Consider the following 144,179-nt stretch of genomic DNA (forward strand, 5'->3'; position numbering starts at 1 on the left):
ACATAGTTTACATACAAATAAGTGAGATCCGGCTTCAAAAAAGTTCATAAATATCACCTAAGTGGTCATAACTCGAGACAGGGATGCCAGATCTTGGATATTTTGAACTTCTTGGAAAGTTCTTACGATTACCTATCCAACGATATATAACATGGTGATATTTGGTACGATTTGAGGTCATTTATCTAACATCCGGATATACGCAAAAATACATTTTTAGACATGACTTTTGAACTACTTATCGAAACTTAAATTTTGTTGAAACTCGATCTATGGGACCCTAAACTGAGTCAAATGCGACTGGTTTGGTCTAAATCGGTCCAGCCAGTGCTGAGAAAACTGAGTGACAGTTTTGGTAACACACAGACATTTGTTCAGTTTTCAATTCTAAGTCTATATTTATGCATAAAGATGGGTCTACGAGCTTCATGTGAAAAGGTAATTATTAGAGCAGGATTATAGTCTTACCTCAGTGAGGAAGACAAAATATGAAACAATCGTGAAATTTTCCGGTATTTTTGAAACCAATATTTTTTAATCAAGACTAGGAATATTGAATGTAATTTTTGTATGAACCGCTGCCAAAATTGTATGGAGACTTTTATGAGTGAACAAATAACACAAAATTACTTCTTTGGTCATAGACTCATAGGGAAGGCCCCCACAAAGTTTGAGCCATATCAAAACATATTCATTTCCGGGTTTGGCGGAGAATTGCTCACGTGACAATTTGCAGTGGTCATGATCGTAAAACTAAGTGGAAATTTGTTTTTTTCGGTAAATTGTGCAGTCTTGGAGATTTCGTGTTGCGAATAGAAAATGGCAACTTTTGGCTTGGTTGAAAATAGGGATAAGGACGTTTAAGAAATTCTTACTGTTATGTTATGATCAATTAAAAATCATTCTTTCGAACCAGTCTTCACATATATAAAGGCAGAACACAGCTTTTTGCTTGTAGGGGAAAGTGGGGCAAGTGTAACAAGCTAAGGAAATGCTCGTTATAACCCATCAAAAACGTTAAAAAATCTGTCGGATTTTTCATTATCTTCTTATTCCAGTTCTTGACTAAGACTTTGATAGAAAAAGTTTTAAAAAAATCCTGTTTTTTAATGTAAAAAAATGATTTTAAAAATTTTGATTTTCCGTACGTTCTTCTCAACTAGTGGGGCAAGACGAACAACCCGTTGGGGCAAGAGGAACAATTCATGTAACAACATGTCAATTTGCTAAGAAGTGAACTGTTATCACTTAGAAACATCAGACTAGAATGTATTTGAAATGTTTCTTTCATTTTTAGATTAAATAATAATATTTTTCTAAAAAATTGATCGTTTTTAGGAAAAAAAATATTACTCAGACGAAAAAAGGAAATTTTAAAAATATCACAATATTTTGCATGGAAATTTTTTTTTAACAATTGTGTTTCAGTTTTTAATTATTTTTATGTATATTTTTCCCAATAAAATATGTTGTTGCAGCAATTCGTAATTTTTTCCATACTAAAAATCTATATGGTACACTTGCCCCACCTGAACAAGATTTTTTTTTAAACTCTCAACAAAAATAACTAAAAGTTAAATCATACTTTATAAAAGGTGCAAGTCATTGGTAGGGGCATTACTGATCTAGGAAAACTAGCATTTTGATAAAATGAGCCTTAAAACGAACCCTATGCCTTATTTTGTACTTTCCAAATATTATAAGAAAACAAAGGTTTAGAGAAAAACTTAATTAAATCTTACGCCCCGTGGCGTGTACGTCGTTTTGGCGGATATCTGGTAGTAGAATCATTTAATTGCATTGCTAGCAATGATTCCTCATACTGGAAATAATCTAAATTGTAAAAATTACGGCCTTTCTAGCGATTCTTCCTCTTGCCCCATATGGTCGTCTTGCCCCACCTTCCCCTATGCAATAACGAAGAACTGCCCTAATTCTCCATACAAACTTTGGAGAAAAACCATTCGGCCCTGTTCAAGGGACCCCAAACTTCATGCTTCTTTTCAAATTGAGCCGGTGCAGTCATTTTTGTCAATTTTTGTAGGTCAGTGTAATAATTAAAAAAATAGTTAAACTAAAGAGTAGATTGTAAAAATTCATAATACGTAGTCTCGTGAAATTCACAAATTTTGGAACACTTTTTAACAACTAGATTGTATACAAAATCATTACCTAAACAAAACGCAATTTAAAAAAATTGAGAGGAAAAAATGCATCCAACAATTGCGGAACAGCAAATTAGCGAGCAATTTAATGCAATTTTTAATTAAATGTTCTAAAATGCAGAATTAAGGAGAAAAAAAATGATCCGAAACGAGACGCCTCTGCCTCCTTAACAAGGGAATACATAACAAAAAGCAAAAGCCACCTCGAACTGTCGTCACAAGGTGAGCCAACAACACCAGAAAGCGTGAAAATGGGTTATAAAAGGCACCTCACTTTTTTTTCATTTGCTTGGAGGATTATTATTTACATGTGAATACAAATAAGACATTTCTTCGAGAGGCAACTCCATTCAGAAGTTGCATTTCATGCAGAAGGAAGCTGCAGCATGAGAAAATCAGCAGCCGTTTGCAGGTGCATTTCGAAACGGAAGGAAAATCTGCTGATACGACTGGGAATAAATTGGTCCCGTTTATGTTATGAAACGAAAATACTTTTTATGCTTGAATGATTTTGACTGCGTTTTATATTCAATGAAATTGATCTGATTTATTTCTGGTAGACCAAAATACAATTTGGACTACCAAATGGACACCAAAATACAATTTTATTTGTAAAACTATTCTTAAAAACATGTCTACAGTCTCGGTCCAACTTATATCTGTCACTTAAAGAGAGCCAGCTCAACCAGTTGGTGGCGGTGAGACAAGACAAGATAAATAGCCGTTCCAAAGCGATATGTCAGATTCGGTGCGTCTGAAGCGCCATCCCCGCGGAGCTTTGCATAAAGCATCAATTATGTATACAACACTCTGATGCGGACCGCGCAAAGTGTCTTCCTGCGGGATGCCGCCGCGATCTATCATTAGTGAATGCGCTGTCCATTTCCGTTGCGCTTTTGGGAGTCTAGACGTAGTGGAACATTGAAGAGAAAATAAAAAGCAGTGGAAGTTTTGTTGATCTAAAACAATATTTTAAACTTTATTTTTTAATTTGTTTAGAAGTGGAGTTGGGTCTTAGAGCTTTAATTGCTTCATGAATTCTTATGAGGCTTCATAAGATTCAAAATTTGCAAAACCTAAGAAAATCTCGATCAAAAACAAACAAAACTCACAAAAGCACAAACACGCAATTCCACTGTTTCAAGCAACTCAATTACTGGCACAGAAAGTTTTTCCCATTTCCACAAACCGGTACACGTGCGTCGCAAATTAATTTCCTCATGATTAATGCTGGCCCATGATATGGGCCATTATGAGCGCACGCCGGGAGAATAAAGTGTTTTCCCCCGCTTTCAGAACTGGCCGCCAAGGGAAAATAACCCCATCATTAGCACTCCGTCCTCTTGCGCATGCGCATCATAATTTTTCCTGAGCTGCAATTGCAACTCTCATATCGTGTGATACTGGGCTGGAAGTCGGTGAAGGGACCCTGCCTGCGTCTGCCCTGTATAGAGATATTAATCAACTCAGCTCGGAAAGACCTTTCATATTTTTCCAGTTCCACGATGGCATAAAAGCTCGACAGAGAGACAACAGCTGGAGGTAAAAACACTTTGTATGTATTACTATTATTAGCTAATGAATTAATATGGACACCCGGCGATGGCGTGAGCATAAGCATTAGCGCTTCGAGCACTTATTTTGGGGTCCCATGGAAACCTGTCATGCCGGCTCACTGCGAGCATGGTCGTTCCGTTCCGTTCCCTCTCACGAGACGATGCTTGTGTAGCACAGTGGTTAAATTAGCGAGAATTGCGGAAAATTGGTACAAATTACACAACTCGACATTTTTAAAGTTGATGACTGAACTAAGCTGAACTCTCTCCAATCGACAAAATATGATTTAAGGCAGGGATGCCCAACCTTTTGGCCCTGTGGGCCAGATCTGATTTTTCTGATGCAGTGGCGGGCCGGAACTAATGTCGGTAAAAGTAAACATTTTTTTCATAAAGTTAATTTTAATAAGTTGTTTCAAGTAAACAAATAAATAAAGTAGTGTTGCAAATAAAGTTCATATATCCTGATTTAAAGAATGAAAAACAAACTTTCAATCATGTGATTATTTATTTTATTTTTATTTGTTTTGTTCAAAATCGTATTGAAATTGTTTTGTCGATTGAAATTAAATACGCTGATATTATTGACAAAAAAATTTAATTTCGTCGTTTTCAAGTTTGTAAAATCAACGAAGAAAATAAAATTAATTGAATCGAAATTTGGAGTCAAATCTTCTTTACGAAAAAACAATTAATGCGTTGTTGTGCAGTTTTATTCAAATATTTTACAAAACATTTTAAAATGATTTTTATGGCATGAAATTTAAAACATTGTAGAATAATTTATTTCTGGTAGGTTTTTATTCGTCTCTCTCAAAACTTCTCATTATTTATTATTGAAATTTATAAAAAATATATCGGACATCATTACGTATTTTGATTTTTTTTAGTATTTAAAAAAAAATTAGCAGCGATCTTTATTTTCGACATGATTGATTTGATGTTTAAAAGCTTTTTGTCCAGCAAAACTTTCGCATTGAAAAGTTGTTCTCAAAAAAACGTTATATTTGCTTATGAAAAATTAAAAAAAATGAATTAAAAGTGAAAACAGCCAAAACTTTAAAAAAATTAAATTTAGTGTCTTTCAGTCTTTTTGCACATTTTTCTACATAAATAATTGATTCTGAAAAATGATAGGAATTAAATTCAAACAAAATTAATTTTTAAATGTGAAAAAAAATAATTTAATAAATACAAACAAAACAATGAATAAGCCAAATTTTATGTAAAAAGCAAAAATACATCAAATAAATGTTTTGTTATATCTGAAAATTTAATCTCAAGATTATTTTTTTTAATTTTGACACTCAATTTATTTATTGAGTATTTCATGAACAGCCTTTAGGGCCATTCATAGAATTATTTTCAAAATGCCATCGCGGGCCAGATGAAATGGCCTTACGGGCCGGATCCGGCCCGCGGGCCGGACGTTGGGCAGGCCTGATTTAAGGGAACTCTTTGCGAATAAATACAATTTTCAATTCCGGGAATAAATGATATGGTATGATGGTATGTATTATGAGGAAGTGGAAGGAAATTCAGTAATATCGTTTCAGCGTGAGCTCAGGAGCTCAAATCTATCGTACCTTTACGAAAATGAAACGTTAAGTGATATCAACTTCAAAAATGTCGAGTTGTAAATAAAAAAAAATACATTCAGAACCACCTGGTGCAATCCTGGAGGGTAATTATTTAAAGAACATTTTCGATATTACAGTATGTAAAAAAAGAATTTACACCCCTTGGGCACTATGCACATTTTGTGATGTGAAACATGTAAAAAATTTAAAGTTTGACAGAAACCTAGTACTACGTTTTGTTCAGAAACTCATGCAAAACATTTTGCTACAAAATGCACATGAAAAGTTGATTTCTATAAAAAGTTATGTAACAAATACTATTACAGAAATCAAGAAAAGGTACAAAAAAAGTTTGTAAAATAGTAGTTTATGCAACAAGTTGCAAAAAGAGGATTTTTTCAGCACGAGTCGTACATTTATCCAACGAGGTTCACTGAGTTGAATAATTACGAAGAGTGCTGAAAAAATCAAGTTTTGCAACGAGTTCCATACAACATTTTTTGCAATTCCGAAAAACACACACTGAGTGAAATTTTAAGTCAAATTTTCATGTGTTATGTCAATAAATCGTTTAAATCAAAAAAATGTTGAAAAGTGTTGCTATTCGATTCTGTTATTTTTGGTACAGAAAAGTAGGCTATTTCGTCATTCATGAATGATAGGAAAAGTAAGTAGTTTCACGACGGAATTGCAAAAAAAAATATTAAAATTATTTGTAAAAATATCCAGTCTCCCAACTCCAAATAGGCATCCTTGACTGTTTGAAAAAATAATTTGGATTGAATATAAAGTTTACTAACTACTTAGTATAAAAGTTTATATAACTCTGTAAATTCGATATAAAACTTATCTAAACTTAATTGTGCAAACTATCAATTTAATTAAATGTCAATATACTACCATAAAATTGCTAAACAAATATTTTGGAGTGAGTATAACACCGTTTGGGGGTCTTTGTATCGCTAGAATAGATTTTTCGTTGGAATTTCGTACCAACCCTGAATTACGTCGCAAATATGTAAATACTTTTTTTACATACTGTAATGCTTTTTTAACTACTCTGCAAATTTAAGAATTCGCAATATGTGTATTTTTGATAAGTGAAAAAAACAATGAACTGAAAATTTAGTATTTCATCAAAATAAAAAAAGGCATTACAATCAGAATTTAACAGCCCCTCGGTGTGTGTGTAGAACACTTCGGCTGTGCTTCGTTCCAAGTCCAAATTAAATTTGATTATTTTACCGTGAAAAACTCACCGGCTGTGGTCAAGCCTTACACCATCCAACGACCGGGAGCGGCAGCTGGGGTCCCAACGTGTTCGTAGATGGAGGATCGCAAATTTTGAGGATTTTTCGAGGTATTTACGTCTGTGACCAGCGATAAAATTTGGAGCTAGCAAACGCCGTCTTGAACAAAGCCTTGTTGAAACAAACAAACAGTCATTGAACGTCTCTGTAGTAGTCAAGTCGTCGTCAGTAAAATTATAGCTTGCTATAATCTTCTTGCGCATGAGGCTTCTCGCGCCGAATCTCCGGGCGTATTTACTTTTTGGATTTATCGTCGTAACACCAATTATCGCACACTTCTAGCTGTCCCATGCCATGTCCGACGATGAAGGAGATCATCGCTACTGTTACGTTTGCGGTAACCGAGAAGTAAATGCCGAAAGGCTGATCGAGTGCGTCGTCTGCAAGCGGTTTGTACACTTCAAGTGCAAAAGAATTTTCGGCTTTTCCATCAACACTGTGAAGGCGAAGCCTTATCTGTGTTCGAGTGAGTGTAAAAACATGCAGTCAGCAGGCGGCAACGAGGAGGTCCTAAAGGAGATTAGAGCACTTACGGAATCGGTTCAAGCATCGATCAAGGAGACTGCATACGTACGGGGTGCCCTCGTCCAGATGCAGGAGCAGATGAAGGTCATTGCTGATACCAACAAGAGCATCGAGGAGTCGCAGAATTTCATATCGAAGGAATTTGAAGTTCTGAAGGCTAATCTGGAAGCCTACAAACAGGAGGTGCACGAACTCAAGCAAGGGAACTCAAAGGTTCAAGAGTGCGTCAGCGATCTGTACGCAAAGAATCATGAACTGTCTACACGAGTGGATCAACTGGAACTCGAATTGGATCGCGTAAACCGGGCACGTCTGACGAAGAATGTTGTAATTATGGGTCTCCCAACCTGCGAAAACGAGAACACGCTGGCATTGGTGCGTACTATGTGTGGCGCTTTGGGGTTCGTGTGTGGGGAGAAGGATGTTCTGCAGGCTCGGCGTCTTGTATCTAAAAAGGAAGCCAAAGGTCACCCACCAATTCTGGCCACATTCAACACGGAAAACGACAAGGAGAAGCTGTTCGAGAAAAAGCGGAACCATGGAGTACTCTTGGCGTCAGCAGTCGCGAACGTGTTTGCCGGCTCAACCTCCAGAGTAACAATCCGGGACGAGATGACAGCATTTGGTAGGCAGTTGCTGCAAGAAGTCAAGGAAATGCAGTCTTTCTGGACCTGAAATATGTTTGGCCAGGACGTGATGGGAAGGTTCTAATTCGCCGACAAGAAGGATCCAAAGTGGAGCAAGTATCCTGCAAAAGTCAACTTCAACTTCTGTCGAAGACAACCAATAAGCGCGCGGCTGACGGAAGTCCATTATCGTCGTCTTTCCAAGAACCCTCGTCGAAGAAAACGAACTGCAACTGATGGAAACTTTATTGTAAACTGATTTGTAAATAATTTTCTTTTTTCAATGTATTTTACACACAACAATATATCTTATGATTCTTTAACTGATTTAAATAAAAATATTTGCAAAACTAGTTGTTGGCACCGCCGATCGGTGACACCGCTAAACGCACTCCGACGAACCCTACGGAATAGTGACGACAGGTGACGACGTACGCGGCTGTCATCTATGACACTGACGGCCAGCAGCGGAAGCAGTTTCAAACACACGCACACACGATTATTCTACAAAAATCATTCGTCAGCTAAAGCTGCTGCTACACTTAAAATTAACTTTTCTACATCCCTTGAGCCGATTGCACCTAGATTTATCTCTCGTGATAATTTAGCTTCGAATACGTGAGTTTAAGGCATAATTATATTTGAACATGAAATTTATTATTGTAATCGATACAGGTTGTACGAGATTAGTAGGAGTTTAAGATTTGTTCGATCGATACGGTTTAGAAGAAAAACCAATTGATGTGAGTAACAACCCTGGAAACGAATTCCTCAAATAATTAATCCAAAATACATTGCAGTTTTGAGCTGCGCGAAACCAGCTACAAAAGTTTTTCACATCGATCGCTACAAATTTCTCAAAAATCAATTGAGATGAGCGCACCCGGAAAACATAACCTCACCGGTTACGAGTGTGCTCTGTGCGAAGAACCCCCCAACGAGGAAAACCAGATGGTATTCTGCGAGAAATGCCAGGGCTTCTTCCATCTCCAATGCGCCGGGGTCACCGAAGCCGACAAGGACCTGTCCTTCACTTGCAAGAAGTGCACTAGCCTGGGTGATACGGTTGACCAAACCGGCGACGAAAATGAAGGAGAAACCGTCGTGGACGGCTCCAAGAAAGACAAAACCCTGCCAGGCAAGCCCAACCCATCCGTCATCAATAAGCTAGATGGGTCAACAGAGCAGGAGGACGCGGAGCTGCAGCATCGGCTCGAAATGCAGCAACTCCAGGAAGCTTTTCAAAATCAACTCCGTCGAGAACAGGAGAAACGATTGATGATTCTTCATCTGGAGCGGCAGATGCTGGAGCAAAAGGCGGCGCTGGATGCCGAGTTGAACCAGCGGAAAAATGAACTCTACGAGGAATTCCGACACGTAGTTAACGGATCGCAACAAGATGACGGTGCTGTAGGTGGAGAAATTGTGCCTTTCAACGACTATCGTGGAGCGTTCCCGAAGTACTCAACCCCTATCAAACATCCCGATGTGAGAACTGGCAAGACGGAAGAGAACTCGTTTCCCAGACCGCCGGTGCCGAATCCATTCCCGTGGCCAGCACCGGCTCCGAATCCAGCACCGGCCCCGAACCCAGCGCCGGCTCAGAATCCAGCGCCGGCCCCGAATCCAGCGCCGGCCCCGAACCCAGCACCGGCTCCGAATCCAGCGCCGGCCCCGAATCCAGCACCGGCCCCGAACCCAACACCGGCTCCGAATCCAGCGCCGGCCCCGAATCCAGCACCGGCCCCGAACCCAGCACCGGCTCCAAATCCAGCGCCGGCCCCGAACCCAGCGCCGGCCCCGAATCCAGCGCCGGCTCCGAACCCAGCGCCGGCCCCGAACCCAGCGCCGGCTCCGAATCCAGCGCCGGCCCCGAACCCAGCGCCGGCTCCAAACCCAGCGCCGGCCCCGAATCCAGCGCCGGCACCAAACCCAGCGCCGGCCCCGAATCCAGCGCCGGCTCCAAACCCAGCGCCGGCCCCGAACCCAGCGCCGGCTCCGAATCCAGCGCCGGCCCCGAATCCGCCCGATCGCGTCCCGCCGATACCGGAAGGCATCCAAAATTTACATGGTGACCAGGAAGATCCTGATTTCTACGACGTGCCCGAACTGACTAGAGCGCAGATTGCTGCACGAAAGGGACCATTTGCTAATCTACCAGTGTTCACGGGGCGGCCAGAGGACTGGCCCATGTTTATCAGCAGCTTTAACAACGGCAACCGCGCTTGTAACTGGACCAACCTCGAGAATCTCGGTAGACTTCAGGCAAGCATACAAGGACGAGCGCTGGAACGTGTGCAGACCAGTCTGCTGTACCCGGAATCTGTCCCAAGGGTAATCGAGACGCTCAGACTGCTCTACGGCAGGCCGGAACAACTTCTCCACTGCTTGATGCAAAGGCTCGGAAGGCGGAGTCCCCACGAATGGATCGCCTTTACACATTCATTAATTTCGGGGTAGTCGTGCAACAACTGTGCGACCATCTGGTGGCCTCGGGAATGGTGGATCACTTAGTCAACCCAATGCTCATCGCGGAACTGGTGGAAAAGTTACCCGATCCGACCAAGGTTGAGTGGGTGCGGTACAAGCGTCAGTTCGCTGCGGTGAACTTAAGCACATTTGCCGACTTTCTCTCTGAAAGGGTCTCCGAAGCGACGGAGGCCACAGCCTACTCCGAACCACAGGAGGAGCGACGCCCGATCCGAGAGCGCCAGGAAAAGAAACCGAAAGGCAGAGACAACGAGGGATTTCTAAATACGCATCTGGGAAGCGAGCAGCTGTCGAAGCAAATCAGAGGGGACGAATCTGGTCGTAGACCTTGCCGGGCGTGCAACCGAACCGATCACCGCATACGGTTCTGCGACGATTTTCTGAAGCTAGCTTGGGATGCCCGGTTGAAGATTGTCGAAGATTGGGACTTATGTCAGCTGTGTCTAAACGAGCACGGACAAACGCGCTGCCGTTTCAAGGGTCACTGCAATGTTGGAAGTTGCAAAGAACGTCACCACCCCCTTCTACACCCGCCGAGTCCACCGGCACCACTTTCGACGGACTGTCACGTGCACAGTTCAGAGCAACACCCGTGATCTTCCGCGTTGTCCCGATCAAGATCTACCACGACGGTCGCACATTTGATGTCGTCGCCTTCCTCGACGAAGGTTCATCTTTCTCCTTGATGGACAGCAGCGTTGCGGATCAAATGAAGCTAAAAGGAACCAGGAAGCCGATACTCGTCAAGTGGACAGCTGGTATGAGTCGGATGGAGCGAGATTCAAGGTCGGTGGATGTGTCGGTTTCCGCGGCGGATTCTCGAAACCGTTTTCTGCTGCGTAACGTGCGCACGGTACAACATCTGCAGCTACCAGAACAAAGGGTGCAGTATTCAGAAGTAGCCGCTCGCTTCAAACATCTGCGTGGTCTTCCCCTGGCCGACTATGCAAATGGTACTCCACAAATTTTGATCGGCCTCAAGCATCTACACGTGTACGCTCCACTTGAGTCGCGCATTGGCAATCCAGGAGAGCCAATAGCTGTTCGGACACAACTCGGTTGGACAATCTACGGCCCTCAAGCTGGCGACGACGTAGTGTCCGGGTATACCGGCCACCACGCTGCCGGTAACCTGTCGGACCATGACCTACAAGAACTACTGCGTAGACATTTCACCCTAGAAGACTCCGGACTGGCCGTCGCAGCGCTTCCCGAATCAACAGAGGACTGCAGAGCGCGAGACCTGTTGGAGAAGACTACAATCCGAGTTGGTGATCGCTTCCAAACGGGGCTCCTTTGGCGCAACGACAACCCGCAGCTACCGGACAGTTTTCCGATGGCGCTAAAGCGCATGAAGGCGCTAGAGCGGAAGTTGGCGAAGAATCCGGTTTTGCAGAAGAACGTGGATGAGCAAATCGCAGAATACCAGCAGAAAGGCTACGCCCACGTCGCTATACCCAACGAGCTGAACCAAGCTGAGCCAGGCAAGATCTGGTACCTACCCCTGAACGTCGTCAAGCACCCAAAGAAACCGGAAAAGGTCCGACTTGTATGGGACGCCGCAGCGTCCGTACGAGGGAAGTCACTGAACACAGAGTTGCTCAAAGGCCCAGACCTTCTGACAAGCCTGCCAACCGTCTTGAGTCGCTTCCGAGAACATCCTATTGCTTTTGGCGGCGATATTGCCGAAATGTACCATCAGCTGCAAATTCAACCGAGTGACAAATCTGCACAAAGGTTCCTGTACCGGCCCAATGGATCTAACCAGCCGGTGATTTTCGTGATGGATGTCGCCACTTTCGGTGCGGCATGCTCACCTTGCTCCGCCCAGTACATCAAAAACAGGAATGCGGAAGAGTACTCCGAGCAGTATCCGGACGCGGTCCAGGCAATCGTTGGTAGCCATTACGTCGATGATTATTTGGACTCGACGTTCACCGTTGGAGAGGCTATCAAGCGTGCTAGCGAAGTAGCGTTCATCCACTCCAAAGCTGGGTTTCAGCTACGCAAGTGGGTGTCAAACAGCACTGAGTTCCTGCAGCATTTTGGAGTTCAAGTTGACAGCCAGCTGGTACCCATCGGCGGCGACAAGAGCAGCGGTATGCAGCGAGTCCTGGGCATGTCATGGGACACGATCGAGGATGTGTTTGTGTTTGCCACCAACCTACGTGAGGACCTCCAGCCGTACCTGACAGAAGGAATCTTGCCGACCAAGCGAATCCTGTTGAGCATCGTCATGAGCTTCTTCGATCCCCTCGGCTTGTGGGCGCTGTTTACCATTTTCGGCAAAATCATCATCCAGGACCTGTGGAGAAATGGGTGCCCGTGGGATCAAGTCTTGGACGAGAGCTCGGCAGCAAAGTGGTTCAAATGGATTGCACTTCTACCGCGCGTGCAAGCTATGACCGTCCCTCGATGCTACTTCCTCGGAGCAAAGCTGTCGGACTACGTAAACCTTGAACTCCACGTATTCACGGACGCAAGCGAGGAGGCTTACGGGGCCGTCGCGTACTTTCGAATCTGGGTGCACGGTAAGCCGAAAGTATCATTGGTGACGGGAAAAGCAAAGGTGGCCCCGCTGCAGTACTTGTCGATTCCTCGCCTGGAGTTGCAAGCCGGAACATTGGGGGCTCGAATGGCAGCAGCGATTAAAGCGAATCACACCCTTCCTATTAGACGAACAGTAATGCACACCGATTCCGCGACGCTGCTTTCGTGGATCCAGTCCGACCACAAGAAGTACAAACAGTTCGTGGCACACCGAATCGGAGAAATCCTCAGCCACACAGACGTGGACGACTGGCAGTTCGTAGCGACTAAGTTCAACATCGCTGATGTGCTGACAAAATGGGGAAAATATGGACCACCACTCGACGGCGACAGCGAATGGCTTGGACCGGAAGAGCTGTTCGTACCGGAAGAAGATCTGACCCTACGAGAGCTGCCGGCGCCGAACGTACGAGAAGAATTACGAGCCTTCTACCTCTTTCACGAGATTGAGTTCGCCTCGTGCCTCATCGACCCTTCTCACTTCTCGCGATGGAAGACCATGGTGAGGAGCGTCGCCAGCGCGTTCCGGTTCATCACCAATCTACGCCGGAAGCAGAGAAAGCAGCCAATTCAAACCCTACGAGCCACGTTCAACCTGGAACGGTCCGTGATGCGGACCGAATCGCTGGTGAAAGTCCCTCTTACCCGCGACGAATATCAACGAGCAGAGAACCACCTGTGGCAAGCTGCACAACAAGAAGGATTCCCGGACGAAACAAAGATTCTGCTGAAGAACCGGGAGCTGACGCAGCAGAAGTGGCACTCCATCGAACGATCCAGTCCACTACACCGACTGGCGCCTTTCCTGGACGAGTATGGGGTCATTCGGATGGAAGGACGTTCGGCCCACGCCGAGTTCTTACCTTTCGAACAGCGGTTTCCAATCGTTCTACCAAAAGGAAATGACATCACTAACAAGCTGATTAGCCACTACCACCACAAGTTCGGCCACGCCAACCGAGAGACGGTGGTGAACGAGCTGCGTCAACGCTTCTACATCCAGAACATCCGAGCTGCGGTCTTGAAGGTGATGCAGACTTGTCTGAAATGCAAGAACAACAAATGCCAACCAGCAGTCCCAAGAATGGCCCCTTTACCGGTGCAGCGTCTCACACCGCAGCTGCGTCCATTCAGTTACGTAGGTGTTGACTATTTTGGTCCAGTTGTTGTGACGATTGGAAGACGGACCGAAAAGAGATGGATCTGCCTATTTACGTGCCTGGTGACTCGAGCAATCCATATGGAAGTTGCCCACAGCTTGAGCAGCGCGTCCTGTATGATGGCGATCAGACGATTCATCTGCCGGCGAGGTGCGCCACTGGAGATCTTCTCCGACAACGGCACTAACTTTCAAGCCGCCAGCAAGGAGCTGGCCCAGACGGTGAAATGCATCGAGCTGGAATGTGCAGACATCTTTACCGACGCGAGAACCCGGTGGAACTTCAATCCGCCTGCGGCGCCTCACTTTGGTGGAGTCTGGGAGCGACTAGTAAGGTCGGCGAAGGACGCGCTCAAGGCTCTACACGATGGCAAAAAACTGACGGACGAGATCCTTCTGACCGTGCTGGCCGAGGCAGAGGACATGGTGAACTCTCGCCCCCTTACCTACATGCCACAAGAGTCTGCAGAAGACGAAGCGCTTACACCAAACCACTTTATTCGCGGCCTGCCAGCTGGAGAACGAGAAGAAGCCCATGCCCCGGCGAGTTCAGCAGAAGCACTTCGCGACAACTTCAAGCGATCTCAACAGCTCGCGGACATGCTGTGGCAGAGATGGCTGAAGGAGTACGTGCCCACCGTCAACCAGCGGACCAAATGGCAAGCAGATCGGGATCCGGTGGAAGAAGGAGAGCTGGTTTACCTGGTCGACGGTAACAACCGAAGAACGTGGATACGCGGAATCGTCGAGAAGGTCATCCGAGGAGCCGACGGGAGAGTACGACAAGCAATGGTGAGAACATCGAAGGGCGTCTATCGACGTCCAGTCGCGAAGTTGGCGGTACTGGAGTGTAGGAGTAAATCTGGCCAGAATCCTGGTCCTGGACCAGAGTTACGGGAGGGGGAATTGTTGGCACCGCCGATCGGTGACACCGCTAAACGCACTCCGACGAACCCTACGGAATAGTGACGACAGGTGACGACGTACGCGGCTGTCATCTATGACACTGACGGCCAGCAGCGGAAGCAGTTTCAAACACACGCACACACGATTATTCTACAAAAATCATTCGTCAGCTAAAGCTGCTGCTACACTTAAAATTAACTTTTCTACATCCCTTGAGCCGATTGCACCTAGATTTATCTCTCGTGATAATTAAGCTTCGAATACGTGAGTTTAAGGCATAATTATATTTGAACATGAAATTTATTATTGTAATCGATACAGGTTGTACGAGATTAGTAGGAGTTTAAGATTTGTTCGATCGATACGGTTTAGAAGAAAAACCAATTGATGTGAGTAACAACCCTGGAAACGAATTCCTCAAATAATTAATCCAAAATACATTGCAGTTTTGAGCTGCGCGAAACCAGCTACAAAAGTTTTTTCACATCGATCGCTACACTAGTAGTTCTAACTTAAAAATACTTCAACTCAACGTCAGGAGCGTACGAAATCCAGAAAAATTCGACCGAATTCGAGAGATTCTGGCTTTGTATGTGGGAAAAATCGACGTCCTGGTACTGGGGGAAACATGGCTCACCGATGGGATTACCGGATGCTGTGCTCTTGATGGATTCAAAGGTGTTTTTTCGTGCCGAAACGGCTCACTAGGGGGAGGTCTTGCTGTCTACGTAAGAGATACTTTGGTCTACGAGGAGTTGCTGAACGAGAAGGACAACGGATTTCATCACCTGTACCTGCGTTTGAAGCTCAGTGGGGAGTCGTTCGATATCCATGCCGTCTATCGACCACCGTCCTATAGAACAACTGTCTTTCTTCAAAAGTTGGAGTCCTGGCTTGTCGATGGAAATGTCCAAAAGGTTTTAGTTGGTGACGTAAATATTCCTGCTAACCGAATAGAGTCAGGAGAAACCCAGACTTACGTTAACTTACTGAATTGTTATAACTTTTCAGTAACCAACACAATTCCGACAAGACCAGTCAGTGGAAACATCTTGGACCACGTTGTTTGCTCGGAGTCTCTCCAGCTCAGGGTGATTAATGAAACGATCTTCACTGACATCAGCGACCACTCTATCGTGTTATCATCGTTCAATCTCCAGTCCAAAACTCAGCAAAAGATTCTTTGGAAAAACATTGTTAACCACGCGAAGCTGAACGAGGACTTCGGGGTTGCACTGACCAACATGCAAGCAGGAACGCCAAATGAACGCCTAGAGTACACACAAACGATCTACAACAGTCTTAAAGAGCAGAACACTAGACGAGTCGAATGTCGAGCCAGAATAAAGGGGGACTGCCCATGGATGACCTTTGATCTGTGGAAGCTGCTCAAGATCAAAGAGAACGTCCTGGCTGGTAGTCGGAAACGACCACATGATTCTCACCAAAAGGAGCTGCTTGCCCATATCTCAAAAAAACTTCGAAAAGCAAAAGAAATTGCAAAGAAGCAGTATTACGAGAAGCTTTTCTCCAACGGAACGCAAAAAGAAACCTGGCGCAACATCAACCAACTCATCGGTAGGAAGCAGGAAGGTAAAGATGACATCACACTTCAGATTGACGGACAGCTGACGGCAGATGGACCATCTGTCGCAAACGCGTTCAACAAATTCTTCAGCACAATCGGACCCCAGCTTGCCTCGACTATAAGCAGCAGAAGAGAAATCAACAAGTTCGGCACTCTGAGACCAAAGCCAGACTCCATCTTCCTGAGACCTACAACTGCTGGTGAGGTCGTAATCAAAATCAACGAGCTCGACACCAACAAGAGCTGCGGACCTGACGGTTTATCAGCAATGCTGATTAAAACGCATCACCAAGCGTTTTCACAACTACTACGAGACGTGTTCAATGACTGTATCAAGACTGGCATATTTCCACCTAGCCTGAAGACAGCTCGAGTTATCCCGATTCACAAGGCCGGAAGCAAAACCGACGTCAACAACTACAGGCCGATATCGGTACTCTCGGTGCTCAGCAAGATCCTGGAACAACTCCTCGTGGGACGTATAACGGATTACCTTCTCAAAAGAAGTTGTTATACACGCATCAGTACGGGTTCCGGACAGGATCCAGCACCTTAACAGCAGCTATCGAGCTCGTGGACGAGATCTACGAGGCCTTCGATGAACGCAAAATCGTGGGTGTCTGTTTCCTGGACCTCCGTAAAGCGTTCGATACCATCGACCATGACGTGCTGCTCAAGAAGTTGGACTGCCATGGTGTTCGGGGAAATCAAACGACCTGATCAAGGACTACCTGACTGACCGGAAACAGTACGTCGTAACGAATGGAGCATGCAGCGATGTCCGAGGGATGTCAGTCGGGGTACCCCAAGGAGTAATCTGGGGCCGCTTCTCTTTCTGGTTTACATCAACGATTTATACAAGCTGAAACTCCATGGGAAGCCTCGCTTGTTTGCCGACGACACCTCTCTATCATATGTCGGTATTGAAGCTGACTCCATCGTTGAAAAAATGACGGAAGATTTGAACAAACTGCTTGGATACTTCGCTGAGAACGTGTTGTCCTTAAACTTGTCAAAAACCAACTTTATGCTGTTCCATACCCCTCACCGGACGTTAGACCCCTACAGAGAGCTGATCGTGAACAGCACAAGGATCGAGGAAGCTGAAACATTCAAATATCTCGGCCTCATCTTCGATAGACATCTGAAATGGACCCCTCACATCAAATGCCTGCAGAGAAGCCTCAGCTCTACGTGTGGTCTTCTATGGAAGGTGTCAAAGTACGTCCCAACAAAGCAATTGGTTGACATGTACCACGCGTTCGTCCAGTCGAAGCTGCAATATCTGGTGTCGATTTGGGAAATGCTGCCAAGACCGCTCTAAAACCGCTGCAATCTACACAAAATCGTTGCTTGAAGGCTGTTTTCCGGAAACCCAGGCTCCATGCAACACTTGAACTCTTCAATGATGCTCCTCCATCAATTCTTCCTGTCCTGGCACTAAGTCACCTGCAGAGTCTTCTCCAAGTGCACAACATGCTGTTCAAGCCAAAAGCCCACCACAATCAATCGCTCGAGAAAGTCAACCACAAATACACATTAAGAAGCAAAGGAAATCTAGTCCTCAAACGGCCTAGAACTGAAGCTGGAAAAACAACATTTGCATACCAAGCAAAAAAAGCGCATAATGCACTTCCTGCCAACCTGAAATCTGAACGAAATTTTCAGAAATTCAAAGGCGAAGTGAAAGTCCTCATTAGAAGTCGTCTCTCCAGTTTCCTCATCTAATGCCAAATCCCACTCCCCGGTTACTCCTCAAATCCGATCCACCTTGCCCAGAAAGCAGCCATGCAACAAAATAAATGCTTAGTGAGATATCACATTGCCACCGATGATAAGCAAGTAGTGTCAACAAAACTTCCAACACCCCTTAAAAGAGATGCTCAATCTCACTGGGGTGTCAGTTGGTACCCTGCTAAACTTTTCGCAAAACCTGTGATTTAATCAAAACTAATGCATACATTGCATTCATCTGCTTATTTCGTTTCCGCCACCCACCGCCGCCAAGCCGCCACCGCCCACCGCCCGCCACCCACCGCTATCGACCGCCGCTCACCAGCCAACAAATCACCGAATATTTAGGCATATGTAAAAGTAGATTGATGTAAATTGTAAAATAATTGTAAAGATGCAAAAATAGCATAAGGCAAATCGAGCCTAACCTTACTCCGGTAAGGTAGGTGAATATTCCTAGCATGTATGCTGCGAAGTGCAAAATTCAGCCTTAAAAAAAAAAAAAAAAACAGTTGGCTCATGATATCAAAATCTGTCAGAAAATCAATCACTAAAAAATCACGTCCGTCACATTGTCATGTTACCTAAGTCAAGCGAAATATCCTTGACTGACAAATAAATATCATCAATCATCATCATAAAGTTTTCTTGCTTTCATTTGATGGTATATTTTGCTTTTTTTTTCGAAACAAAACATTAATTTGTATTTTTAGGATACAAAAAATGTTATGCCAAAAATGTCAAACAATATTTCTAATCAAAATCGAAACAAAGCAAACCAACTGTAAATCTGTACTGTAAATCATATGTTTAATATTTACTTACATGATGTTCAACCAGATCGAGTCTCTGAGAGATCCTTCTCTCTGGTTCAACCTCAAAAATTTCAAAAAGGTGATATTTTTCATATTTTCTGCAAACATTGGGAAAAATACTCACTGAGTTTTCTCAGCCCTGGCTGAACCGATTTTGGTCAAACCAGTTGCATTCAATTTGGTTTAAGGTCCCATACGTACCTATTGATTTTTAAAAAAGTTTCGATATGTAGTTCAAAAGTTATGTATAAAAATGTGTTTTTGCATGTATCCGGATGTTTGATAAGTGACCGGAAATCGATTCAAATATCGTCATAATATACATCGTTAGTTAGGTAATCGCAAGACCTTTCCAACAAGTACTAAACATTGAAAATCTGGCAACTCTGTCTCGAGTTATGCCCAGTTAAGTGATATTTATGTACTTTTTTGAGGCCGGATCTCACTTAAATGTATTAAAACTATGTCCGGATTCAACATCACACCCACTGTTGGTTAGGTAATCGAAAGACCTTTCCAACGAGTCCAAAAATTCAAAGATCTGGCAACCCTGTCTCGAGTTATAGTGATATTATGTATTTTTATGGCGGATTTTAGAAAAACTAGATGAAATTTGTGTCCAAACCCATCGAATCACCAATAGTTGGTAATAGTGAAGAAGGCACCAACCACATAGGTGGATTAAGTTAGTTTTTCATTCAAATGTTGAAATTATGGCTTGTTATTTTTTTTGCATTTTGTTTTATTTTTTTTATAATTATTTTTTTCCGGAATGTAGATATATTTTGAATCAGACTTGGAATATCGCTGATACAACTAATATCTGACCCGGGTTTAGGTTATGTTAGCCTCCGCGCAGCTTCCAAAGACAAATCATGTTGATATCACGTTGTCATTTCTTTTCCAACATCATCCATTTTGGAGACATACCGTTAGTGCCGTTACTAGCAGTAAATTCTTTTTTATTTTGTCCAATTCGGAGCAATTCCTGGCCCTTGGGGAGCTGATGATCAAGCACATCTATAAAGGATAAAAAACTGAGATCTAGTTTTAAGCTTTCTCTATTTCTACCCCTTTCCCTTGCAATTTTAGGAAGTTTTTTTTTATTATTTTTTTCTTACTCTTGGTGACACTTTTATTTACAAGCAATAACTGTTCAAACATGGGTTATGATGTAACACACAGCTGTAAGGAACTCCAAAACTCTGTTATGTACTTCAAAAGAACTTATTGTATCTTGATTGTTCACCAATAAAACCGAATTGAACTGAATATTTTGTCCAATATTTATCCCGCAAATAACCCACTGTTAATCCACACACTACTTACCTCTCCACTCCACGTTTATTCATACATGAACATTTTCAAAACGTGCAGTACACCGGTTAACTTTAGTAGGTGACTATTGCTCGGTCGGCAGCCGGCAACACCCAGTCGTCGTCACACGACAGGTAAGTCAGCCTGTAATTAGTGCACGCAATTACGACAAGCTCGTTAACCCCGCGACGCCCAGCGGCGACGGCAGTCAGTTTGAGTCCTCTTAAACGCGGTGACCTGCACTAGCAAAATAAAAAGCGAACCTCCTTTACGCTCGAGGCGAGGGAAATTAATTTTCCAAAGGTGCTGTGCCAGCTAATGTGCAGCCGTGTTTATCAATCTGTGTCATATTATTGTCAATATAATCGTTATCGCTGCGGTTATCTAAGAGTAATTATCATATAAATGGTTATAAAATGGGCAAACATTGTGGGGGGGCAGCGAAGCCGGTTCGTTGCCTGTGCTTGAAGTTTTTCGTAGATCTTGGTTAGGTGCTGAGGTTTCTTTTTTTAAATTTTGATGATGGCTTATAAATCATGCTCCGAAAACTTTAAAATCACAATTTGAACGAATCACCGAGATATATGCAGGAACAAACTGTAAAGCAATATTCTGAATCAACATCACATTAAAATTCATTATCTTTTAGCGTCCTTCACCTTCGATTTGCCAAGACTTTGAACACGTTTTCGCTTGAACGTAATTTTTATTTCTTTTCCACGCCTTGCCTTAAATTTTTCAACTTGTTTCACTCACGATTTATCAAAAACATCTCGATTTGCCATTTTCGCTTTTTACCTCCTCTTGCATTACATTCCCTCTCGAATGAAGAGCAGCATCCAACTCGAGCCAAAAGTGCTCGAGCAAGTTCGCAGGACCTTATCTTGACCCCTTCGAGCAGACCTCCTCTGTGTGATGGTTCTCTTGTCAAAGCAACATTTTTGTTCCTTTCTTAGGTTCGTTATGTTAGCGGAAAACTGCAGTTTCTCGACACAGACAGGATCGGATCAACCGGTCTAAACGAATGCCGGTGGTCATCTGAGTTGAGCATTCTCATGACTCGTGAGAAAAAATGATTTTTTGATGCACAGAGAGTGAGTGAGAGCAAGGAATGTAACTCACTCTCAATCTATGCTGAGAGAGTTCGTCCCGGGCAGACGGTAATGACGGTTTCCACGCGAAATCGACCACTCAAAATCCGGACCATCTCCGATCTTAATAAAACTTGCTGGATCGTTTGTCCTACTCAAATCAACAACTCCTGTGCACTCAGTTTAGTAATTTACAATGGCATTTGAATTTTAGGAATTCTTTTAGTTTTAAATTATTGGTAATTACATTTAAATTGAAAAAATCATATCTTTCGAAGCAGATGTTCAAAAAATCGATCGAAAGTGTGTTTTAACGAAAATCGTGCGCTCTTTTCAATGAAAATATTTCCAAAAGCCGAAACTTTCATTTTCGATCAAAAAACAGCCAAAAATCCAATTTTCTTCGAAAATCAGACTGAATACACCCTTTGATTCAAATTTTGCCATTACCATTCGAAAAAGCGGACAATTTCCCACTTTTCTTCCATAGACACCAAGTTGGAGCGAAAGCGTTTTCGAGTGGTTTGTAAATAAAAACCTTTTTTCGTTTTTTTTATTTTTTTCCAAAAAACTAAATTACATGTTTTATGGCAAATTTTGTAACAGATCCCATTTTTAAACTTAAAATAAAGTTCTGCTTCCGTGTTTTTGAGTTTTCTCTTGACGTACCAGTTTCCAATACATATAAAAGGAACGAAATAATTACTAAAGATAACCAAAAAAGGTGCACTTAAGCTAACATTTCCTGAACCATTTTTATTATGGAAAAATGTTTATCACACTCGTCAGTGTTGTTAATACCTGCAAAATAGTTTTTTACTTATTTTATTTTCCAAATTCATCTGGAAACATAATTTATTCGTGTTTATCAAAACTATTTGCGTAGAATTGAAACTAATCATATCAAGAATAAGTTTGCAGAATAAACATGCTATTTCATCAAATCTCTGAAAAGTTACAACAATTTTTGTATAGAAAAGCTTCAAATTGTAAAATTCTGTGATATTTATTCCCTTTTCGTCCTACTATTACTTAAATTATTCTCAGGATGACAAATCAAAAATCCTGTGTTGGATTTTATTTTATTTTAATTGTAGGAAAAAAAAACACGTTGACAAACTATTGAACATCTTACAAAATTCTGATAAGTGACTTACAACAATTTTCCAGGCAAATGGCATGGCCAAACTCTAAGGTGCTCGGATCGGCTTCAAATCTTCGGGATTCTCGGGCTTTATACATAATTTTTGTTAGGTTATTAAGGTGGTTCCTGGCACGTCAGGGTGTGCTTTAAAATGACAATTATAACGATTTTGCAAAAAAAAAACACATATTTCTAAAAACAACTTGACATTGTTTAAACCAACTAAAGTTATCCGTTTTGTACATGGAAAGTTACTAATTTGGCTTTCAAGGAAAAATACGCATGAGTTCAGTTTAAACGGCGTTTGACAATGATTATTAAAAAATACTCAAAATTGTCCTCTTTTAACCGCCCTGACGCGACAGAAATCACCCTAAGACCCATAAAAAATAGGAAAAAAAATATTTTGCAGGTATTAACAACACTGACGAGTGAGATAAACATTTTTCCATAATAAAAGTGGTTCAGGAAATGTTACTTTAAGGTGCACCTTTTCATTATTTCGATCCTTTTATATGTATTTGAAAATGGTACGTCAAGGAAAAACTCAAAAACACGGAAGCAGAACTTTATTTTATGTTTAAAAATGGGATCTGTTACAAAATTTGCCATAAAACATGTAATTTAGTTTTTGGAAAAAATAAAAACGAAAAAGGTTTTTATTTACAAACCACTCGAAAACGCTTTCGCTCCAACTTGGTGTCTATGGAAGAAAAGTGGGAAATTGTCCGCTCTTTCGAATGGTAATGGCAAAATTTGAATCAAAGGGTGTATTCAGCCTGATTTTCGAAGAAAATTGGATTTTTTGCTGTTTTTTGATCGAAAATGAAAGTTTTGGCTTTTGGAAATATTTTCATTGAAAAGAGCGCACGATTTTCGTTAAAACACACTTTCGATCGATTTTTTTGAACATCTGCTTCGAAAGATATGATTTTTCAATTTAAATGTAATTACCAATAATTTAAAACTAAAAGAATTCCTAAAATTCAAATGCCATTGTAAATTACTAAACTGAGTGCACAGGAGTTGTTGATTTGAGTAGGACAAACGATCCAGCAAGTTTTATTAAGATCGGAAATGGTCCGGTTCAAAATCGTATTTTTATGGTCGATTTCGCGTGGAAACCGTCAATAACAATATTAATAATAATTCAATAACAAATCCTGTTAAAATAACAAAAAGTGTTATAATTTTATCCTGAAGTCCAACATCAAGAAGAAAAAATAATAACAGTTTCTGATAGAATAACAAAATTTGGTATTGAAGTGATATTATATTGAAAATGTTTAATAACAAGCTAATAAGAGGAAATGTTATACAATTCAAAAACTCTCCTAATAACAAAATTTGTTATTCGTTCGGTATACTGACTTAGAAAAAAAATTACCATAAATCGCACAAATGGAAAAGTTTCTAAGTGTCCATAACACAATCTGTTATTATTTTTTCTTTTGTTAAAAATGTTTAGATCTTTGGGATAATTTTGTCTAATTTCGTCGGGGTCATTATTTTGGGAATGAAATGGGGTCCTTAAGCTTAAATTATTCTGAAAAGTTGAAATTTTGAAAGTTGATTTTTTTTAATTATTTGATATACCCCCTAAGGGACTTTGCTAAAATTGGCTAGAACTATGGGATAATTTTGACCAATTTCATCAGAGTCATTATTTTGGCCATGAAATGGGGTCCTTAAGCTTAAATTATTCTGAAAAGTTGAAATTTTGAAAGTTGATTTTTTTAATTATTTGATATACCCCCTAAGGGACTTTGCTAAAATTGGCTAGAACTATGGGATAATTTTGACCAATTTCGTCGGGGTCATTTTTTTGGCCATAAAATGGGGTCCTTAAGCTAAAATTATTCTAAAAAGTTGAAATTTTGAAAGTTGATTTTTTTAATTATTTGATATACCCCCTAAAGGACTTTGTTTAAAATGGTTAGAACTATGGGATAATTTTGACCAATTTCACCAGGTTCATTATTTTGGCCATGAAATGGGGTCCTTAAGCTAAAATGATTCTGAAAAGTTGAAATTTTGAAAATTGATTTTTTTAATTATTTGATATATCCCCTAAGGGATTTTACTAAAATTGGCTAGAACTATGAAATAATTTTGACCAATTTAATCGGGGTCATTTATTTCACCATGGGGTTTCAAGCTAAAATTTATCCGATAAAATTAACTTTTGAGAGTTATTTTTTTTTTAATTTTGTTATATTCCCTAACGGAATTGATTTATTTATTGAGAATTTTTGAAGAGTGAATAACAAAAACTGTTATTATTTTCACAGAGCCAGGAAGTCGGAGCTGACGTTGAAGTTCGAGCTGAAGTGAGACATCGGAGACTGCATCGGATTCAGCAAATTTTCAGCAACTTTACTTGGGGTCGGAATCTGTGAAGTCGGGTATTTTTGGAGAGCTGAAGTCGTCGTTGACGTCATATCCTGCATCCAGAGTCGGAGTTGTCTTCAAAGTATGTATTCAAAGTCGCTTGGAGGTACCTGACTCTGCAGCCCTGACTAGTACAGAGGAGTTATGGCAACTGCAGGTTTATTTGCAAATTTCAAATAAACCAAAACAATAACTTTTTTTGTTATGGAGACATACCAGTTCAATAACATTTTTTTGTTATTATGCTGCTCCACCTCTCCACACAAAATAACAAATCTTGTTATTCCTTCATGCTTCCTTCTGTGTTATTGGTTTGTTATTGCAATAACAACATAATAACAGTTTAAGTTATTCTTTGAACAAATCTTTGTTATTGATTTTTGTTATTTTAACAACTAATCCGATCATCCCAATAACATATTTCGATCTTCTCACAATATCAAAAACTGACCTTCCCAAGTTATTTCCGTCTGCTCGGGACGTTCTCTGAAAAGTATTCTCTCGGTTTATCGTCGCAGTCAAAACATTTAAGAATCGATGCATCGCGATGATTTATTCAGAAGATTTTAATTAAAAATTTCATACTTGCACAAATATTTTGAGCACATGAACCCCGGGGACACTTGATTACCAGCCTGTATTTCGTCAGCACGTGGGTTAAAAAAATAGCTTTGTTTTAGGAAGTTGTGTGAAATTGACTCAAACTCATTGTGGAAACAAAGAAAAAAAATGTTCGGATTGAGTTACATGTACACATTTTTCTAAAAAGTATTGGAAAAACCCTCTAAGAGATCTTTTTCCTTCGTTTTGATATGTATAGAAAACACTTAAAATTTATTTAAAAAAAAAATGTTTTAAGTATGCGTTGTTTGATAAATGTATCAACTACAAAACCCTCTCGCATTTGACGTTGAATTTATCGTCATACTATTTTAACAATCGATTGTTTCAAAAAGTGCAGTTAGGGAGACTTGATCCCTGAAAATTTTACAGTCACTGGAATAAGCTTCAAGCTTAATTAATTGGTTTGGTATTTCGTACATGGTTTCTTTCAGTATAATTGTAGATGACTTTCTGCAGTTTTAACTATTTTTCAAATATTTTGTAAACACAAATTACCAACTTTATCAAACATGCTCAATTTTGGTCTAAAAACGAATATTTGAAGTTTTTAAATATTTGTCATACAAAAATTGTTATATTTTGAACAAAACGTTCAGGCTTTATGTGAAATTGCTGTAACCGCTAGTAAATAAATAGTTTGGATGAATAAGAAACATTTTCTTTAGTTTTCTTAAAAATGTTGAAATGGAGATCAAGCTACCCCTAAACAATTTGAAAGTGCTGGTTTAAATTATTACTATTTTTTTTTTTTTTTTTCAAAATGCTTGGCATAACTCAAAGAATTCATCTGATTATACCCTTATCAGCCAAACAAAATTCAGTTCATAGTTTTCATAGTTGTGAGATACAAAAAAAGGGGATCAAGTCTCCCCACTCTCCCCTAACCATCACAATTTATCGCGATTTTATTAAAAAAGCGTTGAAAAAGTTGATTGCAATGATCATGGCTAGGGTTAGTGAATTTTCACGATTTCGCAGACAGCGTGAAATTCGTGAAATTTGTAAATTCCCAAGAAATCCCGTTATATTTTACAATTTGCTCTAATCATTGCAACATTCACCGAATTTTTTGAACCTAGAATTCCAAAAGTTAATAAAAGATTCAAACTTTAAACATAATTGAATGAGTTTCACTTTATGATATTATATTTAATCCAATAATTAAGTTTTCTGTGAAATTAAAAAATAAACATATAAACCTTGTTAAAGATTACAATTGTTGCTTCTTGATTTATTGAAACATTTAGAGAAGGAGATGAAAACTTTTACGATTTTTTTATTGAGCTTTAAGTCAATATAATCGTTGAAGAATATTATATTGATAATTTTAGATAGACAAGTGAGTTAAATCTTGTTTAGATTTGGGTAATTCTCTACCAATTCACACGAAATCGGGAAAAGTGGCCCCGACCCCTCTTCGATTTGCGTGATACTTTGTCCTAAGTGATAACGTTTGTCTCTGATCACGAATCCGAGGTCCGTTTTTTGTTATCTCTTGACGGAGGGGTGGTACGACCCCTTCAATTTTTGAACATGCGCAAAAAGAGGTGTTTTTCAATAATTTGCAGCCTGAAACGGTGATGAGATAGAAATTTGATCTCAGAGGGACTTTTATTTTTATTAGACGCCCGATTTAATGGTGTACTCAGAATTCCAAAACAACGAACTATTATTCATCGAAAAAAGCACTAAATTTTTTTAAAATTTCTCCCATTTTTCGTTACCGTAAAATTTTTTGGAACATGTCATTTTAAGGGAAATTGAATGTACTTTCGAATCTACATTGACCCAGAAGGGTAATTTTTTCATTTAGAACAAAAAATTTCATTTTAAAATTTCGTGTTTTTTCTAATTTGAAGAGTGTAATAATGATCTACAAAGTTGTAGAGCAGACAATTACAAAAAAAATTAATACATAAACATAAGGGGTTTGCTTATAAACATCACAAGTTATCGCGATTTTACGAGAAAAAAAGTGTTGAAAAAGTTACCTTTTTCGTTTCTCTTTGTTACGTCCTCCTCTTACATATCAAAATTTTTGTAATTGTCTGCTCTACAACTTTGAACGACATTGTTACATCCTGCAAAGTTAGAAAAAACACGAAATCTTAAAATGAAAATTTTTGTTCTAAATGAAAAAATGACCCTTCTGGGTCATTCAATGTAGATTCAAAAAATACATTAAATTTCCCATAAAATAACATGTTCCAAATTTTTTACACTCGAGTAACGAAAATATTGAAAAATGTTTCGATACTAGTTTTGAAAAGTTCCACTTTTCAGCACCCATGTCAGTGCTTCATGGCCAAAAACTTGAAGATCTGGCAATCCTGCAAAATATCAATACACGTCTTTTTCGAATGTTCTAAGATGGAAAGGATCGCATCGAAAGATGAATTATCAAACTTTTATGGGAATCAACTAGGATGGTTGTAATCTAGGGGAGCAGCATTTAATTCCAGCGTGCCTCTAATGTTGGCAGGTCAGAACTTTGACATTCAATTAAAGCTAATTAAAAGCGTTTTCAACTGAAATCGAGTGATAAATAGCTCAATAAGAAGTGAGCAAGCAAGTTTCTATCAAAAGTTTTGCAAAATTAGTTGTTTGAATAGTGAAAATCAGCATATTGGATGGAGTTAGGAGCGAGTGCTTAACCTGCCAAACATACGAGAATTTCCCCTACTACCTTCAAAATCTCCAACACATTGTCGAAAAATATTACTTTATTATTACAGATAAGCGCTAGATATTATTCACTCGCCTGGACTTCTAGAAAATGCAAAGGGACTTAAAAACGATATACAAAAGACTTGTTTTGTTGCTTGAAATTGTATTCTTTTATTATCCTCGTATCGTTTCTTTTTTAACTCGAGTAGTTTATCAACTAATTACACATTTGATTTACAGCGCTTCACGTGCCATCCTGCACCGTTAGTTTCCAGATCGAGGGAGTTTCATTTATCTAAAAGATCAAACTCCTCCACTCGTTGTGCTCTCCTTATCGTCGGAATAAAACATTTACTAAGCTAATCACTTGTTTTCTTTTTATCTTGTTACATTTTGCATCCCATATTATTCAGTGCTGTTGTCAGATATCCTCCACTAACCGTAACTCCTCTCCTGCATGTATCGTAAATCTATCATTTTAATGGTTTCTTTTACTTTAAAAATGAGTAATGCTATAGAGCAAAGTAATCAAGCTACAATCCTATACAATCTCGTACCACTGCTGTTTCATCGACGATAGCATGACCCTTTCTTAATGTTAATTTTCTATTTCTCCGTTCTTTTTTGTTTAATGTTTGCTTCCGTAAAAGTATATTAAATAACAATTATCACCTGTGGTTGTGTTTTGATTAGTAAAACATCGCATTCTCTCTTGCATTAAGAGTAGAATCTGCTCTCAGCCAAGTGTAATGTGTGTTTATTTTATTTGTTGATTCGTTCATTTCCTCTTAACCTAGCATGATACAACGACGCTCATTCAGTATCTTGCACTCTCACTCACAAAGATTCATTCTTATTCTTAGTCAGTTGAACTATCTCTACAAAGTTTTTTTTTTATTTCAGCTTAGCTCCTCATGAATTGTAGTATTGTAAATATAGTGTATCGTCTGACGTGACTTGAAGGGAACATTAGAAGTGGTGTATTTATTTCAGTAAACTGGAAAAAACTGTTTAGTTGTGGTTGGTTTGTTTCTGTGTTTTCTTGTTTTATTTATCAGTAAAGCTTGTTCGTAACTCGACAATTTATTGTATTTTTAAGATTTTTTTTATTTCTCTGTTTGATTTTTTGAAAACTACGCAATTAGCAGTTGGAACCAGTTTGATTTGCTTGTTGTTTATTATGTTGGATCTGGGTTGAAAGAATTCAATTTCACTTTTCTTGCTCTTTTTGTGTAAGCTAAACCATTCATTCCTTTTCCTCTAGCACATTTGGGTGGGTTTGAGTGTGTGTCATTTTTCAACTGTTTTTTTTTTTGTGTTTAAAGGGTAATGTGATTTGGAAAAAAAAACTAAATTAAAACTAGCTTACTTGTAGGCCTCGAAAAAATAAGTGATTACGTTACACTTGTTAAAAATAGTTTTCAGTGAGCTGAAACAGATGAGTAATATTAATTAGAGCAATTCATTTTTTTAATTTACACATTTCTCTTCTGGCTGAAGTTAATGAAGCTGGGCTTAATTGTATTTGCTTCTTTGTTGTGCAGCACATTGCAATGATGTTGAGTGATTCGTGCATGAACATTGTTAAACAAACTTGTTCGGTGGAAGAGCAAAACACTCGAAAAATCAATCTACTTTAAATTGGTGGTCGAATTGATCTGCATGATGGTTTTTGTCTAGTGCCCTTGTAATTACGAATATATGATAAGCAAGAGATTGATGATAATACATTATTTAAATGAATATGTATAATCATAACGCAGAACAAAACAAAAAGATGCAAATTAGGCAAATAATATATTGTTTTAATGAATGGTGGCAGCTTCGATAGCATTTCAAATCTTCAAAAACTGTTCAGAAATAATGTCAATATACTCCACAATTTTTGGGGTAAAACCATTTTAAACTTATGATCATTTAAAAAAGAAATGGCAATATTTTTATATGATAACCATCAATTGGGGCAAATCGGGACAGCTTCTTTAATCATGCTTTTGTTCAAAATTTAAAAGTTTCTGGTTGGATTCTGTTAAAAGAAATAATAGTAACAAAATGTATCAATCGATTTCCAACATTGAAATTTTAAAGTGCTCAAAAAACCGCCAGACTGCAAGTCCTGTTTTCCCCATTTGACTGTCTCTTATATTGTTGTTTTGATGGATATCAAATGAACATCAACACTCAATCCATTTATGAATAATTATTTAGATTTGTAAACTTTATCTTTCCGATTATTAGGCCGATGCAAATATTCAAAAAAGTTTTTGTCCCTCGGCCCAGGCCAAGGTCAAGGGGGGGGCAAAAAAATAAAAAAATATAAAAATTTATATAACAAGCCATAGTCTTCACATTTAAATGAAAAAAGTGTTTTAAAAAGCATTTTACACTAGTTCAGTTGTTTTGCAATCATTAGTTTTCAAAAAATCTAAGATCTGACAAAAACAAAAATTGAATCGAAAAAAAAGATTTTGCATCGAAAATTTTCAAAAAATCATAAGATTTTTTAATAAGCCCAAACATGCTAAAAATTATTTTAAACGCAGGAGAATGTATTTTAATTTGATTTCAGCTGGTTGCACTTGAATTTTCATTGAAATTTTGAAGTTTAATGTAAAAATATTTTTTTTGCCCCCTGATTTTTCGGGCCAATTTTGAAGGGGGGGGTGGTGACAAAAACTTTTAAAAATATTAAATAGTGAAAAAAAATCCAAATTTCACAAAAAAACAATTTTTTTGTTTTTTATTTTATTTTTTTTATTTGATGAAACTTTTCTTTTTGATTTCTTATGTCCAAATAAGCCATTTTCCATAATTGGTTTCTTCATACAAATAATGGGTCTGTCTATACAAAAATGCTATGAAAATATTTGAAGAACGACTTTCCGATCGATATGGTGGCTTTGGCAAACGTCCGAAATTGATAGGTAGTAAATGTTGCTATAGACTTTTCATAAAAGCAACTCTCTACGAAATCGGCCGATTTCGACCATTTTTATTTTTTGTATTTTTTTATTTGACTCAAACTTTGTGGGGGCCTTCCCTATGATCAAACTAGCTATTTTGCGTCATTGGTTCACCCATACAAGTCTCCATACAATGTTGGCAGATGTCCATACAAAATGGTACGTACATATTCAAATAGCTGTAACTTTTGAGTGAATTTTCTGATCAATTTGTTGTCTTCGGCAAAGTTGTAGGTATTTTTGAGGACTTTTGGGAAAAAATAGGCACACGGAAAAAATGCAGATTTTTTAATCAATTTTTTTTACCAAAACTTAATTTCACAAAATATATATTTTTTGATTTTCAAGATTATTTTATATGTTTTAGGGGACAAAAATCCGCAACTTTTGAGCCATAGAGAAACATGGTCAAAAAATCTGCCGCCGAGTTATGAATTTTTGAAAAAATAATGATTTTTGGAAAAAGATCGAAGTTTTATGCAAAAACAAGTTTGACAATTTTTTTTAATGCAAAATTGAATTTGCAATCGAAAAGTACTTTACAGATTTTTTGATAAAGGGCTCTGTTTTCAAAATATAGCCACCGAAAGTTTGATTTTAGCGAAATATTTGAAGTTTTTCGTTTTTTTTAAATAGTGACCATGAGTGACCATTTCTAATTTTTTTAAGGCCAAACATTGAATATTACACTCATTTTAAATGCTAGTCTTGATTTAAAAATTTTCAAAACATTTTTATGCCGAAGCAAACGTACAGAATTGTTGAAAAAAGGGCCTAATTTGTCCAACATTTTGATATTGATATCACAAACCAAAAATTTAAACAAAACTCTCTAGAAAAAAAAATTGACTGAAATATTGAAATGTTTTTGTAACAGGCAATAGAAGTTTTTTTTAATGGTTTAGATTTTTCAAATTAAATATTTTCGATAAAAAAATGTAATGTTTATTAAACAATTATTAGAAATTAAAAGCATCATAAAACTTGAAAAATTTTCACATCAGATGTTATTTAGTTTCATTTAAGTTTTTTTATAGTAACAATGCGAGAAATATATATTTTGGCCAAAATCCATATTTGAAATTATAACAGAGATGATAAATTGAGAACTATAATTCGAAACATGCCGAAAAGTCAAAAAAGTAAGCAAAACACGCAAAACAAGTCACTCTACTCAGCGTAACTTACATTTTGGAAGCATCAAATAGTGCAGCACTAGTGCGCCAATCGACAAAGGGGAACCCTTGAAGAAATAAACAAAAAAGTAAAATAAACTGTAAAATAGTAAACAAAAAAATTTCCACTGCATTTTTCGAATGTTTTGTCATTTGGTTCACCACTCTTATGGTGTCCCGGAATTTCGATGTAGCCAAATTCAGCTGATGAGGTTTGAAGTGATCGTAATATACACAAAGCATGCCTCACTTATTTAGTTACAAATCGGTTACTTCTTACAGCCTAAAATCGCAGCACACAAATTTTCAGCAAATCAAAAGCCAATTAAAAGCGCACCACCCACTCCCGCTCCGGGCAGTGGCTCATCATTCGAGGCAGTAGTCGTCGTCATCGTCGTCGTCCTTGGTCTCCAGCGACCGGTACTCGGAATCGGCCGAATCGCTCACGTCGTCCGCCAGGGTCGTCAACTGTTGGAGAGAGCCCGCGCCCGAGGTGGAGGTAGCCACCAGCTCTTCCGCTATGCTACTTCCGGTGCTGGTGCTAAGAAATACCGACAAAGACGGGGCGTCGACGGTGTCCCCCGCAAGTTCCGGTAACGGTGTCAGACGGGTAGTCGGGGCCTGTTTGGAGGGGTTAAACGACGGTTACCGGTGTGGTGAGATTTAGTTTTTTGAAACGTTTGCGGTACTAGGCGCATGTTTTGGTTACGGACCAGAGACGGTTTGTGATGGTTAGGTGATGGTGTGGAACGCTTAAGTTAGACCCAGGTTAGAATCAACCAACAAAATGCTAATTTTAAAAGATCGTGTCTCTGATCCCAATACTTGTGTTTCTATCGGATATCCTCTCTTGATCTGAATCCAAGTCAAGATTTGCATCAAATCGTCCCAATTGTGGCATGTAACTTGTCACACGTGCATTATGATATTAATTTAGTTGGCAGAGAATGACCCCAATTTGAATTTTGTTTAGCATTCAATGTCATTTTCACTCCCTTGCAGAATCACAAAACTAGATTTAACCAGAGATAAATAATGAAACCCATAAAATCTGCAAACAATTTTGAAACTACATGGAAACAAGGATTATCTTGAATCTTACTATTTTTTTCTAAAATCCTAAAATTATTGGTTGTTTATTCAACCACAATTTTTTTTAGGTTAGAAATCCTTTAAAAAATCTTGGATTTGACAGCTGGAACCAGGTCCCAAAAATGATAAATCTAGCTAAATGATTAGTCACTATAATCAACAATGCAAAGTACCTAACAGATGTGTACCTTTGAAGTTTACTAAAGTTTCGTTAAGTTTCTGCGAAAGCTTCCAAGAGCAAGGGTCCTGGCTTTCAGTTCAAAGATCAGAAATCACTCACTCATCACCGAATGAATCTTTGCCGACTGGAGCAGGCAACCATTCGCGAGCGAACACTACCCGCTCTCTGTCAGCGGCTTGCTCAATCGCTTCACTCAGCGAAACAAATACTTCGTGAATTTCTTTTTCTACTCCGTTCGTCGACCCGAGTCATACACGAATGTGCTCAAAGAGGAGAGAGCCAAAAAATACTAGCGCGGTGCTCATTTGGCCTACACTACCACAGTTTGCCGTCAATTAGAATTTGGTATGGTGGAAATTGCTGCCAAGTGTGTCTTTGATGTAGTGTAAACTAAAAAATTTCAAAATATTATTGATATCATTGATTTTAACATTTTTTAAATGATCAAATCTAAGCCGATCGCAAAGTATTCTCAGTCAGCATTGAGCGACTTAACGAAATCGGTCTCTCCGAACCATTTATTGTACTACCCGATTTGAATGAGAGGGAGAGCAAAGAGAGAGTGTTCGGCAGCGATTGGTTTGGAAGTGACAAACGGTAGAAATACATCAGAGCAGTTTTTCGTCGCTCTAGATTTGTGCTCGCAAGTAACTGAGTCTTTTTGGAGAATCAGGACTCTTGTCGAAGAGTTTACCTGGTGATGCTGAAGGATTATTTCAAAATTTTCTTTATTGCTACTCTGACTCCGACAACATCGCTGGGTTCAGAAAATTTGTCGATTCTGACAACAACAACAATTCCCATGCAAAAAATCAAACCATCCACATTAACGACCCCCGGGTCTTTTGTGGTCTCTATTGCAAGTTTTCTGCTCGAACCTAGGAGTCCGAAGGCTTGAATAGGGAGAGCACCCAAACCTCTTTCTACTCCAAGGAACCTTCCACCCCAGTGTTTGAACTGACGACCTTTGGATTGCGAGTCCAACCGTCGGCAGCGATTCCACCGGAGTATGCTTGGTTTGGTGTGTTGTTTGTACTTATGGCATGGAGACAACTCATACACCTGGAATAACTTAACGGCCTAACAACCAAGGCCGGGACCGACATTTTACTTCCTCATCCGATGGAAGGTTGCAGCAGATGGAAATCGAACCCAGAATCATCCGCTTACAAAGCGGACAGCGTAACCATTCGGCCACGCACTGCCACAATTCCCATGCAACGTTGTTCAAAATTAGCCCACTCCGACTCCAGCTCTGAAAATTTATCGATTCCAATTTCGACTCCGATTCCGGCTAATCAGTTCTCCAAAAGACCCAACCTTAGCGACTCCGGCTTCGATTCCGACTTCGCAGCCTTCCTAACCTCATACAGAGCGAATTTGTTAATTCGGTTGGACCTAAATTCGTAGTAAACCGAATACTATCAGAAACAATCATAATCTAAACAAGATAAATGCAGATTAAAATACTTAACATAAAACAAGAAAAATATAAAACAAGAAAAGTTAAGTTTGTCGTAGGACAAAAGTTGCTCAAAATGCCCACGGGAGAAATAAAAATTTTCGAAAAAAAACATTTGGGCAGTAGAGGGTTAATTGAAATTGCATTGGACAACATCCTCCTATACGTCCTATTGTAAAGTTACCTCACTAATATGCATTTTTGCCTTCCTCGCCTTACTGAAGGAAGGCTATAAAATCACTCGAAAATTGATCTTCTTAATTTGACCTCCTAGACCAGGGGTGCTCAAAGTTTTTGGCGATTTTGAAGAAAAAAATGGCCCGTTTTTGAAAAAAATTAATGCAAAAAGTCATCATATTGCAAAAATTTAAAAACCAGCAAATTCCAGATCAAACATGCTCAGATTTGGTTCAAATTGGGCATGGGAGTTTCATGGTCCAAAGTATTTTTTTTTTTTGAAAAATGAGGTTTTTGCGAAAATGTAAAAAACGCATTTGTTCAACAACCCTATTTCGAATAGGACCTGCCTTATCACCAATAAAAAAATAAGGGTCTAACTCAGAGGTGAACAAAGTTTTTTGGAAGAAACGTTTAAAATAGCTTGTTTAGAAATAAAATTACGTTATTTTAATTTAAGAGACTATCAGCTCTCTTCAACCATTTTGTCCTTAAAAAAAGAAAACAGGAAATGAAAATTTTCAATAGTCCTATTGATTTTTTGTGTTGAGGCAGGTATTTGAAAATAATGGTATTTAGTTGAATGTATTCGTGTAATCATAGATATTTTTAACATTTTGAAAAAAATGATGTTATTTTATACTTATTCAAAATTGAGGTTTATTTTAAACTTTTTCATGCTTTTTTTTATTTTTTGTAAAAAAAAACTATTGATTTATAAATATTTTGGCTCCCGTTTAGGACACAATTTTTTTTTTCAAGAATCTTCACACGTTTAAATGCGAGTGAAGCAAGTAAAAATCGTTGAAATTTTTATCAAACATTTTTGTAAAAATAACTAAAACGTTGAAATTATACTTATGTAGGAATCTGTAGTATTCCGTAAGTATTCTATATTAATTTGATAGTCATAATGACCCTTTTATGAACTGACCCTCACACTTACTTTGCACTTAGAAACCTTCCTTTGGAATTCAAACTCATGACAAGTAGATAACGAATCTCATTCAGGCAGAAAAACATGTTGAAATCGGAGGATCAAGGCTGGTGCACATATTTTACAAAGCTTTTGTCCACCAGCCCGCCCCTCCCCCATTATAAAAAATGGCTCGAAAAACCAGGAGCTTCAAAACACTTCAAATCAATGAAAATTCCTCTGAGTTGAGAATCATTTCAACATGTTCAGGTTTATTAAAAATAATAAAGATTTTAGTAAATATTCGATGAATTTATGTTTTTTCGCCAAAATGTTTTTCTATATCGAATCTTAATTTTGCAACATTAGTAGTACACAAGTACATTAATTATCCATTACTTTTAATAAACGAAAATGTTCATAAGAAAATCAACCAGTAGGCTGAGATGCTGCTTTTTTTCTGGTGTCATCTAGTATCCTTGGAAACGAACTTGAATTTCAATAAATGTGAATCGAACATTTTTTTTAACTTTCATTTTTTAAAGGGTTAAAATGGATGAAAACAAACATTTTTATGCATGTTTCTATTGTGAAATTGTCTCAGGAACACGAATATGATAAAATTATCATCAGAAAATGGGATCTAAGGGGTCCCCCGAGCAAAAATTTACAACCAAAAAATTCACTAAAAGTAAAAGTGTCTATTTAATATGTTAAACTGCCTTACCCAAAGCGTTCTCAGTCTCAGATGGTAGTCCCAGATGTCCCCTACAAGCTGCAGGTCGAACCGAGTTGATATCTGGATGGAACACTTTTTTATTTGAGTTTGAAAATTGTGCTATTTTTTCACTAAAATGTCAATAACTCCCTTTAGATTTAACCAATCGGGGTGCTCTATCCTGCATTTTGTTGCATTTTTTAAGCCCTTTCAGATGCATTTTGAATTTTTAAATTAAATTGAATTTTGCCCAAGTTACAGCCTTTTACGATTTTTGACGTTTTGAACCTTCAAACTTTGTGTCCCGATTTGCCCCACTTCCCGTTGACCTAGAGAGCTCATATTTTGGCCAGATGCTAGTTTTATATGTACAAACAACCCCTGAAAATTTCAGGCAGATTGGTGAGGTCGATGTGAGATGGGTATGCTTTGCTCGTGGACTCGCTCTTAAATAAAAATAACGTAATTTATTTATTTTTAAATAAGGCTGGTACAAATATTTTTAAAAGTTTTTGCCACCACTCCCCCTTCAAAATTGGCCCAAAAATCAGAGGGCAAAAAAAATATTTTTACAATAAACTTCAAAATTTCTAAGAAAATTCAAGTGCAACCAGCTGAAATCAAATTACAATACATTCTTCTGCGTTTAAAATCATTTTTAGCATGTTTGGGTTTATTAAAAAATCTTAAATTTTTTTGAAAATTTTCGATGCAAAATCTTTTTTTCGATACAATTTTTATTTTTGTCAGATCTTAGATTTTTTGAAAACTAGAGATTGCAAAACAACTGAACTAGTGTAAAATGCATTTTAAAACACTTTTTTTCATTTAAATGTGAAGACTATGGCTTGTTATTTAAACTTTTATATTTTTTTATTTTTTTGCCCCCCCTTGACCTCGGCCAGGGCCGAGGGACAAAAACTTTTTTAAATATTTGCATCGGCCTAACCTGTTTTGTAAATTTGGCCTGCATGCTTATTTGAGCTTCAAATTTGGTCCTGCTTCAAAAAACTTTGAGCACCCCTAAATTAAGTGAAACATGCGAAAAGTCGTTGCAAAATTATTTTTCAACAATGGAGCATTACCATTCGAGCAGTTTTTGCTTTTTTCTACAATGTATTCCTTATGGGAGAACTGTCATTTCTACCACTGGAATCGGGTACTCCATTAGGCCATTCCAAGTATTTAAAAATGTTTGTATATCTCAACTCTGGGTCTGGTCGAGGGAGGTCAAAAAAATATGTATATATAAAATTTGTAATGACAACAAGCTTTATTTTCAACTTTTTAATGAAAATTTAAAACATTAAATCACACTGTTGATCTGAATCCCGCTGGTTTGACGAGGAATCGCTGTGTACTAGATCCATTTATACATAATCTTCGACAGTTTACAGAATTAGTAATTTGCATAGAGACTAAGAGAACACGGTGGAATGATAATAAATATTTTCAAAACATTATTGAAAAATTAAAAAAGAAATACTTACTTCCTCTTGTGATAATTATTTTTTATCCCATAGTGCAAGATAAACAACCGGTCATAAAAAAGGCTCTCAAACCATGTGTAATGAAGCATGCTAACGGCCACAGAAAACAGACACAACAAAACAGTTAATCCCTTTGAGAAAAAAAAGTCCCTCGGACACAGCAGACAATCAACAAAAAAGACACGATTATTTACACGGTTAGCAAGGACAACCTCCCTCTCCCCGGGGGAACAAACCTTTGTGAGAACAGCACCGATAGCATTAAGCAAAAGGACTCCGCCAATCAATGGAAATAAAAGTTGTGTTTTTTTTGGATTTGTTTTCTAAACAGTCAAAACTTTATTTGCAGATTTTTTTCTGATTTGTTCCAGTTTTTGCATTTCTTATCAATTTTGTCTAAATAAGTATATAACATAAAAAGTTTTTTTTTGTTAAGTCCTTTCCCTTAATCAACCGTGTCTCACTATTGGTTTTGCTCTCTTGCTTTCTCTCTCTCGCTCGCGCTCGCTCTCTAGCTCTCCCTTCCTCTTTCTATCATACAGCCTAAGCTATTTTTTGTGAGTGTGTTTATCTTTGCGGCGCTCTGTGTACGTGTGTATCGGTTAATTTTTAATGTATTTCCTTTCTTTCTTTTGTAAAAACAAGCGCAAAGTAAAAATTTTCAGCATCTTTTTCTCGCCAACTTCACGCGCGCTCTTTTGCTGTACAACTATAAATATATCTATCTCGCTTTCGCGAGTGCTCTCGCGGCGCAGACGTCCCTATCTCTCTCTCTCTCTATCACTCGTCATCGTTGAGTAGAAGCAAAGCTCGCAACAACATCAGCTGTTTTGTTTTATTTTGTGTCCGTTCATCGCGTGCAACAAAACACGTGTGCGCAAAAGCCAAGGCACGCACGCACGCACGGTCAGGCAAAAAAACGGCAAACGAGAACAAAGAAGAAGAAAGAAAGAATAAAATTTAGGGGTTGGTGTGTTGGTCAAGCGGAAAAAGCTTTTTGATTTTGTTTGATTTATTTTTAAAATTTTCAGGCCATTAAGATTCGTTTTCGTTTCGAATTATTTTGCCAGGGACTTTTAATTTGTTTTTTTTTTGTTTTGAAAAAAAATGAAGGTATAAAATCTACAGCGAATATTTAAAAACATTTTGTTAATATTGTCACAATCTGAAGCATGTTAAAACATAAACTTTCGCAATAAAAATTCTAAAATAGCCAAGCTTGCTCTACTAAAATGTTTTCCCTTTTTAAAATGTTAGGAAAGAATGCGCTAAAGCCTAAACCTTGTAGTGTGTTACAAGAAGAAGAAGAAGCCAAAATGACACAATGATCGTGAAATTTCGAAAGCGTTTCATTTCCTATGGAAGCATGTTTTGTGTTCTTGTGAGTGGAGGATGACCGGATGATCAGAAAAGCATGCCCATGATAGTGGCCTGGCCAAACATGAAACAGACAGAGAGTCGTGTGGATGATGGTTCGCGGAGTTCCTTCCAATAGCAGAGAGTAGTCAGAGGAGAAAGATGCCATGTGGTGGTAAGCCTTCACAAATAGTAATTTACCGTCGTGTTGCCGCCTTCCGGAGCCGGCTGCTGCTGCTGGTCCACGACATCCTCCTGCTCCTCCTCCGCTTCCGGTTGTTCCTCCTCGCAAACGCTCTCGTATCGCAGCCTCGTCTGCTGCTGCTGGGAGTCACTCTCGTCTACACTGGCACTGGCACTGCCGGCACCGCCCCCGTACCCAACGTCCTCGTCGTCCGTCACCGAGATGTTGCGCTCCTTGTAGGTGCTGATCCGTTGCTGTTGCTGCTGGTTCTGCAGGTTCTGCTCTGCCACGCCCGAGTCGATCATGTCCCGGCTGGCGCTGGTCTTGATGGCCGAATCCTCCATCTGACCCAAGGGAGAGCCCAGCTGTTCGGTTTGTGCGAACGAATCGATCAGCAGCCCCGGGGATGTTCCAGTTGTGGTGGTTACGACGCTGTTGATGGCGGCCGCCAAGCCTTGCTCCGTGATGGTGGACGACGAGCGACTCATTTTGCCTGTGAGAAACGGAGGAATATTTTAAATTTTATGAATTTTAATAAGCGGATGAAAGACTTTTTCAGATTCCGTTACAATGACCAGAGCGACAATGTTAGTCAGTGTACGTCGTGCTTGATTTATAGATGTGAGGGTGACTTATAATATGCAGACGTCTGTGTCTGATGACATTCAGTCACATCGAGTAGGCGTGTGCGAGATTGTTCCCAACACGGTGGACTAGATTGTAAACAAAAGTTTCGGTTGAAAATTGTGAAACATTTGATTCAAAAACGTAAACAAATTTCAGTTTTGCGAATTGTTTGCACTAAACAGTGAAGAAAGCGGTTAAAGATGTCCGGTTTGAGGAAACGCTGAATTTACGGCATTGAACAGTAAGATAAGTGAGTTCGGGCGTTGTGATTTTTTGTGGTCTGGTGATTTGCTCATGGTGTCTTAGGTCATAATTTGCACTAAACTCAATGCTGTAGGCATAAGTAGACTTCAGAGTATTAAAAGACTAAATGTTTTCTTCTGTTCTGAAACTTCATATTACAAATAGAACGCAAATCTTCTCATCACCGAAACATGTCAAAATTTCAGTTTGTTTTCATAACATCTTATTTTATTTTATAAAATCCACTGAAGAGCTACATTATGTACAAAGCTAAAGCGATGTACGTCACTTGAAATGGGAGCATTAGTCTGAGCAGCATAGTTAACTTTCACTGTTAGCCTTTATACATTCCAGCTACTGAACATACACGTCTGTGTTTGGGAAGCACTATTTCGGCATATCAGCAGTTTGTTGAATGTCTTTGTAATCAGTATGACAATTCAATGAAAATGACAAGGCATCCAACTTACTCTTCTCCTTCTTGTACGAGTGCTTGTCCGAGTCGGCGGCGGCGCTCCTCGACGTGCCGCTGCTAACGCTGGCACTGAGGCTCGCGCTGCTTCCTCCCCCGCTGCTGCCACCACTACCACCGGGCACCGGTTTCACTTTGACCCGGTAGAACCGGGTACCGCGCGACACCTTGTACCGATTGCCGTCCTTGCGCGCGTGGCAGTAATCCTTGTCCACGACCGTGCCCATGCAGTGGATGATCCGTGGCACCTGGCCCGCCACCAGCTCCGCCAGACCGAACGCCGCGTAGCTGTCCGCGTGCAGGAAGTACAGCACGGGGGCGTTCTGGAAGTGAATGAGGTTAAGATTGGAGAGAGTATGGGGGGAATTTTCACGCTTTCTTACCTGCACGATCGTGTACTGATCGTAGGTGCTGTTGTAAACAATCATCACGAGGTCGCCCTTGGAGCACGACTGGATGGACACCCCGCCACTGGGTCTGTTCTGGTGCCGTTCGAGCTCCCTGCTTAGCTGTTGCTTTTCGCGTTCCAGCGCTTCCAGCTGTTCCTTCAGGTTCAGCTGGTTCGAGCCGAGTTCCGGATCGGTCAGCGATTGGATGGTTTCCTTGTACCGCTGGTTCTCCCTTATCAGAACCGATTCCTTGTCCCGAAGTTCGTCCAGTTGGCGCTCCTTCTCCTCCAGGATCCGCTTGTAGATGTCGTGGCTGCCCGTCGGAGTTCCCGGCGAGCTGGCCATCGATCGCTGCTGCGGTTGCGGTTTGATCGTCACCGTGGACGACTCCCATCGTTGTCGTTCCTCTTCGATTGCGGTTTTGATTGCACGTTCCTTCTCGCGGTTGAAATCTTCCCGAGCCTGCGCCAGCAGCTGCTCGTGGCTCGCAATGTCGATCATGTCTGGCTTTTCGATCTTCTCCAGGCTAGTATCGGACGGCGATCGGTCCATGCTGGTCATCAGCTTGTACCTGCAGCGCAGCGATTCGATCTCGGTTTTGTGCTTGTGCTCGAGCTGTTCCATCGCTTCTTGAATGGCCTTCTTGCGGTCCACCTCGACGTCGGCAAGTCGCTGCTCCAGTTTCCTCACCACCTCCTTCATCTCGTCGACCGTTACGTTCAGTTCGCGCTTTTCGCTCTCGTACTTGGACACTGTCTCGATGTGGCTCGCCTTGATCATCGAGTTGTCCGACCGCAGCGACTGCATCTCATCGTCCTTCTGGTGGATGCTCTTGCGTAGATCGTTCATTTCCAGCTCGTGGTCCACCGTGAGCTGCTGGATGGTCTCCCGCTCGCGGTTGCGGGCCTCCTCCTGGATGGCAGCCCACGCCCGATTGATGGCTTCCAGCTTGCTACGGAACTCGGCCCGGTTCGAGGCACTCTCGGTCCGTACGGCCGACAGCTGCTCGCGCAGAAATGAGATCGACGACTGGGACAGCTGGTACACGGTCCGGAGGATGGTTTTCAGCTTCTCCACCTCGAGCCGGGTGGTGCCGAGGTTCTCCTGGAAAGAGGATACAGACGTTGATTGTCGTTTCAACAGTAAGGAGACTTTGGTTGAAAATGAACTACATTGCAGACGGGGAATTGAAGAAACAAGGAAATGGGAGTTGTGTTAGTAGGACATGTCCGGTTTCATCTTGATCGTTCCACTACGTATGCGACGAAGCCATCGGAACACCGTGCTGGGGTGAACTGGTTTTGAAGGCCTTTTGCCACCAAAGCACAGCGATTATTTTATTTTTGAAATATCAAATTTCATAGCTCAACAAAACTATTGTGCTCCTCGAAAATGAAACTAAAAAATCCGGTGGGAGGAACAAGTACCTGTAGCAGCAGTATGACCGCCCCCTCGTCATAGCTGCCTGCCGTTGCCCCCGCCGTCTGACAACCACACTTGGCCAGCCCGTCGGCGATGAGCTGCCGTATTTCGAGCTGTTGCTGCTGCTGCTGCCGCTGGTACCGTTCGCTGGTGGCGCTCGACGGCAGCGACTCGTCGATGTAAAATTCCGAGTTGACAAACTCACCGTCGGCGCACAAACACGGACTGCCGGGGGTTTTCGGGCCCGGCGCAGGCAGAAGCGAGGCTTCATTTTGAGAGGATGGAGACTCTTCCGGAATGACCGGGCAGCAGCAGTCACCGCCGGAACTGGGCCGGGGACTAGCGGCACTTGGTACGTTAGTTGTTAGTTTGGGCAATGAGTTACTTGTGGGACTGCTAGTAGTAGTAGTAGTGGTAGTATTTTTGATTGTTCGCACCTCTGTCAGTGTTTCTGCGCTCGCCTGCAGCACCCGTTCCGTGGACGTGGCCATGCTGCAGGTGTCCACCGGCGGCACCTTCGAGCGGGACCGGCGACGACGGTCGATTGGACTTTGTCCCACTTTTTCAAACTCTTCCGTGTCGGTTTCGGATTCGCAGCCCCTGAAAATAAAGAGATATGTTCATCAACCGGCCTGAAGTAGGACTTCCAAGGTTCCACTCACTCTTTCGTTGGTTGTTGTGCGGTGGTGGCGGAGTCCGCATCGCCCTTTCCGTCGATGGCAGTGGGTTCCGTTGCTCCCATGTCCGGCGGATACTCCTGCAGACCGCTGCTCTTGCTCTGGTTGGTGCCCTCTACCGATCTAGATGAAAAGAAATCTATCACAGAATCTATGTTCGGTAGCTGGATCTTCTCCGTGAGCTCCGGCAGGAAGGTCGACAGTTCCTGGAGATCTGCAAGCAAACATGCGGAAGCATTGTTAGTTCAGAAATGTTTCGACTAAAAGGGATTGTACAAACCTCGCTTGTTCAGCGCCGGTAGACTAGAATCGAAGATTGACGGCGCCTGGATCGCGTACGACGGCGGCATGTCGTCCATCCCGGGGAACAGCGTACTGAGAAAGTGCCCCTCGAACTGGGCGGTAAACTCGTGCCGGCGCATCACCTCCTCGTTGTGGATTGTCATCAGGCGGCACGCCAGATCGGAAGCCCACTGAAAAAAGTCACAGATTTAGAACTCCGCATTGAGACCAGATTCGGGTAGACTCACTCTGAGAAACGAACTGGAGAACATCCTCCTGCGAACCACTTCCGTGACGGCACTCACGTACATGCAGGGCGCCATATGGATCTGCTCGATGATGCCCAGGTGCTTCTGGAGCCGCTTCAGGGAGGTGTGGTAGAACAGAATGCTGTTGTCGATCTCCCACACCCGAGTCTCCACGTGGATGATGTACCTTTTGAAAGGGCACAAACACACACAAGTTCAACGATCATACCATGCCGAAACCCCCACAAAATCCCTCCCGACCTACCGTAACCGCTGGAACAGGTTGTTGCCCAGCTCCTCCTTGCACTTGGCACAGCGACGCCGAATGTCGCGCAGATTTTTGTGGTTCTGCAGCATCACGATCAGCTGGCTTTTGTGCGAGGCGCACAGATCGGGCAGGATCGACGTATCACCGAGCGTGTTCGCCCGGTTCTGGTTCTGCTGGAACGACTGCGCCAGCTCGTTTTGATCGCTGACGATCTTGCGCGCCTCGTACATCACCTTGTCCAGATCGCACAGCCGCTCCTCCAGGCCTTTGATCTCCTTAATGTCACCCTGCAACGAGAAATCTTCAGCAAATTGATTTTCATTGACTCACATACAGGAAACCTACCCTCTGCGACGCCTCGACGGCTTTGTCGATGTTCTGCTTGAGCCCCACGGTGTGCTTCTCGAACTGCTCCAGCCCGCTGGTGCACTCCTCGGCCATACGCTTCAGCATTCGCTGGCCCTCCGATGCGGAGATCCAGTCCAGCAGCGAGATGCACTTGGCTTTGTCCTTGTCGGATATGCCACTGCTGTCGGTCTGTTGCTGCTCAGCGCTACCGGAACCTGCCAGAGCTACAGCCTTCTCCTCTCCCTGGGAAGGGGTCGTTCCTTCTGCGTCGGTTGTAGAAGCCGCAGCAGCGATGGCAGCCATTGCCGGCTCACTATTGCTAGTCGTTTTGACGCTACCGGATGAGGTGCTGTTAGCCGTGTTGCCCGCATCCACGTACGCCTCGTCAAAGTTCCCGAACGGACGCGAAGCGGCATTCTCCATGAGCGTGGACAGGATCGGAATCTCCGACAGCTGCTTCAAGTCGTGATCGAACGCCGACAGGATCTCCATGTGCTCGGTGAAGCGCTGCCGGTGCTCCTCGTAGCGCCGGTAAAAGTCCGCCACGCGCTCCTGGAACTCCATTACCGAGTCCTCCATGTTGGCGACGACGGCGGCCCAGCCCTGCTGCTGCAGGTGCTGCTCGTGGATGAGCGTCTCGCACGTTTTGGCCTCCTCCTTGGCCATCTCGCAGATCTGTTGGGCAAGCAGCGAGCGCGTCACGACCGTGTTGTACGTGGCTGGCAGCTCGAGGCACTTGTCCACCTGGGCCTTCAGGTCGTTGTCTGGCGAAGGGATGAGGAAGAATGTTGTTAACCAGTTTATTCATTAACGAATTCCAGAACTTAAATTTCCAACAGATTTCAGAACATTCCAATGAACAATCGATCGGCAGAATGCCAAAAAGGCAAAACTCCAAAAAGCCAGAATACCAAAGGGTAGAATGCAAAAAGGCAGAATTCTAATAGGCAGAATGCCAAAAGGCAGAACGCCAAAGGCAGAATGCCAAAAGGCAGAATGCCAAAAGAAAGATTGCTAAATGGCAGGTTTCCTAAGAGCAGTATGCCAAATAGCAGAGTGCCAAATGAGAGAATGTAAAAACGGCAGAAGGTCAAACGCAAGAAAAAAAAGTCAACAAGCAGAAAAGGTTAGGTGCCAGTAAGGTAAAAAAAAATAAATGGGCCAAATTGGATTCGTAAAGTAAATGTCAGTAAATGTTTAATTTTGCGTTGAGCAGGATAGACTGTTTGTTTACAAATACACATTGGCCTATTTAAATAGTTTTGTTTGGCAGAAAAATATCAACAGGGAAAAATTACGGCAGAAAATTTAATCGGCCGAAAATTAAACAGCCGAAATGGCAGAAGTCTTATCACACAAAAATGAATTGGTAGAAAAATATCTGGCAGGATCAGTGATCCCCGTGCACCGCGTTCAACCGCGTTCTCTGTTTTCTGTACCGATCAAATACGCGCACACGAACCTCGAGTTTAAAACCGAACCTTGCACCCCGGGTACAAACCCCGTGCAAGCCGACGACGCAGAAAAGAGACAAAAATAGTTCCCTCACGCTCCCTCTGCTGTAAAGCGGTGTTTTATTCTCCGCTGCAGTCACACTACAGTGTTTGCCATAGAGAGAGTGAGAAGCAGTCATTTTTTCGTCTCTTTACACGCTCTTCGCTCGCACGGCGTTGTACCCGAGGTGTGCACCCCGTGTTTACACCGCGTGTAAACTTGAGTGCGCCGTGCGGGGAGAACTCGAACATGGCAGCCTGGTGTGTTTGAGGTTCATCTGCACTGAAAACTTGTACGACGTGTACGGCGTGCGCGCGTTTCGGGAAGACTTGGCAGGATAGTTAAATGTAGGGACCTACATAGGGAAATGAAATGTTCTGGGAGAAATTTCAAACACTCAAAGTTATTCAAATTTAAGGTTGAAAAACTTGTAGTTTTTCTTTGGTGCTGGCACTATTCTTGTACCGAACAAGCACAAACATAACAAAAACTATCAGATTATCATCAACAACATTTTTACAATACTTTTGATTGTTATAAGTCTCGTTTTTTTTTTGCCTAAATGATTTAAAAATTGATTCCGACCTTGTTCTTACATGACCTTGTTGCTCGATTGGAACCCCGATTTGACAGTTCGATTGGAACCCTGAGAGTGACATTTCGCCTCTCCATATAGGCTCTCTAGTTAAATGGCAAGAAAAGTCAACAACAATTTTGTTTAGTTCCGATACCCGGGCAGATGGTAATGACAAAATTCATGCCATTTCAATAACAAATACTGTTAAAATAACAGGAAGTGTTCAAGGAAGCGTTATAGAATCTTCTTGAAAAATCCATTTTTGCATAAGAGTTTAATAACAGTTTATGTTATCAAAACAAAATTTGTTATTGGTCTGATATTGGTTGAAAGCCAAAACCACTTTGGAATAACATTTTGTGTTATGGAAGAATACCTCCAACTGTTATTGAGATGATCGGATTAGTTGTTAAAATAACAAAAATATGTTCGAAGAATAACTAAAAGTGTTATTAATCTGTTATTACAATAACAATCCAATAACAAAAAAAATCATAACGACGAATAACAAATCTTTTTATAAATAGAATAAAATAATAATGGCCTAGTATTTTCAAATATAAAAAAAAAATATTCCCAGGTTATTTCCGTCTGCTCGGGTAAGGCGATATTAACATCAATACCAAATTTTGTTATCAACATGATTGGATTAGTTTTAAAAATATCAAAATTGTTCTTCTTTTGTTATTATAAGATCAAAATTTGTTATTTTCAGTGTTTTTGTATGTTATTGTCCTCTGTTATTTTAACAACTAAACAGGCCGTATCAATAACACACTCAATAACACACCAACCATGCAAATTGTTGTTGAAATGATATTCCAGTCTGCTCGGGGTATCATATCAATTCAACATACAAACCCATTTCTAAATATATATTATGAAGGTGAAAACCTTTTAATATATCTACCATTTAACTTTTCTGTCATTATGGTTCGGCTGGTTAACATTTCTGCCGCTTATTTGTTTGGCATTTAATATATTCTGCCATTGATCTTATGTGCGGTTTAAATTCTGCCAAATGAGTTTTCTGCCATTATGTTCTTCTGTCATTTTACCATTCTGCCTTTTAATTTCCTGCCTTTTGATTCTTACTGCTGATTGACTTTTTTGCAATTTGAAATTCCGTCAAATCACCTTTTTCTACCATATTTGTGCCGATCGATATTTTCTGCCATTTTGTTTTCGGCAGTTTGGCTTCTACCAATTAATCCACCCCCTGCTGAAGGAAAAATAACTGCCCACTCACCAGTTTCTATGCTCGGCCACGGCGCCGGCTGGTTCCGCGCGTCCAGCACACTCTTGCTGAACATGTAGATCGGGTTGGTGTCGGTGCCGGCCGAGTAGTTGCACACCCGTTGCGTGTCCTGCAGTACCTCACCGCCGCTGACCAGCAGCACGATGCTGGCACAGGGGATGCCGTGGTGCCGCTCGATGGTCTCCTTCAGCGAGCGGACACTAAGAACGGGTTGGCGATTAGTAACAATTTTCGGGAGTGTGGTTTGAGGGTGACTTACATCTCCAGCGCCTTGCTCATCTCGAAGGTCAGCATCCGGCCGGTATCGACGTGGAACACGTACAGCATGGTGGTGCCGGTCTAGCGTTGCGCCGTCTTGTCCAAAATGTCGGGACTAGGCGTCCGTAGGCCGTAGCTTCCGCAGCAGAGTTGAACGGAGCAGGTGTAGCAGCGGTTGCGGTTACAGTTCGTTCTGAGTCATCCAGTGCGCGTGGGTGCGTGGCTGGAATGGTGGGGACCCCGGAGCGGACCTGGGGTCGGGTTGTGCTCACTGCCGCTGCTGCTGCACTGCCATTCGAGGATTCGGGCCAGGGACAGAACGGAACGGAGAATGCAACGCTACGGTGTCGAGGGAGTCGCACGCGCTATCGTTTCTTCTTTCTATTTTCGTGCTGACGAGCGTTTAGTACCTAAGGTTGTATGGTTCTGTTTGTTCTTCCCTTCGCTTAGGTCTTACATTATCACTATGTATGTACAAAACAGTCATTCAGAGACACACACAGACACATTGGTGAGAGTCGGCGTGTGTGAGCTGCGAGTTGTGTTATGAAGTATATTTACAGATTTGCCTTTCTCTCTCTCTCGCTCTGTATATCGATGATTTCGTGGTGCCCGATTATCTGTAAAAGGGAAAGACAACAGAGGAAAATTGCATTAGCCGAGCTTCAGTACCAGGAACTACTGCACCTCAATCGATCGACTTCCGATAAATAAACCCCCGCCAACATTTGCCTACACCGCGCTAATCTGACCTGCACGAACGCTCCAACCCCAATCAATCAACGACGACCGACTAAACGCGGGTTGAGCCACATGCTCCACATGTGATTCCAGCGATCGAGTTAATTAGAACGTCAGCCACCGCTTTATCAACACACTGCACAGCTAGACTAGACGACCTCGGCCGAGGTTGTTTCCTGAAGACCTACGAGAATCGCACCGAGAGTTCTGCACGTCCGTCCGACGACCAGACGTCAATCACCTCTCTCGTTGAGCGATGATTCAGAGATTGTGCGCATCTCAGCGAACTGCTTCTGCCTGGTTAGGTGTTCAGCCATGTGCGCGCGGCCAGGGTTCAACGCTAAGCTTCTACTGAATCTTCTGAACAAACTGAGCGTCAGGAATTCCTTTGCACCTCAAAGCACACACCGTCCGCACCACAATGTGCTCACGGTTGAACCCTGACACCTTAGAATTTTCTTGTTTTTGCTCGTGTTGTACCACAGTGCTTGTGGCGGTGGTGGCGGCGGTTCGTCATAGCGCCCCATAACTCACAACAACGGCACACGGGCCTTTCTTTGTTTGCAAACTACGCGGTGATTTGAGCAGGTTGAGATTTGTTAAGGTGAGGAGGAAGAAGAAGGACGGATTATTTTGGTATATACCGAAGAGTTCAGCAAGCGATGAACTACCGAAGAAGTGCAGACCAGGTAGACAATGCGAAAAAGTCTGAGAATATTGCATATTTTAAATATTAATTTTGAAGAACTTGAACACGCGGTCATTGCACCCAAACAAACTAATGATATTACGAACGATATCTGGTTGACTGTTATGTATACATCCCAATCTAATAACCCCCGCAATCATTCAAATAATTAGCACTTACGTCGAACGTTCATGAACTGAACAGCCGCTGCGCGAAAGATATGGCGCTCTATCTCTTGATAACGTTGCCGCGATTAGATGCAACTGGGTCAAGGCTTTTCCGCCATGAATGACCGTGTGTAAAACGAGGCGGTTGAAATTTGCGTTTTTTTTTTTCGCAAAATATTTCTTGGTAGTCATTGACTTCTGTTACCAACTTTTAACTGACAATTATTACACCCATATGAAACCATATCTACACATAATATCGATACCACTTGCTACTTTACTTAATAGCAATCAACCCAAATATGCACAAAACGCGTTCTTGTATGTATGTAAAATGTTCTGTGATGGAAATCGCCGATTTGACGTTTTGAACTGTCAAAAATGCATTAAAACATGTGTTGGCTCGCCAGTGTGAGCAGGAGAAACTGCGTATTAATATCCGATGCTAGGTTCTTTTGAAGTTTCAATTAACATTATAAATATTGTTTTTTTCATTCAAATAGTTTGATGTCTCCATAAGTAATTTTTAATGTTTTTTTTTAAGAAAATGATTTTTTTATAATTTTTAACGCACATCAACATTTTGAGATTTTTTATTTCATTTTTTTTAATCTAAATATCATGAAATATGAAAATTTTGTCGAGGCGATAAATATTATTGAATCATTCAAATTATATTAAGTTTTCAATAAAAATGGAAGTTATTAAATTCTAGGGTTTTTTTTATTTATTTTTTTCTTTAAAGCCCAATAATAAAAAATAATTTTTGTTGTTGCTTTTTGGATGCTTTAAAATTCTTCTGACTCAAGGCGGTTTGAAAAGCACCAAATAAGCAAAATGTACAATCCAAGGTTGTTAATCGATAAAATTATCGTCGAGAATATTATCGCCTGACGATAACAATAATGTTTATCGATATCGTTCGATAATTCCATTGGTGATAATTTTATCGCAAAATTTCGCTTCGTTTGATACCCAACCCATATTTGCATATTTAAAAAAAAACACTGAAAAAGTGAAAAAAAAACGTAAAAAATCTAGAATTGTCCAAATAACGATAACAATAGATTATCGTTATCGTTATCGAGCCTCAATACATTTTTCGTGAACAACCTTGGTACAATCGATTTAAAAATACAGATGACAAATTGTCAGGAAGGTGCTGTGTCCTATCCCTCGCCTACACCAGACCAAAATCCATGATAAAGCTGACAGACCAAATCTGTCAGACCAAGACTGTCAGACCAAAGAGCAAAAAGTAAACAACCTTGGTCTTCGACGTAGGTGCACACAAATCAAGAAAAGAAAATTTGAAAAAGAATTTTATTTTTCCAATTCAATTACGCAAAATTGAATGAAAATGATTAAACAGTGTGGCGTCCTGTACACCGACAATCAAATAAGCAGTTTAAAGCCTTTTTCTTCCACTTTAATTTTTGATCGCGTTTTCGGTTTGCACCTGAAAAATCTTGAAATTATTTATACGGATTTGTGATTCCTCTCTTTACACCATTCCCTTGCAAATTGTATAATGATTAATGTGTATTTTTAATCTATTAAGGCTAGTACACATATTTTAAAAAAAATTGTGTGATTTGTTTTTACCATTTGTCGGATTGATGGATAATTGATTTTGTTTACTTAGATTTACGAACTGTTTTGAATATTGGACACACACAATTATTTATAAATATAAGGTGCAATTTGCTTTGAAGAACAGTTTGGGAAATAACACAAAAATGTGCATACTTATTTTAACATTAAAAACCTGTACATAAAGTAATACTTATTTAGAAAAACAACGATCCTGATTTGTTGTTCTCAACATTCTTGAATTGTTAACTGACAAGGATTTTTTTCAAAATGCACGATCAAAACTTGTTTTTTGTTTCAAGATAAACAAAAAAAAAAAGAGATTTACAGGGAGCGGCCGTGGCTGACTGGTTACGGTGTTCGCTTTGTAAGCGAATGGTTCTGGGTTCGATTCCCATCTGCTTCCAACGAGAAAAATAAGAAGACATAAATGTAAAATGATGAATATGGAAAAATCAAAGTCGCTCGGGGCGGGGTTCGATCCCCCGTCCTTTGGATTGGTAAGCAAAAATGCTAACCACTAGGCCATGTCGACTTGATGAACTTGGACTGGAATTAGGAATACTGTTACAGAGAGCGAGTTGTGGCGCTATAACCACGGCAAATAGTGTCCAGGGCATTCGTGGAAATACAATGTCCCATCCCAGAGGGTCCCGGAGTACCAAACCTTCTTAGCATGGTGCTCCCAACGAATACAACCAAAATCTCGGAGCGTATGGTGGTGTGTCCCCACGCTTCTTCCTCCCCTGTCGGTTCAGAATTGTGTTGTTGTTCGAACACTCCGTGCTCAAACTCAACCCAATTACGAGTCATCTCTGCGATACGGCTTTACGCAATAGACCTGTCCGCATTAACGCTTGTGATGTTTCAATGCATTCCGATGCAATGGCGCACTACAAATGTTAATAAATGACAAGAAGAGTGCTAGGCGTCATCTAACCTAAGGCACTCTCCAGGATCCCTTCGAAAGATTGGCTGCGCTTGGGTCTGATTAGATTAGATTAGATTAAGATTCAATAAACCAAATTTTCAGTTTTTGCTTTTTGGGTGTTTTTTTTAATCCCCTGACTCAGGGCGGTTTCAAAAACACCCAAAAAGCAATAATTGAAAATCGGGTTTATTGGACCTTTTCAAAAAAACTCCAGAAATGGAAATACAACAAAGAGAAACAAATTAAAAATAAAATAAAATCTTAGTGTAAAAATTTCAGCTGCCGATAAAAAAATAAAACCCATTGTACTCTTAAAACAAAAAAAATATAAACATTAAAACAACCTAATGCAACAAATAGGGACTGAATCTACTAAAACACGTAGCCATGCACCATAATAAAAAAAAAATGGCTCAACGTTCATAGATTCATAGACAACTAAACTGATTCGATGAGTCATCTGCTCATTATCTGCCCAATCAAGTTTTATCAAAACGATAAACACAAACTTAATTGATTCCAACACACCTTGATCGGCAAACACTTTCACCATTTGGCACAAAGAAGAAACCACCACACCATGACGTGTCCCTCGAATGATCCTTGACACGATGAAACCTGTTGAAAGCACTCCCCCCTTCCAACAACCGTACCTTAGAACACCTTAGAAATTTAAATTTCCAATGTCCCATCGTCGCCAAGAAGTCCACGACCACGCGACACTCACTATCTAATTGCGAGCTAAAAATACTCTTCTAAACCCCCCAAGCACTTGGCCACAACTAATCCCAAATCAAACGAGGAGCGAAGGGGAAAGGGTAATAATCAAAACAACAAATAAGTGCTACGATATGGTACGCCATAGTGTACACCCAAACGAGATTGGCTGTACAACACCTGACATTGAATGACATAAGACGACGCTAGTTAACAGAGACGTCAGAACTATTGCACTTGGGTGTATCGTTGTACTCTTTAAAGGGGACACGCCAGACGGTGTTAGAGCACGGCAGACGACCACAGCGCAAAAGCTGAAGCTTCCTGTACGACTCTTGACTCGTGTTGAATCACGGGCGCCAAAGCGACACGTTTTGAACCTAGAAGAAGAAGCCCGTAGACAAGCTGGACGCTGAGCGTACACTAACGGCATGCACTTTCGTTCGTACTGATCTCTGCAATATGTTATGCGTAGAGTTTGCGCGAGAAGATCTTCGGTTCAAGTCCGGGAAGAGTTGCTCGCGACAGCTGTTTGGTGCTGCTGGCATCATTCCACTGATATACTCAACTATTTATTTACTTTCCAGACGAAGACGACGACGACGACTATTTGCGACAAAAGAAAAACACAGAAACACGAGCGCCCTCTTTGCGTTCTTTGTTCGAACTTGCTGGTCAACGCTGCGAGCACTCTCTCCTCGCGTACTCCTACTAATGTAGCTCTCTGTACCAAGAAGATGTGATTGGATTACCCAGCGCGACCGACATAGAGGACCAGGACGACACAGTGCTGACGGCGACGAGGCAAGAGTAGAAAGACGAAATTATTTATTTGTAAACAACAACCAGTGCCGCGCCATTCAGCGAAACTGCAATCGCGCAGTTCACAAATCGATGCCACAAGCGCTCTCTCCCTTCACACTCCCCCTCTGCTCTGCCCGGGGCTCAAACTCTTACCTACATTTTCCGCTCTATCTGGTGGAAAAAACCTCCCGCGCGACACCGTGTCAGGTCATACTAAGCTACACGGTAGAACGTCCTAAGCTATACACTGGTCCAATTTCGGAACAACCCTCCAATCACGCTGTAATGGCGATTTTCTTCCTTTCTTGAACTCAACTAACCACCAAACTGACCGTCGTCGACTGACTAGTAGCGAATCCCTTCTACACCTTCACACCATACACTAACTGCTCTAGAAGTTCCAACTGTTGGGGCTGTAGTAGTGCAACAGAGTGCCCGTGTCATGCCGATACCGACGACAACAGAGTGAAATTTTGTGTTTTTCCTTGCAGGCGCTCTCGTGTTTGCAAATGCTGCTGCTGCTCCTCTCTCCCGCACAGACGCACATCCGCGAAATGAAAACATTCGAGCATTACTGGCCGGTTGGTACACCCAAAGGTGGTGGTTCTGGCAGAGAATGTCAGCTGTACAGTGAAATTTGAAATTCAGAAATGAGAACCGCTTAAAAATCTTCAAATCTCTCAAACGTTTCATCCATCCTCCAGAGGGATATGAAAAAGAGAATGTAACTTGAAGAACATGACCAGCTTTTGTGATTTGGAATTTAAAAGGTCTGAGCTCAAAGGATCAATGACAGTGATTGTCCTAAATTTGAAAGAGATAGATCGACTCGATCGTTGAATGCTGACTGTGTCATGATCGCGACAATCTGGCAGCCGCGCTACACGAAGGCAAATTCTCTTTCTCTTTACTTCTTGCTTGTTCGATGTTACGTGGTGACAGCAATCATTTGAATGCAGTCATGGGGAAGGTGATCAGAATTTCAGTAGAGTTCAAACGAATGAGCTCTGTCAACTGTGTGAGTAACTTTGCGTTGCGCTCATTGTTCGTGTGTGAACGAATGAAATCAGAATGTCAACGTCAAGCTGCGTAGTGCAGGCGAACGAAACGCTCAGTTATCATTCATTTAAAATTTCATTTTATGCAAGTCCTGTTTTGACAATCGACAATCATATGAGAGTGAAAATTTCAATCAGCCGTTTTCAGACCACTTAAAAACAATAATTTCGAAAAATAATGCACACTTTTAGTTGTCCAGCTGTTCTATCCGAAACAAATCAAACATATCAAAATATTCTGCAGTAACAAGCGAGGTAACAAGGTTACACTGAAAAAAAATAAAAGTATCAAATTCCTAAATTCTAGGAATTCTAGCTCCTTTCCTTATTTCTTTTTAGCATATATGTAACTTGCTCAAAAATTTGGTCATAAAAAGAAAATTGTAAAAAAAATGATCTTTTAAACAATTATGCACCCATGAACATTGGTTGAACATGATATTTTTTCAATGGCTTCATCAAGCTGATGTTGCTGAATGCTGAGAAAAATGATTAGTTTGTTTCGTTTTTTTCTGAAGTTCTTCAGCACAAATTTTGTTTCATAACAAATTTGAAAACATTATTATCAATTCAACTGTTCTGGAGATATTGGCCCTGGCGGTCCCTTATCGAGCGTCTACAAACCGTGCGTCTTGAGAAAAACGCATTTCAATGTTGAGCACTATTTTTCAATTCCCATTTTAATATAAAGCAAAAGAAGATGTTCTAATGATAATAAACGATGAAAAACGTTGCTTTTATTGATACTTGATCATTTATATTCAATAAAACATTATTTCCGTCATTATATTTAACCCTCTCACGCCCATGGTTACTCCAGAGCACCATAACTTTGAACTCAAATATCTCGGAACTGACACAACTTTTCATGATGCTTTAAGTTGCAGGTGTTCATGTAGAATGTATACTAACATCTCCCCAAATTTCATCAAATTTGGTTAAGCACAAGCAAAGTTACAGTGTGAAATGTAAACAAAAATGGGCCAATTTTAGGGAAATAAATAAGACCTGTTTTCGAAAGTCCGTAAAAATTACCAAACACAAAATTTTATGAAACAAAAAATGTTTTGCTATCATTTGAACCTTGGACAAGAACCCCTGAGAATAACATTGTGAGTTTGGACCGGTTTTAAGTGTTTTTCAACCTTTTTCATTTGGTGCACCAGAGCACCACCTAGGCATATGAGCAACTAAATATTCAGGAGCACTTTTTTCTAAATTACAGAAAAAGCTTATTTTTATCAAAACAAAAGTTTATAAACGTTTTGACTATTTATAAACAAGACAAAACATTGTTATTAGACCGATAATTTTATTATTTTCCTCATTTTTCATGAAAATGGTTGTTTGTGGGTTTTGAATGAGCCAATCAAAGAAACCTGAAAATGCAGAGATTTTAGAATTTGTAGTTAATACTTCAGAAATATGGTCTTACAGCAAAGAATAAGTAGTTTTTAACACATTTCGAAGCGTTTTCAAACAAATGAGCCAATAGATTTGAAGAAAACGAGATTTTGTGGTTTAAAAAAAAGTTGCTCATCTTCCTGATGGTGCTCTGGTGCACCACTTCAAATTCTACTTTTTTGCCTCAATTCGATGTTTGTGGGTCAAAGTAAAGTATTTCCTGCATTATTGTACCAAAATTAAGCCATTTACTATTTTTACGATAAGCAAACAGCTCTGGGCGTTAGAGGGTTAAGAAAAACAAACATAAGTCCTTTTGAAATCACCTACGTCTATATCACGCTGCTTTTAGTCGGCAAATGTATATGGCGTCTTTTTCATGATGCTTTTTGTCACGAGGTTCATGTAGTCTTTTACTTGACAGGTTGTCATGAGGTTCATGTACACAGAAAAAAAAATCATGGTAATATTACATCTGGGAAGGGGTACATCTTTTATGTCAGAAAAAAGGTGGAAATGTGTTATTTTACCACTTTTCTGGTGTAATGTCACTTTTTCAGTCTAAATTGAGGTAAAATTACATCATAAAAGAGGTAATATTCAACCTTCCAAAATTACAGCTTCCAAATTTACATTATTTTTTTCTGTGTAGTCTTTTATTTGACAGATTGACAGGGCTATATAAACAGACACTGCTGATGCCAAATATTTTCTTTATGATACTTTATTTAAAATCATTATTAAACAGAGTTTACTGAAAAACTTTTGCTCATTTTTGGTGAAGAGCTTATTAGGTGTACTTTCAGAATATGCAATAACCCAGAAAGTGTCACAATGTACATGATGCCTTTTGAAATGTTGCCGTCGGTTTGGCTGCTCCCATCTGAGTGCAATGTTGTATCTCATAATGATTTGTTTGTATTCTATGATTTTTTGTTTGGGTGTAGAACCAAAGCAGACAGGTAATAATCAATGTATTTGCCAGAATTCCCTATTTAAACCATTGTGGTTTCCTATCACCCGGGCAGACGGTAATAACAAAATTCATAATATTTCAATAACAAATCCTGTTAAAATAACAAACAGTGTTATTATTTTAACCTGAAGTTCAACTTCAAGAAGAAAAATTAATAACAGTTTCTGATAAAATAACAATATTTGGTATTGAAGTGATATTATATTGAAAATGTTTAATAACACGCCAATAAGAGGAAATGTTATACATTTCAAAAACTCTCCTAATAACAAAATTTGTTATTCGTTCGGTATACTGACTTAGAAATAAAATTACCACAAATCGCACAAATGGAAAAGTTTCTAAGTGTCCATAACACAATCTGTTATTATTTTTTCTTTTGTTAAATATGTTTAGATCTTTGGGATAATTTTGTCTAATTTCGTCGGGGTCAATATTTTGGCCATGAAATGGGGTCCTTAAGCTAAAATTATTCTAAAAAGTTGAAATATTGGAAGTTGATTTTTTAAATTATTTGATATACCCCCTAAGGGACTTTGCTAAAATTGGCTAGAACTATGGGATAATTTTGACCAATTTCGTCGGGGTCATTATTTTGGCCATGAAATGGGGTCCTTAAGCTAAAATTATTCTAAAAAGTTGAAATTTTGAAAGTTGATTTTTTTAATTATTTGATATACCCCCTAAAGGACTTAGTTTAAAATGGTTAGAACTATGGGATAATTTTGACCAATTTCGTCGGGGTCATTATTTTGGCCATGAAATGGGGTCCTTAAGCTAAAATTATTCTAAAAAGTTGAAATTTTGAAAGTTGATTTTTTTAATTATTTGATATACCCCCTAAAGGACTTAGTTTAAAATGGTTAGAACTATGGGATAATTTTTACCAATTTCGTCAGGGTCATTATTTTGGCCATGAAATGGGGTCCTTAAGCTAAAATTATTCTAAAAAGTTGAAATTTTGAAAGTTGATTTTTTTAATTATTTGATATACCCCCTAAGGGACTTTGTTAAAATTGGCTAGAACTATGGGATAATTTTTACCAATTTCATCGGGATCATTATTTTGGTCATGAAATGGGGTCCTTAAGCTAAAATTATTCTAAAAAGTTGAAATTTTGAAAGTTGATTTTTTTAATTATTTGATATACCCCCTAAAGGACTTAGTTTAAAATGGTTAGAACTATGGGATAATTTTTACCAATTTCGTCAGGGTCATTATTTTGGCCATGAAATGGGGTCCTTAAGCTAAAATTATTCTAAAAAGTTGAAATTTTGAAAGTTGATTTTTTTAATTATTTGATATACCCCCTAAAGGACTTAATTTAAAATGGTTAGAACTATGGGATAATTTTGACCAATTTCGTCAGGGTCATTATTTTGGCCATGAAATGGGGTCCTTAAGCTAAAATTATTATAAAAGTTGAAATTTTGAAAGTTGATTTTTTAATTATTTGATATACCCCTAAGGGATTTTACTAAAATTGGCTAGAACTATGGGATAATTTTGACCAATTTCGTCGGGGTCATTATTTTGGCCATGAAATGGGGTCCTTAAGCTAAAATTATTCTAAAAAGTTGAAATTTTGAAAGTTGATTTTTTTAATTATTTGATATATCCCCTAAAGGACTTAGTTTAAAATGGTTAGAACTATGGGATAATTTTGACCAATTTCGTCGGGGTCATTATTTTGGCCATGAAATGGGGTCCTTAAGCTAAAATTATTCTAAAAAGTTGAAATTTTGAAAGTTGATTTTTTTAATTATTTGATATACCCCCTAAGGGATTTTACTAAAATTGGCTAGAACTATGAAATAATTTTGACCAATTTCATCGGGGTCATTATTTCACCATGAAATGGGGTTTCAAGCTAAAATTAATCCGATAAATTAACTTTTGAGAGTTCTTTTTTTTTTATTTTGTTATATTCGCTAACGGAATTGATTTATTTATTGAGAATTTTTGAAGTGTGAATAACAAAAACTGTTATTATTTTCACAGAGCCAGGAAGTCGGAGCTGACGTTGAAGTTCGAGCTGGAGTGTGACCTCGGAGACTGCATCGGATTCATCTAATTTTCAGCAACTTTTACTTGGAGTCGGAATCTGTGAAGTCGGGTATTTTTGGAGAGCTAAAGTCGTCGTTGACGTCATATCCTGCATCCAGTGTCGGAGTTGTCTTCAAAGTATGGATTCAAAGTCGCTTGGAGGTACCCGACTCTACAGCCCTGACTAGTACAGAGGAGTTATGGCAACTGCAGGTTTATTTGCAAATTACAAATAAACCAAAACAATAACTTTTTTTTGTTATGGAGACATACCAGTGCAATAACATTTTTTGTTATTATGCTGCCTCACCTCTCCGCACAAAATAACAAATCTTGTTATTCCTTCATGATTCCTTCTGTGTTATTGGTTTGTTATTGCAATAACAACATAATAACAGTTTAAGTTATTCTTCGAACAAATCTTTGTTATTGATTTTTGTTATTTTAACAACTAATCCGATCATCCCAATAACATATTTCGATCTTCTCACAATATCAAAAACTGACCTTCCCAAGTTATTTCCGTCTGCTCGGGCAGTGAATTTCCCTATCACGTACTTACGATTTTAGTTATGCAAATTCACGTTGATGCAACGTGTGTTTGACAGCTCAATACTAATCAAGATGTGGTGTAAAACCTATACAACCCGGTTATTCCAAACCTATTACTCTCACGGACTTTCTTTTCGGCTGATATTGCGCTGTCTGATGCAACATGTCGGCTTGATTTGAACATACAGTCACACGTTGTGACGATCTATTTCGGGGAGTTATTTATAACAATGTTTTTCACCGCTTCGGTACACAAATATGATTCATATTTATCTTGTTTTGTTTTTCAGTAGATGGTACTGGTGCATTTGGTGCGAGTCACTGTTACGTCGAAATTGATGTCAACGTGCGTGGTATTTCCGACGAGAGTACTTTCTGGAGCGACTTCTCTCATCACATCTTTTTGGTATTCTTTATTCTGCGTTCTGCCAAGAACGATTCTTAACTATACGATATACTAAACGGGCGGCAGCTCTACTATTTCCGGATGCACAGTGCTTAGTCGTTGTGTTTTGAAACCATTGAAAATCCGTCCATTCATTCATACCTGCGTCACACATACACCAGCACACTTCATGAACGGGTGTTATTTTTTGTTGTCGATTTACAAATAAAAGACGCAGATGGCGAATCGCCCCTGAAAACAACGAACGACGACGACGACGTCGAAGTTTGCCAACCCGTGCAGATGCGTGAGCAGGACGGTGGCCAAAACAGGAACGCACGCACACAAGCCACAAACCAAAACAACAACAACACGACGAAATATCGCCTCGAAGGAAGCAGGAAGCAACACTAACATCAGCAGGCAGCAGGGGCACCCCCGTTCTTCGCCATCCCCCTCCCCCTCCTTCACTCCACAAAGTGGCAAAAGCAAAGCAAAAATCGTCCGATGGAACCACTTTTTCCAGTGACCAATTTCGGCCCGGAAAACATCCCCCGCGGGAAACGCACTAGCGCAAACGACGCACCGAACCGAGCACTTACTTTTGACACTATTTTCGGGCCAAAACTCCTCACTTTTCGGGAGGAAAAATGGCTCGCTTTTAGAGCACTACCGAATCACTACAAAGTTATGCCGTTTTTCAAGATGGATAGCCAGTGAGAAAAATAAATTATGAAGCAGCAGCAGTACGACTCGACGAAGCAGCAGGGCGAAACAAAGCAGCAAGAGTGAGAGGGGAGCAGATTTGCGCGTACGCCAGAGCGAGACGGCACTCGGACGCAGCTGACAGCTGATTCGATCATCGATGGGCCGATGTCGACGAAAGCAGCTGACAGATGTTTTGACGGCGAACGAGCACAGCGCTATCGCAGTGTGCATGAACGGAGAGTCGGAAGTCGACTTTATTATGTAATGAAGAGCATTTTTGATTAGTGATTGATAAACATTTTTTTTCCAGATATCGAGGGAGCCATCCATGAACCACAAAGACTTGTTAGAGTCGGAGTCGAGATTTGTTTCTTTTTCTAAAATTTCAGAAGCTGTAGTCGGAGTCGCCACCAGACTTCTCAGCTGTGCAAAAAAAAGAATCTTATGTTTACATAATGTGGACAATCATCAATCAATCATCTAAATAAACTATGAAGGTGTTCAAAAATGTTTTAAAATTTGAGCTCGCATGCTATGTGATTAATAAGGACATTTCTAAAAGATACTGACAAACCCACCGGCAGCCACGTACGTGTACTTTGTTCACGCTTTGTAAGGACACTTGTAAGAAACCTCAAAAACACGCGACTTCCGAAGGTGTCGTAATATTTACAACATTCACATAAATATGGTCTCACCCAGAAAATAACAAAAACACTTTACAAGGAATACCCAAACATACAAATAGCCATCAAAAACACAAAAACAGTAGCTTCCCTCCTACCACTGGTGAAAGACAAAACACCCATACAAGAACAATCCAACGTTGTGTACGCTATACCATGCAACGATTGTGATGCCTGCTATATTGGGATTACAACAACAAAACTGAAAACAAGAATGTCTGGACACAAATCAAATGTAAAACAACTACAAGAACTGAAAGCGAAGGGATACACAAACACAGACGCAGAGATCAGCTGGGCAAAAGAGAAGTCGGCGTTGACGAGTCACGTAGCAGCTATGGACCACTCGTTCGGGATCGACTCCGTACGAATTGTAGATCGGTCAATGAAGGGGGCCAATCTATCGATCCTGGAGAGTTGCCACATTAAAAACACACAACATACTGTCAACAAGCGGACAGACACGGATAATCTCCATGCTGCATATGCCGGGATTTTGAACGAGATTAAGAACATATACACAAGGAAGAAAAACCAAAACAAAATAAATAAAAACAATAACAGTAGGGACAACACACACACTAACACATAATGCCAACACCTTAACACACTCACACACTAGAATGAGTTTTATTGCCATAGTTAGCGCGCCAATGGTAGAAAGTGTGTCGAATTTATCCGTGCCCCAAAAATTCTCGCGTTTCGTGTTGAAACGAACCCGTATGACGAGCGAATACCGGATAGCGGCCAGTTTCGCTGAAACGTGAGTGCACGGAGAGAAAAATATTTGTAGATTTAGAAATATTTATTTGTTTTCTGAAACTACAGATTACCCCGCTACCAGACAGTTCTGTGCTTGACGGAGCATCCCCTAACGACAAACACTCCCATTTCGGTAAGCCTAGCATAAGTGCACATTTTTTTATGTTTTTGTGCCTTACCCAATAAATCTACCCCTAGATTCCTTGAAAAAGGCCCAAAACGGGTCGAAACGTCGGATGAAGAGAACATACAAGTGTTTTGATTCCCCAAACAGACCGAAAGCCAAAACCTAACCTAAAACTTGATTTTTTATTATGGACGGTTTGTCGATTCATGAACTCACTAAAATAATCTTTACAAATTTCCCACCGGTGTGCCTTACGATCAGCGATGTTATGAAGAGAACTTCTTAAAGCGATTCCAACTTCAGCTAGGAAAACATTGAAAAGTAAATTTACGTTTTGTACTTTATGCTTGTTTTGAGTTTCCGTGTAAGTTGAACGAAGAAAACATATTGTGGCGACCTCAACCAAAGGTTTATCTAAAGCTTTTTTTCCTAAACTACGCAAATCGCAAACTGAAAGCAACTCCGAGATGGACGTCAACATCCGGCCGCTCCAAACCCATCTCCTGACCAGGACATTTGGCCAGTACAAAAAACCCGACGGTGAGTTTGCCATGATGACCTACTACCACGAGTTTTTGACCGAAACTGGCGGTCTGAACAAGCAGTTTGATCTATACTCGATGTGGCAATACGTGCTGGCCAACGGACCTCGGATCGACGTTTCGGAGGGGGTCAAGAGTAACTCCACACTCAAAAAAATATTCACGTTGAAGTTACGTGAAAAGCTATGTGGTATTTTTCCACTAGAAATTTCACGTAACTTATATGAAGTGACGCTAGTAGAATTGAAATTTTCTTGGCCAGATCATTTCACGTTGATTCTACGTGTTTCACACGTAAAAGCTAAATGAATCAATCGATGATTTCTACATGTTTGTCGTAGTAAAAGTTATGTTTCTTTTTGAGGTTTAGGAGCTTATTTCATTCTTTTTTTATATAAATAAGAAGAAATTGAGTTCAGTTTTTTATATTTTTTTTTATTTATCAATCAATAATTTTCTTCTGAACGGTCTCACCGTTGCAACGCACAATACTTCTTGTTCTTCCCACCAACACAATGGACATTTTGGCAGATCGACCCGTCATTGCAGGCATGAGGGTGACCGCAGAGCACCCGTTGTAGACGATTGGATCAAAGTTGGACACCAGAACACACTCGGCGATGACCACGTCCGTGACATTTCTGGTGGCGTCACCACAGTTGCACCGGTCCAACCGAAGAAACCGGGATCGCCTTCTAGCGGTCCTTCAGGACTTCAGGATACCGCTAATGTTGGCAGCGGCCACCATTCCAGAGGCCACAGAGAAATGAAATGCGTCTGCCAGAGACCGGTCTCTGAAACAAAAAAAAACAAACATAAATAAGCAAGAAGAAACAATTTAAACTTAATATTACTTACCAACTTATACATTTAAAAAGAAATTTTTTGAGCACAGTTCAGCGTCGTCGGTCCGGCAGCAGGTCTACACTATGCGCCCTAAATTTTCATACTAAAATAGTCACGTAGAAATTTGACGAACTCGGGAAAAGAGGTGCGTTGAAGTTACATTTCGAAACACATAAAAGCTACATGAAAAAACCTAGTGGAAAAATACCATAAGGTTTTTTACGTAACTTCAACGTGAAAACCTATTTTTTCCAGAACACTTTCACATTATTTTTACGTGTGTCACGTAAAACGAGCCTAGCGAGGGGAAAATCAGGGTTACGTGATTTTTCAGGTAGCATCAACGTTTGGATTATTTTGAGTGCAAAGCGGTCGCGATCCGCCAGGAGGGTAATCGGTTCTTCAAAGACCAGTCGTGGTCGAATGCGACCGAGAAGTACAACGAAAGCATCTGCTGGGCAGAAACCGGTTCCGAGGAAGTGGGCATAGGTTTTGCCAATCGGTAAGATGACAAATGAATTGTCTAGAGGCATCTTAGCTCATGAAGATCCCAATTCCAGATCGGCGGTTTGCTACGAGGAGAAAAATTACGAGCTGTGCTTGCTGAACATCATGCTCGCCCGGAAGCACGACTGCCCGGACAGGCTTTCGGCAAAGTTAGCAGCACGGGAGCAAAACTGCAAGCAGCAGATCGCCGATGGAAATTCCAAAGGAACTGTTCCGTCGCCAATGTTTCCCATCAACGTCGAAGTCAACCCGAAGATTCCTTTCATGGCTAACGGACTCCGGATGGCAGAACTACCTACGTATGGCCGCGCTATGATCGCCGAGCGGAGCTTTGAACCGGGAGATGTGATCCTGCACGAAAAGTCTTTGTTAACTGTTGGTGACGCGCGTTACCTACATCTGAACTGCAACCTGTGCGCGGAATGGAAGCCGTACAACTTGATTCCTTGCCCGGACTGTGTCTGGGTCATGTACTGCAGCGAAGAATGTCGGCAACAGGACCTACGCACCGTTCATCGATTCGAGTGTGGTATCACGGCAAAACTGAAACACTTGAACTCATGGATGGTGGACATGGGACCGAAATTGTTTTTCTATGGACTGACACTATTCGGCGATAACGTGGACAAGATGAAGCAGTTCTGTGACTCAAACAAAAGAACCGGATCGAATCCGATGGATGTGGACTATTCCGGTGGCACTGATCCTTTGGAAGTGTTCAAGAATCTGCAGCGCGTCAAGTACACAAAGGTGAAAGACGCGTTTGATAAACGTTTGATGTTTTTGGCTTCCGTTTTCTACACGGTGTACATGCAGAGTCCGCTGGTTCGCTCGCTGATCACGACCCATCAACACAAAAGGTTCATGCTACATTGCTTCAACGACTACATGCAGTTAGCCATGCAAGCCAACCTATTTTGCTGGGACCTTATCACCGGCCCACTTTTCCCGATTGCCTCCATAATAAATCATTCGTGTGATCCGAACGTGGTCACGGCCGCAAGACTGAGCTACATAAAACTGATCGTCCTCAAGCCGATCGCCAAAGGTGAGCAGATCTTCATCTCGTACGGTCCGGTTTGGTACCAAAACAAAGACGATCGCAAACAGGAGCAAACGATGAGCCTGTTCCGCTTTCAGTGCGGCTGCGTGGCTTGCAATCCGATTCGTCTGAAACGTTGGCTGCGCTCGCAATCCGAGCTGGACGAGCAGGGCAAGCGGGAGTCGAGCACCATAAATCTTCTGCTGAACAACGACGCAGTTCCGCTGGCGACCAAAACGAACCTGTTGCAGCAGTTTGTCAAGCGAAATGCGTACACCCATCCGAACGAAGCGTTTTGCTCGGGGCTGCAGGTTTACACGGAAGTGCTGTACCATGCTCTGATGGAGGAGTGGGACACGAATAACAGAGCCTGGGCAATGGCCGAGCTGGAAGCGAATGAACGGAAGAGAAGGTAAACTGTTTGTACCTTGTTACTATGCACTATATTGTAAATGTTCATGAAATAAAATAAATTAAATGAATTCCACAAAATCGCAACACCCACAAACTTTTCAGGATCAACAGTTTTACAGCTTCAATCCCTTCGATAAAGTTGTTGAGCATATGTAGTAAACCGATTTGGTTCACATCTGACCCAAACAACACAACAAAGAATGCTTCCACCGACCCACAGGTCTCTATGCGGTCTCTATTGCAAGTTTGAGCATGAGCATGGTTGACTGCCAAATGAGTTGTTACACCGTTATTGACAGATTAGCTGAAGTTAAACAATGAATCATAAATGATCAGTTGGTGCCAACCATCCGTTCACTGTTTAGCCCATGAAGACCCCTATTTTATTAGTAAATACCGGAGCCCTCCCAAGAAGCCTACAGTTCAACCAGGGTAAAAATATTAATCCAATGCATAACTGAATTTGCAGACTCTTCAGACAGCTTAGCTCCATTCCTGACGACACCGAATGAGACCGTTGAATCCACAGCATCTAATGCAAGCATCACGTGAATGGTATGCTCCTTTTTTCCGGTAATAGGATAAAGAATAGCTACGCTACGAAGCTATAGGGAGGACTTAACACATATACACCCGACGTCGAGCCCTCCGAGCTGCGAAGCTTTGGGAAGGTCTTTTTAGCACAAAACCACTCGCCCTCCACACAACGTTCTTGCTGAATCAAAATAATTTTGTTTCGCGATAAACCCGACGAACTCAACCGCCAACGTGCCTTCTAATCAGTGATGATGAAGAAAGGGCACTAACTCACCGATTAATGATAATAATTTCCAAGTTCTTGTATTATTACTACAGATCAACCATCCACTCACTTCAAGTTGGTCGTCGTTGATCATAGCCGTTCACAGTCACCCACGACAAAACAAAGAAGAACACGAAAAATAACATTTCTGCAATTCCGTCGTGAAACTACTTACTTACTTACTTTTCCCGTCATTCTTGAACGACGAAATAGCCTACTTTTCTATACCAAAACTAACATAATCGAATAGTAACCTTTTTCAAAACAAATGCTGAAAATTTCTAATTTTCAGCACCTAAATGGATGCCGAAAAGTTGAACATTTCAGCACTTGTTTGGAAAAGTTATACTTTTCAACATTTTTTGATTTAAACGATTCATTGACTCAATGCATGCATTTGCATTTGTCCAATTTTACATTAAAGTCCCTTTGACACCAAATTTCCATATTATCACCATTTCAGGCTGCAAATTATTCAAAAACATGTATTTTTTTCGCACCGCCCCTGGGTCACAAGTAGGGCTCGTGATTTTTCGCGATTTCACGGAAGCCACGTAATCCGTGAAATTCGCCCTTGGCCGTGAAATTTAGGAAATACCGTGAAATGCCGCGAAATTTGAAATATCCAATTGATAAATCGCTACTCACTGCATTTAAAATTTATTAGTTTAATTCAAACATTTAAAAAGATATTTACAAGCATTTTAAATGCAGTTTACAAATAAATAAGTATTTCATATCAGATCTACAATTACTTTTGAAGATATTTTTCATCAAAATATTCAACAAAATGCAGATATTCTCTATTCCACAAAATTCCAAAAAGATTTCAAAAGAGCATTAGAAAACACTTCTTTAAAAGAAAACGTAAAAAATCCCTTTATTAAAATTTTTGTAAAATTTATTTTAATTAATCAACTACACTCAACCCCCGGTGGTTGGTCACTTTTTCGTTTGACACGTTTTTAGTTTGGTTGGTCAAAGTCAAACTAAAAAGTGATGAACTGTCACTTTTTACACGGCGCTCACAAACACTGTTAAAAAAAACGTTTGGTAGTGTGTGTGAACTCCGTGTAAAAGGGGTGTCAAACTAAAAAGTGACCCCGTTCGTTTAACAACAGTTGGTGTCAAACCATCGGGGTTTGAGTGTATTTTAAACAACAAGGAACAAATTGCATTTGAATATTTTGAATACTAATTATGAGTTTTGATTCAACTGATTAGTAAAATAATACATATTGTAATCATATTTGTTAACCATTTTGCAATGTAGCATATTTTTCTTTAATCATCAATAAATGTAAAAACTGCCTTTAATGAAGTTTAAAAAAAATCTGTATAGCACTTATTTTAATGCTTCTAATTTTGATGAATTAGAGGTTCAAGACGAGGTTCAGGACTTGCTTCGTTTTGGAGGTTAAGCAAATTAATTTAGTAAAATCTCAATAAAATCAAAACAACTGAATCATATATTCCTGACATTTTTTATAAGGTCCTATAAACAAATGTAAACATTGAGTGTATCCCATTCACACAACACAACAAACAATGCACCACTTTGGCACCACTGTGCAAAAACAAAAACGGGCAAAAACGTGTGAAAAAACGGATCTTTTGATGTCGTCAGTTTCTGCGTGACAAAAGTATCATTTTAATGTAAAAAAATACGAGAAATCGATTGGTGGTACTCTCATTAGCGGCAAATGACGAGAAGTGGTCCGTTTTACCCCATTTTGCCTTTTTTAGGGTGTTTTTCTCGAATATCTTCAACTGCCGTAGTTTGCCGCACTTCTAAAGTATCATATTTTATGAAAAAAAATCACGAGACATCGATTGGTGACACTCTCAATAGCGGGAAATGATGGCAAGGGCCCGTTTTGCCCCATTTACTCCTTATTTATGTGTTTTTCATTAATATCTTGAATTACTGTACAGTTAAACCTCGCATATGCACCTCATATGGGGGTTTCTTATGCGAAGCACGCATATGCGAGGTACAGGGCTTATGGGATTTTGGCTATATGGGAGACATGGGCTATATTTTTATAAAAAATCAACTAAACTATACAAATTTATAGTGTTTTGGAATCGTTATGAAGTCAGCTATACAGCTACACCAAATTTACATGGTTTACGATGTTCTAGGTCATCCGAAACTTCGTCAAGTTAAGGCCTATGTGTTCAACGCCGTACAAGTATGAGTTAGGCGATTTGACTGTGGTTTTTGACCACAGATCATATCCGGATAGCCTCAGGGAGGTTCAGGGACTAGTCTACCGATATGTGGTGATGTTCTGGGTCTTCTGTAGAGTCCCGGGAGGTACGTCCGATGGGTCTACCGCCGTAACACGGCAGAGGTCGGTAGTTTTAGACCTCAGATTATATCCGGATAGCCTCAGGGAGGTTCAGGGACTAGTCTACCGGTATGTGGAGATGTTCTGGGTCTTCTGTAGAGTCCCGGGAGGTACGACCGATGGGTCTACCGCCGTAACACGGCAGAGGTCGGTGTTTTTTGACCTCAGTTCATATCCAGATAGCCTCAGGGAGGTTCAGGGTCTAGTCTACCGATATGTGGAAATGTTCTGGGTCTTCTGTGGAGTCCCGAGAGCTACGCCTGAAGGGTCTACCGCCGTAACAAGGCAGAGGTCGATGGTTTTTGGCCTTAGATTATATCCAGATAGACTCAGGGAGGTTCAGGGACTAGTCTACCGATATGTGGTGATGTTCTGGGTCTTCTGTAGAGTACCGGGAGGTACGTCCGATGGGTCTACCGCCGTAACACGGTAGAGGTCGGTAGTTTTAGACCTCAGATTATATCCGGATAGCCTCAGGGAGGTTCAGGGACTAGTCTACCGATATGTGGTGATGTTCTGGGTCTTCTGTAGAGTCCCGGGAGGTACGTCCGATGGGTCTACCGCCGTAACACGGCAGAGGTCGGTAGTTTTAGACCTCAGATTATATCCGGATAGCCTCAGGGAGGTTCAGGGACTAGTCTACCGGTATGTGGAGATGTTCTGGGTCTTCTGTAGAGTCCCGGGAGGTACGACCGATGGGTCTACCGCCGTAACACGGCAGAGGTCGGTGTTTTTTGACCTCAGTTCATATCCAGATAGCCTCAGGGAGGTTCAGGGACTAGTCTATCGATATGTGAAAATGTTCTGGGTCTTCTGTGGAGTCCCGAGAGCTACGCCTGAAGGGTCTACCGCCGTAACAAGGCAGAGGTCGATGGTTTTTGGCCTTAGATTATATCCAGATAGACTCAGGGAGGTTCAGGGACTAGTCTACCGATATGTGGTGATGTTCTGGGTCTTCTGTAGAGTACCGGGAGGTACGTCCGATGGGTCTACCGCCGTAACACGGTTGAGGTCGGTAGTTTTAGACCTCAGATTATATCCGGATAGCCTCAAGGAGGTTCAGGGACTAGTCTACCGATATGTGGTGATGTTCTGGGTCTTCTGTAGAGTCCCGGGAGGTACGTCCGATGGGTCTACCGCCGTAACACGGCAGAGGTCGGTAGTTTTAGACCTCAGATTATATCCGGATAGCCTCAGGGAGGTTCAGGGACTAGTCTACCGGTATGTGGAGATGTTCTGGGTCTTCTGTAGAGTCCCGGGAGGTACGACCGATGGGTCTACCGCCGTAACACGGCAGAGGTCGGTGTTTTTTGACCTCAGTTCATATCCAGATAGCCTCAGGGAGGTTCAGGGACTAGTCTACCGATATGTGGAAATGTTCTGGGTCTTCTGTGGAGTCCCGAGAGCTACGCCTGAAGGGTCTACCGCCGTAACAAGGCAGAGGTCGATGGTTTTCGGCATTAGATTATATCCAGATAGACTCAGGGAGGTTCAGGGACTAGTCTACCGATATGTGGTGATGTTCTGGGTCTTCTGTAGAGTCCCGGGAGCTACGTCCGATGGGTCTACCGACGTAACACGGCAGAGGTCTGTGGTTTTTGACCTCAGATCATATTCGGATAGCCTCAGGGAGGTTCAGGGACTAGTCTACCGATATGTGTTGATGTTCTGGGTCTTCTATAGAGTCCCGGGAGTTACGACCGACGGGTCTACCACCGTAACAAAGCAGAGGTCGATGTTTTTTGACCTTAGATAATATCCAGATAGCCTCAGGGAGGTTCAGGGACTAGTCTACCGATATGTGGTAATGTGCTGGGTCTTCTGTAAAGTCCCGGGAGCTACGGTCAATGGGTCTACCGCCGTAACAAGGCAGAGGTCGGTGGATTTTGACCTCAGATCATATCCGGATAGCCTCAGGAAGGTTCAGGGACTAGTCTACCGATGTGTGGTGATGTTCTGGGTCTTCTGTAGAGTCCCGGGATTACGGTCAATGGGTCTACCACCGAAATAAGGCAGAGGTCACTGGATTTTGATCTTAGATCATATCCGGATAGCCTCAGGACGGTTCAGGGACTAGTCTACCGATGTGTTATGATCTTTTGGGTCTTCTGTAGAGTCCCGGAAGTAACGGCCCTGAGGCTATCTGGATATTATCTAAGGTCAAAAACCATCGACCTCTGCTTTGTTACGGCGGTAGACCCGTCGGTCGTAACTCCCGGGACTCTATAGAAGACCCAGAACATCAACACATATCGGTAGACTAGTCCCTGAACCTCCCTGAGGCTATCCGAATATGATCTGAGGTCAAAAACCACAGACCTCTGCCGTGTTACGTCGGTAGACCCATCGGACGTAGCTCCCGGGAATCTACAGAAGACCCAGAACATCACCACATATCGGTAGACTAGTCCCTGAACCTCCCTGAGGCTATCTGGATATTATCTAAGGTCAAAAACCATCGACCTCTGCTTTGTTACGGCGGTAGACCTGTCGGTCGTAACTCCCGGGACTCTATAGAAGACCCAGAACATCAACACATATCGGTAGACTAGTCCCTGAACCTCCCTGAGGCTATCCGAATATGATCTGAGGTCAAAAACCACAGATCTCTGCCGTGTTACGTCGGTAGACCCATCGGACGTAGCTCCCGGGACTCTAAAGAAGACCCAGAACATCACCACATATCGGTAGACTAGTCCCTGAACCTCCCTGAGTCTATCTGGATATAATCTTAGGCCAAAAACCATCGACCTCTGCCTTGTTACGGCGGTAGACCCTTCAGGCGTAGCTCTCGGGACTCCACAGAAGACCCAGAACATTTCCACATATCGGTAGACTAGTCCCTGAACCTCCCTGAGGCTATCTGGATATGAACTGAGGTCAAAAAACACCGACCTCTGCCGTGTTACGGCGGTAGACCCATCGGTCGTACCTCCCGGGACTCTACAGAAGACCCAGAACATCTCCACATACCGGTAGACTAGTCCCTGAACCTCCCTGAGGCTATCCGGATATAATCTGAGGTCTAAAACTACCGACCTCTGCCGTGTTACGGCGGTAGACCCATCGGACGTACCTCCCGGGACTCTACAGAAGACCCAGAACATCACCACATATCGGTAGACTAGTCCCTGAACCTCCCTGAGGCTATCCGGATATAATCTGAGGTCTAAAACTACCGACCTCTACCGTGTTACGGCGGTAGACCCATCGGACGTACCTCCCGGTACTCTACAGAAGACCCAGAACATCACCACATATCGGTAGACTAGTCCCTGAACCTCCCTGAGGCTATCCGGATATGATCTGTGGTCAAAAACCACAGTCAAATTGCCTAACTCATACTTGTACGGCGTTGAACACATAGGCCTTAACTTGACGAAGTTTCGGATGATCTAGAACATCGTAAACCATGTAAATTTGGTGTAGCTGTATAGCTGACTTCATAACGATTCCAAAACACTATAAATTTGTATTGTTTAGTTGATTTTTTATAAAAATATAGCCCATGTCTCCCATATAGCCAAAATCCCATAAGCCCTGTACCTCGCATATGCAACTCTTGCGACAAAACCGAATCAGGTGGAATGACTCGTATATGCAAAGTTGCATATGCGAGGCGCTCTTATACGAGGTTTAACTGTAGTTTCCTGCAGTTTTAAAGTATGTTATTTTATGTAGAAAATTACGACGAATCGATTTGTCACATTTTCATTGGCGGCACATGACAGCATGGGCCCATTTTGCCCCAGTTACCCCTTAATATGTGTTTTTCGCAAATATCTTTAATTGCCATTGTTTTTACATTTTGAAAGTATACTTTTATGTAAAAAATCACGAGAAATCGATTGGTGACACTCTCATTGGTGAGAAATGACGGCAAGAGCCTATTTTGCCCAAGGTTGAAAAAAAAATCACTTCGAGCGAATAACGATTGCGTGAAGAAAGGCCCACTGAGTATGCTTTGATCTCTTCTTTCCTGACTGCCACTTGATCGCTGAGCGTGGCAGAGACGAATAAAAATTTGGATGATTGGGTTTAGTCGTCAACTTGCTGCGATCTGATTATAATTTTCCCCCTTTAACACTAGCAGTCATGGGTTGTTTTAATCATCGCTTGTGTACTTGACTAATGACAGTTAGTCGTGGCAATTTGAGAATAAAGATTATTCTCAGCAGTCTTATTCTTGAGGTTAAACAGGCAGCGAATAATCGCAAAAATAATCATAGTCGTCGAGTTTTCAACGCTGATTTTGCCCCATATAACTCCTTTAAAATGTGTTTTTCGAAAATACCTTGAAATTACATTATTTCTTACAGTTTCAACGTATATTATTTTATGTAGAAAATCACGAGGAATCGATTGGTGGTGTTCTCTTAAACTGAAAACGACGGCAAAGGCTCGTTTTGCCCCATTTACCCCATTTTATGTATTTTCTTTAATATCTTAAATTGCCGTGGTTTTCCAAACTTTAAATAAATGTTATTTTATGCAGAAATTCACGAGGAATCGATTGAGAACACTCTAATTAGCGGCAAATGGCGACAAGGGCCTATTTTGCCCATTTAATGAGTTTTTAGTCAATATATTAAACTCGTGATTTCCAATACAGTTTACAAGAATGTTACTGTAGTATGCACAGTACGTTCAAGATATTCACGAAAAACATCTCAAAAGGGAGTAAATGGGGTAAAATGAGCCCTTGTCGCCATTTGCCGCAATTAAGAGTGTTCTAAATCGATTCCTCGTGATTTTCTGCATAAAATAACATTTATTTAAAGTTTGGAAAACCACGGCAATTATATAGATATTGAAAAAAATACATAAAATGGGGTAAATGGAGCAAAACGAGCCTTTGCCGTCGTTTGCCGCTTATGAGAACACCACCAATCGATTCCTCGTGATTTTCCACATAAAATAATATACGTTGAAACTGTTAGAAATATTGTAATGGGGCAAAATGGGCCCTTGCCGTCATTTGCCGCTATTGAGAGTATCACCAATCGATTTCTCGTGATTTTTTACTTAAAATAAGATACTTTAGAAGTGCGGTAAACTACGACAGTTGAAGATATTCGAGAAAAAAAACCACAAAAAGGCAAAATGGGGTAAAATGGATCACTTCCCGTCATTTGCCGCTTAACAGATTACCACCAATCGATTCCTCGAAATTTTTTACATTAAACATGATACTTTTGACAGGCAGAAACTGACGGCATCAAAAGATCCGTTTTTTCACACGTTTTTGCCCACTGTGGAGCCCAAGAGCATCGATTCATTGGTTTTCTTGAAATTTAATTTACAACTTGTGTATTTTAAACTCTTACAGAAACGTTATGGAGTCGACCGCTTGAAGCAAATTAGAATCAAACGTACTTTAAAAACCCATAGCTCGTAACCTACTAAATATTCCCACGTGTCCAGCGTCACGCTGTCAGCTCACCAATTATCGAAATCGCTTTATTCAAAAGATGAAATCGCTTTAAAACGTCAGATTATCATCAAAATAATTACTACCTCGCGCAGGACACTTCAAAATCGCACCCAGAAAATTGCCACATCCAACCGAGCAGGAGGATTACCCTCAACCCATTCCAGTGCGCATAATTTGTGCGTTTGTTGCAGATTTGTCGTACCAATTTTCCATCGATAAAGCAACAGCAGCAGGAGCATCAGGAGCCAGAAGCGTATTGCTGATTGAATTAACACTTTCGGTTGGTTGATTTCTGGTCATGTCGTGTTTTTTATGCACGATTTCGAAGGGGTCGATTATCCTCGGCTCTGGTGTTGAACAAATTCGACAACACTTCGCAAAACGTAGCATATAATTTTCCATATTTTCACCCCTTTTATTTTCGTTTCTCTTTCTTTGATGTGCACGGGGTTGGGGTGAGAACTTCTGAGACATTGAACTTGTGGTCCCTTCCGATTCGTCGGGTATGCGTTTAATGATGGGTTCATTTGCAACGTTATTGTTGAGTTCATTCGAAATTTTTCCAAACCCTCCTGCGGTGTGTCTTAACAATTGCTTCTTGCAAGTTTTCATAATTCTTTCAAGGGGCTGTTCAAAAAACATTTAGATTATAAGAAATGATACGTGACGAAATCACAATGCGTCTTTTTTCTCCTTAGAACCTTTCAACACCCCTTTTTGCTGCTTTTAACAGTTCTTGTGTTACTTTTAAAGCTCATTGTTTCAACTTCCCTTCTCCAGCCTAATTTGCCCCCTTTCCCACACAGTAACAGAGAAGATGTAATTAGTTTACGGTGGCTTAATCCCCGCCTCAAACAAAGTGGTTGATTACATTATAAAGCGAAGCGACAAAAGTACAAGAGCAAACACGCAAATATTTGCGCAACAAATTCAATCGATGTTCGACACAAGCTGAACAAATAGCGCCCGTTTTCCACTCCAGCCAGCCTGGAGGAGACAATACCAGAAATGGATTTTTCGGAAATTCAATACCTTGATGGTGTTGATGATGAGAACAACAGACTATCGGTGAGAGCAGTCTCTCCTTCGGGGTTCACCACCCTAGCAAACAACGTTTTCAGCTTCAACTGAATGAATAAAGTATGTATGTGTGTTTGGAGGTTAGGCATTGGAGATCTTCCCGGAATCATTTAATCTAAATTAATATTAATCTAGGGATCATCACGATATGCAGTTGTTTCCCCCTTGACGTGCGTGCGTTCCGCTGTCAATGTCATGTTTTGTGGGAGCCCTCGACAATAGAGAAGGCATTCGATATCTGTGGAAATTGTGCTTTTAGATTTTGCTTGATGAAACAATACACATATTTATGCATGCAACGGTTTATGTTTTGTTTTAAAAGGTATTTTTTCCAGCCAACCTCGACCTTCGAACCTTCACAAAACTTACTATTCAAGTAATTCTATAGTATCGATGATCACCAAACAATGCTGTAACAATCATTATTGCACTCATAAAAATGCTTAAAAGATCAACACTCAATAATTGTAAAGAAAAGTAAGTAATTCTTATTGGAAATGTTTTGGTTTTTGAGCTGACCAAAGTCATAGATTTGGGAAGCCATTTTTATAATTATCAAAAATGATGCATGCAACGCGTTGCAAACGATTTTTTCACTAAAAATCATGTATAAAGGGTGTCTTTAGAGTGAGTTACGGTATGCTAATCAAACAAATTTTAAGATTAAAAACGTTACTTAATCCACCTATAAGTGGTTGGTGCCTTCCTCGCATATTTTTATCAAAATATCTGATATCCGGCCTCAAAAAAGTTTATAAAAAAAAACATAAGTACTTATAGCTATTGATAGGGTTGTCAGATCTTCAATCTTTTGGGCTTGTCTTTTGATTACCTATCCAACGATGGGTCCGGACAACTTTTTCATCAAAATATTTGAGATCCGGCCTCAAAAAAGTGTATAAATAACACTTAAGTGCTCATAACTTTCGAAGGAGTTGTCAGATCTTCAATCTTTTGAACGCGTTGGAAAGGTATTTCAAATACCTTTCTAACAAAATATAGCATGACGGGTTTTCTTACAAAAAACCACCCTTTTTACAATATTTCAAACTACAGCCAAATAGTTTTTTGCCTTCCTCACTGAGGTAAGGCTATAATCCTGCTCTAAAAATGAACTTTCTATTAAAAGCTCCTAGACCCACCTTCATGTATACATATCGACTCAGAATCGAAAACTAAACAAATGTCTGTGTGTGTGTATGTGTGTGTGTATGTGTGTGTGTATGTGTGTGTGTATGTATGTATGTGACCAAAATTCTCACTGAGTTTTCTCAGCACTGGCTGTACCGATTTTGATCGAACCAGTTGCATTTGACTTGGTTTAGGGTCCCATACATCGCTATTGAATTGTTTGAAGTTTCAATAAGTAGTTCAAAAGTTATGTATAAAAATGTGTTTTCACAAATACCCGGATCTCAATTATATGCATGTAAACGATGTCCGGATCCATCATCTGACCCATCGTTGATTAGGTAATTGAAAGTCCTTTCCAATGAGTCCAAGACTTTGAAGATCTGGCAACCCTGTCTCGAGTTATAACCACTTAAGCGATATTTATGTACTTTTTTGAAGCCGGATCTCACTTAAATGTATGTAAACTATGTCCGGATCAATCATCCGACCCATCGTTGGTAAGGTAATTGAAAGGCCTTTCCAATGAGTACAAAACATTGAAGATCTGGCAACCCTGTCTCGAGTTATGACCATTTATGTGATATTTATGTACTTTTTTGAAGCCGGATCTCACTTAAATGTATGTAAACTATGTCTGGATCCATCATCCGACCCATCGTTGGTTAGGTAATTGAAAGTCCTTTCCAATGAGTCCAAGACTTTGAAGATCTGGCAACCCTGTCTCGAGTTATAACCACTTAAGCGATATTTATGTACTTTTTTGAAGCCGGATCTCACTTAAATGTATGTAAACTATGTCCGGATCAATCATCCGACCCATCGTTGGTAAGGTAATTGAAAGGCCTTTCCAATGAGTACAAAACATTAAAGATCTGGCAACCCTGTCTCGAGTTATGACCACTTAAGTGATATTTATGTACTTTTTTGAAGCCGGATCTCACTTAAATGTATGTAAACTATGTCCGGATCTATCATCCGACCCATCGTTGGTTAGGTAATTGAAAGGCCTTTTCAATGAGTCCAAAACATTGAAGATCTGGCAACCCTGTCTCGAGTTATGACTACTTAAGTGATATTTATGTACTTTTTTGAAGCCGGATCTCACTTAAATGTATGTAAACTATGTCTGGATCCATCATCCGACCCATCGTTGGTTAGGTAATTGAAAGGCCTTTCCAATGAGTCCAAGACTTTGAAGATCTGGCAACCCTGTCTCGAGTTATGACCACTTAAGTGATATTTATGTACTTTTTTGAAGCCGGATCTCACTTAAATGTATGTAAACTATGTCCGGATCTATCATCCGACCCATCGTTGGTTAGGTAATTGAAAGGCCTTTTCAATGAGTCCAAAACATTGAAGATCTGGCAACCCTGTCTCGAGTTATGACCACATAAGTTATACATTGTGTTCTTTTTTTCTGGATCTAAAAAAATGATGAAACCACTCATATACCCATTTTTGGTAAAAAGTGAGGAAGGCATCAACCACATAGGTGGATTAAGTTAGTTTTTAGCATAACTTTTGAAGTACTTATCTAAATTTCATAATACTAACTAGGGTCTTGTGGGACCCCAAGACGGATCAAATGATAGCAAAACGGTTCAGCCAGTCCGGAGATAATCGTGTGCATATTTTTCGGTGCACGGACTTACATACATACACACGCACAGACATTTCGATGCCAACATTTCAAAAAGCATCATGTACACACCATCCTTTTTGAGAAAAACGCATTTGAATGTTGAGCATCCATTTTCAATTCCCATTTTAATATAAAAGCAAAATAATATGTTCTAATGATAACAAACGATGAAAAACGTTGCTTTTATTGATACTTGATCATCCAAATTCAATAAAACATTATTTCCGTAATTTTATTTGAGAAAAACAAACATAACATCTTTGAAATCACCAACGTCTATATCACCCTGCTGTCATTGAGGGGGGCGCTTTGTTATGATTCGTTTTTCTTCACCGAATATACATGGCGCTTTTTTCATGTTGCTTTTTTTTCGTCAAGAGGTTTATGTAGTCTTTTGTTTGACAGGTTGACAGGGCTATATGAACAGGGACTGCTTATGGCAGAGATTTTGTTTATGTTACTTTATTTGAAATCATGATTAAACAGACTTTACTGAAGTAACTTTTGCTCATTTTTGGTGGAGAGGTAGCTTATTAGGAGTACTTTCAGGATATGCAATAACCCAGAAAGTGTCAAAATGTACATGATGCCTTTTGAAATGTTACCGTCGATTTGTTCAGAATTTGATTCTGAGTCGAAATGTATACGCGAAGGTGGGTCTTCGAGGTCAAATAAAGAAGTTCATTTTTCGAGTGATTTTATAGCCTTTCCTCATTGAGGTGAGGAAGGCAAAAATTCGGCAAGTCTGATTTATGGAAACTGAAAAATAGTCTCGTTCGTGACATTTTTCGGGGTGAATCGAAATATTTAGTTAAGAGCTACTTTTATTTTGAATTTTTGGTGGTCCCGATTTACCCGAATTGGCGATAGTCACTAAAATGGAGGATTAATGCTTTTTAGCTATCTAAAAATTGTATCAGATTTTAGTCTAGAAATTCACCAGTTAGTGGTAATCGACAAATCATATTATTTCAAGCTTTAAAAACTTAACAAACGTTTTGAAAAGTGGTTTTTTATGACCATTTCAAAAATATTGCTGGAATTCCTGAGATTTTTCAAATAGTTTTTCGTTTTCCGGGAAATGTAAAACCCGGGAAATTTGGACACCCTACTAAAATCCAATTCGATCCATCGACATCAGATTCTTCCGTCTGCAACACATATAACTTTGAATATCATGCAATTTTCCTTAAAATCGAGGCAGGCTTCCCGTTTCACCTTAAGACCATAACATTAAAATTCAAGAAAATAAAAAAAGTCATCTCTCGATTTCAATTTTATATTCTGAAATTCAAAATAAATGATGGATGAATGAAAGGATTATGTTTTAATAGGTCTTAATATAATAAATAATAATTATTAAATGAAATTAATAATTAATATTTATATTTAAAGCACGTGCTGGGATGGGCCACACAAATGGACAGCTCATTTCAATAGTTTATAAAAAAAAGTTGAGTTGAAAATTGTTATTTTGGATTCCGGGGAAAGTTTGGTGGTCACAGTCATGTTTAAATTAGATTAAATCTAGTTTTTTTTTTTTTGAACAAACTTTATTATTTTTGAAAAAAAAAATCCTATAAATTTGGGTAAACAAATAGTTATAGCTCATCAGAATAAGTTTTTCCTCTTCTTCAAAATATTTGTTTTGAGTACTTTTGAAACCGAGCATAGATCAATTCTTTTCCACTTTTTCAGCCTAGAGATAAAATTATATAATTGATAAAATTTATAACAACGAATTAAGAAACTAATGCCCCTTGCCAAAGAATCCGAAAATGTCGTTTGTTGTTCAATTTTAACGAATTATAAGTTGGTTAATCATGACAAATTAAATTTATTGAAATAGTCCTGTTTTGTAACATTTTTGAAAATGTAGTTATCTAGCTTTCAAAAAAAAATAAAAAAGTCATGACTCCAAGGCTTTCGTATTTAATTCGCAGTTTTGATTTTACATAATAATCTTCAATATATCAATATCAACCCAGTTTAGAGTATTTTATGTTATCTCAAATAAACTAGTTACAGTCCACACTCGATTATCCGAAGGCCTTGGTAAAATTTCACTTCGGATAATAGAATCACCAAAAAAAAATTTTCGTTGTCTTATTTTTGATTGTGGAGCATAGTTATGACCCTTAAACTATTCTAAAATGATTCAGAGTTTTTAAATCCAAGATGGCGGGCAAAATGGTGGTGATGAAATATTGAAAAACTGCATTTTTCAATTTGTTACATAATCTACCATTCAAATTTGACTAAAGATAAGTGCAGTGCTTCTGGGGACGCGCAGTCCTGTTTTTTCGCGATAATTTTCGTCGTAAATGATCGTGAAAATTTATTCCAACTGGCAGTTTTAGTATTAACTCATCAAACTATCGATTTTATGAAGAGTAAAGCGTCATTTATTAACTATTTTTGAAATTTGCTCGCGTTATCTAAATTGTAAAAACAGTAAAAATATACTGATAAGTCCAGCCCATAGCACTACTGCTCGGCTGGCACGCGTTCGATAAAAAAACTTTTTAAATAATCTATTATCTATCTTTCCGCAGCCGGCTGCCTAAGATTTAAAATTTTCAACCGATAAACAAAATGCTCATGGTCACATCACTGCCACTCGTGAATCCTGACCTCAAAACTTATGTGATACTTTGTCGGAGAAGCAGTCGATTGGGCGGTCTCTATCACTCAAGTATCGGACTAACATTCCCATCCACTTCCCCGTGACCCTACCACTGGTCGTGGCCGGCGACGGTATTGATCAGCATGATAGGGGCCTTTGAGAAGTTGCGAAGCGAGGAAAGATAGCTCGCACTCATCTTCCATGGCTCGTGGATGTAACTTCTGGAGGTCCTGGTCAATAACGGAGTAGCAACTGCGGGTGGGCACCTATTCGATTATCCGTAGTCTCATACAAAACATCGGATAATCGAAACATCGGATAATCGAGTCTGGACTGTATAACTATTAAACAAAGTAAAAATAAACCTTTTTTTGCAATTCCGTCGTGAAACTACTTACTTTTCCTGTCATTCTTGAACGACGAAATAGCCTACTTTTCTGTACCAAAAATAACAGAATCGAATAGCAACACTTTTCAAAATAAATGCTGAAAATGTCTACTTGTCAGCACTCAAATGGGTGCTTAAAAGTTGAACTTTTCAGCACTTGTTTCGAAAAGTAACACTTTTCAACATTTTTTTGATTTAAACGATTTATTGACAAAATACATGAAAATTGGACATAAAATTTGACTCAGTGTGTGTTTTTTGGAATTGCAAAAAATGTTGTATGGAACTCGTTGCAAAACTTGATTTTTTCAGCACTCGGTGAACCCCGTTGGATAAATGTACGACTCGTGCTGAAAAAATCCTCTTTTTGCAACTTGGTGCATAAACTACTATTCTGCATCTTTTTCAGTTCTTTTTCAGCACTTTTTTGTAAAAGTAATATTTTTCAATACTGATTTGAAGATTGACACTTATCTTGACGTCAAAAAAGATTCAGGCGGGGAAACAAAAGGTCATTAAAAATCAAGTTGTTTTCCGGAATTTTAATAAACATTGTACTCAGTTTAATGCAAATTTTATTTATTTCAGCGCTCGTCATATTTTGTTAAACTCGTTGAATAAATTTGAGACCCGTGATGAAAAATATTCTTTCTGCAACTAGTGGCATTAACTTCTAATTTGTAGCCGTTTTGAAAATATATATTTTTTATATCTGTGGCAGAAAACAAAAAAAAAACAGAGTTTAATTTTTCATTGATTTTTTTAAAAGTTAAGCAATATATTTGTGAGATTATTTCAATATGAAAAAATAAAGCTTTACTTGAAAAGTGTTTATGACCAACCTTCGCAAGCAAACCCTCAAACCCGCGCGTAACGGATCAAATCAAAAAGAAACTTGAAAATCCCACGGAATTAAACCCACACTTAGGGGTTAAAATTTGATTAATTCGACACTTACGCCTCTACAATTAAGGCAAACAGAGTAGAAAAAACAGCAAACATACGCTAAATGAAGCACATTCGAACCCGAATGAAAAGCGACTCTAATTCGCCACACCAGAGGGAAATAGAAAGGAGCTTCGTTCGGGGTTTCTCTTTTTTTTTGTGCGGAGGGGTGGTTGGCCTTTTCCAGCTTGCTTTCCACTTTTCACTCCCAATGTTTGGTTGTGAAAATCCCGTTTTGACTGGTGTTCGGGGCTTGATCCTGGGCCATCCTACACCACTGCCACTGCTACTGTTGTGTAAATCGTGGGACTGGATGAACGTTAAAATATGTCATTTATCAAAACAATATTTATATTTCTATTATGAAGTGAACGCAGTCGTCGCACCCTTCCCTTGAAGTACTTGATTTGTGCGCCCTCGAAACGGGGACGTTTAAGTCCGTTTAGTTGTAACATGACTCGGAAGTGTGCCACGCACTGGAAAAGCCAGCCGGAAGCGAACAGGAAAAAAATTATGAATACAAATCTATTTTTTGTACACCAACATTGCAGCCGGAGATTACAAAGCCTCTCGAAGATTGGGAAATGTTTTAAAAATAAATAGCATATTAATCATTGTGATTTGCATACATTATCGGTTTGAGTTTTTCCTGGCGCGCCTTTGTCGGCGGTGAAAAGTTATCCCACGTGCCTCTCCGGAGTGGATGTAATTTCAAATCAGGGTGTCAGTTACGGGTAATAATATGCAAATCAGTCTGCCAAAAGGACCCTCGATAGTGCATTCAGCAAAAAACAACAAAAAGTGCGCCCGTGATTAAAAGAGCAAATATATCATCCGGCTGTCAATAGGAGATTTACATGTGTTATGCAAATTAGCATTTATCGCTGAGTGAAGTGCGTATTGAATGTATTGAAGTATTTTTGCGATTTTTTTTGATAAACGTCTGAGGGGGAATTGAGGCAGTAATTCTTATTTTTGACAGTTATAGGTAAAAATTAAGCAAAATTAGTAATAGAATGTGCAGAATGTGATTTATTGAACTGCTTCATTTGCAAATAGGGCTTTTCTTTACGGATTTGCATTTTGCAACTGCTAAAATCATATAGGAGATTTCTCGTGAAAGCTACACAAAAATTCTTAAAATCTCTAAACAAAGTAAGTTGATGATGATGATGATGATGATGGTCCCACCTCTTACCCCTACAAAGGTTTGAGCTGGACGAGTTATCGTTTTGATAATATGGGTCAACATTAAAATCAGTTATGAAGAAAAACGAGCTGATTTTCAAAGCAAATATAAATAAGCCTTTCAATTAACTCTGTCATTACAGTTTACTTTCGTAGATTACTAGTTGATAGGCCTGTAACTGTATCAGCTTCAAGGAATCGCATTTGGTACTAACTACTGTTCGGAACACATATAGTTTTACTTGTATCTATCTGAACTGGGTTGCTACTAAGTAACAAGCTTACAGCGACATTGCCCGAAATCGCACCCTACTGTTTTACCTGACAGAGTGTACGTAACGAGTTTTGCCTGAAGACTTGTACTTTTCGACATCCTATCTTTCGACTGCCAAAACCTACTAAACTAGCTTTCCCTATAGCCTTCCGAGCTCTCCTGTCTTCAGAGCAACTACCAATTTATATCATACATAGTAAAAATAAAAAAAAAAAAACATTTACTTTCATCATCGTCAACTTAAGAGGCACATTATATTTGCATATCGCGCGCGATTCTCAAACCTTTGTAGACTTCTCATTTTTTTTTAACTCTAATTTAAACAACATTTCAAAAAACAAAAAATCTATCATCATCATGTGGTCATACAGAGCAATTAACTTGTGCATTCGTTTAGAATTCCGTCAATATATAATTATATGAAGTCAAACTTAAAATACTAATTTAATGTGCGAGCAACACCGTCTTTTGAACTCTGCTATTGTCGTTGATTGTTTAATCTGTCGGGGCAACGAATTGAAAATATTTACACCTTTATAGAACAAGGAATTTTGAGCAGCCCCAAATAAAAATTTGGAGTACGAGGCTCACCTGCACTTCTTGTAAAATGATTGTGAATATCACTACCTCTTAAAATTCGATCACACAAATATCTAGGCAGCAAACCATTTATAAGCTTATACACAAAAATCATAGTAGAAAAATTATTCTTTGCTTCACAGACAGCCATTGCAGGGCATCTAGCATGAACAAATGTGAAGTGAATCTGTTACATTTAAAATTAATCGCATTATTTTATTTTGCAATCGTTGAAGCCTAGATACTTGTGTTTCATTTGCCAAAAATAATATCGATGAACAAAAGTCTAGGTGTGGTGAGATTATAGATTTGTAAAGCTGAATCTTACTCTGAAGGTTAAGTTCATTTCTGAGACGACACATAATTCCATACTTTTTTGCTATCTTTTTAATTGTGTTTTCAATATGTATGTTGAATTTCAAGTTTTCATCAATGATAACCCCTAAATATTTTATTGAATTAACCCGGTCAACTTGTTCTCCATCAATTAAAATTTGCACATTCTCTAGGTTTTGATGTCGCGGTGAAATAATCATGTATTTAGTTTTATTTATATTCAATTTCAACTGTTTAAATTTTAGCCATTTCGAAAGTGCATCTAAGTCTTCATTCAAGTACAATATAGCGTCAGTTGGATTTTTAGCAGCAACAAAAATAACAGTGTCATCCGCAAAAAGATTGATATCACAGTGTTTCAAAATTAATTTCATGTCGTTAATGTACATTATGAACAATATGGGCCCTAAGACACTTCCCTGAGGAACACCGAGGTTGTTTTCTCTGGATTCTGAAATAGTTTCATTAAAAATCGTCCGCTGAGTTCTAAAATTCAAATAGTTATCAAACCAGTTGAAAACTGAACCCTCGACACCAAAATGCTGGAGTGTCTGTAATAATAATGGCCTGGATATAGTTTCAAATCTAAAAATACTGCCAAAGTAGAAGTTCTGTTTTCGAAAAATTCTTTCCATTTTGCTAAAACTAAATTCAATGCAGTTTCACAAGAATGACCTTCTCGGTATCCGGACTGTTCTGGGATTAATAATTTATTTTCTTTCAAGTATTCAAGTAACTGAGATTTCACGACAAGTTCTAAAATTTTCTCCAGCGTATGAAGCATATTGATAGGGCGAAACTCCTCAGCATTTTTGTACCAACGACTTTCTGAATCGGAACAACTAAAGATTCTTTCCAGACTGTTGGAACTTGACCCGACAAAAGGGATTCATTTATAATTTCAAGCAAAGTGTGACCAATGACATGAAAACAATCTCTCAAAATTTTTGAATTTACGTTATCAATCCCTGATGAGTTTCCTAAATCAAAACAAATCTTTTTAAGTTGAACATACGTTATAGGATTGAAAACTTCAGTTTACAGTTTCTATTTAACAAATTTCTGATTTCAACAGGTTCTTCTGTTCTATTGACTCGCCACACTGTTTTCAACAACTGTTTTCATTTTATTCTGAAACGTTTCAACCCACGTACTCATGACATCTTCTATCCCTTTCTTGAAAGTTTCGTCGATTTGAGTAGCAATTCTTTCATTGATGCCAGAGATAGAATCGAAGACGTCAGAATATTTCTCCAACTCTTCTTTTATCTTTTTGACAACAGCGAGAAGCACTGCGATCTCAGCATCAATTCCACTATCAAGACATAGGTCACACTTGAACTGCACATTTTGCTGTTCATTAATCACCTTCGCCGTCGCTTTGGTCAGAGTAGTGCAGGAACGGTGAAAAAAGGCCCCACACTTCCCCGAACAAGGTACGGCATCCTCAAAACAAATTTTTTGCTCGCACTTGCCACACACGCTCATTTCGCGCGCTCGGCCGAGCCAGACAAACAATACAAGAGCAGAGTACAAAAGACACGAAAGAAGCTAACAGCAGCTGCCACCGAATTGGATAGCAAACCGTTGTAGCCGATGGAAATAAAATCGATTATATTTTTTAAACTAATAACGTTCGTTTCAAAACTTATACTCATCTGAGTTGACGGCAACTTCGTTCACACATAGACAAATTTTGCACCCACAACTCGCACTTTAACACTCAAAATTTATTGTTTTAATCACAACACAGCACAAGTGAACTACTCTGTTGACATCAACAACCATTGTGCGTTGATGAGTTTTCAAACTACATTTAAGTTGAACATCCTTTAAAAATGCTTTGATAGGACAAAAATACAAAAATACAAAAATACAAAAATACAAAAATACAAAAATACAAAAATACAAAAATACAAAAATACAAAAATACAAAAATACAAAAATACAAAAATACAAAAATACAAAAATACAAAAATACAAAATACAAAAATACAAAAATACAAAAATACAAAATACAAAAATACAAAAATACAAAAATACAAAAATACAAAAATACAAAAATACAAAAATACAAAATACAAAAATACAAAATACAAAAATACAAAAATACAAAAATACAAAAATACAAAAATACAAAAATACAAAAATACAAAAATACAAAAATACAAAAATACAAAAATACAAAAATACAAAAATACAAAAATACAAAAATACAAAAATACAAAAATACAAAAATACAAAAATACAAAAATACAAAAATACAAAATACAAAAATACAAAAATACAAAAATACAAAAATACAAAAATACAAAAATACAAAAATACAAAATACAAAATACAAAAATACAAAATACAAAAATACAAAAATACAAAAATACAAAAATACAAAAATACAAAAATACAAAATACAAAATACAAAAATACAAAAATACAAAATACAAAAATACAAAAATACAAAATACAAAAATACAAAAATACAAAAATACAAAAATACAAAATACAAAAATACAAAATACAAAAATACAAAAATACAAAAATACAAAAATACAAAATACAAAAATACAAAAACACAAAAATACAAAAATACAAAAATACAAAAATACAAAAATACAAAAATACAAAATACAAAATACAAAAATACAAAAATACAAAAATACAAAAATACAAAATACAAAAATACAAAAATACAAAATACAAAAATACAAAAATACAAAATACAAAAATACAAAAATACAAAATACAAAAATACAAAAATACAAAAATACAAAATACAAAAATACAAAAATACAAAAATACAAAATACAAAAATACAAAAATACAAAAATACAAAAATACAAAAATACAAAAATACAAAAATACAAAAATACAAAAATACAAAATACAAAAATACAAAAATACAAAAATACAAAAATACAAAAATACAAAAATACAAAATACAAAAATACAAAAATACAAAAATACAAAAATACAAAAATACAAAATACAAAAATACAAAAATACAAAAATACAAAAATACAAAAATACAAAATACAAAATACAAAAATACAAAATACAAAAATACAAAAATACAAAAATACAAAATACAAAAATACAAAAATACAAAAACAAAATACAAAATACAAAAATACAAAAATACAAAAATACAAAAATACAAAAATACAAAAATACAAAATACAAAAATACAAAATACAAAAATACAAAAATACAAAAATACAAAAATACAAAAATACAAAATACAAAATACAAAAATACAAAAATACAAAAATACAAAAATACAAAAATACAAAATACAAAAATACAAAAATACAAAAATACAAAATACAAAAATACAAAAATACAAAAATACAAAAATACAAAAATACAAAAATACGAAAATACAAAATACAAAAATACAAAAATACAAAAATACAAAATACAAAAATACAAAATACAAAATACAAAAATACAAAATACAAAAATACAAAAATACAAAAATACAAAAATACAAAAATACAAAAATACAAAAATACAAAAATACAAAAATACAAAAATACAAAAATACAAAAATACAAAAATACAAAAATACAAAAATACAAAAATACAAAAATACAAAAATACGAAAATACAAAAATACAAAAATACAAAAATACAAAAATACAAAAATACAAAAATTCAAAAATTCTAAAATACAAAAATTCAAAAAGAGTTGAAGATCAAGGCTCCACCATCTCTTTTTAACAAATGTTTATTTTTTCATCCAAATTAAAGCAAACTAAAATGCATATTAAAATGATAATGAATTTGTTGAAAGAATGCAATTTAACAAAACTGGTTCCTTTGATAATTGCTGAAATCTTTATAAAACGAGTCATAAAAACGTCGATTACCTCGCCTTGACCAGAGGCCAGACTTTGTAGTAAGCTCACAACTCGGTCGTCAAATTGCACCCCCAATTACGGCCAAATCGAAAGTAGCATCAGCTTGCTGAAATTGCCACACTCCCGTAAACGACAACATAATCACTTCATTTATCTCTGGAAAGTAATTTCGCTCATGATGTAGTCAAATTACGCAAAAAAAAAAACATCGCATATTCAGCCTTCGAGATTGCGGCATCGTCTCTGATAGCGGTTAAGGTCTGCTACTGCTACTACGTCTAGAGAACTTCAAAGATCCTCGCTTGGGAAAGCTCCGAGGGAGCTTGGCCAAAAGAAATGGAGTGTTTGTTTTTGCGCCGTTTTCGACACCGAACCTGTTCATCGCTGTGTGGACCGGGCCGAAAAGGTCGTCCCCGATTAAGCTGCCGACTCCGAAGGGTAGTGCCCCTTTAACGCGCCGGCTCGAGCATGTATCCTGGAGCCCTTGTTAGTGTGGACGCCAAGAGTTGGCGAAAGCGAACCGTTATCAGAGGAGGCTGTGTCACGGCATCGGCATCGGTGGGCTACCTCCAGAGGGGACAACCCTGGTCAGCGATGATGATGTTGACTAGCTTGTCAAAACGAGAGTACACTTTGGTGCGAAATAAAGGTAAAATTAATTTATTTGATTTAGGATATATACATTTCTATATTACATCTAACGACACTGGTTCGAATCTCAGTGTAGTCATAAAGATGTTTTGTGTTTATTATGTTATATTTCATCGGCTTCTGACAATAGATTTAGAATCACCAGAGAATATAAACTAAAGTCCTGAAATTTAAGTGCGTTTTTTAAGCAACTGGCTATACAAAAAGAGCCCCCAAAATTACGGTGGCTTGGACCGCGCGCAACTTAATAAAAGTGCACCGCCGAAACGTGCAATTACCACCAATTTAGCTGGCGGACCAAAACTTGCTGCCGAATGCGCCGTAGAGGAAGAAGTGGTGGTCCTTGTGGGGACCTGTCCTTAACTGTCCCAACGGTCCCAACGACGCTTCTGATGATCTTTGCTTGGAGGAAAGGCTCATGTTGATGATTTCTCGTTGTCGTTGTGCAAAGTTGTATAATCTCTTCGTTTTATATTTACTTTGGTTAATTTAACGAAATTATGATTGATTGGATTTTTAAGCGGCATTCCACTCGAGCGTGTAAGTGAGAGCACCATGGTCCGGAGGGGAAGTAGCTCGTCACTGCCAGAAGAAGATATTATCGCCATAGGAGCTACTACTTTCATGGGAAAAGACCAAGTAATGAAGTTAAGAGTTCTGGTAATGGAATCTGGTATGTAAATGGTAATCATAACTTTTATAAGTTTTACAAGAATATATATATTGATGTGTCTAAATATTTAAATTCAAAAAAAGTGTCTTTTTGCTCTCCTTGGAAAAGACGTTTTCTAAAAAAAATATATAACTTTACAGTTATTTTAGCTTTGAAGTGTCGACTCAAACTAAAAAGGCGTTAAAATCAATCACATCAAAAACGTGTCACCGCGCCAATTGACAACGTGTCTACCAAAACTGGCCCTCTTGTCCCTCGCTCGCTCACACTCTCTGCACCCACTTGAGAAAAGCTAATAAGCTGACAAAAATCGGGGAAAGTCGTTCCGGAGGAGGCCTGGTACCAACTATAAAACAGTTATCCATCAAACCGACCGACAGCACAATGATTTCTAATTGAACACTTTGTTGTTATCCTTCGACTGCTGCCAGGAGGAGCAGGAGGAACCACCCTTCTTGCGGTACGCACCACATCAGCAACCGGATGTGTACAAACATCGGGGCACACAACAACCAAAAAAAAAATAAAAGGATCTGGGGAGAATTTTGGAAAAGGAAGCTCGAGATGATTTTTTCAAAAAAAAATCCGACATTGACAGTGTAGAGTGTAGAGATGGAAAAGCACACACAGTTTGTTGAGGTCCTCGAAATGAGTAATAAGTAGCACCTTTTTTCGGGATCAATGAACGTCGAGGGGTTCATGCGAGAACTCTCACTTTTCGGGTTTGTTCTTCTTGGTAGGGATTGGGACCAGGTGTACGGTATAAAAATGCAAAAGGATGTGCATTAGGATGAGGTCGTGGGGAATCCATGGTAACGGGTGCGTCTGGTCGTGTTGTGAACTTTAAATTTATAGCTCTGAAAAAGCAGCAAACATTGTTTTATTTATTAATTTCGTTCTCAAATTATCTTTGTATAAGAATTACTTGCTTTAAGTATTTGTTTACTTAACCTTAAATTTAAAAGAGATTTTACAAATTGCTTCAGAAGAAGAAGTTTAACTTTAAACATATTCTTAGCACTTATTGAAATAGTTGTATGAGAAATCAGAGAATAAAAATTTCCCCAACACAATCAAGGGAGGAAACCCCGATTTAATCACACCTGGGGTGAGATAGAGCCTTTCTTACTAAAGAATATAACAATGGTAGAACTTCTTTCAATTCATAACATCGACTTTGTTTATTTATAACGTCAGCACAAAAGAAAGTGAAATGATACAAAAAATCTTATGATGAAAGCAAGGTATAGGTATAGGAGTTCAAGGCGTTACAACTGAATCCTAACAACATCCTCAAAGCCTTGATAAAACCTTGATTAAAACCTAGTCAGGAGTTATGGAAAAATGACATTTCATACGTCTTCAAACGTCTTATGCCAAATAGGTTTTATTTTGACAAAACTAAGTCTTCGTCTTGCCAAATGAAATTATGGAGATGGTTGTCAAAAATGGCGATGATAAATAATAGATATTAGAGGTAATCCAAATAATTTGAAAGCTTATTTCTCGCAATTGATGGCTCAAATTCAGCAGTTTTTGCTTTTTGGGTGTTTTTAATACCCCTGACTCAAGGCGATTTCAAAAACACCCAAAAAGCAAAAACTGGAATTTTGGTTTATTGGACCTTTTAGCATAAGCATAGGTGCCCACCTGCAGTTGCTACTCCGTTATTGACCAGGACCTTCAGAAGTTACATCCACGAGCCGTGGAAGATGAGTGGGTGCTATCATTCCTCGCTTCGCTACTTCTCAAAGGCCCCTATCATGCTGATCAATACCGGCGCCGGCCACGACCAGTGGTAGGGTCACGGGGAAGTGGATGGGAATGTTAGTCCGATACTTGAGTGAGATGCTACAATAAAACCTAAATAAAACTTGGTGGTGGCTAGTTAGCTTAAAAATGTTAATTGGGTACAAACAAACCACACAATATATGTGCCAGCATTCTCGCGCCAGTATTCGGAGCTCAATTTGACAACTTGTCGGCTTGGTGACGAAAACCGATGCAGTGTGATTTGCTAGTGATTTTTCCGATTAAAATTCATGCTGAATCGTCTTATTTACGAAGATGAAAATGATGTCCAGCCATAGAGTAAAATCTATACCTTTCTTTAGTAAGAAAGGCAAAAAGGTATAAAACAACATAATTTTTCTGGAAAAAATCTAATTCTGCCAGTGTATCCAGAGTTTAAAAAAAGTATAGTCAATACAAGATGAACGTGGTGATTATTGCATTCGATCGTAATTTCTCGACTTACGATCGAGAATCTCGATAGTAAGATTACGACTTACCATCGACAAATCTCGATCTACCATCGAGAAATTACGATCGTAATTTTACTGTTGAGAAATCTCGATCGAGGATCGAGAAATGACGATCGTAACTTGTTATACCATTTTTTTGATTTTTTTATTTAAACGGAATATTTAAATAAAATCTAAGTTATTTTTTTAATGTGATTTTTCAATTTCAAACAATTAAAAAAAAATTTAATAATTTCAAAAATTTTACAAGTTTCAAAAATTTTAAAAATTAAAAAAAATTCAAATATTTTAAACATTTCAAAGAATTTAAAAATTTCAAAAAAATTGAAGTTTTTAAAAATTTCAAAATTTTTTTAGTTTTTAAAAATTTCATTAATTTTAAACTTTTGAAATTTTTGAGATATTTCAAATATTTGAAATTTTAAAAAATTTTGAATGTTTTGAATATTTTAAAACTTTTAATTTTTTAGAAATTTTTGAAATTTTAAAAATTTTGGAAATTTTTGAAATTTTCAAAAATTTTTAAATTTTTAAAAATTTTAAAATTTTTGAAATTTTTGAAATTTTTAAAATTTTTGAAATTATATTTGAAATTATTGAATTTTTTTAATTTTTTAAAATTTTTGTAATTTTTAAAATTTTAAATTTTTTTAAAATTTTTGAAATTGAAAATCTTTGAAATTTTTGAAATTATTAAAATATTTGAAATTATTGCAATTTTTCAATTTTTTTAAATTTTTAAAATTTTTGAAATTTTTAAAAATTTTGTAATTTTAAAAATTTTAGAAATTTTTTAAATCCTTCAAATTTTTGAATACTTGAATTTTTTAAAACATGTATCGAGTTTTTCTCGATCGTTAGTCGTAAATTGTCAATGGTAGATCGAGAAATTACGATCGAATGATCTCAATCTACCATCGACAAATTACGACTTACCATCGACAAATTAAGATCGTAATATTACGATCGAGAAATCTCGATCGTGAGTCGAGAAATTACGATCGAAATATTACGATCGAATGCAATAATCACCACGGAAAATTTAGTTTTGCAATGAGTTGCATACAAAAATAAATGTAATGCTCTTGCTGAACAAAATTGTAATTTTGAGAAAAACTACAAAAAACTCAATTCAACTACGCACAAACTGATGTTTAGGGCACTCCAAACGCACAATAGGCAATTTTCCACACACACTTTTGTCAGACCGTTACAAGAAGACCAAAGGTGCATTCGCAATAACAAATTATTATCTGCAATAAAAATCTCCAGGACCACACTGTGATTCAGAAACACAAGAGTATACTTTTCAAACAGTATGCAACCTATCGTCACAGTCGTTTAGCTTCTCTATTTTTTTCGGTTTCGTTCCTCCATCCACCGGTGGTGGTTGAGACCCCTCAAACCGTTACCCAGGGAAGAAACAAAACCTCGGTGACTTTCGTCGGTTCCCTCCGTTGGCCGTTGGCCCTAGTCCCCTAATTCAAGCCTACAATAAACTTATGGTTTTAAGGACAATATAATGTGCGTGTTTGTCGACGACCCCTCGCCGACATCCACTCGAAAGTAGCAAATTGGAGATTTCCTCTAGCTTCTCTCACTCCTCCCGGCTCAGCTTCCGTTTCGGACCGGGAAAAAGTCCTATTGTTGGCACGGTTCAAGAGGATTCGAACCCACACGGGATGTGCCGTCCGAGGTCTGACCGACTGGGACTTTAACCGGGATCGAGTACGTGTACTTGAGAGGGCCTTTGTGCAACAATAACTTCAAGAGGCGATCCGTTCTGGGTTAGTGGCCGTGACCGTGCCCGAGGTCGGAACAATGAGGGAATGCGGGGTAATTATGGATAGTTTTTCTTTTGTTGTTCAATATTTTCTTGATATGATCTGGAAGAAATCATTCAAGTTACTTCACATATGTTGCACAAATGAGCATTTTCTATCCATATATCTTTTCTGGGTAAAATTTCTATATTGCAAAAGAAGTAATTCTACCTCTTGAATCCGGAACTGCGTACATTCAAAATGTTTTCCAAAACATTAAAAGCATTGTTTAAAAAGTACAAAACATTCAGATTTCGTTAAACCACAGACAAAACTATGGTTAAACTATGATTTATGTCTAAATTACCAAGGACGTTCTAAGTTATATTTGATGTTTACAACCCAAATAGTGATATTTTGGTATAATAATACAAGGAATATATTGCAAAATATTTGAATTTGCTAGGTAAACCAGAGCACCACCAGAAAGATTGACAACTTTTTGTGAACTAAAACACGTTTGCTCAAAATATACATACATACATGTATTATATCGTCAGCTGTGTGCTATCTTGTGACATAGACCATTTTGGTCGAAAATGAGTTAATGATGACGTTTTGCTATACTTAACAAACACTACAAGATGCTTTTACCCGATTTTGAAAACTCGCTTCCGTTTCCCGGATATCGCAATACACACTTGTGACATAGACCAATTCATCATCAAAATGATCGTGCACACTTGTGACACGTCGTACATGTTGTTGGAAAATGTGGAAATTATTTTCTTGTTTTTCACAAATTTATGTACACACATACTGAGTCGCGTGGTGTTCGTTTGATCGTTCGAAGTGTGAATCGACGCGCGAGAACTCATTAAAAAGTGGTAGACAGGTCTAGATATCATTGAAAAAAGGGGTCGCGGTGTGGTCAGTGACGTTGGACGGAGTGTGGATCGACGCGTAAGAACCCGCGAGACGTAGTGGAAGTTTCGTGAATTCATTGAAATAGAGATTCGCATCGTCGTTTGTGAGATTAATTTCTGCTTACGAGCCGGTTGTTTGCGCTCTTGTCGGGAAAAAATCGTGAAGTTTTTTTTATTGAGCAGCACTCTTTAAATTTTCGTAATATTATAGTATGAACGGCACGTCGCCGAACAAAACGTTGATTATAATTACATTTCGTTCTGAAAGCCCTTCCCATAGCATCGTTGCTCGGATGGCACGCCGGCGGTAAGAAGTTAAAGAAATACGCGATTAAGGAATTGATAAGTCTTTCACATAGCGTCTCAGTTCGGAATGCAACTATAATGTTTCACTTTCTGGTCATATCATCTTCCAATCCAGGATTTATTCCTGAGCTATTTTAAATTGTACTTCATCGAATAATACGGCAATTCAAATTCCATTTCGGTTTTTAAATTGTACGTCACCGAATAATACGTCAATTCAAATTTCAATTCGGTTTGAAAGCCCTCCCCAAAGCATCGTTGCTCGGATGGCACGCCGGCGGTAAGAAGTAAAAATACGCGATTGATAAGTCCTTCTCATAGCGTCGTAGCTCGGAGGGCAACGATTGTTTCACTTTCTGGTCATATCATCTACCAAGATGAATCCTGACCTTCCCTTTCCTTCCCCTACTAACACGATTCCCCCACTTCCCGTGATGCTTGAAGGAGATGCTGTGGATTCAACGGTCTCATGCGGTGTCAACAGGTATAGAGCGACAAACTCTGTGTCTGATGAGTCTGCAACTTCAACTATCGGACTAACATTCCTACCTTTGTTGAACTGCATCTCCTTGGGGGGGCGCCGGTATTGACTTAAAGCAGAGATCTTCAGGGGTTATACAGTGAGGATGATTAGCTCCCACTACTCATCTGTTGGTTCATTGTGTAACTTCAGCTGATCCGTCAATAACGGAGTAGCAGCTCATTGGCAGTCAACCATGCTCATGCTCATGTTTTTCACAAATTTATGTACACACATACTTTCTAAAGGCAATGCAACCTTTTGTTTTTGAAAATATACTGATTAAGTCGGTTAAACTATTGATTTAAGTCTGTTTTAGTTTGTATGGAAATTCTGTGCACACTTGTGACACGTAGTACAATTTTACTTTCGAAACACACTTGTGACACGTGCTTTTCAGATTTTTGATTACATAATTTACTGTATCTTTTAACTGGTGTAACCAAATTAGTTGAAACTTGGAGCGTTTGTTAAGCGATAGTATACGAACTGATTGCTTAAAAAAGTTTGGCTCTACCATGCATATTTTTGAAAATATTTATCATCAAATTAACATAAATAAAGTTATTTGTTGACAAATCACCATAAATCCAGTCTACCAACTCTAAATAGGCATCCTTGATTGATTAAAAAAATAATTTGGATTGAATATAAAGTTTACTAACTACTTAGTATAAAAGTTTGTATAACTCTGTAAATTCTCTATAAAACTTATCCAAACTGAATTTTGCCAACTTTTAATTTAACTAAATGTCAATATATTACCATAGAATTGCTAAATAAACATTTTGAAGTGGGTGTAACACCGTTTTGGGGGTATTTGTATCGATAGAATAGATTTTTCGTTGGAATTTCGTACCAACCCGGAATTACGTCGTCAGAAAATCCGCCAGCATCCGAACCGGTCCACAATTCAAAAGTCAACCTATATGCCATCGGAAAGGGCATAAAATCTTTTGATACTCAAACTTCTAGGGTTTCTATAAAACCCACGTTTTTAAATACCTAGGTAAAAACGTTGTTATGGTTTCGTTTGAGCAACCTGCCAAAAATGTATGGAATTTCGTAATTTTTGTTCTCGTAGATCAAACTTACTTTTGAGCGAGTGATTTCTGATCTTTGAACCGAAAATCAGGATCCTTGGTTAAACAATCATTTGATTCGAACAAAACATGCCACCGATCGATACATTTTTACGTTTTTATCCAGGCAATTTAAAAAAAAAGCTTTTTGCTACACTCAAACCCCGATGGTTTGACACCAACTGTTGTCAAACGAACGGGGTCACTTTTTAACTTAACACCCCTTTTACACGGAGTTCACACATACTACCAAACGTTTGTTTTGATAGTGTGTATGAGCGTCGTGTAAATAGTGATAGTTCGTCACTTTTTAGTTTGACTTTGACCAACCAACGGGGTACAAACTAAAAAAGTGTCAAACGAAAAAGTGACCAACCACCGGGGGTTGAGTGTATTATATAACGCAACTTTCCTGTACTCAGCAATATGTGTATCCAAATTTATCATTTTGAAGCATCAGTTCAATACTGGTCCTCTGGAATACTGTTGGGGCCACTCCCTAATCAGGAACTGGTTTCAGGGAATCCCGGTGACCCTACGAAATTGTCAATAATTTTATCACACAAAATTACCGCAAAATAGGATTCAAATTTCATAACCTTCAAAATTTTACTCATTTACGATCCCAACAAATTTTTGTGGCCAATCTGGAACTGGTCTTTTTGATGTAACCCCATCTATATTGAATATCCAATTGTGGACACAAAGATATGGTTTGATTTTTGAGGTGTCGTTGTTTTTATGATTAAATTTTAACTAACCTCTTTCGAGGATAGCTTACAATCCTGCTCAAAATTTTGCATAATAATCTTACTAAATTTTCTCAGAAATGGCTGGACGGATTTGAACGAAACCGGTATCATCTGATGCGCATTATCGTCAATATTTTTCTTCTAGCACTTTCTCGACAAAAGATACTTGCAAAAAACAATTTACGACCTTGTTTTGGCTGTACTATGAAACGGTGCTTTTTCTCATATTTCCTCGAATTGTGTTTTTGTGTCCTCTATAACCTGGTGGAATTACACAACTCATTTTTGAGTTTGAAGTCAGTAAACGCTTCAGTTTCGTCAAGGTATGATAAATTTGGACTCCCTGAACATGCTAATATCAACAATATTGAATTTTACTTTTTATTGCGGCAATTAAATAGAATTGTGAATTTCAGTTTCTACCCGGCAGCATGGAATTATCTTAAGCAACCATGCGTACCCACGTTTATCTATGGAAGTAGAAAAATTAAGTGTGTGCGGGTGGTTGCTTAAGATGATTCCATGGAATACTATGGATAGTATTTAAAACCAAATTTACAATTTGTATTTATTGAAAGGGAATCCACAAAAAAAAATCGATTCTGTTGATGGGAGCGTGTTCAGAGAGCCAAAAAAAGCCCAGAAAATGTTTTTTTTTTTGTTTTTATCTAACGTAAACGTAACACACAATCGGTTCAATAGAGATTTGGCATCATTGAAACATAACGTCATGATTCGAAATCCGGACACTTAGTAGCATATCATTTTTGTTATAGCTGGCAAAAAATCATGTAATAAGTTGGAAATGTAGAAATATCATGAGGATGTAGTATAAACAGTCAGTTTCAAGAAAATGCATGCAAAATATGTCTTTTCTAACCATTTTTCATCAAAATTTTAAAATTAAAATGACTTGTTGTGCTTCGAATCCCGGACACTGATAAAAGCTGATTCGAAATCCGGACACTTTTGCTTCGAATTCCGGACACTCGATTTTACTTATGAATCGCACAAATTTGGACTGAAATGTTAGTGAATTGCATTCTTTAGGTCTCAAGTAAGCTGTTAACATCAAAACAATCGATAGTTTATATAAAAATTTGCTAGAATTTAAGGAAATCGAAAACATAAATTTCTGCTTTGCCTTCCCGGTGCTTCGAACGCCTTTGAAATATTTCAAGTGAAATGTTTCGCATTTTTGGTAAACTTATAATTTTATTGTATTTAATTGTTTTGGCATTAACTACAGCGTTCTAGCAAACTTTAATTGAAAGTTGATGTTGGAATTCATTAAATAACACAGTTTTGACATTCATAATGCGAACTTATATCCAAATGATTGATAAAACAAGATGAAGTGTCCGGGTTTCGAAGCGTCCGGGAATTCGAATCATGACGTTAGCTTGTTATAATTCTCATCGAAATGAAACGCATAATCAGCTCGTAGTTAATGACATCTTTATTCACTATTAAAATACATATGACTAGAATTGTTCAACAAAACACATGTTTCGCAACCTCTAATTACATTTGGAGAAAACGAGTTCACTTACAGAGTAGTCTTGTGAAACGCTGAACCACCGTTCAGCCTGTACTGCCTGGTGTAATGTAAAACTGAGAAACCCAAGTGGCGTCCTAATATAGTTGTAAAAATAAAACATATTTTTCTGGTAAGTCTTTGCTACACACCGAGCAGTGCTGTTTGATTAATTCACGTTGAAACTTAATGAGTCCCCCCTCTTTTCGAGGGGCTTAATGGTTTGATTAGCCATGGTAAATGAGCGCGCGCATTATGAACGAAATAACATCGCAATTCTTGGTTCCTCCTGACTTGGTTCGCTCCTTCCCTTAATTCAACAACAATTTGTCAAGTCTTAATCACCCTCCGATCCCACCGTCGTTCACGCCGTTCATTTAACTCAGATATTCCGCCTGTTCCATCAGATAGTACTGCTGCTGTTGCTGCTGATGGTTGTGGTGATGGTGACTGCCTCCATTGACGGTATCGATCTGATTCCAGGCCGCCGTCGACGTGGCGTAATTACCACTGCTCCACCAGTTGCTGTCGACACCCATCGTTGACGGTTCTCCACTCGGGACGAGGGCATCCCCGCCGGTGGAACTTTGCTCGCCGTAAGTTCCGTACGCTGGCAGCATCGACGACGCCGTCTGGCTTGGTGAGGACGCAGAGTTGCTGTACGCTTCGTAGCAGTAGCTCTCGAGCGAGGGTTGATTTGCGTCGACGACCCCCTCGACGAGCTTGGTCGGCGTCACGCAACTCGATTGGCCAATAAAGAACGAATTGATGTCGTCACACAGACGCAGGTTCATCTTGTTCATGTCGGGCAGGGTAGCGACGTTGTTGTTGTTGTTGTGGTTAACTCCGTGATGGTAGTCAATTTGGGGGCTCGAGTAGTACGAGAAGTCGTCAAAGACGCTGGATCCGCTGGTCAGGCTGGCGGTGTCCGTGTCCGTACTGCTCGTTTCGTACTTGATGCAGTCAAAGTAGCGACCGTAGTCTGCCGTTGAGGCCGTCGGGCTTGTCAGCGCGTTGTTCTTGTAGATGTTTCCGCTTTCCATGTCCAGGACGGTGGGAGGGGAGCTGCCCAGCATGTGCAGGCTTGTTGCACTGCCGCCGTTGCTGCTTGCCGGGTACTTGTTGATTGGCCTAATCGGTTGATCCAGCTGGAAGATCTCCTCCGGGTGGATGAAGCTGGAGTTGTCGTAGTAGTACGCCGTAGATTGGCTGTAGTCTTGGGTAGTCGCTGACTGATGAGCTTGGGCTGTCGCACTGGTTGGTGAAGTCGCGTAGTTGCACTGCTGATTCTTGTAACTGTTGGCGAAGGTCATGTTGTAGCTGCTCTCCAAGCCAAATCGATTCAGCTGTCCCGTCGGCAGCGTCTTCCCAGTCTCCAGTAGCTGTTTGGTCACTTTTTTGGTCTGCTTTACACCGGTAATCTGTGAAATACAACGAAAACCTCTCATTAAATCACTATTCAAACCGTCAAACTCTTCACTCAAAACCCACCTTGGTAACCTTGGTCTGGATCGCCTTCAGCACCCGCTCCCGCCGGCCAATTCCCAGGATCTTCCGCGTCTCGCCGGAAGACTTGGACTCCGGACGCGGATGATCGTGCACGCCCTTGGCCTGGAAGAAGATCGCCGACGGCGTGTGGCGCCAAAAGTGCGTCACCGGATAGCCGCAGTGACCTCGACAGGGTTGAATCTCCAGCACACCCCCAACGCACAACCGGTTCGGGCAAGTCTTGCCCTGCTGCTTCCGCCGGGCCTTGTCGCAGATGGCCGGACGCAGGGTGATCTTCTCCCCATTTGGCAGAACACACCGCACCGAACAGACCAGCACTCCGAGGCAGCTCTTCTTCAGGATCGCCACGTTGTGGTTGTTGGTGTTTCGCATGGCCCAGCCGGAAGAGTGCCGTTTGGCCTGATCATCGAGCGGCCGATACACGTACCGGCAGTGGCCGTCGGACCACTCGTTGAAGTCGTCCAGGTCGCAGTCGGCGATGTGCGGCACGTTCGGGTCGTTGATGTCCCACTCGAGCCCGATCCGGCTGGAGCTGTTGGATGTGATGATGTTCGATTGGCTGGAGAAGGGAGAAAAAGTGAATTTTAATTAAAATGTTCTATAAATTAAAAATCTATTTTCGAAATTACACTAAAATAATCAAAATATTCCTTAAAAATTTGGTTAAAATCGTTTTTTTTTTCTTTTGATTCTATATGTTCTTGTTTATAAAACTGTTTTTTTTATTTACATTAACAAGTAAGATATTCAATAAAAAATAAAACTGTTTTTAAAAAAATACTTAAATTTGATTTAAAAAAAAATCGAAACTTTGAAAAGGACATTCTAAGTTGAAACTTCAAGAATCATTTTGAAAATCTTTATGCTTATATTGAGTAACCAAAAAACATTAAGGGATCGTAAAGCAATCTTCAATTAGAATCTTGTGACGAAAATCATTCAAAAAGTTTCCATATTTGCTTCATAAATGAAACGGAAAAATTTAGGCGTTATGACTGAATCAATTAAAGCAATTTATTTGTTTTTCAACAACATAAAACATTCAATGTTTACAGAATTGTTTTAAGATAATTCGATTTGATTAAAGTTATCTTAACATATCATATGGGTTATTAAAAGTTACTAATCAATTTTGATTTTTACTCAAATAGTAAAAATGTAATTTAAGATAGGTAAAAACGATAGGTAAAAAAGATTCTTTAAATTAAATTAGCAAAAATGATTGTCAATTTAAAAATGCCTCTAATCGAAAATCAGATCTGTAAGGTTTTTGTTTTTAAACGGTATCCATCGAATAAAATATTATTTTTAATTGGTTTGGAAAATTGACATTACAGCGTTTGTCCAATGACTATGGATTTAAAACAAAACAAAAAATACAAAAATATAAAATAATAATATGCTATTTATATCAAACTATACTAAATATTTTCAAAAAGTACACTTCTGAGCTCAAAAAGGAGAAACCATCAATTAAAATCTACTGTGGGAAAAAAATTCATGATTTTTTTCAAATAGCGTTCCAGAAATTTTAACGTAGCATTATAAAAATGTATCAAGGTCTTTCAAGTCAGTTAAAACGTAACCAAGAATCGCTATAAAAATAGCTTTTTAGGCTTTGATAATGTTAAAACATGCAAAAGGTATTTACAAAAATTCGAAATATTTTTTGATTTCCCAACGCTTAATATATTTAAAATATTATATACTTTTCTACTGTTCCACAACAAATATTTGTGAATTTCAATTAGTTCAATAGTAAATTTTATAGTACGATAAATATTTCCAATCCGAAGTTTCAATATTTACTATAAATTATCAAGATAATCTTAGACCGTTTTTAAATTGTCAAAATACTTACACAATCACCATTTTAGCAGCTTCTAGTCGCCAACTTAATCAAAAAATATTTCCTCTTCTCAATTGACTGCCGTATAGTTCGCACAAACTTCACTCAGTTCACCACAGTTCAATTAAATTTCCTAATTCAATTCCACCAAACCGAAATCGTCACTATGTTGTTGTTTCTTTTTGCACTCTTGGCTCGACCAAAACTGTTTGCTCGCTCGCCGTACAAATCAATCCTCACTCAATGCTCTATGACTCAAACGATTCAAACTTTTTCACACACTCACGTCATCTCGTGAACCTTCACAATTCCGCAAACATTGAAGTCTTTCGTACAACTGCCAGCACTACGTTCGCGATCCTTGCGCCACCCATCATCCAATTAAATGCTCATCACTGCCCGACTTCGTGCCCGGGAATATCCTCTCCAAACCAGTAATATCCACCAAGTTAATCTGAACGTTTTCGATCAACCTCTCAGTGCAGAGTTCCGAAGAAAACACGTCCGTTCTGACGAGCTGCGCTACGATAACTAAACTTCTCGTCGAGCCGTGACTTCCAACATGCTCTCTCCTCCTATGCTTTCCAATGCTTCGAAATGCTCACTCTCACCCCTCAGCATAGCGACAGCATAAAGAGCATAAAATCATCGTCATCGTCATCGTCAGTAGCATCAACGAGCCAAGAGAGCACGAACACACGAACTGTAATAGACAAACAAAACCGAACCGAACTCCGCCCCTTTCGTAATTCCGACCAATCGCACCCATCTGACAGCGCACTGATTGGTCGAGCGTTCGCTCATGAGCGATTACGGCGACTCGCGTGACGAACCTTCATCGCGAGGAATTCCTTCGGTGAAACAATTCAATCAAGCGGCATCTTTTGTCGTCACCAAATCCGCTGACCTTCAGGGGTATTCTGCTAGTGACCACGCCGCGAGTTCCGAATCGACCTTTCCCAATAGCGCGCAGCCAGACCCGGTCCAGACGTTTAGGTGACACTTCTGGTGACCAGCAGAATTTGGGCGACGAATCTTTGACTTTGGGTAAGGTTCCTCCTTTTCACACGACTGGCCGACACTTGATTGTTGATTAGATTCGGTGCCCACACACACACACAGATCGAATTAAAGGCAATTTGGACCCGCTTAGAAGCGAAGGTCAAAGCTACGTTGGATATCAATTGACGGCCGGCGATTAGGAAGAGATTGCGGTATGGATATTGGTGGGAGTTTGGTGGGGGGGGGGGGGGAAGAGAAACATTGTTACAATTGCTCCATTATCGGTTCGTATAGACCCTAATACAGTGATCATTTGTCAAGCTAAGCTGAGTTGCACTTGACATCAATTATGAGGACATTAAATTGGATTGATTAGATTATTTGGTAATGAAATCCTTGTTGATGTCACATTTAAAGAACACGATTTTTTTTTCATTGTAGTTGGTACGTTATTTGAAATTATAACATATTTTATAAAAATCTTTCTGAAATCTTTCTGAATAATATTTGAAAATAAACACTTGTAAAAGGTATTCAAGATATCAGGGTTCCCTGTAGGATAACGTTTTTCTTATTGTAATTAAGCTGCTATTCCATATTTGGAGTAATCGATGCTCGAAGTTGCTAATTCGTCGCTTGTGCTATCTTATGGCACGTCTAATGAAAAAAAGATAGGGCGTGTCACGAGACAGCACACAAGCTATGATTTGTGGAAATAACGGTTAAACCTTTTTTAAAGCGTCATCATAAAAATATTTGAAAATTGAATTCAAAATGCTTTTTGTGCACTCAGATTTCCGATTTTTTTGTTCTTAACACTCAAACGCTCGGGTGATAATTTGACCCCTATTTTTTTTTTCTTAAAAATCTCATAACTTTTGGTACCATTGACCAGTTTGTATGCTTCCGATTGCAAAAGATCCAGATTTGTCTATATTTTGAACTGTCAACCGGAAACGGTTCACTGGGCTAACGTCTATTGGTGCCCAACTGGAACCGGCTCCGGTGCCCCGTAGAACTTAACCCTGTCAATTATTTTTGCAGGATGATGTATTAGAATGTTGCCTCAAAGTTTTGCAGCATTTCCGGTATTATAGTTTTTTGTTATATTGACATATAGAAGGGCCTAGGTACCCCAACCGAATCCAGAATATCTGCGGTAAAAGTGAACCATATTTGCCTCCCATCTGACAGTTCAAAATATAGACATATCTGGATCGTACAAATTTATCAAAAGTTATTAGTTTTTAAAGAAAAAACAGGGGTCAAATGTCTACCCGAGCGTTTAAGTGTTAAACTGGACAAAGTTATTAAATATGAGAAAATTAGATCACCATTATCTCATTGATAATCCATAAAAAAGTTTTTGTTTGTGATACATTATTTTTATGTTCATCAGGAAATTTTCAAATATTTTTATAGTCAGTAACTAGGGTACCGTAATCTGGGGCGAATCGGGACTACAGTCTGAATAGGGACAGCTGTTTTTAGAGCACTTAAAGCTTTTAAATTTGGAAATGGATGTACACATTTTGTTGGTCTGAGTCTGTTCTAACCGGAACCAACCAGAAAAATAAAAATATAGTGCTCCAACATGGTTAAAACTGCTGTCCCAATTCGCCCCATGTGTCCCGATTGTTTACGGTACCAAAATTTTCGTAATTAAAAGACGCAACTTTTGGTACCATAACATCTATAGGTCAGCGCTGAAATTTTAAAGTTATCGCAATTTTAGTGAAAAAGTCTATTTTTCCCGTATTCGTTATTTTCCCATCGTCGAAAAACCCAATTTTTATTTTCAAAAAATCGTATCTCAGAGTATCGAAAACATAACTTCACCATTTTTTTGATATGTTATGTGAAATTTTCTGAGGAATCCGATAAAAATATTTTCAGACATAGGCTCTTTGGTCCCAAGACCTTCAAAACAGCATTTTAAGTGGTCATACGACCTTTTCAAATGTTAAGCTAGATTTTTGAAACTTCTTACTATTTTTCCCAAATAGCCAAGCTAATCACTTTTCTTTTGAGATATGCCTTTTTTAAAAAAAGTGGTTTTTGCGAAAATCGACGAAAATTGCAATTTTTCGAACCACCCTAACACGGCGTAGGTCACCCTAATAGCCAAACAAAAAATACGGGTCTAATTATTTCGGTTAAGGATCCCCCAGAAAAAAATTTAGCTCGATCGGAGAACTTTTTTTTTCGAATAGTGCTGTTTTCGTTTTGCTGTTTAAAATATTTATAAGGCAAGTTTATTTAAATTATTAATTATACAAGAACATCAAAACAACATATTATATAACAATAAAATTATTGCTTGAAAATCATACTTGGTAGCCTAAACCCCGACTCCAATACAAGCTTCAATACAAAATTTATAAAATTATCTCCATCTATAAGTATTATGATTAGTCTGTTCCAGCCTCAATTTTGCACAAGATACAACCTCAAAAAACTAAAAAAAGTCATTATCGTATACCCGTATGAGGTAAAAATTACCGCTTATTTTGCTCAATGAGCAAAACATGACCACGAGCAAACGTAAGCTAGCTCGCGTAGCGCTCCTTCTCAGGAATGAGAGGAAAATGCTCGCTCATGAGTGGATTATCACTCAAAATCACAACACTGCTGGAGAATGTGTCATTTAATTTTCCTTATTTTATAATTTCAAACTGTACAATAAATCTAACCAATTTCTATTATTCTTTTTTGAAGAGAATTCTTTTTTATTAACAGTTTTTTTAAAGTGATTAAAATGAATCCATTCAATCATAAAGTTTATTTTAAACTTGCCTCTGTGACCAGATTGCTAGAGTGTGGTTCGACACCTCAAGTTAAAATGAAAAAAAAAAAAAACATTCAGAAATTGTGTTTTTCATGACAAATAACATTTCTAAAGCAAATCAAACTGGTTTCAGCTTTTGAACAAAATGACAAAGCTGTTTAGTTTTTCCATAAACATCTAACTTCTTGTGTTTGTTTTACTTCAAATAACTCAATGATTTCAAATATTTGGAGCAAGCCCTCGTCAATGTGAATCAATTGAAATGCGCACCGGACTCACAATCCAGAGGTCGCCGGTTCAAATCCCGCGTGTAAATATGGGTATCCGACGCCGTCACTCCGTGCCGTACTCAAACACTTAGGAGACCAGGGCGGCGAAGTCCTTGTAGTTATAAAGAAGACACTAGTGGTTGGTACTAGCAATGGTGGCCAACAGCTATAAAGTCAACTTCTTTAGGAGCAAGTTTTAGAAATATTTTTAAGTAGTTTTTCAATGATTTTATGGTTTTATTAAGTCACATGATTTCAGGTTTATAATTGACTTTGGTTGAAAGTTTTCTCACTGCACAAAAACATGATTTTAATACTTCGATAAATCAACATCATTTTACAATCAGTCTTCCGTTTTTTTTCTATTTAACTCTCTTTGTACCAGTGCTCCATAATTCTTTCACTACAAATGGTAATTTCATGAATACTAGGTTTTAAACGAATTGAAGTATTTCTTCGTGCACAAACCTATTTGAAATAATTAACGATACCAATTCGAATTTCATCTCATTTGATCATGGTAATCAAAAACCTGAAAAAATCTCAATTTTATTTTGGCGGTAAGGGGTTAATATATTTTTTAAGAAATAACACCAATTATTCTCTAAAAAGCTAACCTAAATTTTAATAGTTCATTTTCATTAAGCAAGATTCAAACGGGAAACGAGAAATATTATATTTCGGGAAATCCTGGGACGGGAATTTGGACGCTCTAAGCAGAACGAATAAAAAATCCCAACACAAATTGCAGTTTTAATCTTTTGTATTATTCCAGAAATCTTTTTTGTTGGGTGACTTTTTCATTCATTAGAACATGAGCCAAGCTTTATTTTAGGTTAATTCTTGTAATTGTGATCAGTCCGATGCAAATACATCTATTTGCATTTGAAATTAATGTGCTAGTATCTAAAGTCGACGGGGTGCAAAAAATAAAATTACAATAATTTGCATTCTTTAAATTATAATAAATTTATTTACAATTCAGCAAAAGAGTCTTGGTTTGACTGTAGAGAATTTACTAGAGCCATCAAAGTGCCTTCATTATTAGAAGTCATACCGATTTCGTGACTATACTAAAATGAAGAGCTCTCCCGCTGTTCCATGTAAACAATAATTTATTTCAATTGAGTATGGCAAATTTGACACAAGGAAAAACTCTTTCAAACAGCACACAATCGCTGGGAGGCTTTGGGAACGCCGTTGTCCCAAATGTAACCAGGCCACAGCAAAAAACGGTTGGCTCGTACCTCGTCTGTAAATAGGATATTTTAATAATCATTAATTAATGGATTGATGCGGGCGTGCTCAAGGAGCATCACATTTCCACAGGCTGTGTCTCGTTGTCTGCCTGTCTGTTCTATCTGTCTGTTTGTCCCTTCTTCACGCTGCCGAAGAGAGCCTTTTCCGCTCGTCCAACCATTCGCATGCCAATTTTTCAACACAAAGACCTGCGGTGCCCTCGTTTTAGGCGGGATATTTCTCAGCTTCCTGTCCGACAGGCAAAGGCTCATCAGCGTGTAACAACTTCCTTCCACCAGGGTCACAATAGTCAACCTGAACGATGATGCTCCCCCTCCCCCTTGCTGACTTGGTTGAACTTTTAATTCCTCCAGGTGTTCGGGAACGACAACGGTCGTTGGAAGTGACACCGGCCACCAGCATCTTCCGACGAGGCAATCCGCATGTGCCGCCTGGCTGGTGAGTGTCGTGATAAAGAATGGTCATTAAAATCAGTCAGATGTGTCGGTACCTGAAGTTTAGCACCCGGTCAGCAGCAGATTACTTTACTTAACTTGACGGTTCTTTATTACGGTTGACCCTGACTAGAGCGCAAGATGCACTCGTTGAGCACGGTTGAGCTAAATGGATCAATTGAGCCTCTTTAGGAGTACAATTTCTTTAACATTTTGACAACTTTTAGTAAATTATGATTGATTTCTGCACGTGCACGGCTAAAACGGAACACTTCTTCTAAAGTTAAGCTAAGTGATTTTGTGAGGGTGGCTCTGAAAAAAATCTTTAAATTTTTAAATTCGATCAGCAAGAACCACCCTAGAAACAACATTTTCCACCATCCACAGAACAGATTGCTTCGTCTGCAAGAACACCAAAGCCACTGGGAAACTCTTGGTTTGAATTTGTTGTTGGTGATCCTCACCATCCTCAAACGACACAATGCCAGTTAAATTGTTTAATTCTAGCTTTGGAAGCAGCAGCGGCATTCTTCTTCAATTAATTTTCATTTAGGGAACCCCACTGTCTGCTACGGTATAGAGGGAAAATCGAGAACAAAATATATTCAAGCGACGGCAGCGATTGGTCCCTTTTTATTTGAATGCACTTATTCAGCTTGGAGGATTTAGGGAGCGTTCTTTTATTACGTAACGCGAAAAATCGGACTTTTAGACCCCCTCCCCCCCCCCCCCCCACGTAACAAAATTTCCATACAAATTTTAAAAAATTTGTATGGAGCGTAACACGGCCTCCGACCCCCCCTCCCCCCCTGCTGCGTTAGTAATAAAAGAACGCTCCCTTATGTACACTGAAATTCAATGATTTCTTATCGCTGGCTGCCAATTAGGCAAGTTAAGCGTTGCGTGTGAGGCATTTAACATATCATGGATGTAGGCTATTGTTATTGTGCTATAAATGCATAAAAGTTTTTTGATTGGTTCTTTTCATGAAGTCTAACGAGTGCTGCAAATAAAAAAGGTTTTTCATATTGTTGAGCAAAATGTTCAATGATATCCAGAAATGAATTATATCAAACGAATTTTCGTTTGCAATAGAATGGAAACTTTTCTATCATGATTCAAACATTAGAATGACAAGAAAAAAATATATTTTTGAAAAATCATAAAAGTTACCGCCCCACTTGATTTATTAAGGTAAAAATAAGTAACTGTGCCAATTTTGAGCCAAATCGGTTAAGGGTTCGCTTTTTATCGTAGAAGTTTGTATGGAAAAGCAAATATTTTAAAATTCCGCCAAAAGGTGGAGTTAAATGTGTCTGATCATTGTTAAGTATGGGAAAATTATGTAAAATTTTGTGACAAAAAACTTTGTCGAAAACCGCAAAACGATCCGAGTTAGCCCTGACGAGTAATTAACGATTTAAAGAAGACGTTTTTGCATGAAAATATTTTTTTCACCAACTTCAACGATAAAAAGTGACCCTAGCCCTTAACGGATTTCGCTAAAATTTTCACAGTCACTTATTTTTGTCTAAAGATTCTAATCAAAGGGTATCCCTGATGTTGTTTTTTTATTGCCACCCTATTCGATCATTCATTTTTTTTTGTATTTTTGAAATAGCTTACGCTTTTTGAGAAATTTCCCTATGACCATAGAAGTCATTTTGCATCAGTAGTTTGTCCATGCACGCCTTCATGCAATTTTGGCATCTGCCCTTACAAAAATGTCATCAAAATTTACAAAAATCGGTGTCCTGTGAACGGTTTTTCTGATCGATTTGTTGGTATTGATGATAATAATGCAAGAATGAATATTGTATGCAAAGTGATTTTTTAAGCTATTTATGTCATGACCAAGCTAGAATTCTAAAAAAAATCTCCAAAATATCGGAAAAAAATGCCATTAACATTGAAGAATTACGGTTGCTAGGAAACAGCCTGTGAGAAAATAACCCAAAATGAAGCATTCTGTATGTCAAAAAAGGTGTCCAACATTTAGATGACGATAACTCAGTAACTGTTGGAAAGCTTTTCAAAACAAAATGTTGTAAAATTTATTATTTTTTCTAAATTTTAAAAACTGCCCTAACTGTTTTAAAAGCTTCCGTAGATATTTCAAAAATCTAGAAAACTAATCGATATTTCGTGATTTTCTTTAAAAAATATAAATTTCCCTTTGTGCGTGAGAAGTGCCATTTTCGGAAGCTAATAACTTTGTGGGAAAATCCTAAAAATATAGTTTCTTCGAGAATGTTTGAAGACTTGATCTTATATCCAAAATAGTCAGTAAAAGTAAATCTTTCCCAGTTCCTGAGGGGAACACCCTTGAAGAGTATCGGGGCCGGCATTTACAAAGCGGATTCAGTGGCAGTTTCATTCTCAACTTAATGTTAACATGTTAAGGTTAATGTTTACATTCCATAGGGCGCCTACCTAAGGTGTCGTGATAAGGTCCAGTCGGTGACGATACACTACCTTCCCTTTACTAAGCAATCGATTCCAGAAGATCACCAGTTGTGTTGGTCCGAGCCGAGATTTGAACCCCGATCTACCGCTTACGAGGCGGAAGCGTTACCGCTGGGCTACGTGGCTCGGTCATCCAAAATAGTGAATTCGATTATTAAAGACCATGTTTTCTGTCCTTGACCGATTTGGTAAAAAATACCGTAAAACTAGCTATATAAAACTTATTTAAAAAAAAACAAATTTGGATTGGATACTTTGAAAGCATGCGAAACAAATTATTTGCATTCCATGGGGAGTATTTCAATAATAAAAAAAAAAACAGCTTTCAATTTTTGAACATTTTATAAAAGTTTCGGCAAAAAGAACACAGTTGAAAAGCAATAATGACCTTGATATATATATTTGGCGATACTTAACGAAATATAGGTAATATGAAATTTAATTGAGTTATGGAAACCAGTCAAAATATTCCCATAGTTTTAGTAAATCACGAAAATACACAATTATAGCAAATTTTTTATTATTTATTAATTCTCATTTAAATTCGAGTATCATACAAATAACGCGATCGATGATCATTTTTTTTTGTGCCATACATATTATGTTGTTATTGTCATTCTATTTGGCATTCTCTCAATAAGATCTGGTCGATAACATTTTTTTGGCCTGATTGTATGCGATGTAATTTATTTTCATCTTATCATCGATGGTCATGGTAATTTTCTAATAACAATATAGGGGAAATATACCCATTTTTATCACTCCAAGCCGTTCGACCAATTCTCATCATTTTTGCCTTTTTTCCGCTATTAAGTCAACATGTTCAGATGTAAAAAACATAACATTCAATTTATATCCACGCAAAGCCGAGATATTTGCCTTTTAGTGAACAAAAAGTGACGAATTTTCACAATTCTTGGTATATAAGCGTTTTTAGCATAAAACATATGCTACTATGATTACAAACGGGAAAGCATATATTTTGGATATTTTTATTTTGTTCGCTCAAAAACGATATTTGTTAATAACATTTCATGAAAAAACGTGAGATTTTCTCACAATGATTTGACAACTTTTCATTTTTTTGGGACGGCCTAATGGAGAGTTGTTTGCTCACTTTTATTTGAGCTATTTATTACTTTGGAAAAGTCAAAAACACTTTATGAAAGCTGTAATTCATGATCAAAGTGCTGATAGGCCGATAATAGAAATAGGCTGAAAAAGGGTATAGTTCCCCTATATTAGATATTTAAACAAGAAAAGTTATTTGAATGACCTTAATTATGTTATTCTCACCTGTCTGGGCATTGAAAGAATGAGTAAAAAACCGACTTAAAAAGGCTATAAAAACAGTGTTATGAGAAATTTCATCAACTAAACAATTCAAATACATTTTCAAGAATTGTTTTCCATTTTTAAAATTTGACTTTTACAATATGCTAACGCATTAGTTTTTATAGAACTAAAGATTGCAAGACAGATATATTATCTTGTATATTATACATTTTGCTCTAATTTTCAAGCATTAAGAAACTATGACTAAAACTTGAAAAATATTGCCAATCCAATTGTCAAATCATTTCAAAATATTTCGAAGATTTTCTCATCGTAATACCTTGAAAAGATGCATTGCCATTTTCCAAACAATTTTCCACGGCATCAAAACCATTTCTCCCACAGAAACTGGAACACCTGTGTCAAGTGCTTGATCCTTGTAACATTGACCACCACCAGCCAACCCGCAGCAATTTAGCCTACATCCTCGCATAATGACGTTTATCCGCCTGCGTCTAATCTACATACAACAAAAGTTACAAGGACCTTCTTCCAAGTGAGTGTTTGGATTACATTGTCGTTCCTTTCCGTTTTCACACCCATTTCCTTCCGACCTAGAGGAGAAAAAAGATCCCAAATCGACTTTGCCCGCCGAACGGTGCCGGATGAATGGAATTATGGCCCTTAATTGTATTTTATGGAGTAGATTTCCTAATCGGATAAAAATTAGACCCATTCAACCAACAACAAGCGGACGGAGTCCCCTCCTTGCAAAGGTTAAGCTCAAAATTTCAACCTTTCAAAGTCGAATTTTCCCACCAAAAACTAACCTCACCCAAAACGGTATGACCATTTCATCCTTGGGTGATGAATGACGACTCGTCTGACGTCGACGATATCCCGTGGTGGAATGGAAAAAATGGGAAAATCTACGTTTTTCGATAAACCAGCACTGATAAGAAGGCATTCAAACCGACAACATAGCACGCAGAGTTCCGTCCCCCTGGAGAAGGACTCAACTCTTGGCTTATCTACCCCTCGGTTGCAATGGTTGCCACGGTTGTATGCAGCAATTTTCAGCCTCAATGCTTAGATGTTCACGGCCAGAAGTGGTGGTGATTGCTCGTTAAGCTGATCGGAAACGGCTGATAGTGACTCAAGGATTCAAGCGGTGAGGTTGGTGGCCTTCTAATGAAATGGATAGTTTGACTGGTTTCGCGCCAGATTTTGACGATGACTTTTTGGCGGTAGATTTTGGCACAGATTTAGTTTGGCCCCTCAGTAATGCTGTGCAAAATTTTCAGTTGGAAAAGAGAGTAAGAGTATATCGAATTTTTCTATAGACTAACTAACTTGTTTTCAAGAATCAGCGAGAAAAATTTACCTCAGACTAGTACATTATGGAACAAGTTATAAAATGATATCCGAGCATCGCTAAAACGAGTCTCTACCAACTCACACGAAATCGGGAAAAGTTGCCCCGACCCCTCTTCGATTTGCGTGAAACTTTGTCCTAAGGGATAAATTTTGTCCCTGATCACGAATCCAAGGTCCGTTTTTTGATATCTCGTGACGGAGGGGCGGTACGACCCCTTCCATTTTTGAACATGCGATAAAAGAGGTGTTTTTCAATAATTTGCAGCCTGAAACGGTGATGAGATAGAAATTTGGCATCAAAGGGACTTTTATGTAAAATTAGACGCCCGATTTGATGACGTACTCAGAATTCCGAAAAAACGTATTTTTCATCGAAAAAAACAATAAAAAAGTTTTAAAAATTCTCCCATTTTCCGTTACTCGACTGTAAAAAATTTTGGAACATGTCATAAATGTCATAAAGGGAAATTTAATGTAGTTTTCGAATGTACATTGACCCAGAAGGGTCATTTTTTCATTTAAAACAAAAATTTTCATTTTAAAATTTCGTGTTTTTTCTAACTTTGCAGGGTTATTTTTTAGAGTGTAACAAGGTTCTACAAAGTTGTAGAGCAGATAATAACAAAAAATTTGATTTATAGACATAAGGGGTTTGCTTATAAACATCACGAGTTATCGCGATTTTACGAAAAAAAGTTTTGAAAAAGTTACTTTTTGCGTGTCTCTTTTTTTTCATCGTCCGTGTTTGTCGCGGGTGACCATGAACGGCCATGATCGATGACGACCAACTTTTTCAAAACTTTTTTTCGTAAAATCGCGATAACTCGTGATGTTTATTAGCAAACCCCTTATGTCTATATATCAAAATTTTCGTAATTGTCTGTTCTACAACTTTGTAGAACATTGTTACACTCTAAAAAATAACCCTGCAAAGTTAGAAAAAACACAAAATTTTAAAATGTAAATTTTTGTTCTTAATGAAAAAATGACCCTTCTGGGTCAATGTAGATTCGAAAACTACATTAAATTTCCCATAAAATGACATGTTCCAAAATTTTTTACAGTCGAGTAACGGAAAATGGGAGAATTTTTAAAACTTTTTTAGTGTTTTTTTCGATGAAAAATACGTTTTTTCGGAATTCTGAGTACGCCATCAAATCGGGCGTCTAATTTTACATAAAAGTCCCTTGGACACCAAATTTCTATATCATCACCGTTTCAGGCTGCAAATTATTGAAAAACACCTCTTTTTCGCATGTTCAAAAATGGAAGGGGCCGTACCGCCCCTCCGTCACGAGATATCAAAAAAACGGACCTCGGATTCGTGATCAGGGACAAAAGTTACCCCTTAGGACAAAGTTTCACGCAAATCGGAGAGGGGTCGGGCAACTGCTGTGTGAGTTACCCAGTTACAATTTTTTTTTTGTTATTCCATAAAATAACTAATCCCAATTTCCGCAAATCCACTTCCCTCTTCTAAAATATAATAATCTGCAAAATCTACACTAACACGTGGTGGCGGCGTGGTGCCTAACTGATTCGGAGCGTATGGTACGGTATGTCCACGCATCCTTCCTCCCCTGTAGATTCTATGAAATGTGATCCGTTCACAGATTACTCCGTGCGTTAAAAGCAACGCAGTAGGGCTGGCCGCTTTATCTTTTACATTATATTTTTGAATGAACTTTAATTATTTATATTGACAAGAAAAGTTGTTGGGGCGTAATCTAATCACGTAATCTAATCTTTCCAGCACGCTTTCATCGGACTGGCGTGTTAGTTTTAAATTAGATTAGATTAGATTAGATTAGATTAGATTAGATTAGATTAGATTAGATTAGATTAGATTAGATTAGATTAGATTAGATTAGATTAGATTAGATTAGATTAGATTAGATTAGATTAGATTAGATTAGATTAGATTAGATTAGATTAGATTAGATTAGATTAGATTAGATTAGATTAGATTAGATTAGATTAGATTAGATTAGATTAGATTAGATTAGATTAGATTAGATTAGATTAGATTAGATTAGATTAGATTAGATTAGATTAGATTAGATTAGATTAGATTAGATTAGATTAGATTAGATTAGATTAGATTAGATTAGATTAGATTAGATTAGATTAGATTAGATTAGATTAGATTAGATTAGATTAGATTAGATTAGATTAGATTAGATTAGATTAGATTAGATTAGATTAGATTAGATTAGATTAGATTAGATTAGATTAGATTAGATTAGATTAGATTAGATTAGATTAGATTAGATTAGATTAGATTAGATTAGATTAGATTAGATTAGATTAGATTAGATTAGATTAGATTAGATTAGATTAGATTAGATTAGATTAGATTAGATTAGATTAGAATAGATTAGATTAGATTAGATTAGATTAGATTAGATTATATTAGATTAGATTAGATTAGATTAGATTAGATTAGATTAGATAAATTAGACTAGACTTTTCTTTTCTGTTATTTTTGGTAGAGAAAAAAGGCCGTTTCGTCGTTCGTCGTTGCAGCACTGTTTTTCAGTGGAACATTCCGTTAGTATTAAATGACAGGAAAATATATATTTTCAATTGCAAAAAGGTACCTACTGTTCGCGATTATGTGGGGCTTGTTTCAAAAAATCAGATTTTTCATTGTGCTCAAAAAATGATCATGAAATTTGGAAAACAGTAAATAATTTCCTCAACCTTTCCCCTCTAAAATATTACAAAACTATATAAGGCTGGTACAAATATTTTTAAAAGTTTTTGTCCCCCCCCCCCCCCCCCCTCCAAAATTGGCCCGAAAAATTAGGGGGCAAAAAAAAAATTTTACAATTAACTTCAAAATTTCAATGAAAATTCATGTGCAACCAGCTGAAATCAAATTAAAATACATTCTTCTGCGTTTAAAATCATTTTTAGCATGTTTGGGTTTATTAAAAAATCCAAGGGTTTCCAGCAAGGTTTCAGACTGGCAAGTAATTATAATTACTTTGATTTTAAGCTGGTAATTAGGTTATTTATTAATTACTTAGTAATTCATGGCTATTAAAGTAATTTAAACTAATTATTTGGTAATTAAAGTAATTTTGAGTAATTAAAGTAATCATTTTTATATTGTACTTCTACAACGAAACTTTTTGATTTTTTTTTATATAATCTATTAGAACAGTATTTCTTTTTCATTTCAAAGAAGTGTGTCACACATAGATTGAAAAAAGACTGGTTCTGTATGTAGAAGGGCTTTTTCACCATAGTTCTCTCCTATAACTTTCCTAAAATTTATTTTCAACATGTTGTTTAGCGAAGCTGATTAACAACAAAAGGCAACGCCATGGTAAGTGAAAAATGTTTCATGAATCCAAAATCTATTTATTTTTATTAAATAATTGCAAAAATCCATTTTTTTAAAGGACCTAAAAGCTATTGTCTTTCATATGTTTATTGCACGCAGAAAAATGTTTTGTAGAATCAGCCTGTACGAGGTTTGATTCAACAAAAATTTTGTTGAATATAATCAACGCCGATTTTGCGTTGAAACAAACCTTGATTTTCTCAATTCCACAAAAATATTTTGTTGTTTTGAAAAAGTTGCTTTGATGTTTAGCGTTGATTCAACAAAAATCTTGATTTTCAAATCAACAAAACGTTTTGTTGATTCAAATATGCCTTATTTTTCTGCGTGTGGGCTCAATGAAAAAAAGTCAAGAAATATGATTTTTTTTTTGCAAGAACAACATAAGAGTTGGTTTTTTTTCTATGTTTTTTCTATGTTTTTCCTTCTAATAGACAGTCAAAATTATTTGAAGTTTATGTAGATCAAATATTTAAAACCAAAATTTACTTAATTATCATTGATAAAAGCAAAGTTTTCTAGTGAAAGCCATTTAAAAATCAATTAAAAATAAGTTTTTTTTAAATCTATTTTTCAGCTAACTACAGCAGTTGACAGTCCTGTAATATCTCTTTTTTAAGAGCTGAACTATTTTCTTGAAACATTTCCAAATATTTCTGAGACAAATGTTTCATTGTTAAAAATCAAACTCAGTGAAATTGACCAATCAGATGGCGAAATTAAATCCAATGTAAATGACAAATTACACATTACCCGTATTTTTGGTAACGGATTTTTTTTAATATACTTGAGAAAAAAAAACAAACGAAATAATGTCAAACCAATGTTCGAAAAACATTTTAAAACATAACGTTATTTTGAAGAATTTCACAGTTTTCATAAAGAGCCGCTGCAAATATTTTTCAAAGTTTATGTTTGGCTCGAAAATCTGGGGGCCTTTTTTCAAACAACTTTAAACAACAATATTTCAATGGCATTCGACTTGCCAAGTTTCAGCACCCTCTAGTAGGATAAAATTTTCAATGTGTAAACATGAAGCTATTTTCAATAAAAAATTATACATAAAAATCACAATATCCAGATTGGCTCAAAAAAATAAATAAATAAATAAAAAAGCATAATTTAAGACTTTGAACAAAACAATACTGTTTGTACTTTGCTTGATATTGAGTGTTTTTATTTTATTTCATTAAATTTATTTTTGAAAGAGCTATCGAATGAGCTATTAATAAATATTCAAGATTAAAACCGTAGAAATAAATACTTAAATCTTTTTAATATTGAATTACATATTTTTTCGTCATAGTGAAAAGTAATAAAGTAATTAATGTACACCCAAAGTTAAAGAACGAGGGGATAGTCCTCACGAAAAGAAACGTGAGGAAAGTGCTATTTTGCGAGAGTATAGTCCTCTCGCGTGTTCATTCGTTCATTGGAACAGTTCATCCTATTGAGTGGCTTATATGGACAAATTACCGCAATTTAAACATCGAACCGTGTGCCGAAGGTCTTGGGTTCGAGTCTCGGTACCGGTACTTTTTTTTTTTGATAGATGAACTTTTTTGGAAAATGAACCATGAGTAAAGTACTCTCGGTTATTTCGAGATTTATCCTCTCCGTCCGCACACAGTACCATTTTACTACCGAATCGTGCTCTTTATCCTCTCGTATGCCGATGCCCAGTTCTGGGTGTAATTAATTAATTTGGACCAGTAATTTGAGTAATTAATTGGCAGACTGGCAAGTAATAAACGCTTCTGGAAACCCTTGAAAAAATCTTAAGATTTTTTGAAAATTTTCGATGCAAAATCTTTTTTTTTTTCGATACAATTTTTGTTTTTGTCAGATCTTAGATTTTTTGAAAACTAATGATTGCAAAACAAATGAACTAGTGTAAAATGCATTTTAAAACACTTTTTTCATTTAAATGTGAAGAATATGGCTTGTTATTTAAATTTTTATATTTTATTTATTTTTTTGCCCCCCCCCCCCCCTTGACCTCGGCCAGGGCCGAGGGACAAAAACTTTTTTAAGTATTTGCATCGGCCTAAATAACGTCAAAATCTGCAGCAACGACCATTTCAGGAGGGATTAAAATTTCAAAGCTAATTATTTCTCATAGCTTTCATTTCTTTATTTTTTTTTGTTTGACATATTGTCTACATAAAAAAGTTAGTGACATCTCCTTAACGATATAAAAATCTAATCCTAAACAAACTGATGCTGCCATCGCAAGTTGCTCCTTTCCTGAAAAGGTGTGTTGTTTCAGCAGGTAAGACAACCACAACGCTGCGGATCTTCTTCACCAGCTAACCTCACGTGCCCTCTAACCCAAAACATGATTTCTTGATTCTTCACCACCTCAAAGTTAAACTTTCTCACGCCTTTCTAAACAGCCCTGAAACACGCAAACTGCTCGGAAAAAAATTAGTCCATGGTTCCAACGCAAGCCCCTCGATTTCATTTGTGAGTGTTTCACACTCCGTAAATGTTCATTTGAGGGAAAGTGCACCATTTTTCGACGCATCCTAGCCCTAGTTTTTAAAAAGGCATCATTCCCATAATTTTCCGGATTTTTTTAGTTTTCATCCCAAAAACCAGTAAACACAACCAAACCACCAACCGTCCCAAATGAGGGTGGAAAATTAAGGACTTTCTGACCCCACTCGAGTGCACCAAATTTACTCCTAATAGAATAATAATAGTGTAACATTTCCCAAAACCCAACAAAAACTAGACCATCAATGGACGTGTGCGGCCGAATACACCAGAAAACAGATCGAAACTGTCAGAATGGTTCAAGATTTGCCTCCTTTTTTCGCCTTTTTCTGGGCCCTTCTGATAATAAACATCAATGAGCATAAATCATTCCACCCCTCTCAAAGCTGGAGAGAAAGAGAACGTTTATGCTGCGCGAAACGAACGGCTTCTGACAGGAGAATATGTTTCTTTTTACTTCTATTTACAATTTAACAGTTATTGGGGGCGAATTAGGGATGATTCTTTCTGGGAAAATGGTGAGAAAATATCTTCGCCATCAATGTCACTAATCAACGCAAACGCAAACGGAAAACGCGCACCATAGATTGATAAATAACTTTTTTACGGGTTGAAGCAACTTTTAGCAAAAAGATTTTTCCGAAAGGCTAAATCTGCCTGTCCAAACTAATCATTGCTAATTAAGTTGATTAATGAATTTGTGGTCGATTCTGGCCGAAGCCTTCGCCGGACCGGCTTCAATTGGCGATAGTAACGATGATGTTGATTAATGATTTCTTTGGCCAGATGGAAGAGGTTTGCAAAAAAAAGAAAGCTATCGGAAATGTTTATGGTTATGTAATGCTGCGGTTGGTCTTTGTGGTGGAATACAATGTCAATCGGATTTGGTTCTGTGGTTCTGTGGAATTTTGTAAAAGAATTTCGGCGATCCAGATTTTTTCTTAAAAATAAAAACTAAACTATTTCATTGGAAACAATCGATTGTAAACTGAATCATACATAGTTTTAAACATTGTTTTTGTTATTTTTAGTCAACATAAATTAATTCTGGTTATATACGCAACATTCCCTGATTTTCCAGATGTGTTTGCAAATTAGATTATAGATTGGGAACTCTTAAGGTGTTTACAATAAAGATGAAGAGCATTTAGCCATACTACTTAGAATGTAAATGAAAGGTAATCATTATAAGAAAGTTCAATAAAGACAATTTAATTTCAAAATAGAAATCCATTCTTTATCGGTCTGATGGCCGAGCGGGCTAACGCGGCAGTCCTTACTGTTGGTGCTGGGTTTGAATCTCGTCGTCAGGAATTTAGTTTTTGTTCAAAAAATTGTACATGCAATGTGTAATATTAAGTTTCTTTCTTCTTAAGGCTCCGGAAGGCATCATCCCCGATCGGCCATTTGGCGGCCATGTTTGTTTTAGAAAAACATACAAATCTTGATTCAGAACGTTTCAATCAAAAAACGGGTTCCTTTGTGTTATTTGTAGAAGCATTTTACATATAGTGATTATTTTTTCATTTCAATTTGGGTAATTCTCTACCAACTCACACGAAATCGGGAAAAGTTGCCCCGACCCCTCTTCGATTTGCGTGAAACTTTGTCCTAAGGGGTAACTTTTGTCCCTGATCACGAATCCGAGGTCCGTTTTTTGATATCTCGTGACGGAGGGGCGGTCCGACCCCTTCCATTTTTGAACATGCGAAAAAAGAGGTGTTTTTCAATAATTTGCAGCCTGAAATGGTGATGAGATAGAAATTTGGTGTCAAAGGGACTTTTATGTAAAATTAGACGCCTGATTTGATGGCGTACTCAGAATTCCGAAAAAACGTATTTTTCATTTGAAAAAACACTAAAAAAGTTTTAAAAACTCTCCCATTTTCCGTTACTCGACTGTAAAAAATTTCGGAACATGTCATTTCATGGGAAATTTAATGTACTTTTCGAATCTACATTGACCCAGAACTGTCATTTTTTCATTTAGAACAAAATTTTTCATTTTAAAATTTCGTGTTTTTTCTATCTTTGCAGGGTTATTTTTTAGAGTGTAACAATGTTCTACAAAATTGTAGAAAAGACAATTACAAAAAATTTGATATATGGACATAAGGGGTTTGCTGTTAAACATCACGAGTTATTGCGATTTACGAAAAAAAAGTTTTGAAATTGTTGGTCGTCGTTGATCATGGCCGTTCATGGTCACCCGCGACAGATACGGACGACGAAATCTTTTTTAGTGTTTTTTTTCGATGAAAAATACGTTTTTCGGAATTCTGAGTACTCCATCAAATCGGGCGTCTAATTTTACATAAAAGTCCCTTTGACACCAAATTTCTATCTCAGCACCGTTTCAGGCTACAAATTATTGAAAAACACATCTTTTTTCGCATGTTCAAAAATGGAAGGGGTCGTACCGCCCCTCCGTCACGAGATATCAAAAAACGGACCTCGGATTCGTGATCAGAGGCAAAAGTTATCCCTAAGGACAAAGTTTCACGCAAATCGAAGAGGGGTCGGGGCAACTGCTGTGTGAGTTGGCGGAGAATTACCCATTTACTATTTCAGGACACTGAATTCAGAACCATCTTTAACAGTCATTGCCTCAAAAGTGAAGGACACCATCTACCACCTTAAAGGTGATGAGCATGCTTTTCAACGCGATTTTACCATCAGATTTTTTGCTGTGTAATATAATGTACTTTAGTGAAAGATAAGTAGACCATTTCATTACTGTAAAATGGCAGGAAGGTAAGTATGTTCTTAATGAAAATGCAAAACAAACTAAATAAGTGTACTTGATGTCAAATGAAAAACAAATATTTTTTGCTGCAGATTGTGGTATACCAAACATCACTTAAGGAAAATTCCTCGCAACATCCACACCTCGCAATCAGTGTGGTCCACCACTGGTTTTCGCCCCATAATCAACGTCTTATTAGGGGATCGATTTACCCGCAATCGCTGGCACGTACTCGACGATACCCATCCAAAATCCAACGTGTTTACAAAAGAAGCTGAGTAATGTTCACCGCGGGACGGCTAAAGTGTTGTACAAGGATTAAAACCGATTCCCCAGCTGGACTCCTCCTGAGGACTGACGACGACGATGAAGATGCTAACGGCGATGATGATGATCCTTTTAATGGTGCGTTTTATTATTATTAAGACAAGACCTACGTGATAGAGGCGATAAATTCAACGAGGATTTGTTTAACCAGGCGATTATTAACAGCTCTCTTCTTCGGAGGTTCTTTTGTTGAAGGATGGTCCTTTTTTGTTGGCCCCTTTTTGTTCAAGAAAATTCCTTTTCTTCACCGGATTGCTCAATCGAGTGATTCCTGGAACACACATTGAGGTTAGATTGTTTTTCACGTTTGTATGAAAAAAGTATTGTGTGTCAAAGCACGTGTTAATCCTTTTATGTTCTGTTTAGTTGAATACCTTTGAATTGTTCATCGTCACTAAATCTCAACAGCATTATCCCTTAAAAGGTGAAAGTCAGCAACTTTCTTTCGAATATCGGTCCTTCCCGAAAACTTCCCGCAATTTCTAACCCCTAAAAACAGATTGTTTTAGATCTCAATTTCAGGACCCTTCGCGCCAGGCCACATTATTTCCCCATTTAAATGCTAATGCCGCATAATTAAATGCGGAAAATCACACTCGACGTCGTCCTCGCCAAGATCCTGTGCCAGGAGGAGATCCGGCCGTCCGGGTTTTTTTGGGATTTAAATTCGTGAAGTGGATGGCAACCCGTCGAGGCTCGAAACACACACAGTAGGACTGCACACAATACGCGACGGCGAACAATTGCCAAAGTGCCCACTTGAGGATTCGGGTACAGTGTTACAGTTTTTTTCCAAGCTGAACTTATGCTCCACAATAGCCCGTCGAGCCCATCAAGATTGAATTTATGATTATGAGAGCGCGCCTGTCTGAGGGCCGTGGTGACACGCAGCGCGATCGCAGAGGATTTTCTCACGATTGTAACGACTCATTTGAGGATGTATGACGAGTTTGGTGAAAATGTGGTGGAAGCTGCGTTGGTTATTTCCGCATACCGTAGGAAGACATTTCTGTGAATAAAATATGGTAATTGATACAACAAAATTAAATACCATGTTGATATCACTTTTTTATGCAGTAGGTTTATTATTATTAAAAATAATAATTTTCAGTCCATTTTAAATTGAAGCTTTGATTTTAAAATTTTCAAAATATTTTTTGCGATAAGTTCCAAAATTTTTACGATTTTTTTCCAAAATATAATAATAATAATAAAATAAAATAAAATAATGTACTTTTTCGAAAACAAAACAGACAAAACTACTTTTTTTAAACTGTTCCAATTTTGTTTCATATTTGAAGATGACTTGCACTGAGATCTTCGGACCTTGCGTTTATTTTTTGTTTTTCACTCTCTTATACTATCAATATGGCATCGTTAAACTATCCGCACATGTATAAAAGACAATTGCTCAGTAAAGTGCTCTTCTTTCAGCAATATGCTCACACCCCATCACGTCGTTCATATCAAGCAAATTTTTAAGTTATAAAAAATCTGAAATTGGATCAAACAGCTTTTCGTGCACACATTTGATCAATTCACCTAAGAGGAGTTTTATAACCATATCTAAAAATAGAGTTCAAATTGCTATTATGATTCCAAAATTAGTTTCCCAAATCATCTACCCAAAAGTTAAAAACTTCCAGTCCACTTTTGGATATAGACAAGATATGGACCATTCGATACTCTCTCTCTCTCTGGTCGTATGTGGAGGACCCCCTGCCAGGGGCACACACCGCAGTGCCTGGCGTGCCTTATTGTTTTTCAGCGTAAAAAGATATACCTTTCAGATAGTGGATGAAAAATATGCTGCTGCAGCGAGAGAGTGGTGGAGAGAGGAGGAAGTCCTGCTGCCTGCCGTTGAGAACGGTCCTGGGCTCGGAGTCCAGGGTCTGCAAAGATATCAGCTTTTCATCATGTTACACACACACGTCGTGCCTCATACTCATTTGGGTTCGTCATCTCAACTCAACCAAAGGCCACATCAACGGCCACCACTCGAGGAAGGAGCGTGCCACAGAGGCGCGGTTGAGAGGACCCTTTACGGACGACCGAGCAGCCCGAGAGGTGGTTATCCTCTCATCTGCCTTTTGTTATCTGGGACAAAAACGCATCCAGGAGAGAAAGGGAACGATTAGAGAAGTTATGAAAACAATCAACGCAATGAATGGGATTTTCGGCGTGAATGTGGACATTCGGTGGTTTTGATTTGATGTAACGTCTCTTGAGCTTAGATTTTTTTTTATTTAAGATGTAATGTTCATCGAACGCTACTTGTCTCTTGTCTCTTGTCTCTTGTCTCTTGTCTCTTGTCTCTTGTCTCTTGTCTCTTGTCTCTTGTCTCTTGTCTCTTGTCTCTTGCCTCTTGTCTCTTGTCTCTTGTCTCTTGTCTCTTGTCTCTTGTCTCTTGTCTCTTGTCTCTTGTCTCTTGTCTCTTGTCTCTTGTCTCTTGTCTCTTGTCTCTTGTCTCTTGTCTCTTGTCTCTTGTCTCTTGTCTCTTGTCTCTTGTCTCTTGTCTCTTGTCTCTTGTCTCTTGTCTCTTGTCTCTTGTCTCTTGTCTCTTGTCTCTTGTCTCTTGTCTCTTGTCTCTTGTCTCTTGTCTCTTGTCTCTTGTCTCTTGTCTCTTGTCTCTTGTCTCTTGTCTCTTGTCTCTTGTCTCTTGTCTCTTGTCTCTTGTCTCTTGTCTCTTGTCTCTTGTCTCTTGTCTCTTGTCTCTTGTCTCTTGTCTCTTGTCTCTTGTCTCTTGTCTCTTGTCTCTTGTCTCTTGTCTCTTGTCTCTTGTCTCTTGTCTCTTGTCTCTTGTCTCTTGTCTCTTGTCTCTTGTCTCTTGTCTCTTGTCTCTTGTCTCTTGTCTCTTGTCTCTTGTCTCTTGTCTCTTGTCTCTTGTCTCTTGTCTCTTGTCTCTTGTCTCTTGTCTCTTGTCTCTTGTCTCTTGTCTCTTGTCTCTTGTCTCTTGTCTCTTGTCTCTTGTCTCTTGTCTCTTGTCTCTTGTCTCTTGTCTCTTGTCTCTTGTCTCTTGTCTCTTGTCTCTTGTCTCTTGTCTCTTGTCTCTTGTCTCTTGTCTCTTGTCTCTTGTCTCTTGTCTCTTGTCTCTTGTCTCTTGTCTCTTGTCTCTTGTCTCTTGTCTCTTGTCTCTTGTCTCTTGTCTCTTGTCTCTTGTCTCTTGTCTCTTGTCTCTTGTCTCTTGTCTCTTGTCTCTTGTCTCTTGTCTCTTGTCTCTTGTCTCTTGTCTCTTGTCTCTTGTCTCTTGTCTCTTGTCTCTTGTCTCTTGTCTCTTGTCTCTTGTCTCTTGTCTCTTGTCTCTTGTCTCTTGTCTCTTGTCTCTTGTCTCTTGTCTCTTGTCTCTTGTCTCTTGTCTCTTGTTTCTTGTCTCTTGTCTCTTGTCTCTTGTCTCTTGTCTCTTGTCTCTTGTCTCTTGTCTCTTGTCTCTTGTCTCTTGTCTCTTGTCTCTTGTCTCTTGTCTCTTGTCTCTTGTCTCTTGTCTCTTGTCTCTTGTCTCTTGTCTCTTGTCTCTTGTCTCTTGTCTCTTGTCTCTTGTCTCTTGTCTCTTGTCTCTTGTCTCTTGTTTCTTGTCTCTTGTCTCTTGTCTCTTGTCTCTTGTCTCTTGTTTCTTGTCTCTTGTCTCTTGTCTCTTGTCTCTTGTCTCTTGTCTCTTGTCTCTTGTCTCTTGTCTCTTGTCTCTTGTCTCTTGTCTCTTGTCTCTTGTCTCTTGTTTCTTGTCTCTTGTCTCTTGTCTCTTGTCTCTTGTCTCTTGTCTCTTGTCTCTTGTCTCTTGTCTCTTGTCTCTTGTCTCTTGTCTCTTGTCTCTTGTCTCTTGTCTCTTGTCTCTTGTCTCTTGTCTGCTTCTCCTAAAATTTTATGTACTAGCATTTCAAGGTTTTTAATCGATAAAATTATTTTTGTAAGAAAAAAAAGTTTTTGTGGTGCTGAAAGTTGTAATTTCATAAAAGTTCAAAATATTTTTAAACATGCCCAAATAAGCTAAATATGATTATCAATGCAGAAAAAGCGATTTAGGGGAAATATACCCATTTTAATCACACTAAGCCGTTCGACCAATTCTCATCACTTTTGCCGTTTCCCACTGTTAAATCTACATTTTGAGATGTATCAACAATCGAGAGTTGCTTGCTCACTTTCATTTGAGCTATTTATTACTTTGGAACAGTCAAAAACACTTTATGAAAGCTGTAATTCGTGATCAAAGTGCTGATAGGCCGATAATAGAAATAGGCTGAAAAAGGGTATAGTTCCCCTAGATTGTTTTGAGTTGATTAGACTCCTATTTCCATTGAAATTATCCACATTTTTTTTTGCCCTCTGATTTTGAAGGGAGGTGACATAAACTTTGATAAATATATATATTTTTGTATGTTTTTGACTTTATTAAAGTAAATTTGTAAAATACCAAATTTTTTACAAAATACCGTATTTTTTTGAAAATAATAAAATTTTCAAAATTTGCAATATGGATATCAAACAAATAGAAATTTCTAATGCTTTTTCAATTTATTTGAGTTTTTTTTGGAATATACTATAAAATATTCACAAATTACCGTATTTTTTTCGAAAATACTCAATTATTCAAATTATGCAATATGGGTATCAAACGAAGTAAAATTTGTATACTTTATCACTTAACTAGAGTTTTTTGAAAACAATAAAATTTTCACAAAATACCGTATTTTTCGAAAATACTCAAATTTTCAAAATTTGCAATATGGGTATCAAACGAAGCGAAATTTCGTGTGCTTATTTACTTAATTAGGTTGTGTTTAAAAACTAAAACTTTCACAAATTACCATATTTTTTGAAATTACGCAAATTTTTAAAATATGCAATATGGGGATCAAACGAAGCGAAATTTTGCATGCTTCATACATACATTCAAATTGTGTATGTTTCATACAAAATGTTGTGTCGTTTGAAAAAAAAATGAGTATTTTCGAGTAAATACGGTATTTTGTGAAAATCCTAGTAATTTACAATAAAAAAAATATAATAAAGTGAAAAAGCAAACCAAATTTCGCTTCGTTTGAAAAATACGGTAATTTGTGAAAATTTTAGTATTTAAAAAAACTCTAATTAAGTGAATAAGTATACGAATCATTTTATTGTAACAACCTTGAACATTATCAAGTCAAACATGAATCTTGTCCTGAAAATTTTGATAGCAGTGTAATAAGGATGTTAGTTTGATTTTCCCAGGCTCAACAGTTTTCCCACACTACGATAACGGAAAATATTCGTCCGTTGACATCGCTTTGACCGATAGATTCCTTGCAACAGAAGCAATTTAATCGATATCATGCGGGACGTGTCACAAGGATTTATACTCAAACTACACGCTCCTGAACGAAGGATAACGCGTCGCTCCATCAAATGTGGTTCATATTTCATTGTCAATCACCATCAGCAGCCGGTTTTGTCGTTTTCAATTTACGCAAATTTTCGTTACTTTTCGCCCAGAAAAATTGCCCGAAATTTACGATTATTGCGGCGCTGCTGGTGGGCTGAGGAACGCAACATAAATTAAGCTTCGACGAGCATGAAGAGCCAGAAAGGAGAAAACAACACAAAAGGATTTAACCAAACATCATAAATATTCATCCCAAAACGCACTGAATGGGGCATTATGGTTACGGGTTTAATTGTTATTGTCACTCTGCTGAGAGCAGCCTTTGATGACTTTCGGATTTGCTTTGAATATGCCACATCATGACGAAGTGCATTCGGCATTAGCATGTGCACCAAAACCGCAAAACGCAAACGAAAACGGTAACAATGTGGCTTCATAATCGTAAAATTGTTAGCCTACAATCTTGGCCATAACACACCGTAGGATTTTCACCTCTCGCAACTGCTGCTGCAGCTTCACCTATTTTAATGGTTTATTTTTATCGGTTTTCCCATATCGACAGGACCAGAAATTTATTGCCGCAAAATTTATTGGGAAAAATAACTTTGCAAAAGGGTTGCTCTGCAAACCACACCTCGATGCGTCACGCTGCTCTCGCGCACAGATCGCACATAAAATGCAGCTGTCGACGGTGGGTTCGAACTCACCACCTCTCGCTTCTTGGCCTTTGCCGCAACTTCGGTGACGTTATCTGCGCTGAACAATTCCACAGAAACCGAAGAAATACGCAAACTATGCGGACTCTCTAGTACGGAGACGGCCTTTTGACCCACACTTCATGGGCTTAAACGAATCGAACTCGTAGAAAACGATCCGCTTCCATTCTCCACTTGGCTCAACAAACAAATCAATTACTCAAAAAACAGATAGAGAGGGCAAAAAAAGCTTCAGTCGTGACTTGGGTCAAAGTTGAGAAACTATTCCACTCTGCGGACTAATTGAAACATCACCTTTTGTTCGCGCGGCAACGTTTTGGGCCTTTCATTTTATGAAATATGATTTTATCAGCAGTCCAAACTAAACCTTAAAAAAACCTGCCGACACTAAATTTAGCCCCAAAAGACCCCAAAAAAGAAATGGCTTTTTATTTCGCTCGGACTAATGTTGTTCACGCTTGTTTCTTAACGGGGAATCGGCCGAGGTGCCACCAAAACGGAGTGATTGATTGTCCCTGGTTCGTTTCCCACGGAGAGCGATCATCACCGGTGTCCAAGCTTTTGGCAAATCGTGAGCCGGACTTAACAAACAAACAAATGATAATGTTGATGTCTTGGTGAAATGATATTTTCTTTGAGCTATTTGAAGATACGAAAGAGGCAAGTGACCTTCCAATTTCAAATATTTTGATTTGGTTCAGAACAATTAAAAGTAAGCTAAATTTCCATATTCCCAGGATACTTCTTTACACCCATTTCCCGATCAACATGCGATAGTCACGTTCTCTATTCTAACCTAACAACTTAACAACCGTCGTTTGAGCCATTGTCTATCACCAAACAACGTCTTAATCACACTCTCACGAACTATTCCTCAGAACCCCTTCTCCAAGGATCCTCCCAGCTGAAGTCATGAATAAAAAAAAACACCACAACCGTTCGGTTTTTACAAGGTACCAAATTCCCCTCAAAGGATTTCCCCGTTCGCCCTTGACTCAAACGGTTCTCTCAAATGCCTTTGCGCCTTGCCCTTTTTTCTTCTTCCGAAAACAGAGCCATTTTTATGCAAAAGGTACACAACAGCAACAGACAAACACCCGGTACACCGCAAAGTGTGCTGCCCTCCAGGTGCGTCTTCCTCCTCGACGACGAGCAGCTTCAAGCAGCTTGCCCCCTGGATGATCCCATCGACGAATTAACACCCTAGCCCAGGCGGGCCCATCAACAGTATTGTCTGGCGCATCGAGCCGTTTAAAATGTGCGGTTAAGTACGTATTAATTCACCAGGATTTACATCTGCCTTTTCCCTGTCGTTTTTGGATGTTTCTATTTTCTTTCGGCTGCGTCGTCGGCTTTATCTTGATCACATCCATCAGGAAGGTTTTGTTGTCTATGGTTTTTGGGATGAAATCCACTCATTTCTTGTGCCGAAACAACGGACTCTGAACGTTGGTTGAAAAGGGATCCTGTGACGACGATTGCAGTCAAGCCCATGCCCCTTAATCCTTTTGAGGTTATATTTGGCTGACACAATGGACCGTTTATTGACTCTTGAATGGAGTGAGCTGTACAGACTCCCACTACAAATATTTATGGGATTTCGATGAGGTTGGTTTGTAAACACGTCCTTGCTGGAAAGAAATATTACCAAACAATATACCCGATTGGAGATATTAAAGACAGACATTCATTCGCTTAAAATTACCAAATTTTATTAGTAAAAAGTGCTTTTTACATATGTACTCAAATTAAGAAATTTACCCTCTACAACAAAACCCTGCCTCTAGATGGGTTTCGATCGAAAAATTTGCCAAGAACTGATTTTAATCAATTTTAAACTTGGCATTGGAAAAAAAGAATTTCAACAATTTTAGAAAATGTCAGGGTTGGAAGTGAGACTTGTTTTTTAAGACTATGCCAAAGTTTAAAAAAATTGTAATTTGTCAACTTTGGCTGTTTTGGAAAAGATCGGAAAATTTCACGAATGTTTCATATTTTAACATTGTAAATCGGACCATTAGTTGCTGAGATATCGACATTAGAAAATGGTGGGTTGTTTGGGTCAGACTTAGAAAACATCAATTTTCCTGTTTTTAAGCACTTGCATGGCAATATCTGAGCAACTAAAGGTCGTATCAACAAAGTTCAAAAAATGAAAATATAGAGAATTTTCTCAGCTTTTCAAAACTATTTTTTTCAAATGTGGGCTGGTGCACTGATTTAAAAAAAAAATAAATGAAAAACTGCAGCTATTTTCAAAAAAGTCACCTAAAAATGGATTTAACTTGGAAACTTTGTACTTTATCAAAATTTCACTGAAGAACTTTTTGATTGCAAATTTGATTTTAAATTGAAAAATGAAGTTGAAAAATTTTTGCGACCAATGTTTCGATTTTTTGAAAAAATCACTATTGATTCAAAAATTCAAAGATTTTTTGCACAACCTGGAAGTTTCTGAAAAGTTGGCATTTTATGTCCTCTAAAACATATCAAAAAATAAAAAAAATAAAAATAGTGTTTTTTTGCAAATCAAGTTTTAGTGACAAAAAGTTAAATTAAAAATCACCAAATTATATTTACGATGTATAATTTTTTTCAGTGTAGTCCATATCCATACCCTGTTTGAAAAATGTCGCACGTCGTACGAGTTGTCGCACGGTTTTGATTTTACCGTTTCAATATCGATTGGTCGAAAGGACAACAAGCGTGCGACAAACACTCGACAAGCCCGACATTGTTTTTCCTATCGATTTTCCTTCAATTTGACGTCACGATTTTCGTCGACGCAAGCAGTTTGACAGTTCTTTTCAGTTGGTCTTGTTTTAACTTGATTGCAACCGGATTGAACCAGTTTTCGTTGCTGTTGAGCTTGGCAAGGATTTTAGCCGGTTGGTAGGTGAGTTGTGTTATTTTTTCTGCCGGAAAGATTCAGCCGAAGTGGGTGAGTGACCAAATCTTAGTGTCCTGTGTTCCAGGTTTCCTGATTTCGGTCATCATGGTGGTAGAGGCGAAGGAGGATGGGAAATAGAGATAACCCGGCGGCCATGCCGGAAGACGGGAGGAACCGGTCTGCGGTCAAGGAAACGGATGTTTTACTTTCCACGGGAGGTTGCGGTGCATTCCCAAAGGAGAAGAATGATGAAATACCAAGTTCCGCCCAAGGGAACATAAAGAGAGAAACGGAACTTCCAATTCCTAAGGAGTTGTTCACTGTTCTGGGTGAATGAAAAGGAGGAGGAGGACGGAATAATATACTCCCGGCAGCGTTTCTGATCCGACAGAAGTTATTATCAATGGAACTGGTGAGTTATAATTATAAAATTATAAAATTATAAAATTATAAAATTATAAAATTATAAAATTATAAAATTGTAAAATTGTAAAATTGTAAAATTGTAAATTATGAAATTATAAAATTATAAAATTATAAAATTATAAAATTATAAAATTATAAAATTATAAAATTATAAAATTATAAAATTATAAAATTATAAAATTATAAAATTATAAAATTATAAAATTATAAAATTATAAAATTATAAAATTATAAAATTATAAAATTATAAAATTATAAAATTATAAAATTATAAAATTATAAAATTATAAAATTATAAAATTATAAAATTATAAAATAATAAAATTATAAAATTATAAAATTATTAAAAAAAAAATTTCAAAGATTATTATTTTTTTAATTCTACGCATTTGAAAACTTAAGAGCGAGTTTTTCACCAATGTGTAACAGGTCGTATCGAGGTGCTCCGATTTGGATGAAACTTTCATTTTACGTGAAATTGTCCGAGGATTCCGAATATGACAAAAAAGTGCCGCTATGGAGGGCAGCAGGGTAAAAACTAACGTTGTAAATTGTTTGTTGTAGAAAAATCGAAAAACTATGAGAAAAACTGCGATTGGCCAAAAAGTTAATACCATAGGCTTATAGTCCATGAAATTGCCTATCTTTTGACCTATGAGAGTATGGGTGTTGGAGGCTGTTGGAAAAAGATATTAGGGTTTTAAAAAAATCCATTTTTGACAGTAATTTGCAAAAGCTAAGAGAAAATTTCAAACCAATCCTGGATGTCTATGGCACATTTTGAAGTGCTTCAAAAGACCTTTCGAATGCATCTAAGAGAGTTGGAATTGATGAAGTTTTACGGAAATGCGCGCAATTTTAAGATTTTTTATGTTTTTTTGACCTCAAACTTCAAAGCCCGTTTTACCCCGCTTCCCTTTGTCGTAGAGGGCTCATATTTGGCATGAGTTCATCTCATGTATAGACAAACAAACGTTGAAAGTTTCATCCAAATCGGAGCACCTCGATACGACCTCTAGAACAAACCGAGCAATATTTACAAATACTGCCTCTTAATAAGTTTCTTAAAATTTTTAAAATAAAAAAACTGATTTTTTAGATCTTTTTTTTTTAAATTTTCAAAAAAATACAAATTTAAAAAAAAAACTTTAACAAACTAAAATTAAAAAAAAATTATTATAAAATTAAAAAAAAAATACAAATTCAAGTTTTGTTTTAAGTTTTAAAAATTGTTTTTTTTATATTTAAAAGTTTTAAAAATTCAGAAGAAAAAATTCGCAAATTTTAAAATAGTAAAAAACATGTATTAACTTTTGAAAATTTTCAAGAATTTTACATGGTCAAAATTTAAAAAAATATCACGAATTGAAATAAATGATTTTGGTATTGAGGCACCCTAAAATTCAAAAATTTTATAATTCAGAAAATTTTCATTTTTTAAAACTTCGAATTTTGGAACTTAAATTTTTTAAGAATTTCAGAATTATAATATTTCAGAATTTAAGAATTTTAAAATTTAAGAATTTTAAAATTTTAGAACTTGAGATTTTTTTAGCATTCTTAAATCAGGTACAATTTTCAAATAATAATATTCTCGGATTTCAAAACTAATTGCGATAATTTTAAATTTAAATCTATCATCTATCTAGACATCTATTACTTATAATTCTTTTTTAAATGTTTAAATTTTGAAAGTATGTTGTGAACATATTTGAAATTTTATTGAATTGAAATTTTATAATTATTATTATTATTGATCCTTGCACTGTAACTTGGATTTGGCCCGCACTTTTGACAACAAAATTTCCAAAAACTAGGCAACCAGCAGTTGTTTATTTACATTTCCAGTCACAGTTTCCACCAAACTGGACATTCGCACTTTAAAATTGCGGTTGACAGGTGAGCAACATCGGCTCGCTTTGATCATTTTTTGAGCAAATTAAAATTTCCCAAGCCAGTTTGACAAGTCGCAATAGTGCGATCGATAGCAATTATTTAGTGCGAAGTCCAAGATAGTGAGAATTGCGCAATATTGAAATCTGAATTTAATTTATAAATTCTTGCCAAATGTTGATTGATGATATATTTTTTTTCAGGCAACAAACATATTCCAATCTGATTCTGCCGGAAACCGGAATGCGTTCCCGTGTGGTCACTCGTGGCTTCCGTAGAATTCACGGAAGCAGCCCCGTTTTTTTCGTACTCGTACTCCACAAAACCCACGTTTCCTCGTACTCCGGTAAACATCAATCCGTCGGAGATCCAAGATCGTCGCCAAGGCGTCGCATCCGGGTTTTGATCAGCTCGTTGAGGAACAAAAGTCCAACACGACCAAGATGCTGCCACGGCCGCCTCAGAAGAACACCAACACCCAAGCCGGAAGCTGTGGTCTAGGCAAATCCAGAAGGAAGCCAAGCTGGGGAAGAATCGGCGATCCGCAAGTGAAATAAAGTGTACAATAAATATTTTTGTGAAATTTTGACAGCTGGAATAAAAAAAAATCAATAAAAACAAAACAACAGTTTTTTCAACTGCAACATAACCCAAAAATCTGAAATGACAGCACACGACAATAGCACGACATTCTAAATAACAAAACCGTGCGACGTCGGTCGAATGTCGTACGACAATGTCGTACAATTTCGATTATCGATCGCACGACAAATACGACATTTTGGTGCAAAAACGTTTGACATTCGTGCGACAGTCACGCGACATTGTCGTGCGACGTCGTACGATTGCACGGACGACAAACGACGGACGTCCGACGGACTTTTCAGTCAGGGTACCTACAACATTGCCGAAGACACCAAACCGATCAAAAAATGCCTTCAAAAGATACAGATTTTTGAATTTTCATACATCATTTTTGTATGAGCAGCTGCCGAATTTGTATGGAAAATTATATGGACAAACTAATGATGCAAAATGGCTTCTTTGGGCATACCAAAGGCACCAAAAGGGTTTAAGTCGAATTAAAAAATACAAAAAATAAAATTCTAAAAAAGACCGATTTCGTAGAGAATTGCTCAGTAGTTTTTGTATTGTTCCAGACTATATCTTTACGGTTTTTTACAATTTCAATGATAATCATGTAAAAAAACAAGTGTGTTGAGCATGAGCATGAGCATGAGCATGAGCATGAGCATGGTTGACTGCCAATGAGCTGCTACTCCGTTATTGACAGATCAGCTGAAGTTAAACAATGAATCAAAAATGATCAGTGGGAGCCAACCATCCGTTAACTGTTTAACCTCTGAAGATCTCTACTTTATTAGTCAATACCGGCGCCCTCCCAAGAAGCCTGCAGTTCAACGAAAGGGAGGAATGTTAGTCCGATAGTTGAAGTTGCAGACTCATCAAGCACATAGTTTTTCGCTATATACTTGTTGATACCGCTTGAGACCGTTGAATCCACAGCATCTCCTTCAAGCATCACGTGATTATTTTTTTTTTTGTTAGTAGGATAAGGTATTGGCTTTTCGATGCCTCCCGAGCTACGACGCTATGGGGAGGACTTTCATAACAGACCCGTCGGCGAGCCTTCCGAGCAACGATGCTATGGGAAGGTCTTTCTGGTTAACACACAAAATCACACAGTTATTTTGCTCCACTATCAACTCGACGATCCAAATTGTCAGTTCATCTTTCGATCATTATATAGAAATAGCTTTTTCACCGCAAAAAAATAAAACCTTATTCGAAAAATTTAAACACAGTCCACCCGACGCCGTGCCTTCCGATCAACGATGATATAGGAAGGGCTTTGAAAATCACAAAACATCACTTTTCACTCTGAATATTTTTTTACGACCACGCGCTCCCTTTGCCAATTATGCACTCACTCGAACAGCGACACAAAAGAGACGGAAAATAACACGAAAAAACAGGACTGCGCGTCCACACAGGCACCGCACTACTGATCTCATGTAAAAAAAAACAAGTGTGTTCAACTCAAAAGGTGCTGAAAAGTACTTTTCAGAACTGTTATTTTTGGCAATGAAAAGTTATTCGAGAATGACAAAAATCTGCAATCCAAATTTTTAAAAATTGATTATTATTTTTTTTTTAAGCAAAGCGGAACTTTACTAGTTGAACTAAACTAACGCCAACCAACTAGTAGTGATCGCAGATAGTTTCTGTGAACTCCGTTCTTCAGGTTCCGTGGCTGTGGTCTTTGCAAAGAAACTGTTTCTTGTTTTGGGAATTGATCGCTGACAGAAAGTTCTATCGAATATCAAGCAGTCCCGTTCAGTGATAGAACCCTTTTCAAGCATTGATCACGATTTACACAAAACTCTATAAATTAGTGCATGGCGCAACATCACTGATTTTTTTCTATTATAACAGTTAAGATACTTATTAAAAAAATTGTTTTGATTTTGGTTTTTCTTTTATTTTTATTGTTCAAATTACAAAAAAAAAATGAAATATTAAGTTCACAAAGGATTGTACAAGAAATTTTTATTCATTGAAAGTTTATATTTTGGCATTAATTTTTTTATAGTTTTCTGATTCTTTGGGAAAAATTTAAGATTAAGGTTAATGTTACAATCCATAGGTCGCCTTCCTAAGGTAACTTGATAAGGTCCAGCTTGTGACGATGCACTACCTTACCTTTACTAAGCAATCGAATCCAGAAGAGAAACGATTACCAGTTGTATTGGTCCGAGCCGGAATTACTCGGTCAGTTTAACGTGAAGGCTTCTATCATTGTCATGATTTTTCGTTCAAAGATATAAATTTTGCGTCACTTTCAATATTTTGACAAAATTTCTTCAACAAGTTGTTTATAATAGTGCTTTACACATGCTGATTCATTTTGGTAACGATTATCCCATTCCTTGTAAAGTTATGGAAATCGTCATTTATCAATGATTGTCAACTAGGACGTCAATGACTGTACCACAAAATTATATAAATTTTGAAGCACATTTGATTTAGATCAAAAATTCCTTCAGTGGCTTCAAGAAGGCAACAACCGGCACATGCTGATTCATTTTGGTGCAGAAATTCGTTAAATTGAATTTAATACAGAATATTTTATAGTGATGATCAATTTTCTTCGAAAATGATCAACCTTAAGAATAAGCCAAAACAAAATCCATAAGATTAATTTTTTTTCTGTTCCGAAATTCTAGATCTACGTCCAATTTCCCGTCCCGGGATTTTCCGATCAAAAATTATTCCCGTAAATTTCCCGGGAATTCCCGAAATTCAAGTGAAAGTAGACATTTTCTTAACTATTTGGCACCTCAACAGCAACTCAACAGAACACTTTTCGAAACTATCCTCATGGATAATTGAAATCCTTTATCTCCCAGCCCTGCAAATCCCAGGCAAGGTAATTGAAGCTTCAAACTTCAAACAGTAATCAACCATTTCGAAATCGCCCCATCCCAAAGTAAAACAGCACAACCCGAACAAAGGACCATTTTAATCACCATCGGTAGAGAGTGCCGTTCATTCTGTTTGCTTGTTTGTCTGTTTACAAATTTTATTTACAGCAAATTTAGAGAGTTTTCCCGGTTCGACCTTGTTGCTGCTGCTGCTCCTTTCGCGCAAGGACTTTCCCAATCCGGCCAAGTCTGTACTGTACCACTGCTGGGACTGGGGACTAAAACTTTCTTATCATCTTTGCTGAAGCGTACGACCCTTGCCTTGCCTGGCTGTCTATACATGCGATGTGATGATGAATGAACACAATCCTTGTAAATCCAGCCCATGTTTTGCAAACAACATCAGAGAGAACAAAACGCACGGCATCACGATTATCTACGAGCACTCCGGAGGGCCTCCCAGCCTTGTCTGGTTTCTGGTAGCACATGGACAAAACATATGCCTTTTTTGGAACGATAAACGCTTAGAACCGGAACGCTCATGCTGAACTAAATTGTTTTATCAGATAAAATATCTAATTAGAGTGTTGTGGGTGGGATTTGTTTGAGCGTGTATTGTACTGGGGACCGGGACAGATATAAACGAACATGAAAGAATCATCATCAGCATCGATTCAGTGAAACGTGTGCTCCGGCAGACGTGATTATGTGGCGTACATGTGATTAGGATTTGAACATTGAACAAAGCACTTTGAATTTATTTGCATTTTGCTCTACTAGCTACATATCTTCAAATTGCTGATTGTTTGGTTTTATTGTACTTGATGCATTTGATTCTGGTACCAAAGATAAATTAAATACTTTCAATTTACTGATCCTAATTTTTTGTAAGAGTTTTGAAAAGCCGTTTAGTTTTACCATTTTTTAAACATGATCCAATTAAAAAAAAAACAAATCACCAAACATTGTAACATAACACCTTAACCACAACCCCGTCAAACCCACGTAATTTAATCAAATTTCCTCGGAAAATTTAGGGATCTCATCCTCGCCAATGTTTCTGTTGTCTATCGATGAAACTCACATCCTTTCATCCCCTCTAATCCAAAGGACACACAATGGGCTCTTCTCACGTCGGATGCATGTTGTCAAACAAAAACTGACACGACCAGAGATTCATTGTGTCGCCACTTGGAAAAGGGGTAACTTTTTCCCCCGGCAGAGGGTAACAAGAGATCATCATCAGTACATTGTCACCGATGTCCTCTTTTTAAATTTGAAAAAGGCTCTTCCGTTTTCGCTCAGCTTTGATTTATGTGCTCGACTTGCGGAAGTTTTAAAGTTTCTCACATTTCCGACACGAGAGGGCGCGCGCGAGCACGCCACGTTCCGGGGGTCATTAGCGGGGAAGTAATTTACAGCGCAAACTACAGGGGAAATGGTTTTTCGAAGATCAGCTTTCGTGTGCATCCATCAATGTGTCAGGCTGTGGCACGCGACTTTGCAGTTTAAGTGGTAATTCAAATGAAATTGTATTTTTTTAGAAACAAATGTTGTTTGGAAATCTCTCTTCATGTCAACTAACAAAGTATAATATCACTCCTCTCACGATCTTTCAGGTCTCTGGGTCATCGAGAAAATTAATCAATTTGTTAACTATTTGGAAGGTAACAATCCGAATACCATTAATAAAAAAACGTCCAAAAACAAAACGTCCGAAGAAAGCCCAACAATCGGTCGTGTGACCTACAGATCACCTGAAATTCATTAATCACGACTCGAAAAAATGCCTTCACACGATCTGATCTCCGCGAGCAGCAGATGGAAAGGCCCCCTTAAGTTATGGACAAAAAATGTAAAACAAACAAACTTGATCAACAGGTCTCGGCAGCATGCTTAACCGCTTAAGCATGAATCAAGCGTAAAACGCAGCTGATCGTTGGACGTCGCGCCACGCGTATAAATTAACATTTTAGTATCGCGCGCAGTGATATGCCCGGTAGCAGATGCAACATCCAGATTTCATGGTCTCCCGGCGCAGCATGCCGGCAATTTTTGCAGATAATTAAAAAATACCCTCCACTTAACTGCACCGCGATAGCAATCTTCATTAAGTTCGGCCCAAATCCTCGAGGCCGAGTGATAAAGCAACACTTTGCCACCTTTAGTAGACTGTAATTAAGTACAGAGAGCTACTAAGAGATACACGCGACTGGAATGAAAACAAAAGTTCACGCACTGTCATGTGAAAGTAATAATTTACGCATTGACACTTGGCAATAATGCAGTGCTGCAGCATGAATCAAAAACAATTGCGCACCTCGTCAAAGAGAAGGCAATAAAAATTGCACGTCGAAAAATCGATACAGAAGGTGTTGTTCACTGTACGCGCCCGGTGAAGTTGGGAATTTACGCACTCACGGCATCGCGACGCAGCACGAGCGCATTCATTCGCGCAAGCCTTTATGCATCGTTCTCTACATGGTGACACCTCATCAAACATTAAACATTAAACATTAAACATTAAACATTAAACATTAAACATTAAACATTAAACATTAAACATTAAACATTAAACATTAAACATTAAACATTAAACATTAAACATTAAACATTAAACATTAAACATTAAACATTAAACATTAAACATTAAACATTAAACATTAAACATTAAACATTAAACATTAAACATTAAACATTAAACATTAAACATTAAACATTAAACATTAAACATTAAACATTAAACATTAAACATTAAACATTAAACATTAAACATTAAACATTAAACATTAAACATTAAACATTAAACATTAAACATTAAACATTAATCATTAAACATTAAACATTAAACATTAAACATTAAACATTAAACATTAAACATTAAACATTAAACATTAAACATTAAACATTAAACATTAAACATTAAACATTAAACATTAAACATTAAACATTAAACATTAAACATTAAACATTAAACATTAAACATTAAACATTAAACATTAAACATTAAACATTAAACATTAAACATTAAACATTAAACATTAAACATTAAACATTAAACATTAAACATTAAACATTAAACATTAAACATTAAACATTAAACATTAAACATTAAACATTAAACATTAAACATTAAACATTAAACATTAAACATTAAACATTAAACATTAAACATTGAACATTAAACATTAAACATTAAACATTAAACATTAAACATTAAACATTAAACATTAAACATTAAACATTAAACATTAAACATTAAACATTAAACATTAAACATTAAACATTAAACATTAAACATTAAACATTAAACATTAAACATTAAACAAAAACTAATAACTAAAAACTAAAGGTAAAAATAAGGCTGGTACAAAGTTTATTTAAAGTTTACCTGGATAATAAAACAGCTTATCATCAAAAGAACGAGGTATTTTGAAAAGTGATCAAAGAAAATCTTATGTAAATGGACGAGCTTTCCGATAAAAATATTTACGAGACTGAAAAATCAACTCTGTCATAAAGAAATTGTCAAAAACTATCAAAATACATTTTTTTTGCATTTCCGACGTGAAACTATTTACTTTTCCTGCCATTCTTGAACGACGAAATAGCATACTTTTCTGTACCAAAAATAACAGATTCGAATACCAAAACTTTTCAAAATAAATGCTGAAAAGTTCTACTTTTCAGCACTGAAATGGGAGCTGAAAATTTGAACTTTTTAGCACTTGTTTCGAAAATAGTAGTTTATGCAACAAGTTGCAAAAAAGTTTTTTTTCATCACGAGTCGAACATTTATCCAACGAGGTTCACTGAGTTGGATAAATACGACGAGTGATGAAAAAATCAAGTTTTGCAACGAGTTCCATACAACGTTTTTTGCAATTCCGAAAAACACAATTTGAACAGAATTATAGGACAAATGTCCATGCATTGAGTCAATGAATCGTCTAAATAAAAAAATATTTAAAAGTACAAATTTTCCTAACAAGTGCTGAAAAGTTCAACTTTTCAGCATTCATTTCAGTGCTGAGAATGACGAGGAAAAGTAAGTAGTTTTACGACGGAATTGCAAAAACTACTATTTCAACATTGTTATTTTAAAAGCCGTTGTAACTTCACAAGAATTTGACTTAGGTTTATGGTCAATATGGATACATTAATTTAAAATTGTGGAGAATCGCTTCCCGTATTCGGTTTTTGGTTTTTTGCCTTCCTCACTGAGGTAAGGCTATAATCCTGCTCTAAAAATGAACTTTGTATAAAATCGTCGTAGACCCACCTTCATGTACACATATCGACTCAGAATCGAAAACTGAACAAATGTCTCTCTCTCTGTGTGTGTGTGTGTGTGTGTGTGTGTGTGTGTGTGTGTGTGTGTGTGTGTGTGTGTGTGTGTGTGTGTGTGTTTTTTTTTTTTTTTTTTTTTTTTTACAAGGTCGGAATCTGCTACCAGACACCTGAGAATTCATTCCTCAGGTAGTGTGGGGTTGGGAAAACAAAAAGAGTTTTCCTGACCCACTAAACCAGTCCTTGAACGCCGTGCCCTTGTCCCCCAGGACCACCTTTCGGTATAACTTCGGGGAGGCGTTGCATTTTCTGCACTAGTCTACTTACAGGATCCATGCCGGGTGCTAGAACCATTTCCTGTCCTACATACATATGAGTCCATGCGAGGGTTTAACCGCGCCCAAGAATCGCGTTGCTTTTGATCGGCTAGTCATATGCAGCCCTCTCCTTGGACCATCGAGACGTGTACCGATTTGGTAGAGCCAACCGTCATAACGTGCTCTCCTTCACAGCCACACTCGTGGGTTCTCGACTCCTGTGACCATCGAGACGTGTACCGATTTGGTAGAGCCGACCATCATAACGTGCTCTCCTTCACAGCCACACTCGTGGGTTTTCGACTAGGCTCCTAGTCGTTCCTCCTCTGATCGTCTCTCCATTTCCGCTGGAGAGCCGAAGTGATCTGCGTCACCGCTCCGACGACCGCATTCCACTTGGCGATGTCGCTGCACATTCTTCGCACCACATTATCCGGGCTGGTGTCCGCTCCGATAATGGCCAGCATTTCGCTTCGCGCTGCCTCGAAGCGAGGGCAGGCGAACACCACGTGCTCCGGTGTTTCCTCGCAATCGACGCAGTCCGGACAGAGAGGAGACTCTGCATGTCCAAACCTGTGCAGGTACTTCCTGAAGCAGCCATGGCCCGACAGGAACTGTGTGAGGTGGAAGGTGACCTCTCCATGCCTTCTGCTCACCCACGTGGATACGGACGGGATAAGCCGATGCGTCCATCTGCCTTTCTCCGTGGTGTCCCACTCACGTTGCCACCTTGCCAGCGATTCGGCTCTCGCAGCTTCCCGGATACCTCTCGTGCCTCTCCGGGTGTAGCGCACGGTGTCCTCCTCCAGTGTGATGCCGATGGGGATCATTCCGGCTATGACGCCAACTGCTTCCGACGAAATGGTCCTGTACGCACTTGCAACCCGCATGGCCATCAGTCTCTGCGTTCTGTCGAGCAGCGCTCGATTTCGCTTCGTCCCCAGCGCCGTCCACCATACCGGTCCGCCGTACCTAAGTATGGACGTCGCGACACTTGCCAAGAGGCGGCGCCTACTGCTCCTGGGTCCAGCGTTGTTCGGCATCATCCTCGACAGTGCCATGATCGCCTTAGCCGCCTTCTCGCAGGCGTAATCGACGTGGCTGTTGAAGTTCAGCCGGTCATCCACCATCACCCCGAGGTACTTGAGCGCTCTCTTCGAGTGCACGACGTGTTCTCCAACGTGAATTTGGGCCTGCTGCACCTTCTTGTGGTTACTAACCAGCACCATCTCCGTCTTGTGGTGAGCGATCCGCAGCTTCACCTCGAGCATCCAGTTCTCGATCATTGCGATTGCCTCCATAGCCAGCACTTCGACCTCCTCGACATTTTCGCCGGTTACCGTCAGCACTATGTCGTCTGCAAAGCCCACAATCTCTACGCCGTTGGGTAGTCCCAGTGTCAACACTCCGTCATACATTCCATTCCACAGTGCTGAACCCAGAATGGATCCCTGTGGAACTCCCGCGGTAACAACAACGGTTTTTGTCCATCGGCAGTGTCGTAGACCAGCACGCGGTTCTCGAAGTAGCTCTTCAAGATCATGCACAAATAGTCAGGCACCTTCATTTTGTGCAGCGCTGCTGCTATGGCCGCCCAGCTCGCACTGTTGAACGCGTTCTTGACGTCAATCGTGACTATTGCGCAGCAACGGTTCCCCTGCGTTTTTCCTCCGCGCTTCGTCGGCTTTCTCGACCACTTTCCGGATGGCGTCCACCGTGGATCTCCCTTTACGGAAGCCGAACTGCCTCGCTGCTAAGCCATGCTCGCTCTCCGTGTACTTGGTCAGCCGGTTAAGGATGATCCGTTCCAGAAGCTTTCCGAGGGTGTCCAGCAAACATATAGGCCTATACGATGATGGGTCCCCCGGTGGTTTGCCTGGCTTCGGCAGCAACACGAGCTTTTGAATCTTCCACGGGTCGGGGAAGTGTCCTTCGTCCAGGCATTCCTGCAGGACTGTTCGAAACCTGTCCGGGAATGCTAGAACCGCCGATTTCAGGGCGAAATTCGGGATTCCATCCGGACCGGGAGCTTTCTTCACCTTCAATCTCTTCGCTACTGCCACAAGTTCCTCGTTGGTGATCAGATGACCTTCGGCGTTGCTACCCCTTCGTCGTTGTACGGTGTAGGAGGCCATGTCGTTGGGTCATGTCTTGGGAAGAGCCCTTCCACAATGACCTTCAGCTTGTCGGGACACGTTTCAGCCACCATCGATGGGCCTCTGATCTTCGCCATCGCTACACGATATGCGCTCCCCAAGGGTTTGCATCAGCGTCTTGGCATAACTCCTTGAAGCAGTTTGTCTTGCTGCATTTGATCGCTTTCTTGAGCGCGGCCTTTGCAGACCGGTACTCCTCTCT

General features: G+C 38.6%; 5 protein-coding genes and 1 long non-coding RNA gene across 11 annotated transcripts; 4 read left to right on the forward strand and 2 right to left on the reverse strand.

The window, feature by feature from the left end:
* Positions 1–8,635: 8,635 nt before the first annotated feature.
* LOC6049066 (guanine nucleotide-binding protein G(s) subunit alpha isoforms XLas) lies at positions 8,636–9,837 on the forward strand. The gene is made up of 2 exons (XM_001865847.2): positions 8,636–9,172; positions 9,289–9,837. Exons 1-2 carry the CDS (start codon positions 8,636–8,638, stop codon positions 9,835–9,837), a joined length of 1,086 nt encoding a protein of 361 aa, XP_001865882.2.
* A 348-nt stretch (positions 9,838–10,185) lies between these two features.
* On the forward strand, positions 10,186–17,175 carry LOC119766309. Its single transcript, XM_038250774.1, has 4 exons — positions 10,186–10,743; positions 10,791–14,753; positions 16,028–16,934; positions 16,997–17,175. Exons 1-4 carry the CDS (start codon positions 10,186–10,188, stop codon positions 17,173–17,175), a joined length of 5,607 nt encoding a protein of 1,868 aa, XP_038106702.1.
* Positions 17,176–28,384: 11,209 nt separating this feature from the next.
* LOC6038297 (RB1-inducible coiled-coil protein 1) lies at positions 28,385–61,309 on the reverse strand. 6 transcript variants are annotated; one of them, XM_038258476.1, is made up of 14 exons: positions 61,181–61,309; positions 48,517–49,135; positions 48,249–48,457; positions 44,926–45,692; positions 44,578–44,867; positions 44,313–44,499; positions 44,063–44,255; positions 43,768–43,996; positions 43,543–43,705; positions 41,678–42,787; positions 41,293–41,617; positions 39,970–40,445; positions 32,390–32,444; positions 28,385–29,667 (listed from the first exon to the last, which is right to left on the reverse strand). In XM_038258476.1, the coding sequence occupies exons 2-14, from the start codon at positions 48,582–48,584 to the stop codon at positions 29,660–29,662; spliced, it is 4,080 nt and encodes a 1,359-aa protein (XP_038114404.1). In that variant the 5' UTR covers positions 48,585–49,135; positions 61,181–61,309; the 3' UTR covers positions 28,385–29,659. The 6 variants fall into 6 exon arrangements, with proteins under 6 accessions (XP_038114404.1, XP_038114406.1, XP_038114403.1 ...); XM_038258478.1 differs by lacking the exon at positions 32,390–32,444; XM_038258475.1 differs by lacking the exon at positions 28,385–29,667 and having other exon boundaries at positions 32,244–32,444.
* A 1,926-nt stretch (positions 61,310–63,235) lies between these two features.
* LOC6038295 (N-lysine methyltransferase SMYD2) lies at positions 63,236–66,251 on the forward strand. Its single transcript, XM_001848064.2, has 3 exons — positions 63,236–63,546; positions 64,614–64,751; positions 64,810–66,251. The coding sequence occupies exons 1-3, from the start codon at positions 63,329–63,331 to the stop codon at positions 66,212–66,214; spliced, it is 1,761 nt and encodes a 586-aa protein (XP_001848116.2). The 5' UTR covers positions 63,236–63,328; the 3' UTR covers positions 66,215–66,251.
* Positions 66,252–99,235: 32,984 nt separating this feature from the next.
* Positions 99,236–103,203, reverse strand: LOC6038293 (transcription factor glial cells missing). The gene is made up of 3 exons (XM_038258280.1): positions 102,702–103,203; positions 100,823–101,399; positions 99,236–100,752 (listed from the first exon to the last, which is right to left on the reverse strand). Exons 1-3 carry the CDS (start codon positions 102,710–102,712, stop codon positions 99,709–99,711), a joined length of 1,632 nt encoding a protein of 543 aa, XP_038114208.1. The 5' UTR covers positions 102,713–103,203; the 3' UTR covers positions 99,236–99,708.
* Positions 103,204–131,568: 28,365 nt separating this feature from the next.
* Positions 131,569–134,366, forward strand: LOC119767514. The gene is made up of 2 exons (XR_005277560.1): positions 131,569–131,861; positions 133,972–134,366. It is a non-coding gene; the product is annotated as an uncharacterized LOC119767514 (long non-coding RNA).
* Positions 134,367–144,179: the final 9,813 nt, after the last annotated feature.

The sequence above is a fragment of the Culex quinquefasciatus genome, chromosome 2 (assembly GCF_015732765.1).
Source record: "Culex quinquefasciatus strain JHB chromosome 2, VPISU_Cqui_1.0_pri_paternal, whole genome shotgun sequence".
Taxonomy (NCBI): Eukaryota; Metazoa; Arthropoda; class Insecta; order Diptera; family Culicidae; genus Culex; species Culex quinquefasciatus.

Bases quoted from the DNA above. Each gene is read 5' to 3' on its own strand.
- LOC6038297 (XM_038258472.1), bottom strand. From the start codon at position 48,584: ATGCTGTACGTGTTCCACGTCGATACCGGCCGGATGCTGACCTTCGAG. The intron at 44,256-44,312 runs GTGAGTCTACCC...GACTTTTTTCAG, and splicing joins TCTCCAGTTCGTTTCTCAGA to TGGGCTTCCGATCTGGCGTG. The intron at 41,618-41,677 runs GTAAGAAAGCGT...ATTCACTTCCAG, and splicing joins ATCAGTACACGATCGTGCAG to AACGCCCCCGTGCTGTACTT.
- LOC119766309 (XM_038250774.1), top strand. From the start codon at position 10,186: ATGGATCGCCTTTACACATTCATTAATTTCGGGGTAGTCGTGCAACAA. The intron at 10,744-10,790 runs GTTGGAAGTTGC...ACACCCGCCGAG, and splicing joins GTTTCAAGGGTCACTGCAAT to TCCACCGGCACCACTTTCGA. The intron at 14,754-16,027 runs GTGAGAACATCG...TTCAATCTCCAG, and splicing joins GGAGAGTACGACAAGCAATG to TCCAAAACTCAGCAAAAGAT.
- LOC6038295 (XM_001848064.2), top strand. From the start codon at position 63,329: ATGGACGTCAACATCCGGCCGCTCCAAACCCATCTCCTGACCAGGACA. The intron at 63,547-64,613 runs CACACTCAAAAA...TTATTTTGAGTG, and splicing joins GAGGGGGTCAAGAGTAACTC to CAAAGCGGTCGCGATCCGCC. The intron at 64,752-64,809 runs GTAAGATGACAA...TCCCAATTCCAG, and splicing joins GGCATAGGTTTTGCCAATCG to ATCGGCGGTTTGCTACGAGG.
- LOC6038293 (XM_038258280.1), bottom strand. The intron at 100,753-100,822 runs GTGGGTTTTGAG...TGTATTTCACAG, and splicing joins TCCAGACCAAGGTTACCAAG to ATTACCGGTGTAAAGCAGAC.
- LOC6049066 (XM_001865847.2), top strand. From the start codon at position 8,636: ATGAGCGCACCCGGAAAACATAACCTCACCGGTTACGAGTGTGCTCTG. The intron at 9,173-9,288 runs GTAGGTGGAGAA...CTCGTTTCCCAG, and splicing joins CGCAACAAGATGACGGTGCT to ACCGCCGGTGCCGAATCCAT.